The following is a 144,179-nucleotide window of genomic DNA, read 5'->3' on the forward strand; positions in this document are numbered from 1 at the left end:
ACAAATGATAGTTTTAAACAACAGCAAACACTGTAAAAAATACATTAAATGTGTAGCAATACTGAAAAATACAATAACTCAGATGATTACTTTCACAGATTAAGTACCTAGGTAAAAACATGCTGGTTTCATGAATCTGAAATGCGCAGCCGTCTTACCAGATACACAAAATTTCTGATGGTTTGATGGAGTTCAAAATCAGTCATCCTACCATCAGAAAATGCATTTTTTATCAAACAAGTTCATTTGAGTAAAGCAATTTTCAGTATCTTTTCAATCAACATTGACCCTGAACCAGACTGACCTTCAGATCCTTTCTGTTTGAATCGTTCATTCACTATGAAGAATTTATGCTTTCAATCAAGATTAGCTGGAGTCTTTAGCTCAGCAACAATGTCTTCTGATTCTGATCTAGAAAAAATTGTACAGCTATTCTTCCTGGGTCTTAAGATCATAGATAACTGATGAACCAATACAGTACTCTCTCAATCAATCATTCAACTGGCTTCTCACCTTCCTCCAGTCATTCACAAATGTTTATTTCCTGACGCTTTGTCACTACACCTTGCTTATGTTTCACTCATTTGCTGGAAGAAATGTCCACATATTTCTTGTCAGAATTAAAAACAGGAGGATGTCGAAAATATCTAAAGGTAAAGTATGCATATCTGATGAGTGTGAATCACTGCAATAGTGGGTTGTAACTGAGGCTTAGTGGGAAAAACTGTAAACAGTGCTCCTAAACAGTGGTGCCTGGAAGCACTAAACTGACATGAACTTCCAAGAGTATTTGACAGCTGGATGAAGCATGTGGAATAAAATTGCACTGATATCAGTTACTGTAATATGTTTATGTATGGAGAAATACTGACAATTCCAGATACAAGACTTTTCTGGTTAATCAAATGCCAGATAATAAAGTTTTTCCAGTATATACATAACATTAACCTTTGCTGATGCCACATGCATAAAATACTACACTTAATAACTAAAATCATCAAAACAAGATCCATAAACAGCCATGCAGACATTGTGATAAGAGATAGTATGGTAACGAGTCTCCCACAAGAAACTGGGCATCCCTGTCTTCTGCCTGCCTATGAGTTTGGGGACCCTAGTTCATCAAAATAGATTCCCACAATGGGTACATTCCTATATGCATTTGATATGCCCCATATAAATGGGAATGGAGCTGATGAAAGAAAGTTTGAATAAGTTAGATTCAACAGTACACTAAACATAACAGATAAAAATACATGATAGTATAGTGGTAATAATAACATTTCATCATCCATTTCCTAATGTTTTAATAACCCTTTCAGTCCTATACATATCTGTGGTGCACTTGGGACCAAAGTCCAACACATGCACAAAATACATGCTGATGTTTCCAACTTTATCTTAAATCTCTTGGAGCATCCATGAGTTATATGTCACCAGTGAATAACAATTAAACCTCAGAGCATGCGTCTGGCATCCACAAGAGTTACACCCAAGTGCCTGGCATTTGCGAACATAATTGTAAGATGACATGGGAGGAACCAAGATGCAATTTTGAAAAAAAGTAGCGAGATCAAAGAATACGGTGATGATCATGAAGTTTCATTTGAGCTCTGTGGTGACAGTTACATGTTGATAGTAGACTCATAACCAGGATAACAAACTTTCTTACCACTTACAAAACCTAGCAATATTACAGCTAATGAGAAAGTTTTTTCTTTTTTGATGCTTTAAGTCTTTTCATGCTATGGCAGTTAACCTATATAGTCATTTTTTTCAATGCTTTCAATTTGTCTAAAAATCTTTAGGTTAGGGAAATGCAAAAAAATAGGCCAAACTTGGACTGAAAGGGTTAAAGGCAGAAATTTTAGGAATAAACCTATCATACGACAAATTAGATGAACTTGGATATGTAAAAATTTCATAATACATGTGAACTTCCCCAAGAATAAGCATGCATAACATTAATTCTAACAAACCAATACACACTCACCAAACCTAGGTAACTTATCTTATTCTAAGGGGCAAAGGAGTGAAACTGGCGCTCATACCTGGAACTTGAATTGACTTTCAAGTACTCTGCATCTTAGTTTGACTCTTGGCGATCATATCCTAGCACTAAATTATCTGCATGTTCAAAATCCTGCCACACCACAAACTGTTGTGTTTTCAGGAGACTGTGACAAAACAAATATTCAAAGTACCTTCACTGTGTTTGACACTTCGAGTTTTTCAAAATTAAATTTAAGACCAGTACACCTCTCTCACTTCACTGTCTGGAATAATAAGTACACATACATGAGCAGCAAGGAACCGTATACAAAAAGATTTTAAGCATTTCTAAAATATGATAAATGAGAAAAACATTCACAATCTCATTCACTGGAATACAACAGGTAGAAGATCTGCAATCTGAATTCCTTGGGACTGAAAAGGCAACTGTATTTCAAATTTTTCTATATCATAAATACCAATCTTTCAAGTGGGTATTTAATGTTATTTGTATGTAACACACATAAATTTACTCCATATAAAACATCTATTTATTGTGCTAAACCCAAATTCCTATCTTCCTTTCTATCAAGAGTAACAGACAACAGCAGAGTTTGATGAGCTCAAAGATGAACTGCTGGGTTGAACACTTGCTGGATGCCACTACAAAGGGCAAAGCAAGAGGAATAAACACAGAAAAAAGTTAACTGAGAAAAGCAAAGAGTACTACCACCTCAAATTCAAATACTGAAAACTTGTGTGCCATTTTGGCAGGAATCTCAAATGCACAGACATTCATATTATACAGGATTTTAACCTGTATGCATTCAGAATAGAGATCTTCTACCTGTTCAAAGAAAGGGTTTTGGCACAAAATTCTCAATCTGTGAGATGTCCGTGCACTGCATATTTCAGCATAAATGTATATATAAAAAGAAAGCTGTTCTGTTGTCATTTTCCCTAAATGTATTGAATATGTTATAGAATGTAATGGAATCAAATGCTCTACAAAAAATGTAAATCTTTATTTGATTTAATTCTTCTTTTAATCCCACAACCTATACCCATAATCTAGGGGGTGGTCTGATAACATACAGTACAATGTGAATACTGTATTTAGATATGCAGCAGTAATTTCCACAGAATCAAGTAGCTGCCTTTGTCTAAACATAAAAGTAGCTACCTTTGTCTAAACATAAAAGTGTTTCACTGTAAATACCTTACATTACTATTACAAATGCAATCAGCATTTCATCACCAGTAGGAAAAACTTTAGATTTTTTGGCTTAGTAGTTGGTATAAATGAGCTTAATTACAGTTTGGTTAATTTTTCCATCTTTCTAGTTCACCTGTAAACAAACAAAAAATTACACTGCCAAATAATTTTGTTAATGAGAAGTAAGAGATAACTGTACTTTTTAGATTTCTGTCATTTATGCTGTAACATTGTGAAGCTTGTAAACAAAACAACCCACTGTCCATGCAAAAACACAAACTACGGTAAGATCTTTGGATGTCACTACTACTATCAATGTGGGACAAGGATCCAGTTCGAGAGAGAGAAAAAAGACATAGTGGCAAGAAACTGTTACATTGCTCGTAAAAATAATGTCCCTGTGCTTAAAGAGATTTCATATCATTCATTCATCCCTGCTTGCCTTTCCTGCTTTAACAAGGTAGCATCCAGAACAGATGCCCAGGCCTTTGGGGTAAGAATGTAAATAAGTCTTACCAAACCAAATGCAAGATAGTAAAGGGTAATACACATTCTCTCTTATGTCAAAGGAAAAATAAAATAACTTTGAAGATAAAAATATGTGATGGCTCGATTATTTGGGGGAGGGGGACACCAATGAAGAGATTTGAAGCGTGTCTACCCCCTTAAAACTGCCTATATATCATGATAGCATTCCAGACTCGTTCATAAAATCTTTCAAATGAACGATGAATGAGGTGTCTACATGTGCTGAATCAAATGTTAGCTACCAGTAGATTATCTATAGATTCCTCATTAAATCATGTGGATTATGGTTCCTGTGATTTATATTTCTAAAACTAAAAAAATAAAACTAATCTAAATTATGAAATACAATCATCTACAGTTACCCAATGATCTTACCTTGTTTCTGGAGCTTGCATGGAAATGATATTCATGGGGTGTTTCACACAAGAGGCATACATTGTTGCTGAATAAATTACACTAAACCTTTTACAGCAGCAAAATTAAATGTTTTCTACAGTACAGTATAACTAAGTCATGCAACATAATAATTATTGTAGTTATGTGACTGGTTTCAGTAGGCAGTTTTTCTTCATCCTGCATCCTCCCTGACCCTTGAACCTATGCTTCCTCAGTCATTTTGATCAATAACAAGCTGAAGTGAAAGAGCTCAACATTTGTAACAGCCACTTACTATGATACATTATCCACGAATCTAAGGAATCTTAGGATTTTCTTAATATCAATATCACCTAGATTTTTCATCTTTACTATATTTTGTGAAAATGCATTCTCCTCCTAAGTAATTTTTGTCAGTTTATAATCATAAGTGTCCTTCAACAGATCATGACAATGCAAAAATGTCATAAACAATTCCTTTCTTATTTGTTTATCAAATGCATGGATGAAATTATCACACTGAAATAAAAATATATATCCTACTATCAGTCAATATAACCACTTAGATTTGGAATACTGGAAAACGGTAATGTTTCACTTTAGTCCTGCATTTTGAAAGAATTTTTAAGTGAATGGTAAGATTAATTGTGGAGGAAAAATTTTCATCAGGTGGCATGTGACGCGGATAAATTTTCTTTCCATCCTACGAGCATAAAAGTCTAAAAGAAACAGCCATGAACATCAAGGGAAATGTGGAGTAAACTTACATAAAAGTATATGAATCACTATCTCAAATAAAAAACCTTTGAAAACTTCACCTAACTTTCCCTTAAGGCTGAGATTTCCTTTAACATTGAATGTCACACTCAAAATATACCAAAACAGATGCTAGTAACTATAGGACTGTGTCTGTGCTCAGTATAATTTCTAGTGTTCAAATGTAATGTAAGGCCTGTGTCTGTACTTAGTATGATTTCAAGAGTTTAAATCTATTGCTTACAACAGTCAAAAGAGTACCTTGTATAACATAGTCTGTTAAATGAGCTTCAATCTGGATTTCTTTTTTTCATACTGTTCGCCATCACCCGCATTAGTGAGGTAGCATTAAGAACAGAGGACTGAGCCTTTGAGGGAAATCCTCACTTGGCCCCCTTCTCTGTTCCTCCTTTTGGAAAATTAAATTAAAAACGAGAGGGAAAGAATACAACAGTGACAGAGGTGACCTTGAGGGTGAAGTTTTCATGAGTTAGTGAATGGCTGCCATGGTTACACAATAAGTTGTCATTGCATTTAGGTAAAACTGACTCCTCTGTGTTTGCTTCAAAGCATTCACTGAATAATGCTGATTCCAGCAAAGTATTATGCTGGGGGCATGGTACTGAACCTAAGTCACATACACCCAAGTGAACTGTGACTTTACACCAGTCATTATCAGGGGTTGTAATCACTCCTAAATTACAGAAATTTCAAATAAACTCAAGTTCCTCTACAGAAACACCTGTAATTTCGATCTGAAAACTTAAAAACTTCTTGCATCAGCTTCTGATTTTGCTTGCACATCATGGTATTGTAGTCTTACCAAGAAAATGACTGACTGGAAGCAGGTTATACAAAACAACATCATAAGATACAGAGGGGTCCCAAGCTTACAAGCATCTGATCTAACACCAGTATGAATAAACAAGCTCCAAAAAGTAATATCTAATTCCTAGTCCAACATATAAGCAACTGTTCATAATCATGAACTTCCAAACTTCATCTTATCAAGATGGTGTTAACTGTATTCACTAATAGGTATTTCCTCTAATTCAATGTATTTTATTACATTTTCTGACTGCAACCTAACCTATTTGTAACCCGGGGACCCCCTGAATATATGTTTAACCCTCCCTCAGAACTCATATGAATTTTGAACAATTTAGTATGGTTGGTAACCTCCAGGCAGAAGGCAAAGTAGGGTAATTGAAATAAGGATATTATCTTACATTTTTGGTTTCTAGAATATATGGTATGTAACATCAAACCAGTTCATAATTAGCAATGGTATGGACCTAGAGCTAGTGATTTATCTTGCACTGTACAAAGAGTAAGGGGTTTTGGCGAGTTTGTTTATCACAGACATATAGAATGACCTCTCTCTCAGTTAGTTTCAAACTAAGGATGTTTTATGGAACAAGTTAATGATCTTAACACAGCTATAACTAAATTCTAAATCTTCAACAGTGGCACTAATAGCTCTGTTCAATCTTTTCAGTGTTAGTCTTTTAGTTATTGTGTTATCATTGTGATTTTATAGGTCACTTGATGGCTTGCCTACCAGAAGTGTCTCAATGCTACAAAAGCTATTTGTGCTTTTGGGCAAAAACAGCACAGGGAAAGAGGTTGAATATCTTCCCACTAAATTTTCTTAATTTTTTTTTCCTGGCCATTGGATGTCTCCCGAAGGCTGCCCCTAAATTGTATCTATGGAATTTTTGTTTTTTACCTTGCTGCTACCAATAACTTTCAATTTATCATGAGATTCAAAATGAAAGTATAAGTTAATATATCATGTGTTATTCTCAGTGAATATCTATTTAGGTGTTACTGTCTGAGGTTACACCATGAGTGAGAAGTCACCTTTGGAGAGGCAGTATCACGGGGAGTACTGTCTTATCACAGAACTTGCAATCAAAAAGAGTCTACATTTCCCTGCCACTGGAAATAGCACAGCCATGGACTGCAGGAGCCTTCAGAAAGGTCCTGGGAAACACTTGGACTCTTTCATGGAAATTGTTCCTGAGGTAATTCCAGATGGATAGAATATCTATTTATGTATATGTGTACATTTTTTAGCCAAATAAATAAATAAAAAAAAGATAATACTCTTTGCTGCATAACATCAGTTGGTTAGTACAAGCAGTACAATGCACCCATGCAATAAAATGCATTATTTGTGCATAAGAATGTTTTTTTTTTTTTTTTTTTTTTGCTTTGTCGCTGTCTCCCGTGTTTGCGAGGTAGCGCAAGGAAACAGACGAAAGAAATGGCCCAACCCACCCCCATACACATGTATATACATACGTCCACACACGCAAATATACATACCTGCACAGCTTTCCATGGTTTACCCCAGACTCTTCACATGCCCTTATTCAATCCACTGGCAGCACGTCAACCCCGGTATACCACATCGCTCCAATTCACTCTATTCCTTGCCCTCCTTTCACCCTCCTGCATGTTCAGGCCCCAATCACACAAAATCTTTTTCACTCCATCTTTCCACCTCCAATTTGGTCTCCCACTTCTCGTTCCCTCCACCTCCGACACATATATCCTCTTGGTCAATCTTTCCTCACTCATTCTCTCCATGTGCCCACACCATTTCAAAACACCCTCTTCTGCTCTCTCAACCACACTCTTTTTATTTCCACACATCTCTCTTACCCTTACGTTACTTACTCGATCAAACCACCTCACACCACACATTGTCCTCAAACTTCTCATTTCTAGCACATACATCCTCCTGCGCACAACTCTATCCATAGCCCACGCCTCGCAACCATACAACATTGTTGGAACCAATATTCCTTCAAACATACCCATTTTTGCTTTCCAAGATAATGTTCTCGACTTCCACACATTCTTCAAGGCTCCCAGGATTTTCGCCCCCTCCCCCACCCTATGATCCACTTCCGCTTCCATGGTTCCATCCGCTGCCAGATCCACTCCCAGATATCTAAAACACTTTATTTCCTCCAGTTTTTCTCCATTCAAACTTACCTCCCAATTGACTTGACCCTCAACCCTACTGTACCTAATTACCTTGCTCTTATTCACATTTACTCTTTACTTTCTTCTTTCACACACTTTACCAAACTCAGTCACCAGCTTCTGCAGTTTCTCACATGAATCAGCCACCAGCACTGTAACATCAGCGAACAACAACTGACTCACTTCCCAAGCTCTCTCATCCCCAACTGACTTCATACTTGCCCCTCTTTCCAAAACTCTTGCATTCACCTCCCTAACAACCCCATCCATAAACAAATTAAACAACCATGGAGACATCACACACCCCTGCCGCAAACCTACACTCACTGAGAACCAATCACTTTCCTCTCTTCCTACATGTACACATGCCTTACATCCTCGATAAAAACTTTTCACTGCTTCTAACAACTTGCCTCCCACACCATATATTCTTAATACCTTCCACAGAGCATCTCTATCAATTCTATCATATGCCTTCTCCAGATCCATAAATGCTACATACAAATCCATTTGCTTTTCTAAGTATTTCTCACATACATTCTTCAAAGCAAAACACCTGATCCACACATCTACCACTTCTGAAACCACACTGCTCTTCCCCAATCTGATGCTCTGTACATGCCTTCACCCTCTCAATCAATACCCTCCCATATAATTTACCAGGAATACTCAACAAACTTATACCTCTGTAATTTGAGCACTCACTCTTATCCCCTCTGCCTTTGTACAATGGCACTATGCACGCATTCCGCCAATCCTCAGGCACCTCACCATGAGTCATACATACATTAAATAACCTTACCAACCAGTCAATAATAGTCACCCCCTTTTTTAATAAATTCCACTGCAATACCATCCAAACCTGCTGCCTTGCCAGCTTTCATCTTCTGCAAAGCTTTTACTACCTCTTCTCTGTTTACCAAATCATTTTCCCTAACCCTCTCACTTTGCACACCACCTCGACCAAAACACCCTATATCTGCCACTCTATCATCAAACACATTCAACAAACCTTCAAAATACTCACTCCATCTCCTTCTCACATCACCACTACTTGTTATCACCTCCCCTTTGCACCCTTCACTGAAGTTCCCATTTGCTCCCTTGTCTTACGCACTTTATTTACCTCCTTCCAGAACATCTTTTTATTCTCCCTAAAATTTAATGATACTCTCTCACCCCAACTCTCATTTGCCCTCTTTTTCACCTCTTGCACCTTTCTCTTGACCTCCTGTCTCATTCTTTTATACATCTCCCACTCAATTGCATTTTTTCCCTGCAAAAATCGTCCAAATGCCTCTCTCTTCTCTTTCACTAATAATCTTACTTCTTCATCCCACCACTCACTACCCTTTCTAATCAACCCACCTCCCACTCTTCTCATGCCACAAGCATCTTTTGCACAATCCATCACTGATTCCCTAAATACATCCCATTCCTCCCCCACTCCCCTTACTTCCATTGTTCTCACCTTTTTCCATTCTGTACTCAGTCTCTCCTGGTACTTCCTCACACAGGTCTCCTTCCCAAGCACACTTACTCTCACCACCCTCTTCACCCCAACATTCACTCTTCTTTTCTGAAAACCCATACAAATCTTCACCTTTGCCTCCACAAGATAATGATCAGACATCCCTCCAGTTGCACCTCTCAGCACATTAACATCCAATAGTCTCTCTTTCGCACGCCTGTCAATTAACACATAATCCAATAACGCTCTCTGGCCATCTCTCCTACTTACATACGTATACTTATGTATATCTCGCTTTTTAAACCAGGTATTCCCAATCACCAGTCCTTTTTCAGCACATAAATCTACAAGCTCTTCACCATTTCCATTTACAACACTGAACACCCCATGTATACCAATTATTCCCTCAACTGCCACATTACTCACCTTTGCATTCAAATCACCCATCACTATAACCCGGTCTCGTGCATCAAAACCACTAACACACTCATTCAGCTGCTCCCAAAACACTTGCCTCTCATGATCTTTCTTCTCATGCCCAGGTGCACATGCACCAATAATCACCCATCTCTCTCCATCAACTTTCAGTTTTACCCATATTAATCGAGAATTTACTTTCTTACATTCTATCACATACTCCCACAACTCCTGTTTCAGGAGTACTGCTACTCCTTCCCTTGCTCTTGTCCTCTCACTAACCCCTGACTTTACTCCCAAGACATTCCCAAACCACTCTTCCCCTTTACCCTTGAGCTTCGTTTCACTCAGAGCCAAAACGTCCAGGTTCCTTTCCTTAAACATACTCAAACATACACCTAAAAAAGATTTATGCGATCAAATTCTTTATGTAACATCAACAATATGATACATTAAGTTGCTAAGGGAAGTTAAGTGAAGTTTTTATAAGTTCTGTTGATTTCTTGGAGTTTTATGTATTTTCTAGCCAGCTTTGGATACAAAATGATTTTGCTCTGCAAAGAGTAGTTTTTAGAGAATGAAATATGAGCTGTAGAGCATCACTGGAAGCATCTAAGGTTAGTCTGATACCAGATATGGTAACAGTGGTGAGGATTTCGTTTATCTAGGAAAGGAGGTTAAGTAATGTAAACATTAGTGAAACACTCGTTGAAAATTGACCATAAAAAATAAAATCTCTCCTACCACCCTAGCAGTCAAGATTTATCTTAATGATCAACATTCACGTCCAAATACATCAGTCACACCTATGACAGCACCGCACTGCATGCTGATGACTGTCAACAATCAGACAATGAACAGGATAGCCAGTCTTGCCAATGCACACCTTCTCCAAAAGCAGCCATTCAATGTATTCTCCCGGCAGCAAACCAATTTTATGCTCATACATTTGTACTATTCATCACAATGACCAGATGATAGGGGAGGTTTAATAGGTTCTGTTAATAATTTATAGATGTTTTACCTATTTCAACTCTAGCCATTCCATATTTTCCTTAACATACACAGTCCTCAATACTAATGCCATTTTCAAAACTGTACAAGAATATAAAAAAAGTAATTGTCTACATAAGCTCCATGTTACTTCAAACTCTGAATAATGAAGGATTTTGTTGTACACCATTTGTGAAATGTTTCAATAATATGCAGCTGCAAGGAATAATATGGAATAATATACCTTATCAAATGGCATTAAATATGGCAATTTCACATATATCAAAGAAACTATGAAGTTGATTAATACGAAATTTGATAATTACTTTTCAAATACTAAGAAAAAACTCACCTAACCCTATCTAGTAGCCAAAGTTAAAATGAAAATATACAAACAAGAAAATCCTCTGCTGCTGGGATCACATGGCAGTCTGAGGTGTCATCTGTATATTGACATTCAGCAACATCTTGCTAGTGCTTAATCACTGATGTAACAGGTATATTTTGACTAAAATGTAGAAAAATAGGATAAACATTGCCTGATACAGAAGTTAGGTGAAGTATGCATTGGCTCAGTAGATTTTTTTTCAAGTAAGTTATCTATTCTTACTTACATTATCCCACATTTTTCAATATATATACTACTAATAATCACTTTTCTAATATCATAAAGTAAACTACCATGATCAGATTCATGTTCTACTTCTACTAATACATTCTCTAGAACACTATACAAGTAATGCAAAATAAATCACTAAATATCAAGTAATAAAGTTGACAATGCAGAGATAATGTATAGCTTACCATATAATGCTCCAGGTCACACTCCACAACTGATATTTTATTCTCTGGCATTAGCTCAGCATTGACTTTCGGGGTCTTTAACTCCTAAGCAACCAAGTTGAGTCACTTGAATAATGTAACACAATATCCAAATCTAGTTTCTACCTAAGGTTAAATTACTAAACTACAATGAGGTTTTCAGAGGTTATGTTGATCATTTCTAAATGTCATCTATTTCTACATTAATCTCATGTATAACTTAATAACCATATCCCTCATCACCATCACCTTACCTAATGTCACAGAATAATATACAAAGTTCTATAATTTTTATTGTATTCACTATGCAGTACGAAAACACTGCATAATGGAATCACTCACTATCCAAAACTAGTTTTGAAGCATACCTAAACTGACTAATTACCTGAAAATCATCCTCCACATGAAACACCACCATTCCATGGGTATATCTACCAGTCTCCATAATTAACAAAGGTGACAGGACTATAGTAACACATTACCCTAAAAATAATGGTAATTACAGCATGCCCTTGGAGTATTATCCTTACCCTTTGACTTAAGGAACACCAAGAACCAATTTTGAGTGGGTGTCCTCAACTATAACCTTTACCAGACGATGAACTCTAGACTGAAAGTATTATCATCACAAGTTATGTAATCAGGTGACCCAATGATCTGTTGTGTTGCACACCTTCCCTAAACAAACAGTACTGGCCAAAAGTTCTTAAAACTCACCAATCTGTCATTTCGAGGTAAAAACGAGCTGAATGTTCATTGAGATGAGCACCAACTAAGGTTTGTAACTCCTTTATTAGTACTTCCTTGTCAGTGGTCAACATGCAGTTAAACTGACGGAGAAGACCAGCCTCCAGATCCTCATCCACTTCCATCTTGGTGAAACTGTTGTATAGTGACCTTAGGCTTTGTTATGATCTTTCCGTATTTTTTCGTAACGCTCACTTTGTTGACGACTGGAGGTGAAGTGATGAGCTATAGACGCCCTGACAAACACCAGATCAGCGCCGCCAAGGATACATATACGCCAACTTTGAAATGTCTCTCCGGACTTCTTTCGCTTAACTCCATTCTATCACAAGTCATTCCTTTATCTCGGTGGGGTGATTATTTCTGGTCTGTTTCTCTTCTCGATCAACCCTTTGGTCTTTCCTACTAATTTATGGCGCTGCTGAACGTTGACCTTGGTAATACTTTGTTTTGTTTACTATACTTAAAAGATTCGAATTCTTTAAAAGTATCATAAACAATCCAACTCTATTTCATGTAGTTCTATTGTTAGTAGGTTAAGCACCAAAATTTTAGGGTGAACTCCGACAGAAAATCTAAATTCAAGGAATCTGAATATAATATTCTCCCCCCCTCCCCCCCAATACGATTATGCTAATAAAGGTCACGTGATTAGAATGTATAGACGACTGGTACATCGTGGGTCAGGCCCGACCACCGTATTCACCTAGTGGGTCCGACCCAAGAATCTGGGTTATTATGTCATTGTTTATATCTTCCGTGGCTATCAATGACGGCACGACTTTGTTTATTTTTATCTTGTTCGCTGCTTGACTTCCGTCAGAGATCGAAATGTCCAAAAGTTGGACTGCACCCCAACGTGGACTTTATATCTGGAAGGAAGACTTGTCACTTAATTGCGTAGGTCGAGTGATTTCCAAGAGAGAGTGGACTCCAGGGTTGACATAGCTTCCTAATATTGAAAGAATTCCGCGTACTGAAAAGCAGATCAAACGTCTGTTGAAGCAACACAATTCTATAAACGAACAAGAATACTCTTATCAAGAGTTCAGTACATATTTAGATATAAAAAAATAATAGACTAAATGTGACGTATGTCACGCTTCTTTGATACAAAAATGCTTTATTCCCTGGCCAACGTTAGATCGGGTTGTGTACTGTACCGTACTTCCACTAAGCAATAATTCTACAACCAATCTAATCATAATAGAATGTAAACTGGGGGGAAAATAACGGAGAGTAAACGTAATCCTACATATGATGACAGAATATACAAAGAAAGTAAAGATCGAAACATGAAGCAATTCCTGCATTACCACCAGAAATCCTATGTTCCATAAACCTTAAACAGAAATCGAAACTGTGGTGTGAACCCAGAGTTTTAATATCAGGAGCCATATACCTTAAACAAATCGAAACTGTGGTGTGAACCCAAAGTTTTAATATCAGGAGATCATTCCGGTTATTAACTGCAGTACAATTAACAATGGCGTGTGGCAGTAAAGGATTCTTTGGGTTGCCCAGTGAGCGAATGTGGGACGCCTCATAAAGTTATATTTATAGCTCGACCCAGGTGTTCATCCTCCATCCGGGGGTGGTCGATAAACGGGTATCTGGCTCAGTATGGGGTCTAAGAGTGAGTACAAGTAATGGTAAAGACATGGTGTATGAGTACACAAGGGCAACATTAGTGTAAAACTCTCTCCCCGTAACATTAAGTCAAAAGAAACGTCGTGTACGCAGAGCTGGTGAAGCAGACGCCGCGGCCATACATTTCCCATGTATCAGAAGCGGATAATATAACATTTTTAACATCGGCTCCAGAGAAGAGCTACTGATACGAACGTATGAACAGCTATCAGAAGGTAAAGAGAAAATCTATACTTTGCATAAAAAATTAACGATTACTATTATCACCATTTTCATTTCACATGTATAAAACTGAGTGTTGAGGATCAGTTATTACACAAAATTCGCGATTGTCAGACGCATCGTCCATTCCCCGGGTCCTACCCAGTGGCGGTTTAAGGAGCTGATGAGCCTTAAAGGGCTGAAGCTTTCGCGGACCCCAGTGTATAAAAGAGCCTAAAAAAAAAATGCCTTGGAAAGATGGAGAAGTGAACGTTTATCTATTTCACACACAACGAATGTACTCAGTGGGTATCCATGTATTATACTGCAAGGAAAAACCAAGTGCGACATTTCCTTGTAGCGAATGCCTCTATTAGAGATCAAACCAATACTATGATCATTATTTTCCACAACCTACAACCCAATGCTGTCAGTCTCGAGCCATTGTCCTGTCTACAAATGCTGTGTACATCACACACGAACGCACCATTCTCTTGTTCCACCTTATTTATGACCATTTCTTCCCCCACAAACCACATTCGAACCCTCTTCCTTTTCCTAGCCATTTCGCTCAAGCCTGTGCAGCTATATGAGTCATCCATCCATTGTCTATGTGAACTTGAAGCGACGCGACGCCATATGTATATTTTTTTCGTTTGTTTATTTTCTACGCAAATAATGAAAGTTTTTGGCCACCAGAGATCCTGCAGTTGGACTCGATTAAAACAATATTTACTCTTCCCCACCTGGCCATCTTTTCCCACAACACTACTGCAAACGTTGCTGAAAACATATAATATCCTCTTCCTCAGTCTGCCTAGTCTAATCAGAAGTCGCTGAACACACTTGCCCTCGCGACCCTCTCCAGGAACCACCATCATCATCAGGACCTCGTCCGACATTTTGGGAAGACAGGACTTCACCATTCCCACCCACCTTCATCTACCATTTCAGATCCCTCGTCCTCAAGGTTACAGTTCGGCACTGCGTTCATCCGAGTTGGTATAGAGTGAGACAAGAACAGCCACATCTCAGGCATTATACGCATCAATACCTGGCAGACTAAATATAAAATTCCACTTTGTATTTGCATTAGAATATTTAATACCCCATCTCTTGCGGTTCATTGTTGTAGATTTCTATGATACACACATAGTATTTCATTCAATGAATTAATATCACAAACACACACACACACACACACACACAGTTACCGTAATGTAGTGTAACGGTTAGCGCTACAGACCACGCATGCACGGGCCGCCAGGATTCAAACCCGCAAAGGTTCGAATCCTGGTAACGACAACCGGTCCACCGGTCCTCTCACCGTGACACACAGACACACAGAATTGTGGGTGAATGAAAATGAATGACTGTGGACATGGTTATTGCAGACAGCGTATATAAATCTAAGAAGCTATATGACAGTAGAGAATGTTCAAAAGATCAGACCCCACAAGTGTAACACTCCCTCCTCTTACAGTACAATTCGGTAATCGTGTATGAGTGAGGAAAGGTTAACAAAGAGGATATATGTGTCACAAAGTGGGGGGGGGGGAATAAGGAGAATGGAGAGACCAAACTGGAGGTGGAAGACTGGAGTGAAAAAGATTGAGTGATCGGGGCCTGAGCATGCAGGAGGGTGAAAGCCGTGCACGGGATAGAATGCTTTCATCCAATCTCGTCGCCACCTCGCTACACATGAAAAACAGCATCCGCCCCCTCCGCCCTTCCCCGTGCGCGCGAGAGGTGGCACTAGGAAGACAACAAAGGCCACATTCATTCCCACTGTTTCTAGCTGTCATGTGCAATGCACCGAAACCACAAACGGATCGTATGTGATATACTCAGATCCTGTCACGTACAACATTCTATGAAATCAATTGTACATAACCTGTACATAATATGGCTGCGCAGTGACCAGTCCAGTTCGGTCATCCCTGGTAGGAAGGGAGTCGTGTGTCGGTCAGGTCAGGTCAGGTCAGATGTACTGCGGCGCTGGGTATAGTCAGGTGCGGCGCAAGGGGACCTGAGAACTCATGTGTGACCTGAGACTTAGAACACACAAACACCTGCTGGCCTCCCAAATCGAGACAACACGTAAAACTAACATATTTTTCTATGTAAGAAAAGCTTGATATAGCATTATCAGAAATCTAGATGAACGCAATAAATAATCATTTAATACAAAGATTAGCATAACAGATACAGAGCGTTCATCAAAGATATATTACATGTATGGTTGTACATTCCTATGAGGCGAGGGAGGGTGCATTAATCCTCCCCAACCCCCTTCCCTTCACGAAACAATTTTTGAAGACACGAGACAAAATATCATCTGTAACCAAGACAAACAATTCTAAAACCACAATATGAAAATGTACAAATGCAGGCTAAATTGTGGGAGGAAAAAAATGTCAATTATATATCCACTTACCGGCTCCTCACACAAGTGGACAGTGACAGTCAGTCGACTCCTCACATACCTATAAGTAAAGCAGTGTGGTTTAACTTCTTCACTAAAAAAGCATTAGGATTCAGTGCTTGTGGTCGAAAAGTCCTCAGATATACCAAAAGCACAAAATGTATTCCCAGGGGTCCAAAAAAAATACGAAATGAAAAAAAAATTCATAGCATAAAAACCTGTGAATCAGATACTCATTTACTAAAATTGATATTGAAGGAAATAACCGACAAATAGCATTTCCGATCACCAAGATAATCGATAAATCCCTAACAGAAAATGCTAAATGATTGGTGGCTTACGAGTCTTAGTTCAGGTACAGATAAATCATTTGAAAAATCTTATGGATAAAATCGTTTAGCTTTACTTAACTACCAAACAATCGGCTATCGACATAGTTTTCGCAATAATAAAAAAAAATTGAAGTTGATAATCAGAATTCCATAGTCATCATAAGTGAGATTCCAAAATATCCTCAGATGCTATAAACATAGTTTCCACATGAAAGATTAAACGGGGGACAACTTATTGGCCACGGTTTAGGGAATCGAACCAGCGAGCGGGCAGTTGACTGGCACTTAGATAAGACGGCTAATATTGAATATGGAAGCAACCGATTTGCTCAGCAGGACGAGTGGGTTATTACAATGTACAGTTCTAAGATTCATACGGTTATTACGTCTAGAATTGATCTGGAGACAGGACTTACCCGTAACATTTAAAATATAATTCAGGGCAATTTCTTCAAACTGAATTGATAATGGGAAATAACTATATGAAGTCTAAAGGAAGATGTAATACTCATGTGGACAAGTTCTCTTTTTAAATGCGGACCTGTAGAACATTGGAATGAATTACCAACAAATGTCAATTACCAAAAATATCATTACTTTCAAACTACGACCAGACAGACAGTTCAACATCAACAATTGTGTAGTAAAGAATTGGAGGACATTGTCCCTCTCCTCTCCTCCCGCATGTTCAATTTAGTTTATTCCTTGAGAGAGAAACTAGGATGCTAGTACTGTCACTAGGTAACCCTGTACACTACTACATTTGGCAAGGGTCACGAGTATATATACACATAACAATGGGACTCACTAAAGCCTAGGGAAGGAAGGACATTCCTTCATCAATATTGTTTACAAAATATCTGGCCAGAGGGTCGTGGAGTCGTGTCTCCGTCAGGGGGTCGTGGAGCCGTGTCTCCGTCAGAGGGTCGTGGAGCCGTCTCTCCGTCAGGAGGTCGTGGAGCCGTGTCTCCGTCAGGGGGTCGTGCCTCCGTCATGAGGTCGTGGAGTCGTGTCTCCGTCAGGGGGTCGTGGAGCCGTGTCTCCCTCAGAGGGTCGTGCAGCCGTCTCTCCGTCAGGAGGTCGTGGAGCCGTGTCTCCGTCAGGGGGTCGTGTCTCCGTCATGAGGTCGTGGAGCCGTGTCTTCGTCAGGGGGTCGTGGAGCCGTGTCTCCGTCAGAGGGTCGAGGAGTCGTGTCTCCGTCAGAGGGTCGTGGAGCCGTGTCTCCGTAAGAGGGTCGTGGAGAGATGGTCCAGCAGGCGTCAGGGAGGCGTTGTGTGTGGGGGACACCTTAGAAGGTGGTGGACAAGGGTGCGGTTGTCGGGTCTGCTGCATAATTCCCGCATATGTTTGAAAAATGTAATGAAGCCATCCAAAGTAAGCACAGTTCTTATTTCAAGATAAAACTATACAAACTTTTCACACCCACAGGTCTGTGACTTTCAACAATAATGTGACATTCATGGAAGACTAATAAAATGACAAAATACCAGTAATGTGAGGTTTGCCCCTGACTGACACAATAACAGGTCCTGCTGGCACCAGCGCTTGCTTGACTGCCGTGTGAAATCAACATTGTGATATTGCTCTTAAAGTGGGATATTTTTGTCCCATATGATCATAATCAACACAATGTCTTCGAACATTTTTAATTATCGAATATATGTGCTTTTAAGGGAAATATCATGGCCTATTTGACTCGTAATTAATAGGCTAGATGGCACCTCAAGAGCCCCCCCCCCCTTTCTCCACCCACTCCCGTCATGGGTAGTAACTCAAACCTGAGATGATTTATTAAAGAAAGTCATATCTTTTTTATTTAAAGGACCCTCGCGACTATCGGGCTTCAGGATAAACCTTAGGAGAGTCAAATATTATTTATGCGATCCTTCGATATAGTAATAATGGTTACTAAAAGAAGTTTATAGACTCCATTGGTGATGTGGTTAGAATTCCTGACCGTGACGCATTCACGAGCTGCCCAGGGTTGAGCACATAGGTTCGAATTCTAGATGCGGCAGTTGGTACACAGTCAACCTAGCTGTTCATCCATCACTATAGGTTGGTCGATGAAATGGGTATTTGGCTCAGGCTAGGGTTTATATAAATGTATAGCCGTAATGGGATAGCCTTGATTCAGGCCTCAGTTGCCCGTGCCGCTCCGGCTAAAAAAAGAGAGAAAAAAAAAAAGGCAACAAACAAGCTGTAGTAATATATACACCAAGGTTTAAGACAAAAATGAATGACTACAAATTAGAGAAAAATACCTATTTGCAAATCAGCTCTCAGTGAATGCTATCTAACACTTTGAGGTCAATGACGCGACCCTTGAGCACAACGGGACGACCCTTGATTGGATTGGATTATAGAATTTAGGCCTACAAGCCAAGCACTGGAACATCTGAGGCTATTCAGCACTCTTACTACAGTTTAGAATATTCTTAGTTATTCATTTTAACTCGAACAAACGACCAATTCTAGTTTTGATAGACCAAGATGGGAAGAACGAAAAAGTATAGGAAAGAAAATAGCTAACGTGTGTTTGTGCGAGAGCTCAAGCTTGACTTTTGCAACATGGTTAAACCTGCCAGGGAAAGGAAGACCCCACTGCCATACCTCAAGCCATCACTGCTCCACACAAACCCTACCATCGCATTAAGGTCCATGTAGATCGGGGGGGGAGAGGGGTGGAGGACGACCCTTAAGCACAAGGGAAGGGAACGACCCATTTTTATGATGACACCTGTTATTCCCAGGTGATTGTCTCTACCCAAGGTATCACAGAACAAGAGTATCATCTTGTATTTCTTCCCTCATCTTTTCTTTGAAGACTGTGTTGAGTTACAAGTTGATAAACAAAGCGGACGAGGCATGTGTGGGGGGATACAAGTTCACAGCAGTGTGGATTGAGGTATTGTTACTTTGTACCAGCACTATGTTGTTGTTACTGGGTGTGGGGTCACCTCGTATATGTATCAACCACTATCGCTCTATCAGTCTCTTATCAATGGAGTTGTCAGGTCGATGTCAACTATCACATTCAAATGTTCTCTTTAAAGGTTTGTTGCGCTGACGTTTGGGTCTGGGTCTCTCACGGTGCTTCCTCATACTCAGAGAAGTCCTTGGGAAGACCTGTTCCTCAGGCCTGTCTGTCGCTACCATCCATATATCTCTGGACCCTAGCCTAGGCCACATGGTATCTCAGAAAATGTTTGCATGTATTGAAGCCTAGCTGCATTATGTGTGAGCCTACACAGAATATTCTCAAAGCACATGCGAAGTAGACACTACCGAACTGTAATGGAAAAGGGAAGGGGATCCCAAAAGAAACTTTGTAACCCCTAGATCAAATTCCTCTCAGGGGCCTTGCCTGGACTCACCACTGCCGAGTCTTTCGGGTGGTGTACGTCGCAAGGGACTGCATTTTGGGAGGTGAATTTATTCCTTTTAAGGGTCATACTCCCTGAGGAGTATGTTACACTAATCTTATATGAGTGCCTTCAGTCTAACGTAATTACATTTACCTATACTAGCTAAGGAAGGTGACACACCAGATATGCAGGATCCTACAAAACTTTTGCACAGAGAACATTTTCAGTAGCCCCTACATGGTACCTTCGTTCATAACGACCACTGACCTGAATCTTTCCAAACAGATTTCACAACGAGAGCTGACCTTCCCTCACTTTCCTTCATCGCTTTTTTTTTTTTTCTCGTCGTCTTGTACGATTACGCTGCTCCATCGGCAATTGGGAGTAGTTGTGTGGCTTGTGCGATCCATACCACAAGGATCAGGCTTTGCTCTGGCAGGATGATCCTTGGCTTGCCACTTGTAATCATGTCCAGACCTTCGTCGATGCTTGTAAAATCCTAAGGCTTGTATAAGAACACAATTGACTTACCATCCAGACCAGGAGAGTCTAGCTAGGAGACCATAGGCTAATTGGAAACGTTAAAAAGTGTGGGACTCTTGACACTTCCTAGCGGGATCCCCGTTAACTAACTTTTGACACAGTGCAAAACTCTTGACGCTCCCCAGTTCCAGAGGGCATAACGCTTGACGCTCAACAACGGCATATTTTTTTTTTTTTTTTGGTATATTTCTTTCATAAAATCTACCTAAGTAAATTTGATGATGAGGCAGGAAGTATTCACAAGAGGAGTTTGCCAAGGACTTTGGGAACGGCAAATTTGACCATAATGCATTTCTCTATCTTCAAAGACCGACAATTCTGCTATATCACTGCAGTATGGAGAGGTGCTATAGATTTATTCTTTATTACCTTTTATCCTTAAAATGTTTATTGCTCTTCTAGCTTCGTTAACAGCCATCTGAGGATAATCTTATAATCTTCCATGTACAAAATATTCCGAAGCTGTTGGGTTTGTATTTCACAGCGGTTTCCGAGTTAGTTATTGACACATAATAATGACTTCATAATTTTTGAGTTCACTCAGCTCAAAAACAAGCACAAAAAGGGTGATTCGTGATGTGCGGTACAGACAGGCCACACTTCATCATCGCCTGGAGATCTCTCTCCTGATTTTCTCAGCCCCTACAGCTTCCTAATGGGCTATGGTATGAAGTGTCTCCATTCCCTTACATGGCCTGAAGCACAGTATTATCACTGCCTTAAGTCCCACAATGAACTGCATTCCTTACATATTGCCGGAAGTCACCAAGATGAAAATTCTCACCCGTTCTAGCAAAGTCTAAGAAGCGGTCGTTACATATTACATTAAGATTGTTGTCCCTTGTATTTCATTCAATATATAATCCTCTGGACTACGGATCCACTCTATGAAAAGAGAGCCAACGAACCTAAGCTGATTTAACCACAAAATAGTCTATTGCTTCTTATCGCTTCACATGATCATCAGTTACATATCTTATAGTACGATTGTCCGCTTCAGTTGCCAGTCTTTTCTTTCAGAAATGGGCGACTTTTTTTTTTTCAGATCAGGATTTAATTATATGGTACTGCCACCATCTCGCTCCCCAGTTGGTCTGTCTGATCACTCTCTCAAAATGTATCTTTCATAGCACCTACCCCTACATCGGCACCTTCTAAGTGCAAATACTGGCACCTCAACGAAGTTGAGTGGAATAACATACTGAACTTTTCCGATTTTTCTTGGGTAAGTTACTGTTGTGATGTTTCTGTTTCCGCCAGATGGAAGTATTTATCCCCTTTTCCTCCAATCCATAGTTCAACCGTTCCTGTTTTGAGTTCAGGCAAATCAGGCTTGGAAAAACTCTCCTTGCTCTGGCTCCCATTCAGCTTTTATCATTGCGCGTAATTATTGCAAAAACATTATCCATGAGGTGCTCCTTTATTCAAAAGAAGTGCGAAAACCTCTCCTGGTCATCCACGGGTAGGCCTTTCTGGTCTTTAGCGAAGGGCTTCGATCACAAACAACTTCTGTTGCTCTACCTTTGATTCACTTTTTCGTTCTGACGGTACTATAGCTGTCTCTCCCGTAGACAATACAACTCTCTTTGGTTCCCGTTTTTTCTTTACCTTGGATAACTATAACATTCCTTCACCCCTGATTCTCCTATTATTAATGCCAAACCCCTTCCTGTAATATCTTTTCGAAGTCCAAAATGCACTGCTCTCTGGACAAGCTTGCTCGTCTGTTCCGTTTGCTTAAAAGAATTCATTCTTGGAAGCATGCATTGGTACATCTCATCCCTAAAAAGGGTGACCATTCTAACCTCTCAAACTACCGTCCTGTTGCTTTGACATCTATTACCAGTCTCTGAATCCCTCCAACTCCCATATCCTTAGACATATTGAATGTTTCTCTGATCACCACTTTGGTTTCCATAAGTAGAGATCCATTGGTGGTATTCTGTCTTACTAATGTCTGGTTATTATCCCTGAAAGATTTTTAGGAATCCTGTGTGGTTGCCCTCGACACATCCAAAGCTTTTGACAGGGCATGACATCGGAGCGTCATTTCTAAGCTTCCCCTCTTCTGGCCCTGCTCCCTCATATCTAGCTTCCTCTCTGGCCTATTTCCGTGGGTGTTGTTGATTCAGCCTCTCCCCATTTCTCCATTAATAATGGTGTCCTATGCATTTTGTCCTGTCTTATCTTTTCCTTCAACCGTTTCCTTTCTTACGTGAATAACGAAATAAACACATGCTGGCAATTCAACATTGCATCTTTCACCCTTCAATTTTGCTCCCATTCGATCTGCAGCTCAACTCGGACTTAACAATATATCTGTGGGTAACTGAAATCTGGTTCAGTTTAATGCCTCCAAGAATCAGTTTCTACCAATACGTTTTCACCAAAAATTCTTCAGCTTTCTTTTCTCTGACGGTTTTCTAATTCCACCTCTTCACTCCATGAACAAATTTGGTATTAATACAACATCCACTCTAAGAAACTACGTTACAGAAATAGCTAAGAAATGCCTCTTACACTCAGGAATCCTATTTAGATGTCGAAATTTCTTCCTTACAGTTGCTCTGTTTACACTAAGGATAGATCTGTTCTCATACAGAGTACTGTTCTTACATCTTGGGTAGTGCTAGCTCTGCATCCTTGACCAACAGAGCAAAGTCAAAAGCAACTCTCCACCACTAATAAGACCAAGCAAAACTCTGCAAGCTGTCGCACCACATGATTAACGTGTGGCCGTTGGCAGCTCAAGGGTGGGCTGTTTTGATAAGCCTTTCCCTACACCTCTAAGCTTTGGAACACTACCCTCTCATATTGTTCTCAAAGACTTTGATCTGGCACATATTACAAGCCAGGCTTTTCATTCCTCGAAAATTTGTAAATACTTTCCCGTCTCTTCTTTTTCCATTGAGGCTTGGCTTTGATGTGGACTTTTGTCTGACTTGAGTCTAATGAAATTAAAGAAAAATGTTTAGGAGTTTGTTGTGGGGTAGGGGGTTTGGGAAGTGAGTGAACTGCTCTTTGCAGATGACAAATAGAACTGGTGGCACTCTAGTACTAGAGGAAATGCAGACCCTGGTGTATGAGTCTGGAAACTTGTGGGAGGAGGAGGAAATTGAATAACTAAATAAAAGTAAAGAAGTTCAGCACTGGAGAAAAGGCTCAACTTAAGTGTGACTTTGAATGGAGAGAACCTGGACAAGGCTGGTTATTTTAGATACCCGTGAGTGGACATGCCCGAAGCAGGAACTATGAAGGCTGAATGGTACCACTTGGTGGTGATGATGGCAGTGGTTGTGGGGGAAAAGGCCCAAGGTGCATGGAGGAGTTTGTAGAAAGAGGTCACTGTCTTTGTAGGCAAGGATGGGTTTGTCTGATGGTATGCTAAACATGACCGAGCTGTGTGGATGCGAGACGTGGGACCTAAATACCTCAACAGTATGGATGAGGGTGGGTGTGTTGAAAATGAAAGCCTGAGGCTAATAAGAAGCGTGAAGAGGTATAATTGAATAAGGAATGAAACCGAGACATAGATGTGGTAGTAAGTGGAGCTATTCTTGAAAAGAGCCGAGAAGGATATGCTGAAATTATTTGGACATATGTAAAGATGTAAGAGATGTGTGGCAATAAAAAGAGTGTGGTTGAGGGAGCAGAAGAGGGTGTATTGAAATGGTTTTGGTCACATGGAGAGAATGAGTGAGGAAAGATCAACAAAGAGGATATATGTGTCAGAGGTGGAGGGAACAAGAAGTGGAAGACCAAATTGGAGTTGGAAGGATGGAGTGAAAAAGATTTTGAGCAATAGGAGCCTAAACTTGCAGGAGGGTGAAAGGTATGCAAGGAATAGAATGAATTGGAACGATGTGGTATACCGGAGTCTACGTGCTGTCAGTGGATTGAACCAGGGCATGTGAAGCGTCCGGGGTAAAACATGGAAAGTTTTGTGGGGCCTGGATATGGAAAGGGAGCTGTGGTTTCAGTGCATTATACGAATGTGGCCTTTGTTGTCTTTTCCAAGCGCTACCTCATGCACGTGCTGGGGAGGGGGGGAGGCGACAGGAGTGAATAAAGGCAGCAATTATGAATTATGTACATGTGTTTATGTCTGTGTATGTATATTTTATGTGTGTACGTTGAAATGTATAAGTATGTATATGTACGTGTGTGGACATGTATGTATATACATGTGTATGTGGGTGGGTTGGGCCATTCTTTCATCCGTTTCCTTGTGCTACCTCGCTAACGTAGGAGACAGCGACAAAGTATTAAAAATAAATATGTAGAGGATGACAGAGGAAAGACTGACTGAGGATATATGCATCAGAAGGGCAGGAAAAGGAGACCAAGGATGAGCTGGAAGCATGCAGAAGTAGTTCGCTTCGAATTACTGGGGCCTTGGGATTCCAACGTGCAGCATGGCGTGAGGCATGCATGAGATAGAGTGAATTGAAGAGATATGGTAGATGGGGGTGATGTAATGTTAATGAGCTGAACAAAGAAATATAATGTGGATGAGTGAATTCATGAAAAGTCTGCAGAGGTGGGGCAGCTGTTTCAGTGCATTACACTTGGCATTTGGAATGTGAGAAAATTAGTCATTTGAACTTGTGTTGCTGGCACTATTGCCCTTATGGGGGAAATGGTAAAGGATGAAATAATTATAGCTTCCATATCATTTTGCGAGTATAAGTGAAATATTTGTTTGCATAGTATATGCCTGGGGATAGGGGAGAAAGAATACTTCCCACGTATTCCCAGCGTGTCGTAGAAGGCGGCTAAAAAGGGAGGGAGCGGGTGGCTGGAAATCCTCCCCTCTCATTTTTTTTAATTTTCCAAAAGAAGGAACAGAGAAGGGGGCCAGGTGAGGATATTCCCTCAAAGGCCTAGTCCTCTGTTCTTCACGCTACCTTGCTAACGTGGGAAATGGCGAATAGTATGAAAGAAAAAGAAAATAAACAAGAAACTGAGGGTCCTCTGCATTAGCTCTTGACCATCCATGTGATGTAGGAACCCAGCATCTCTGCAAAAGCTCTGTTCACTCATGTGACACAGGTATCTTACAACAAACATTCTTCATGAGAAATATTGTCTTAATACTAACACCTCTAGTTTTGGAAAAAAATTCTAATCTGATGTCACAGGGGTACAATACATTATGAAGTAATGGAAAAGACTTACCATGGTGCCACATTGATTACCAATACGCATGAAAGTGCATCAGGAATATTTCACACGCAAATCAAAGGAGGTTAAAAAAAAAGCACGAGATTATCATAAGGTTGAAAAAACTTGAAACCTTACAGCATGAAAAGAAGAGAAAGATACATGTTAGACTAAATACAGTAACAAATTGATGGTATTATGAAGTGTTCTCAAACCAAAAGCATCCCAACTGGGAAGAAACAGATAACCAAATCTGCAGTATATGGTATATACCAAACGATATCAAACAAAAACAGACAACAACCTAGCCCAAAATATGGAAAGAAAATTCAATGTAATATGAAATATGCATAGAACAAGCATAGAATTATTGAAAAGAAACCTAGTTTTTTCACTTATTTGCAGTTTCCCACAATAATGAAGTAATACCAGGAACACTTGAAGAAGAGCCTCATTTCATACATCCTCAACTAATGGTTAAAAGCAGTTCCAGATAAACTCATGATTGACAATTATGCAATATGTCTGGCAACAGAAACAGTTTTCAGTTTTATTAATGAAGTATGATGTGACAAATGCTATGGTTTAGCTCTGCTTAGCTGCAAAATCTCATTGCACATACTTCTGGGTAGGTACTTTTACCCACCCCGCTCTCTCTATTAATCTCTGGCCTACTGTCACTTACAGAGTCTTTAAGCCAACCACTAATTTTTGCATCTTTCACATTCAACATCATTCTTGTTTAAGGTTTACTTCCATGATCTTCTTGCATAATTATACAGTACTGTACTTAAAACTGGAAGAAATACAAAGCACTTTTGACAAAGAAATACTCCTGACAAGACAAGACTTTCAAGGCTATGATAATTCGAGATGCAAAGCACCATAACCTCAAGCAAGCTCACACAATACACTTACGACAACGAAAAATGCTCAAACTGCAATCAAGACATGATGGAATGATGTACGAGAAACACAGTTATATGTGACATGTTTCAATTACAATACGGCAATAAATTCCAGGAGTTCAAAATAAGATACAAAAATCACTTAAAATTTTACATGATGAGACTCGGAAGATGCATCTGAACGAGTAAAAAATATACATGCATATTTTTCACTCGAGCAGATTTGATAAAAAAAAATATGGGCATATTAGTACAACTTTTGCAAAAGTAGATTTAGTACTTATAAAAATTAGAAAAAAGGAGTTTATATAAAAGGTCTCAAAACCCTGCATCATGGGTCCAAGCGTGGATACTTATCCTTGGGTAGATGGTAGGTTAAGCCCTCAGGTGGACTTGCCTGGCACCATATTGGAAACCTTTATCTAATTTAACACAAAATACAATATGATTGCAAAGTAAACTAATAGGAATTCTTTTTTATACCTAACAGCCTCTCTTGCCTTACTGAGGCTGAATCATGAACAAATGAATGACATTTTCATCTGTACACACCCTCTGTAACTGTAACGTATAATGTAAGGAAACAAGTACATTGTACTCACTGCCAAGACCCAAAGAATACTTGACCATTTCGTTTGACTGCTTCAAACACCCTGGTTCAGACCACCAAAAGCATAAGCCATAATGACAATTCATATCCCATTAAAACATCTCATCCTCCTGAATTTTCAGACCATGCTGTACCCCATAGCCATCTCCACTGCATCCTTCCATCTCCTTCTTGGTCTTCTCCCCCTTGCTACTTCCACTTCTGATACAGAGATCCCCAGAGTCATTCTTCCTTCCCATATCCTTTCAATATGTCCAAACCATTTCAATACACCCTTGTCATCTCTCTCAACTATGCCTATTATGACCGTAAGTCTCTCTTGTATTCTTTACATTACCAACCAACTTCACACTAAATGATGTTCTTAGGCACTTCAATTCCAACACATTCACTCCCTTCCTTTCTTTTGTGTTCAAAGCCCAAGATCCATATCCATATAATGAGTGAGAATGCTAATAAGTGGCACTAGAGTTCACCAGTTGTGGAAATTTTTTTGCAGTGGCCTCCCCCTCAAGGGAGTTCACACAGGGAACATGCATCTGAGACACAGAGATGCAGATATTTAAATTGATAGATATATAACCTTTGTATATAGAGGTAGTATGACCAAGCTACCTAATGGGATAAAACCTTGTAAAATATAAACTTTTTTATTTAAAATATACTTAATACAAAAGATCCAAATTCAACCTTCAAATAGGCTTGCTTTAGCCGACAAAAGACTGGGTAAGAAGGGCTAACTTAAAGTGAAAAAAATTATCATAAAGAAACAAAGTTTCATTAAATGTATACAGATCTTGCAATTAGGTCAAACAAAACTGAAAACACACTTTTGTGGATGAAAATAATGAATGTGTCTGATGACAGGGATACACATGCAGTGCATTTTGGCCAAAGCAGCATGATGGGTAATTGTTGTGGTAAATAGTGCAGTGAAAAGAGAACAGGTAAAGTGGCAAGAAGGGTGGGATTGCAGTTGAACATATCAAGGAGAGCTGCCGATTGGTTAGTTAAGCTGTCTGGTGTTTGTACATCAAAAGGGGGAGTACCTGAGGACTAGAACAATGAACGTATACTCTTGAATACAAGCTCGAGGAACCACAAGTGTTAGAATATAAAGGTGGAAGACTTTTGAGTATTCCTAATATGGCATATAAGAAAGTACTCATTATGTACATGTGTATATATGTATACGTCTGTGTGTGTATATATATATGTATACGTTGAGATGTAAAGGTACGTATATTTGCGTGTGTGGACGTGTATGTATATACATGTGTTTGTGGGTGGGTTGGGCCATTCTTTCGTCTGTTTCCTTGCGCTACCTCTCCAACGCAGGAGACAGCGACAAAGCAAAATAAAATAAATAAATAGATAAATAATAAGAAAGTACTGATTGGAAGGTTGGTGGCATGCAAAGAGCATCTGATAGAAGATAAACAAAGTGGACCAGGTGTTTCCTCTGAAGAATTTATGAGAGAAATTCTTAGAAAACAATTATACATGGCACTTATGGATTTTGAGAAAATGTATGAATGCAAAAATTGAGGTAAATGGATTTTTCAAAATGCAGTCAAGGAGAGCAAGGCATATGTACAATTATGAAGGGAATTGAGCGAGAAGTTCCAAGTGATGGTGGTTCTATATCAAAGATACTTATTACCATAGCTGTAAATCTGTTTAGGGATGAAGTCGTGAGGGACATAAATACAAGGATCATGGAGAGATGGGCTGGCTTTTGGTATGCCTGGATGTGGCATTGGAAGTGAACAAGTTGTTATGCAGATGACAATTGGTAGCAAATTCCATAAAGAAATTCCTTAAGCTGGTGACAGTATGTGTGAAAAGGGAGTCATGAAGAACTGTGAACAAATGTAGGAACCATGAAATACAAGAAATGGATGACAACAGATGGCCTGAGTTTATATGAGGAGGGCCTAAAGGAAATGCATTCTTTTAGGTACTTGGTAATGGAATAATGGAGAATGAAGTAAAAAAGGGGATGACATTTTAGGGTACACAAGGGCATGTAGGAGGGTCATTACACATACATATTCATACCTGTTCAAGGTCATCCATTACATATCACTATTATAAATTTTTTCATTACACTTAATTGCCGCCTTCCATGTTGGTGAGGTAGCGCAAGGAAACAGGCAAAAGAATGGCCCAACCCACCCACATACACATGCCCTGGTTCAATCCAAAGACAGAACGTCAATCCCGGTATACCATACTGTTCCAATTCACTCTATTCCTTGCACTCCTTTTACCCTCCACGTTAGCGAGGTAGTGCCAGGACAAGATGAAGAAAGACATCAACTCACATACACATACATGAACATAAATGTACATATACATATATATACACACACCTACATGTATACACACATTCATATCCACTTGCCTTCATCAATTCCTGTCTCCATCTTGCCCTACAGGAAACAGCATCGCCATCCCATGTCAGTGAGGTAGCGCCAGGAAACAGATGAAGACAGATCACATCCATATATACCTGTTTACTTATTTATCTATTGTACTTGATTGCCGTTTCCCACATCAGCAAGGTAGCACCGGGAAACAGGCGAAGAACGACCCATCCACCCATACACACAGACATATCCATAACATATACAGAGACACATACATATTCATATTCGCTTGCCTTCATCCATTCCTGGCACCACCCCGTCTCACAGAAAACTGCATTGCAACCCCCTGCGTTTGGGCATATGAAACATGTGGGGTAAACCATGGAAAGGTCTGTGCAGCTTGGATGTGTATGGGAGCCCTGCTTTTGGTGCATTACACATGACAAATAGAGACTGAGCATGAATGAATATGGCCTTTTCTTGTCTTTTCCTGGCACTACCTCGCTGACACAGGGGTGGTGATGCTGTTTCCTGTGGGGTGGGGTGGTGCTAGGAATGGATGAAGAGAAGCACCTATGAATATGTACGTGTATACATGTATATGTCTCTATGTGTATATGTTGATATGTATATATGTGTGTATTACTGGATGTGTCTTTCCTTGTCTGTATCCTGGTGCTACCTCGCTATGCAGGAAATGGCGATAAAGTATAATAAATATATATATCTATATATGTACAAGTAAGGCCACAGTGAAAAGGTGCAATGAAAGTAAATGTGGTAGATGTTGGGAAAGTATGGATTGGTGAGCTAATATATAGCATAAAAACAAATATGAAGATAAAAGTGTAAGATGCTAGGGTAGTATGGATTTATAAGTAAATATAAATATGTAAACAGACTTTACAAATGTCCTTCTTTTGTACTTGTTAAATAACAATTGAAAATTAAACTAATAACCACCAAACACAACTGTTCAGCATCAAGGAAAACTTAGCAAATCTTTAACCCTCAAAGATACCACATTCTAACCATATTTAGTTCAACAACACTGGCAAACTAATCTAACGCTTATCACATACTTTGAGTGTATGAAATATCTCTCTCCATAAATTATTACTTAATATTCTAAAACAGTTTCCTAACTTTATACAAACAAATCAATTAAGTCAAGAATACTGTAGTAGCAGGATACAAAGTCTATCCTTAGGAATTAGTGATTTTTTTTCCCCTGTAGTCTGATTACAGGATTTGGGCCATGTACAGCAGCTCTACGAAACTAATTGATTATTCAAAAAAAAAATGTCCATGCATGCACCTGATCTATCCTAAATAAATGGAAGCATAATTAAAATTACTAAAGGGATAGGTAGACAAATAACTACTACATCAAGATATTCAAAATTTCTGCATATATGTTAATCTATGGTTACTTTTAAGATACACATGATTTTAATATGACTGGTTTACAATACTTCAATTCAAACAATACTGTTAACATTTCAACTCAAGCAAATTTAATGTTTAGGCCCTACTTCAAATTTTTAGAGGGTACATTTTCTAGGATCTACAACTGATACCTATAACCTTTGTTCCCATAACGACTGGTTCTGTTTTGCTGCCCTTGGGTACCTTGTACACTGACAGGAGTTTCCATCATTTTGTACAGATAAGGGTTGACCTCCTGAAAAAACAAATCATATCTCAATATACCATTTCCAACTAAACGTTGCCAGGAAAATATAGAAAATATCTTGTACAATGTGTGATAAAAAATAAAGCTTCATTTCCTTCACTTTCACATTTATACATTCCATTGTGTCCTTCCCAATCTTTGGACTGTGAGCACTTCCACTCACAGCTTTTAAGTATATGGTTTGGGAAACAGTCATCCTTTGGCAATGGAGGTTCCCCCAGCAAAAGAAATTCTGGGATATCCAATAGGATGGGGGAAAAAAAAGAGGTATATATATATATATATATATATATATATATATATATATATATATATATATATATATATATATATATATATATATTTTTTTTTTTTATACTTTGTCGCTGTCTCCCGCGTTTGCGAGGTAGCGCAAGGAAACAGACGAAAGAAATGGCCCAACCCCCCCCCCCATACACATGTACATACACACGTCCACACACGCAAATATACATACCTACACAGCTTTCCATGGTTTACCCCAGACGCTTCACATGCCTTGCTTCAATCCACCGACAGCACGTCAACCCCTGTATACCACATGACTCCAATTCACTCTATTTCTTGCCCTCCTTTCACCCTCCTGCATGTTCAGGCCCCGATCACACAAAATCTTTTTCACTCCATCTTTCCACCTCCAATTTGGTCTCCCTCTTCTCCTCGTTCCCTCCACCTCCGACACATATATCCTCTTGGTCAATCTCTCCTCACTCATTCTCTCCATGTGCCCAAACCATTTCAAAACACCCTCTTCTGCTCTCTCAACCACGCTCTTTTTATTTCCACACATCTCTCTTACCCTTACGTTACTTACTCGATCAAACCACCTCACACCACACATTGTCCTCAAACATCTCATTTCCAGCACATCCATCCTCCTGCGCACATCTCTATCCATAGCCCACGCCTCGCAACCATACAACATTGTTGGAACCACTATTCCCTCAAACATACCCATTTTTGCTTTCCGAGATAATGTTCTCGACTTCCACACATTTTTCAAGGCTCCCAAAATTTTCGCCCCCTCCCCCACCCTATGATCCACTTCCGCTTCCATGGTTCCATCCGCTGACAGATCCACTCCCAGATATCTAAAACACTTCACTTCCTCCAGTTTTTCTCCATTCAAACTCACCTCCCAATTGACTTGACCCTCACCCCTACTGTACCTAATAACCTTGCTCTTATTCACATTTACTCTCAACTTTCTTCTTCCACACACTTTACCAAACTCAGTCACCAGCTTCTGCAGTTTCTCACATGAATCAGCCACCAGCGCTGTATCATCAGCGAACAACAACTGACTCACTTCCCAAGCTCTCTCATCCCCAACAGACTTCATACTTGCCCCTCTTTCCAGGACTCTTGCATTTACCTCCCTTACAACCCCATCCATAAACAAATTAAACAACCATGGAGACATCACACACCCCTGCCGCAAACCTACATTCACTGAGAACCAATCACTTTCCTCTCTTCCTACACGTACACATGCCTTACATCCTCGATAAAAACTTTTCACTGCTTCTAACAACTTGCCTCCCACACCGTATATTCTTAATACCTTCCACAGAGCATCTCTATCAACTCTATCATATGCCTTCTCCAGATCCATAAATGCTACATACAAATCCATTTGTATATATATTCTTTCTTTCACACTATTCGCCATTTCCCGCGATATATATATATATATTTTTTTTGCTTTGTCACTGTCTCCCGCGTTTGCGAGGTAGCGCAAGGAAACAGACGAAAGGAATGGCCCAACCCACCCCCATACACATGTATATACATACGTCCACACACGCAAATATACATACCTACACAGCTTTCCATGGTTTAACCCAGACGCTTCACATGCCCTGATTCAATCCACTGACAGCACGTCAACCCCGGTATACCACATCGATCCAATTCACTCTATTCCTTGCCCTCCTTTCACCCTCCTGCATGTTCAGGCCCTGATCACACAAAATCTTTTTCACTCCATCTTTCCACCTCCAATTTGGTCTCCCACTTTTCCTCGTTCCCTCCACTTCCGACACATATATCCTCTTGGTCAATCTTTCCTCACTCATTCTCTCCATGTGACCAAACCATTTCAAAACACCCTCTTCTGCTCTCTCAACCACGCTCTTTTTATTTCCACACATCTCTCTTACCCTTACGTTGCTTACTCGATCAAACCACCTCACACCACACACTGTCCTCAAACATCTCATTTCCAGCACATCCATCCTCCTGCGCACAACTCTATCCATAGCCCACGCCTCGCAACCATACAACGTTGTTGTAACCACTATCCCTTCAAACATACCCATTTTTGCTTTCCGAGATAATGTTCTCGACTTCCACACATTCTTCAAGGCTCCCAGAATTTTCACCCCCTCCCCCACCCTATGATCCACTTCCGCTTCCATGGTTCCATCCGCTGCCAGATCCACTCCCAGATATCTAAAACACTTTACTTCCTCCAGTTTTTCTCCATTCAAACTTACCTCCCAATTGACTTGACCCTCAACCCTACTGTGCCTAACAACCTTGCTCTTATTCACATTTACTCTTAACTTTCTTCTTTCACACACTTTACCATACTCAGTCACCAGCTTCTGTAGTTTCTCACATGAATCAGCCACCAGTGCTGTATCATCAGCGAACAACAACTGACTCGCTTCCCAAGCTCTCATCCCCAACAGACTTCATACTTGCCCCTCTTTCCAAAACTCTTGCATTCACCTCCCTAACAACCCCATCCATAAACAAATTAAACAACATATATATATATATATCCTGCGTTTGCGAGGTAGCGCAAGGAAACAGACAAAAGAAATGGCCCAATCCACCCCCATATACATGTATATATAAACACGTCCCCACACGCAAATATACATACCCATACATCTCAATGTACACATATATATATATACACAGACATATACATATATACACATGCATACAATTCACACTGTCTGCCTTTATTCATTACCAATGAGATGTATAGGTTGTATATTTGCGTGTGTGGACGTGTATGTATATACATGTGTATGTGGGTGGGTTGGGCCATTCTTTCGTCTGTTTCCTAGCGCTACCTCGCTAACGCGGGAGACAGTGACAAAGCAAAATAAATAAATAAATAATATAAAATAATACAGTAAGGTCAAAAAATGTTACCCAGGATGATGGGGGAAAAGAGATGTAAGGAACACACAATAACACAGTAAGATCAAAAGAATGTGTTTTCATTGGAACTTGCCAGTTGCACATCAGGTTACAAACCAGAAATAAACTATAACAATCAGTAATCTTAAACATGCTAATGTGGGCTGTCACTTCAAACAAAGCAGGGATATCTATCTAGCTCTCTTAAGCATCTGCCTCTAGGGGAACATGGTGATGTAGCCATGACTGAAGCTGCTCTATCCAAAAATACCCAAACACCTTACTATGTCCCACTTCCATCTTTCTCAGTCCTATATTTATATTTTGCTTTGTCGCTGTCTCCCGCATCAGCGAGGTAGCGCAAGGAAACAGACGAAAGAACGGGCCAACCCACCCACACACACATGTACATACATACACATCCACACACAGCACATATACATACCTATACATCTCAATGTATACATATATATACACACACAAAGACATATACATATATACCCATGTACATAATTCATAGTCTGCTTTTATTCACTCCCATCGTCACCCCTCCACACATGGAATAACAACACCCTCCCCCCTCATGTGTGTGAGGTAGCGCTAGGAAAAGACAACAAAGGCCCCATTCGTTCACACTCAATCTCTAGCTGTCATGTAATAATGCACCGAAACCACAGCTCCCTTTCCACATCCAGGCCTCACAGAACTTTCCATGGTTTACCCCAGACGCTTCACGTGCCCTGGTTCAATCCATTGACAGCACGTCGACCCCAGTATACCACATCGTTCCAATTCACTCTATTCCTAGCACGCCTTTCACCCTCCTGCATGTTCAGGCCCCGATCACTCAAAATCTTTTTCACTCCATGCCACTGGGAGTGGGTACTGGGCATTGAGTGAGTGTGTGTGTGTGTGTGTGTGTGAGAGAGGCAGGATTTCTATTTTTCAAAAAGTTTTGAAACCTCATCCAGGAAACTAAAGTGAGTCTTCTACATTTAGTTTTAAAATGAAGCAATGACATTCTTGAATATCTAATGCTGTGACAATATGAAGAGTATGTTTGACTGAGCTGAAGAGGGTATGATGAAATGGCTTGGACATATGGAGAGAAAGAGTGAGGAGAGGTTGACCAAGAGGGTACATAAGTCATCATTGGAGAAGACAAGAAGAAAGGGGTGCTTGGGGCCTGAACACGCAGAAAGGTCAAGGGCATTCACGGGAGAGAATGAAATGGAGCACTGTGGTATACAAGGGTTGACATCACAAGGATGGACTAAACCATGGCATATGAAGCAGGTGGTGGAAATGGCATACATACATTTAAGAGGTTGCTTGATAGGCAAGAAAAAATCTTACTGAAGTATCTCCTACATGTTGTACAAAGTGACTAAAAGGGGCAGGGGGCTGGAGGCTAGATAACTCCCCTCCTACATTACTTCCCAAAAGAAGGAATGAAGAAAAGAGCCATGTGAGGATCTTTTTTCCTTTAAGGCTGTCACCTGTTCTGAATGCGGCTTTGCTCGCAGGAAATAGTGAACATATACGAAAAAAGTAAAGAATGTTCAAGAAATGGGGTCCCAGAAGGGTAAAACATGCATGATAGATAAAGAACGAATATGAGCAAGTGAGGCCTCTATTTCATTTGATTCTGGCACCCCCTTGCTCATGAGGAAAATGGTGACATGTATGAATTAAAAATAAAATAAAATAAATAGTCCAAACCTACTACCTAATATCAAATCCTGAATCACCTGAAAACTACTAATCCAAGAATCTACATCATGTATGCCATTTTGAGAACAGAGATGCAAGGCAAAACCGATTCCACAATAAGTTTACATTAGCCATCTTTGAGATTATGCAGTCAATAAATATATAGATAAATGCAAGGCAATTATTTTTGAGAAGAGTCTGTAATGAGTTACCTGGTTTGATTTCTCCAAAACCTTCACTAGTCTGCCAGCCTTCCTCCGGTCTGCTTGTGTGAAAAGAGTATAAGCACAGCCTAAGCGTCCAGCACGACCTGTACGTCCAATACGATGAACATATTCCTCCATGTCTCTTGGACAGTCATAGTTGAAAATGTGCCTGCAGAATACCAAATAAAATGCATAAATAATTCATATATGATGCAAGAATCATGCAGTGGCAAAGTTTGGTCACTGTATATGATATGGTTTCGGTGGATTACACATGACAGCTAGAGAATGTGTGTGAACAAATGTGGCCTTTTTTCGTCTATTTTCTTGGCGCTATCTCGCTGATGCAGGGGGTTCCAATGGTGTTTCCTGTGGGGTGGGGTGGTGCCGGGAATGGATGAAGGTAAGCAAGTATGAATATGTACTTGTGTATATATGCATATGTATATTTATATTTATTATACATTGTCGGTGTCTCCCGCATTAGCGAGGTAGCGCAAAGAAACAGACAAAAGAATGGCCCAACCCACCCACATACACATGGATATACATAAATGCCCTCACACGCACATATACATACCTATACGTTTCAATGTATACAAACATATACATAAGGTGGGTGATTATTGGTGCATATGCACCCGGGCATGAGAAGAAAGATCATGAGAGGCAAGTGTTTTGGGAGCAGCTGAATGAGTGTGTTAGTGGGTTTGATGCACGAGACCGGGTTATAGTGATGGGTGATTTGAATGCAAAGGTGAGTAATGTGGCAGTTGAGGGAATAATTGGTATACATGGGGTGTTCAGTGTTGTAAATGGAAATGGTGAAGAGCTTGTAGATTTATGTGCTGAAAAAGGACTGATGATTGGGAATACCTGGTTTAAAAAGCGAGATATACATAAGTATACTTATGTAAGTAGGAGAGATGGCCAGAGAGCGTTATTGGATTACGTGTTAATTGACAGGCGTGCGAAAGAGAGACTTTTGGATGTTAATGTGCTGAGAGGTGCAACTGGAGGGATGTCTGATCATTATCTTGTGGAGGCTAAGGTGAAGATTTGTATGGGTTTTCAGAAAAGAAGAGTGAATGTTGGGGTGAAGAGGGTGGTGAGAGTAAGTGAGCTTGGGAAGGAGACCTGTGTGAGGAAGTACCAGGAGAGACTGAGGACAGAATGGAAAAAGGTGAGAACAATGGAAGTCAGGGGAGTGGGGGAGGAATGGGATGTATTTAGGGAAGCAGTGATGGATTGCGCAAAAGATGCTTGTGGCATGAGAAGAGTGGGAGGTGGGTTGATTAGAAAGGGTAGTGAGTGGTGGGATGAAGAAGTAAGAGTATTAGTGAAAGAGAAGAGAGAGGCATTTGGACGATTTTTGCAGGGAAAAAATGCAATTGAGTGGGAGATGTATAAAAGAAAGAGACAGGAGGTCAAGAGAAAGGTGCAAGAGGTGAAAAAAAGGGCAAATGAGAGTTGGGGTGAGAGAGTATCATTAAATTTTAGGGAGAATAAAAAGATGTTCTGGAAGGAGGTAAATAAAGTGCGTAAGACAAGGGAGCAAATGGGAACTTCAGTGAAGGGGGCAAATGGGGAGGTGATAACAAGTAGTGGTGATGTGAGAAGGAGATGGAGTGAGTATTTTGAAGGTTTGTTGAATGTGTTTGATGATAGAGTGGCAGATATAGGGTGTTTTGGTCGAGGTGGTGTGCAAAGTGAGAGGGTTAGGGAAAATGATTTGGTAAACAGAGAAGAGGTAGTGAAAGCTTTGCGGAAGATGAAAGCCGGCAAGGCAGCAGGTTTGGATGGTATTGCAGTGGAATTTATTAAAAAAGGGGGTGACTGTATTGTTGACTGGTTGGTAAGGTTATTTAATGTATGTATGACTCATGGTGAGGTGCCTGAGGATTGGCGGAATGCGTGCATAGTGCCATTGTACAAAGGCAAAGGGGATAAGAGTGAGTGCTCAAATTACAGAGGTATAAGTTTGTTGAGTATTCCTGGTAAATTATATGGGAGGGTATTGATTGAGAGGGTGAAGGCATGTACAGAGCATCAGATTGGGGAAGAGCAGTGTGGTTTCAGAAGTTGTAGAGGATGTGTGGATCAGATGTTTGCTTTGAAGAATGTATGTGAGAAATACTTAGAAAAGCAAATGGATTTGTATGTAGCATTTATGGATCTGGAGAAGGCATATGATAGAGTTGATAGAGATGCTCTGTGGAAGGTATTAAGAATATATGGTGTGGGAGGAAAGTTGTTAGAAGCAGTGAAAAGTTTTTATCGAGGATGTAAGGCATGTGTACGTGTAGGAAGAGAGGAAAGTGATTGGTTCTCAGTGAATGTAGGTTTGCGGCAGGGGTGTGTGATGTCTCCATGGTTGTTTAATTTGTTTATGGATGGGGTTGTTAGGGAGGTAAATGCAAGAGTTTTGGAAAGAGGGGCAAGTATGAAGTCTGTTGGGGATGAGAGAGCTTGGGAAGTGAGTCAGTTGTTGTTCGCTGATGATACAGCGCTGGTGGCTGATTCATGTGAGAAACTGCAGAAGCTGGTGACTGAGTTTGGTAAAGTGTGTGGAAGAAGAAAGTTAAGAGTAAATGTGAATAAGAGAAAAGGTTATTAAGTACAGTAGGGTTGAGGGTCAAGTCAATTGGGAGGTGAGTTTGAATGGAGAAAAACTGGAGGAAGTGAAGTGTTTTAGATATCTGGGAGTGGATCTGGCAGCGGATGGAACCATGGAAGCGGAAGTGGATCATAGAGTGGGGGAGGGGGCGAAAATTCTGGGGGCCTTGAAGAATGTGTGGAAGTCGAGAACATTATCTCGAAAAGCAAAAATGGGTATGTTTGAAGGAATAGTGGTTCCAACAATGTTGTATGGTTGCGAGGCGTGGGCTATGGATAGAGTTGTGCGCAGGAGGATGGATGTGCTGGAAATGAGATGTTTGAGGACAATGTGTGGTGTGAGGTGGTTTGATCGAGTGAGTAACGTAAGGGTAAGAGAGATGTGTGGAAAAAAAAAGACCGTGGTTGAGAGAGCAGAAGAGGGTGTTTTGAAGTGGTTTGGGCACATGGAGAGAATGAGTGAGGAAAGATTGACCAAGAGGATATATGTGTCGGAGGTGGAGGGAACGAGGAGAAGAGGGAGACCAAATTGGAGGTGGAAAGATGGAGTGAAAAAGATTTTGTGTGATCGGGGCCTGAACATGCAGGAGGGTGAAAGGAGGGCAAGGAATAGAGTGAATTGGAGCGATGTGGTATACCGGGGTTGACGTGCTGTCAGTGGATTGAATCAAGGCATGTGAAGCGTCTGGGGTAAACCATGGAAAGCTGTGTAGGTATGTATATTTGCGTGTGTGGACGTATGTATATACATGTGTATGGGGGGGGGTTGGGCCATTTCTTTCGTCTGTTTCCTTGCGCTACCTCGCAAACGCGGGAGACAGCGACAAAGTATAATAAAAAATAAAATATAAAATATGTACATATTCATAATTGCTGCCTTCATCCATTCCCATCGCTACCCTGCCACACATGAAATGGCACCCCCTCCCCCCGCACGTGCACAAGGTAGCACTAGGAAAAGACAACAAAGGCCCATTCATTCACTCAGTCTCCACCTGTCATGTGTAATGCACCAAAACCACAGATCCCTTACCACATCCAGGCCCCACAAAACTTTCCATGGTTTACTCCAGACGCTTCATATGCCCTGGTTCAATCCATTGACAGCACGTCGACCCCGGTATACCACACTGTTCCAATTCACTCTATTCTTTGCATGCCTTTCACTCTCCTGTATGTTCAGGCCTCAATTGCTCAAAATTGTTTTCACTCCATCTTTCCACCTCCAATTTGGTCTCCCAATTCTCCTCGTTCCCTCCACCTCTGACACATATAGCCTTTTTGTCAATCTTTCCTGACTCATTCTCTCCATGTGACCAAACCATTTCAATACACCCTCTTCTGCTCTCTCAACCACACTATTTTTCATTACCACACATCTCTCTTCCCCTTTCATTACTTATTCGATCAAACCACCTCACACCACATATTGTCCTCAAAAATCTCATTTCCAACATATCCACCCTCCTCTGAAAAGTCCTATCTGTATAAGCATATGTATGCATGCTGGAAGAGATCACAAGAAAGAAATATAACAGTCACTTGATAAACAATGAAGAGATTTAGCTTGGACGCCATTTGGTAAACAAGTGACTGTCCGAATGGAGGTCGGCTGCATTCAAATCTGGCAACCTGCAAATCATAAAATTTATCATTTGGACAAGAAAGGGAACTGTTTACAAATTCTATCAACAATAAAGCTATCCAATTATATAGACCTTCACTAATATTAGTGTTACAATTATCTGTGTATCTAATAATAGAAGATTCAATGACATTTCTCATGGTGCAAGAGTCAAGAGCAAATAACTGGGATGGCATTACTCAAGTCAGTGCAATGATCATAATTCTTCAACATGATTAAAGAAGGCATCTGATTCTTGTCCTGTTCTTATACTATATTTATATTGCTTAAGTCTAAGAGAAAGATCCTTACCAGTCTGCCCAACATAAAACTTATCAATTTTTACCTTGTATTCTATAAATGCACCCTGTTGAAATTTTTGGAGAGATCCTGATTAAGATATTCTTTACAGTATTGTTGTTGCTGAGGGCAACATTTACATTAAAAGATTTAAGCAACATGGGAAGAAAAGCAAAATCATTACTAAAAAGTTCTTGGTGTCAAGGGGAGGTTTAGGTTTAACTCTATAAAATGATTTCTTTGCCAACTTAAGAGATTTATCAATAAAAGATGTATAGTACTTTAACTTGGATCCAATAGAAAGGCTATATACTTTCACTCCGAGATGATTTCAATAACCATACTCTACTTACATAATATCAGAGAGGTCAATGCTCAGAGAAGCAACATCTGTATCTAATAATCTAACAAGGTGGATCTTGATCTGGTCCATGTACTTTCACACTCAAATGATTTAAAATAACCACATTGAACTTACGTTATATCAGTTATATCTATTCCCCGAGAAGCAACGTCTGTAGCAAGGAGGACATTGACTTTCCCAATCTTTAGATCATTTAATGCCTCTTCTCGATCTTCTTGGGCTCTACCACCGTGCATACTCTGAACCTGGGGAATTAATTTCATGTAACTTCATTACATGATCGAGAAAATCAATATAATACAATACCTTACTTCTATGGCAGTCATGAACTACTTTCAGTCCAGTAAACTTAAATCTGGCTCATCATTGGTAATGAGGCTTGCTGAAAGCTCAGCATAATTTCACCAAATTCTTAGCTTCAAACTTTTGCGTGAGGTTATTCTCTAATCTTCAGAGCCACTAAGGATTTCCAGTACACATTTTAATTACTTTATGAACATCACTATCACTAATCATTAACTTTACTTATCCATTTTCACAAATCAAAGTTATACCCATCAACTGTAACTATGTTTTCCCTCATTGGGATGAAGTTTTTAAACTACTTATATCAAATGAAAAAACTCTTCATTCAACACCCATTGTAGTTCAACTTCATTTTTCCACTCCAAGTATCTTTTTTTTTTTTAAAGAAAGGTCCATGCAGAATATACATCTATTAATATTCACTACAGAACAATTCTTCACATCAATCAACCAATCTTCAAACACTCCCAATGCATACACCAGTTTCATATATACAAATATTCTTAAACATCTCCAACATTCACTTGTTTAAGTTTTTATCCATACATTCCTTTCAAATGACCATACTATCTAAATATTCAATCTATTCATCAGGGTCCAGAAGATATGCTGCTTTTTTGCAAATGCATGGCTCTTGCAGTACCTCCTACATAAATAATGATCTTTGAATTACGTATTCATTTAAAAACATCCCTTTCAAATGGACATTCTCTGACTCAAATCATTTCATGCTCATCCTCCACAAATCCGAAAAGTTCAGTTCGCATACATGAATTCATAAGAAAATATTTATTATACATATTTATTTTATCATACTTTGTCGCTGTCTCCCACATTAGCGAGGTAGTGCAAGGAAACAGACAAAAGAATGGCCCAACCCACCCACATCCACATGTATATACATACACGGACATATACATACCTATCAATTTCAATGTACACATACATATACATATATACACATGCATATATTCATACATGTTGCCTTCATCCATTCCCGCCATCACCCAGACACACAAGAAATGACACCCCCGCGTGCACGCGAGGTACTTCTAGGAAAGGACAACAAAGGCCACATTCGTCGACACAGGACTCCAGCTGTCATGTGCAATGCACTGAAATCACAGATCCCTTTCCACATCCAGGCCCCACAAAACTTCCGTGGTTTACCCCAGATGCTTCACATGCCCTGGTTCAATCCACTGACAGCACATCGACCCTGGTATACCACATCTTTCCAATTCACTCTATTCCTTGCACACCTTTCACCCTTCTGTATGTTAAGGCCCCGTTCGCTCAAAATCTTTTTCACTCATCCTTCCACTTCCCATTTGGTCTCCCACTTCTTGTTCCCTCAACCTCCGACATATATCCTCTTTGTCAATCTTTCCTCACTCATTCTCTCCATGTGAAAAAACCATTTCAATACACCCTCTTCTGCTCTCTCAACCACACTTTTTATTACCACACATCTCTCTTACCCTTTTATTACTTACTTGATCAAACCACCTCACACTACATATTGTTCTCAAACATCTCATTTCCAACACATCCACCCTCCTCAGCACAACCCTATCTACTGCCCATGCCTCACAACCATATAACATTGTTGGAACCACTATTCCTTCAAACATGCCCATTTTTGCTTTCCGAGATATTGTTTTCGCCTTCAACACATTCTCCAATGCTCTCAGAACCTTCACCCCCTCCCCCACCCTGAGACACACTCCGCTTCCATGGTTCCATCTATTGCCAAATCAACTCCCAGATATCTAAAACACTTCACTTCCTCCAGTTTTTCTCCATTCAAACTTACCTCCCAATTTACTTGTCTCTCAACCCTACTGAACCTAATAACCTTGCTCTTGTTCACATTTACTCTCAGCTTTCTTCTTTTACACACTTTACCAAACTCAGTCTCCAACTTCTGCAGTTTCTCACCCAAATCAGCCACCACACTGTATCATCAGCGAACAAAAACTGACTCGCTTCCCAAGCCCTCTCATCCCCAATAGACTGTATACTTGCCCCTCTCTCCAAAACTCTTGCATTCACCTCCCTAACACCCCCATCCGTAAACAAATTAAACAACCATGGAGACATTATGCACCCCTGCCGCAAACCAACACTCACTGGAAACCAATCACTTTCCTCTCTTCCTATCGTACACATGTCTTACATCCTCGATAAAAGCTTTTCACTGCTTCTAGCAACTTGCCTCCCTTACCATGTACTCTTAGAGCATCTCTATCATATGCCTTCTCCAGATCCATAAATGCTACACACAAATCTATCTGCTTTTCTAAGTATTTCTCGCATACATTCTTCAAAGAAAACACCTGATCCATACATCCTCTACCACTTCTGAAACCACACTGCTCCTCCCCAATCTAATGCTCTGTACATGCCTTCACCCTCTCAATCAATACCCTCCCATATAATTTCCCAGGAATACTCAACAAACTTATACCTCTGTAATTTGAACACTCACCTTTATCTCCTATGCCTTTGTATAATGGCACTATACAAGCATTCCGCCAATCCTCAGGCACTTCACCATGAACCATACATACATTGAATATCCTCACCAACCAGTCAACAACAGTCACCCCCTTTTTTAATAAATTCCACAGCACTACCATCCAAACCCGCCGCTTTGCTGGCTTTCATCTTACGCAAAGCTTTCACTGCTTCTTCTCTGTTTACCAAATCACTCTCCCTGACCCTCTCCCTTCACACACCACCTTGACCAAAACACCCTACATCTCCCACTCTATCATCAAACACATTCAACAAACCTTCAAAATACTCACTCCACCTCCCTCTCACTTCACCACTACTTGTTATTACCTCCCTATTTGCCCCCTTCACTGATGTTCCCATTTGTTCTCTTGTCTTATGCACTTTATTTACCTCCTTCCAGAATATCTTTTTATTCTCCCTAAAATTTGATGATACTCTCATCCCAACTCTTATTTGCCCTCTTTTCACCTCTTGCCTCTTTCTTTTATATATCTCCCAGTCATTTACAGTATTTCCCTACAAAAATTGTCCAAATGCCTTTCTCTTCCCTCACTAACAATCTCACTTTTTCATCCCACCACTCACTACCCTTTCTAATCTGCCCCCTCCCACCTTTCTCATGCCACAGGCATCTTTTACACAAGCCATCACTGCTTCCCTAAATACATCCCATTCCTTCTCCACTCCCCTTACATCATTGGCTCTCACCTTTTTCCATTCTGCACTCATAGGAGAAAAAATGGAGCCTTCTTATCATTACTTGGTTCTTTTCCCGTCATTGTAAGTTAGAAATAAGGAAAATATTTAGTCACTGAAAATTCCAAAGTGACATGATGTCTACATTACCACTGTAACTACATCACTTTATGTTAAACGTGAACCTTGAGGAAGAAGCTGCCTGCCTGATGCATCCCTCCACCATATTCCTCTGTGCAAGTTACCTTGCATTTCCATTACTAGAGCAAAATTTTCTGTGTGATGGGAGAAATTTGTTTAAAGTCAGATTTCCATATGTCAAGTCTTCCTTAAGTAAGGGAGTGTCTTTAAATATGCACTAACAGTTACCTACCTCTCAAAATCCAATTTCATTTGCATCTATGTCAACTTTTAACTCTTCCTTACACACTCACACATTCTAACAACTCTTCCTTCAGTAGAAGTATCACCCCTGGCATTCCACTCATCCTCACACTAACCCCACACTTTACCCTTAAGACATTCCTAAACCATTCTTCCAACTTTGCCTTTAGCTTACTTCCTCTCCCTAAACATGCTACCTGTTTTTCCCTCCTCTTGTGGGTTTATCCATGTACATTTAGACACCTCAGCCTAAGCCTTTCAGAAGGATGAGTACTCCTCAGCTTGGTCCTTGTGTTTCCACTTTCAGAAAATCAAATATAAGATATAATCCTTTGCATGTTCTTATATACTTACAGGAAGTCCTTCAAGTATCATCTGCACAGACAGCTCTTCCACTGTATTCTTCTTACCAATAAACACGATAGCCTTGTCTTCCCGAGGTAAAGTTCTGACAAATTCCAGTAGCTGAAAGGATAATGAAATGATGATGGTGACAGACATCCATTATTTTCAACAGTGTCCTTAACAATTTTCATACATTCTTAACATATAACAATGAAGGCTACCTATCAACCATTCTTGTGACGAAATCCAAGTAATTCCCTGTACAACTCTATTTCTTTTTCTTTCTATGTTGGCTCATCATGGACAAGTGTTCACTTTGAAGGCAGGCCTTAATCAAAATGGGAAAGGATAAAGGTGAACAAATACAAAAAATGTTAAATGGGTCTTGAATTACAGGAAAATTTGTCTTATAAATAGTGACAAGTCATAATTGTTAGGAAAATATAAAAAGGTGTAAAAAGTTCCAAACCTGCATGGTATGGGGGAAGAAACATATCACAAAAGGCCACTTTATAGTTGCTAATGGCAACATAGCAATCACATGAAGCAGTAACATCCTAAGCATTATTAGGTCTAGCTAATGGTGGGAAACACACAAGCAGCTAACTCTTGGGAGCAGAATTCAAAGAAACATCTACTGAAAAAGGATTGTAAACCAGCACTACAGTGTAGGGCAAGTGGGTTATGTTTCAGGTTCAGACTTGGAGATTTGATAAGTTAGGCTGCTTTGGACTTTAATCTATGAAGTATGTTACGTAGAGCAAGAACCTCATCAAATGTGAAGAGCATTCCAGATGACAAGGAACCATTCCTTTTTATAAGAAAAATACCTATTCAGAAGGAAAGTATCAAAGCACCTGAACAGGACAACTTCAGCTATTTGTGTAAACTGGGGCTTCTGAGACTGAGTAGTTGTTACTGCAGTACCTCATATGTTTACTGCAATGAGTGGCAGAGTTACAGTTACAGTCTGTAGAAGGCCACTGAAGGGGAAAGGATAGGTGGGGCTGGAAACCCTCCCATTCTTGCATTTCAATTTCTACAAGAGGAAATAGAGGTAGGAGCAAGGCAGGGAGAGCTCCTCTTCCTTAAAGGCTCAAATTGGAGTGTCTGAATTTAAGTGGATGTAACCAAGATGAGAATAAAGGAGACAGGAAAGAAACCTGGCTCTGTAAAATCAGGGGTTGGCAAGAAGACAAGAGGTAGGGAAGGAGTAGCACTAACCCTGAAGCAGCAGTTGTGGTAGTGTGCGAGGTAGTTCTAGACTGAGGTGGGCAAGACTAAAGTGGATGGGGAGAGATGGGTGATTATTGGTGATTATGCACCTGTTCATAAGAAGAAAGATCATGAGAGGCAAGTGTTTTGGGTGCACGTGAGTTGAGTGTGTCAGCAGTTTTGGTGCACGAGACCAAGTATTAGTGATGGGTGATTTAAATGCAAAGGTGAGTAATGTGGCAGATGAGGGTAGAATTGGTGCACATGGGGTATTCAGTGTTGTGAATGGAAATGGTGAAGAGCTTGTGGATTTGTGTGCTGAATAAAGACTGGTGATTAGGAATACCTGGTTCAAAAATAGATATATACACAAGTACACATATGTGAGTAGAACAGATGGTCAATGGGGCATTATTAGATTATGTGTTAATTGATAGATGTGTAAAAGAGAGACTTTTGTATGTGAATGTGCTGAGAAGGGCAGCTGGTGGAATGCCTGATCACTCTTGTGGAGCAAAAGGTGAAGATTTGTAGTTTTCAAAAAAGGGAAGAGAATGCAGGGGAGAAGATAGTGGTGAGAGTAAGTGAGCTTAGAAAGGAGATTTGAGTGAAAAAACATCAAGAAAGATCGAGTGTAGAATGGCAAAAGGTGAGAGCAAATGATGAAGGGAGTGGTTGAGGAATGCGATGTATTTAGGGAAACGGTGATGGCATGTGCAAGGGATGCACATGGCATGAGATGGGGTGTGTGTGTATGTGTGTGTGTGTGTGTGTGTGTGTGTGTGTGTGTGTGTGTGTGTGTGTGTGTGTGTGTGTGTGTGTGTTAGATTAGAAAGGTCAGTGAGTGGTGGGATGAAGTAAAGTTGTTAATGAAAGAAAAGAGAGGCATTTGGACAGTGCCAAGAAGAAAGAAGTGTAAACGACTGGAAGATGTATAAGAGAAAGCAGCAGGAAGGCAGGAGGAAGGTGCAAGGGTTGTACAAGAGGGCAAATGAGAGTTGAGGTGAGAGAATATCATTAAACTTTTGGTAGAATTAAGATGTTTTGCTAGGAAGTACATCATGTACCAACGTCAAGAGAACAAATGGAAACATTGGTGAAGAGGGTAAGTGGGAAAGTGATAGAAAAAGGTTGTGATGGAGTGAGGAGATGGAGTATTTTGAAGGACTGTTGAATGTGTTTGATGATAGAGTGGCAGATGTAAGGTGTTTTGGTCAGGTGGCATGCAAAATGAGAGTTATGGAGTGCTTTGACGAAGAGAGAAGTGGTAAAAGCCCTGCTGAAGATGAAATCTGGCAAGGCAGCAGGAATGGATGGTACTGTGGTTGAATTTATTTAGAAAGGGGGTGCCTGTGTTGCTGACCGAGTGGTAAGGATTTTCAATGTATGTATGGATCATGGAATGCCTGAGGATTGGAAGAATGCATGTATAGTGCCATTGTACAATGGCAAAGGGGATAAATGAATGTTGAAACTACAGAGGCATAAGTTTGTTGAGTATTCCTGGAAAATTGTAAGGAAGGGTACTGATTGAAAAAGTGATGGCATATAAAGAGCATCAGATTGGGGAGGAGCAGTGTCGTGAGGTTTCACAAGTGGTAGAGAATGTGTGTATTAGGTGTTTACTTTGAAAAGTGTATGCAAGAATACTTGGAAAAACAAATGGATTTGTATGAGAAATTTATGGATTTAGAGAAGGTATATGATAGGGTTGATAGATGCTTTGTGGAAGGTCTAAGAAAATATGGGAAGGGAGGAAAGCAGCTAGAAGCAGCGAGAACTTTTCATCAAGGGAGTAAGGCACGTGTAAGAGTAGAAGAACGGAGCATGACTGGTTCCCAGAGAAGGCCCATCTGCAGCAAGGATGTGTGATGTCATCATGGCTGCTTAATTTGTTTATGGATGGGGTGGTCAGGGAGGTGAATGCAACAGTTTTGGAGAGAGGGGCAAGTATGCAGTCTGTTGGGGATGATAGGGCCTGGGAAGAGCGTCAATTATTGTTTGCCAATGATACAGCACTGATGACCGATTTGAGTGAGAACCTGCAGAAGTTGATAACCGAGTTTGGAAAAGTGTGTGAAAGGAGAATACTGGGAGTAAAAATGAATAATAGCAAAGTTATTAGGTTCAACAGTGCTCAACAAGTTAGTCGGGATGCAAGTCTGAATGGAGTAAAATTGGAGGAAGTGAAGCGCTTTACATATCTGGGAGCGGATTTGGCAGAGAATGGAACCATGCAAGCAGTGAGTCATAGGGTGAGGGAGGGAGTGATGAAGAATGTGTTGAAAGGGAGAATGTTATCTCGGAGCAAAAATAGGTATGTTTGAAGGAATAATAGTTTCAACAAAATTAGACGGTTGTGAGACATGGGCTATAGACAGGGTTGTATGGAGCTGTGTTGAAATGGAATGTTAGAGAACAATGTAAGTAATGAAAGGGTAAGGGATCTGTGAGGTAACAAAAAAGCATGGTTGAGAGAGCATAAGAGGGTGTGTTGAAATGGTTTGGGTATATGGAGAGAATGAGTGAGGAAAGGTTGACAAAGAGGATATATGTGTATAAGGTAAAGGGAACATGAAGTGGACGACCAAACTGGAGGTGAAAGAATGGAATGAAATATATACTGAGCGATCAGGGCTCGAACATGCAGGAGGAAGAAAGGCATGCATGGAGTAGAATGAATTGGAACAATGTGGTATACTGGGGTCAATGTGCTGAACTAGGGCATGTGAACCATTCAAGGTAAACAATGGAAAGGTCTGTGGGGCCTGGATATGGACAGGGAACTGTGGTTTCAGTGCATTCCATATGAGTTAGAGAATGAGTGTGAGCGGATGTGGCCTTTTTTCCTCTCATTCCAGGTGCTACCTCGCCGACCCAGGGGTGGCAATGCCATTTCCGGTGGGGCAGGGTGGCACCAGAAATGGATTAAGGCAAGCGTTAATATATAAGTGTATATATATATATCTTCGAAACTTTTTGGTTCACTTCGAAATTTCTTAAAATGCCTTTTGAAAAATAACAAGGAGCTATCTTGCAATGCAAAAATGATGCAAACAACATTGATGAGCCTTGCCTTTCAGCCACTTGCCATCATTTGCTTGTAATTAGGACTGAAAACTTTCATCTTGGTCAAAATGACATGCAAAATGGGTTACAATCAAATGCATCTTGCACAATTTCCAAGCTATAGGCTACTCAGCTAACACAGTCTATTTTTGAACCCCAGCTCCACTTCACTTGCAAACCAGAGGATGATGGAAGCATAAAACAAAATTCTTTTAACAACAGCGTTTGCAGTTCATCAATTTTCAAAGGCCTACAGACCAATGAAATTTGAAATACTTTAACAAAAGTCTTGGAAGCACTTGCTTAAATGGATTTAGCTGCCATTCTGTGCCTTTGGTTGTATTTTTTCATTAAGGTATGAGAATCTGGATTCTTCATAAAATGGTAAAACACCTACCATTATGCTTGGCATCTTTGGATTTTGTAACTCATTCAATATAATGTACTGTAGCAGTATGAAAAAACACTTGAATAACAGGTGAAAACCTTTCTGAATGCCATTTTAAAGCAGTCTCTTATTCTCCCTACATCTCTTTCATTTATTTTGCCTTGTCGCTGTCTGCCACATTTGCGAGGTAGCGCAAGGAAACAGACGAAAGAAATGGCCCAACCCACCCCCATACACATGGATATACATACACATCCACACACGCAAATATACATACCTATACATCTCAATGTACACATATATATACACACACAGACATATACATATATAGACATGTACATAATTCATAGTCTGCCTTTATTTATTCCCATCGCCACCTTGCCACACATGGAATAACAACCCCCTCCCCCCCTCATGTGTGTGAGGTAGCCCTAGGAAAAGACAACAAAGGCCCCATTCGTTCACACTCAGTCTCTAGCTGTCGTGCAATAATGCCCGAAACCACAGCTCCCTTTCCACATCCAGGCCCCACAGAGCTTTCCATGGTTTACCCCAGACGCTTCACATGCCCTGATTCAATCCATTGACAGCACGTCGACCCCGGTATACCACATTGATCCAATTCACTCTATTCCTTGCCCGCCTTTCACCCTCCTGCATGTTCAGGCCCCGATCACTCAAAATCTTTTTCACCCCATCTTTCCACCTCCAATTTGGTCTCCCACTTCTCCTCGTTCCCTCCACCTCCGACACATATATCCTCTTGGTCAATCTTTCCTCACTCATTCTCTCCATGAGCCCAAACCATTTCAAAACACCCTCTTCTGCTCTCTCAACCACACTCTTTTTATTTCCACACATCTCTCTTACCCTAACATTACTTACTCGATCAAACCACCTCACACCACATATTGTCCTCAAACATCTCATTTCCAGCACATCCATCCTCCTGCGCACAACTCTTTCCATAGCCCACACCTTGCAACCATACAACATTGTTGGAACCACTATTCCTTCAAACATACCCATTTTTGCTTTCCAAGATAATGTTCTTGACTTCCACACAATCTTCAAGGCTCCCAAAATTTTCGCCCACTCCCCCACCCTATGATTCACTTCCGCTTCCATGGTTCCATCCGCTGCCAGATCCACTCCCAGATATCTAAAACACTTTACTTCCTCCAGTTTTTTTTCCATTCAAACTTACCTCCCAATTGACTTGACCCTCAACCCTACTGCACCTAATAACCGTGCTCTTATTCACATTTACTCTTAACTTTCTTCTTTCACAAACTTTACCAAACTCAGTCACCAGCTTCTGCAGTTTCTCACATGAATCAGCCACCAGCGCTGTATCATCAGCGAACAACAACTGACTCACTTCCCAAGCTCTCTCATCCCCAACAGACTTCATACTTGCCCCTCTTTCCAAAACTCTTGCATTCACCTCCCTAACAATCCCATCCATAAATAAATTAAACAACCATGGAGACATATTTGGCAAATTAAATTGTGTGCCAAGTTAAACAACTCTAAACTCCAAATAACATGACTGCTTCATCCTTTTCATAAAACATTAAATGTGGAAAAAAGAAAATTAACAAAAATGTTCTCAAACCTATTCCTGGTGATTGCTGTTCATATTCTTACTTAGACATTTTTGTATTTATAGCTTGTAACGGTGATTAACTTAGAGTAACTATCACTTTACACATACCATACGACTATAAAGTGATGGTTCTAATATTCTCGGCAACTGCTTAACACTTAATAGCCTCGTATTCATAGTGGATCACTGTTGAAGGCATTCAGTAGCTAAATTCCCCATTATAAGCAAGTCATGACATGGCTAAGAATCTATAAATTTAAGGCAGTGCTTCATGGTAATTTGAAAAACAAATTGTTTCACATTTTGCTGCTATTTTTTTTCCTATAATTTTAAATTCTTAGTGGTATCAGTGGAATATTTCTTCCCTTCCAGGCAAATTGTACTTGAAATCCTAATCTTGTATGATATTTACATAGATACATTAGAGAGGTACAACCTGTAGTATAGTATAGTAAATATGTGTATTATCCCTGGGGATAGGGGAGAAAGAATACTTCCCACATATTCCCTGCGTGTCGTAGAAGGCGACTAAAAGGGGAGGGAGCGGGGGGCTGGAAATCCTCCCCTCTCTTTTTTTTTTCCGAAAGAAGGAACAGAGAAGGGGGCCAGGTGAGGATATTCCCTCAAAGGCCCAGTCCTCTGTTCTTAACGCTACCTCGCTAACGCAGGAAATGGCGAATAGTTTGAAAGAAAAAAGAATATATATATATATATATATCCTTCCTTCATACTATTCGCCATTTCCCGCATTAGCGAGGTAGCGTTGAGAACAGAGGACTGGGCCCTTGGGGGAATATCCTCACCTGGGCCCCTATATATATATATATATATATATATATATATATATATATATATATATATATATATAGTATATATCGAGGATGTAAGGCATGTGTACGTGTAGGAAGAGAGGAAAGTGATTGGTTCTCAGTGAATGTAGGTTTGCGGCAGGGGTGTGTGATGTCTCCATGGTTGTTTAATTTGTTTATGGATGGGGTTGTTAGGGAGGTAAATGCAAGAGTCCTGGAAAGAGGGGCAAGTATGAAGTCTGTTGGGGATGAGAGAGCGTGGGAAGTGAGTCAGTTGTTGTTCGCTGATGATACAGCGCTGGTGGCTGATTCATGTGAGAAACTGCAGAAGCTGGTGACTGAGTTTGGTAAAGTGTGTGGAAGAAGAAAGTTAAGAGTAAATGTGAATAAGAGCAAGGTTATTAGGTACAGTAGGGGTGGGGGTCAAGTCAATTGGGAGGTGAGTTTGAATGGAGAAAAACTGGAGGAAGTGAAGTGTTTTAGATATCTGGGAGTGGATCTGTCAGCGGATGGAACCATGGAAGCGGAAGTGGATCATAGGGTGGGGGAGGGGGCAAAAATTTTGGGAGCCTTGAAAAATGTGTGGAAGTCGAGAACATTATCTCGGAAAGCAAAAATGGGTATGTTTGAAGGAATAGTGGTTCCAACAATGTTGTATGGTTGCGAGGCGTGGGCTATGGATAGAGATGTGCGCAGGAGGATGGATGTGCTGGAAATGAGATGTTTGAGGAAAATGTGTGGTGTGAGGTGGTTTGATCGAGTAAGTAACGTAAGGGTAAGAGAGATGTGTGGAAATAAAAAGAGCGTGGTTTGAGAGAGCAGAAGAGGGTGTTTTGAAGTGGTTTGGGCACATGGAGAGAATGAGTGAGGAAAGATTGACCAAGAGGATATATGTGTCGGAGGTGGAGGGAACGAGGAGAAGAGGGAGACCAAATTGGAGGTGGAAAGATGGAGTGAAAAAGATTTTGTGTGATCAGGGCCTGAACATGCAGGAGGGTGAAAGGAGGGCAAGGAATAGAGTGAATTGGAGCGATGTGGTATACAGGGGTTGACGTGCTGTCAGTGGATTGAATCAAGGCATGTGAAGCGTCTGGGTTAAACCATGGAAAGCTGTGTAGGTATGTATATTTGCGTGTGTGGACGTGTGTATGTACATGTGTATGGGGGGGGGGGTTGGGCCATTTCTTTCGTCTGTTTCCTTGCGCTACCTCGCAAACGCGGGAGACAGCGACAAAGTATAAAAAAAAAAAAAAAAAAAAAATATATATATATATATATATATATATATATATATATATATATATATATATATACATATATATATATATATATATATATATATATATATATATGTATTAGTGAAAGAGAAGAGAGAGGCATTTGGACGATTTTTGCAGGGAAAAAATGCAATTGAGTGGGAGAAGTATAAAAGAAAGAGACAGAAGGTCAAGAGAAAGGTGCAAGAGGTGAAAAAAAGGGCAAATGAGAGTTGGGGTGAGAGACTATCAGTAAATTTTAGGGAGAATAAAAAGATGTTCTGGAAGGAGGTAAATAGGGTGCGTAAGACAAGGGAGCAAATGGGAACTTCAGTGAAGGGCGTAAATGGGGAGGTGATAACAAGTAGTGGTGATGTGAGAAGGAGATGGAATGAGTATTTTGAAGGTTTGTTGAATGTGTCTGATGACAGAGTGGCAGATATAGGGTGTTTTGGTCGAGGTGGTGTGCAAAGTGAGAGGGTTAGGGAAAATGATTTGGTAAACAGAGAAGAGGTAGTAAAAGCTTTGCGGAAGATGAAAGCCGGCAAGGCAGCAGGTTTGGATGGTATTGCAGTGGAATTTATTAAAAAAGGGGGTGACTGTATTGTTGACTGGTTGGTAAGGTTATTTAATGTATGTATGACTCATGGTGAGGTGCCTGAGGATTGGCGGAATGCGTGCATAGTGCCATTGTACAAAGGCAAAGGGGATAAGAGTGAGTGCTCAAATTACAGAGGTATAAGTTTGTTGAGTATTCCTGGTAAACTATATGGGAGGGTATTGATTGAGAGGGTGAAGGCATGTACAGAGCATCAGATTGGGGAAGAGCAGTGCGGTTTCAGAAGTGGTAGAGGATGTGTGGATCAGGTGTTTGCTTTGAAGAATGTATGTGAGAAATACTTAGAAAAGCAAATGGATTTGTATGTAGCATTTATGGATCTGGAGAAGGCATATGATAGAGTTGATAGAGATGCTCTGTGGAAGGTATTAAGAATATATGGTGTGGGAGGCAAGTTGTTAGAAGCAGTGAAAAGTTTTTATCGAGGATGTAAGGCATGTGTACGTGTAGGAAGAGAGGAAAGTGATTGGTTCTCAGTGAATGTAGGTTTGCGGCAGGGGTGTGTGATGTCTCCATGGTTGTTTAATTTGTTTATGGATGGGGTTGTTAGGGAGGTAAATGCAAGAGTCCTGGAAAGAGGGGCAAGTATGAAGTCTGTTGGGGATGAGAGAGCTTGGGAAGTGAGTCAGTTGTTGTTCGCTGATGATACAGCGCTGGTGGCTGATTCATGTGAGAAACTGCAGAAGCTGGTGACTGAGTTTGGTAAAGTGTGTGGAAGAAGAAAGTTAAGAGTAAATGTGAATAAGAGCAAGGTTATTAGGTACAGTAGGGTTGAGGGTCAAGTCAATTGGGAGGTGAGTTTGAATGGAGAAAAACTGCAGGAAGTGAAGTGTTTTAGATATCTGGGAGTGGATCTGTCAGCGGATGGAACCATGGAAGCGGAAGTGGATCATAGGGTGGGGGAGGGGGCGAAAATTTTGGGAGCCTTGAAAAATGTGTGGAAGTCGAGAACATTATCTCGGAAAGCAAAAATGGGTATGTTTGAAGGAATAGTGGTTCCAACAATGTTGTATGGTTGCGAGGCGTGGGCTATGGATAGAGTTGTGCGCAGGAGGATGGATGTGCTGGAAATGAGATGTTTGAGGACAATGTGTGGTGTGAGGTGGTTTGATCGAGTAAGTAACGTAAGGGTAAGAGAGATGTGTGGAAATAAAAAGAGCGTGGTTGAGAGAGCAGAAGAGGGTGTTTTGAAATGGTTTGGGCACATGGAGAGAATGAGTGAGGAAAGATTGACCAAGAGGATATATGTGTCGGAGGTGGAGGGAACGAGGAGAAGAGGGAGACCAAATTGGAGGTGGAAAGATGGAGTGAAAAAGATTTTGTGTGATCGGGGCCTGAACATGCAGGAGGGTGAAAGGAGGGCAAGGAATAGAGTGAATTGGAGCGATGTGGTATACAGGGGTTGACGTGCTGTCAGTGGATTGAATCAAGGCATGTGAAGCGTCTGGGGTAAACCATGGAAAGCTGTGTAGGTATGTATATTTGCGTGTGTGGACGTGTGTATGTACGTGTGTATGGGGGTTGGGCCATTTCTTTCGTCTGTTTCCTCGCGCTACCTCGCAAACGCGGGAGACAGCGACAAAGTATAAAAAAAAAAAAAAAAAAAAAAAAAAAAAAAAATATATATATATATATATATATATATATATATACATATATATATATATATAGTGTGGGAGGCAAGTTGTTAGAAGCAGTGAAAAGTTTTTTATCGAGGATGTAAGGCATGTGTACGTGTAGGAAGAGAGGAAAGTGATTGGTTCTCAGTGAATGTAGGTTTGCGGCAGGGGTGTGTGATGTCTCCATGGTTGTTTAATTTGTTTATGGATGGGGTTGTTAGGGAGGTGAATGCAAGAGTTTTGGAAAGAGGGGCAAGTATGAAGTCTGTTGGGGATGAGAGAGCTTGGGAAGTGAGTCAGTTGTTGTTCGCTGATGATACAGCGCTGGTGGCTGATTCATGTGAGAAACTGCAGAAGCTGGTGACTGAGTTTGGTAAAGTGTGTGAAAGAAGAAAGTTAAGAGTAAATGTGAATAAGAGCAAGGTTATTAGGTACATTAGGGTTGAGGGTCAATTCAATTGGGAGGTGAGTTTGAATGGAGAAAAAACTGGAGGAAGTGAAGTGTTTTAGATATCTGGGAGTGGATCTGGCAGCGGATGGAACCATGGAAGCAGAAGTGGATCATAGGGTGGGGGAGGGGGCGAAAATTCTGGGAGCCTTGAAGAATGTGTGGAAGTCGAGAACATTATCTCGGAAAGCAAAAATGGGTATGTTTGAAGGAATAGTGGTTCCAACAATGTTGTATGGTTGCAAGGCGTGGACTATGGATAGAGTTGTGCGCAGGAGGATGGATGTGCTGGAAATGAGATGTTTGAGGACAATGTGTGGTGTGAGGTGGTTTGATCGAGTAAGTAACGTAAGGGTAAGAGAGATGTGTGGAAATAAAAAGAGCGTGGTTGAGAGAGCAGAAGAGGGTGTTTTGAAATGGTTTGGGCTCATGGAGAGAATGAGTGAGGAAAGATTGACCAAGAGGATATATGTGTCGGAGGTGGAGGGAACGAGGAGAAGAGGGAGACCGAATTGGAGGTGGAAAGATGGAGTGAAAAAGTTTTTGTGTGATCGGGGCCTGAACATGCAGGAGGGTGAAAGGAGGGCAAGGAATAGAGTGAATTGGATCGATGTGGTATACCGGGGTTGACGTGCTGTCAGTGGATTGAATCAGGGCATGTGAAGCGTCTGGGGTAAACCATGGAAAGCTGTGTAGGTATGTATATTTGCGTGTGTGGATGTATGTATATACATGTGTATGGGGGTGGGTTGGGCCATTTCTTTCGTCTGTTTCCTTGCGTTACCTCGCAAACGCGGGAGACAGCGACAAAGCCAAAAAAAAAAAAAAAAAAAAATATATGTACATGTATGTATACCTGTTGATACGTGTATGTATACATATATACATCTGAGAATCCTTCAAAATACTCTCTCCATCACTATGTGTTATCAATTCCCCTTTGATCTCCTTCACCGACGTGCCCATTTGTTCTTGTCTTTTGCACATTATTTACCTTCTTCCAAAACATCTGCCCACTTCCCACCTTTTGCATGCCACATGAACCTCTTTTACATGACACCACTGCTTCCTTAGATATCTCCAATTCTTCACACACTTACCTTGCTTCATTTAATCTTACTTTTGCTATTCTACATACAATCACTCCTGATATTCCTTCACACAAGTCTCCTGTCCAAGCTCACTTTCTCTCACCCTTCTCTTCTCCCTGACATAGTTTACTCTTTTTCAAGAACCTCTACAAATCCTTACCCTCACTCACGACATTTACATCCAAAAGTCTCACTTTTACATGCTTATCAATTACTATGTAGTCTATCAATGCCCAACAACCATCTCTCCTACTCACATACATATACTTGTGTAAATCTCTCTTTAAAAACAGGTACAGGTTGAGCATCCCTAATTTAAAAATCCTAACTCCAAATGCTCCAAAGTCCAAAACTTTTTGAGAGGCGACTTGGAGAGTTACCAACTTAGCACTCTTTATAGAGATCTAGCACCTAAAGTTCATATTTAGCACCAAAGTTAGTGTTATTCAAATACGAGTTAATTCAAACATTAATCAAAATGTTAATTTACCTTGTCTGTTTTTTCTTCCATCCTACAGATAATTACATGTTGAGTCACAGTGTAAACAGGCTGCAGATCTAGACTCCCAACAACAACAAGAATGGGATCCGTTGTGAACTTCTGTGCCAACTCTCTAACACATTCAGGCCAAGTTGCACTGGAAAAAAAATGGACGAGAGATTAAATATAAAGGCACAAACAATTAACACAATAAATAAAACAATAAATAGTAACCTGATATGATATTACTGCTTACAAGCAATGAAAATGGGTCAACTTGAAAAAGATGCCAGTGTGCAGAGATACTAAATGAGACCAAGTGAGGAATGGCATAGAGGATAAATGAGACTAGGGAAGGAGAGTGAAGGTCTTTAGGGAAAGAGTATTTGCAGCTGGTCTATGGCACGTGGAAGGGAGAATGAGGATGAAAGGAAAAGGACAAAGAGTGGTGCAAGTTAAATTGCCAGGGGGAGGTGTATGGACAGGAATGCAAGAAAGGTGTACCAGTAATTGGGAGGAATACAAATGAAAGGCAGGAACTCAACTCATAGGTAGAGATGAAAAAGGGGGCTAATAAGGAATGGGGCGAGAGATGAAAAACATTAGAATATAAAACTATGCTTTAGAGGAAAATGAAAAGCCTGGTCCAAAAGTTCCACTAAATGCTGAATTCAAATACACTCAAGTCTGTTACAAAAGGGGTTTACTTAAGTCATATCTCTATTATGGACACAGTTGCTAACAATGCCTGCTTCCACAGAGGTGTAAGCAGTTTGATTCCTGCTATTGGATCATAAATGTTCAATGGAAGTGCATGTTTACTGTCTTATTTGTTGTTTATACACTTCTGTGTTTGATAGTAGGTTCAGTATAACTAACTACTGGTTACTGACAGCAAACTGAGAAATGACTGATGGAGACCTCATTTCTCATGTATATAAATGAAGAGGCAGAAGGATGGAGTGAAAAATGTTTTGAGCGATCGGACCCTGAACATGCAAGAGGGCAAGAGGCGTGCAAGGAATAGAGTGAACTTGAATGATGTGGTATACCAGGGTCAATGTGCTGTTAATGGGCTGAACCAGAGCATGTAAAACGTCTGGGGTGAACGATGGAAAAGTCCGTGGGGTCTGCATGTGTATAGGGAGCTGTAGTTTTCAGCACATAACCCCAGAAGCTCTTCACCATTTCCATTTACAACACCAAGCACCATGTGCACCAATTATACCCTCAAATGCCACCTTACTCGCCTTCACATTTAAATGACCCATCACGATAACCCGGTCTCATGTATCAAAGCTGCTAACTCACACTCAGCTGCTCCCAAAACACTTGCTTCTCTTTGCTGCCCTCCACTTCAGTGAGGTAGTGCCAGGCAAATGGACAAAAAAGGTCAAATTCATTCACACTCAATCTCTAGCTGTCATGTGTAATGCACTGAAACCACAGCTTCTTATCCACATCCAAGCCCCACAGACCTTTCCATGGTTCACCCCAGACGTTTCACATGCTCTGGTTCAGTCCATTAATAGCACATTGACCCCGTATATACGTACGTGTATAAATGTGATGAGAGAGCTTGGTAAGTGAGTCAGTTGTTGTTCGCTGATGATACAGCACTGATGGCTGATTCGAGTGAGAAACTGCAGAAGCTGGTGACTGAGTTTGGTAAAGTGTGTGAAAGAAGAAAGCCGAGAGTAAATGTGAATAAGAGCAAGGTTATTAGGTACAGTAGGGTTGAGGGACAAGTCAATTGGGAGGTAAGTTTGAATGGAGAAAAAGTGGAGGACGTGAAGTGTTTTAGATATCTGGGAGTGGATTTGGCAGCGGATGGAACCATGGAAGTGGAAGCGAGTCATAGGATGGGGGAGGGGGCAAAAGTTCTGGGAGCGCTGAAAAATGTGGAAGGCGAGAACATTATCTTGGAAAGCAAAATTGGGTATGTTTGAAGGAATAGTGGTTCCAACAATGTTATACGGTTGCTAGGCGTGGGCTATATACAGAGTTGTGTGGAGGAGGGTGGATGTGCTGGAAATGAGATGTTTGAGGACAATATGTGGTGTGAGGTGGTTTGATCAAGTAATAATATGGGGTCAGAGGGGTCTTTATCTGGGATGGTGAAAATGGATGCATTTGAAGGCATAGTAGGCCCAACAATAATGTATGGATGCAAGCCACTGACTGAAAATGATAATGTATCGAAAAAGAAAATTTGAAACAAATCTGTGAAACAATCTGTGGGGTGAGGTAATTTGGTTAAAGTAAGTAAAGGGTAAGAAGTTGTGATAAGAAGTGTGGTTAAGAGAGATAAAGAGGGTATGCTAAAATGGTCTGGACATCGAGAATGAGTGAGGAGAGACTAACAAAAAGAATAAATGTTACAGAGGTGGAGGAGACCAAACTGGAGATAGAAGGGTGGAGTGAAAAAGACTGTGCACAGGGTAAGAACATGCAGGACGATGAAAGACTTGCATGGCATTGCCTGAATTGTAGCAATGTGGTATACAGGAAGTGATGATCTGTCACTGGACTGAATGAGGGTATATGAATCAATTGTCTTACATAATGTACCAAAACCACTTCCCCATCCACAACAAAGCCTCTCTCTGGCTTCCCTTAGATGCTTTACATGCCGTGGTTTAATGCAATGACCACTTTCCCACCTGCCGATGCTAGGGGAAAAAAAAGTACTAGAACAAATCACAGTAACTTGTGAAGTTACTGCAGCATATATAATTCCAAAATTTCAAATACTTTAATTTTTTTTTTATTATACTTTGTCGCTGTCTCCCGCGTTTGTGAGGTAGCGCAAGGAAACAGACGAAAGAAATGGCCCAACCCCCCCCATACACATGTATATACATACGTCCACACACGCAAATATACATACCTACACAGCTTTCCATGGTTTACCCCAGACGCTTCACATGCCTTGATTCAATCCACTGACAGCACGTCAACCCCGGTATACCACATCGCTCCAATTCACTCTATTCCTTGCCCTCCTTTCACCCTCCTGCATGTTCAGGCCCCGATCACACAAAATCTTTTTCACTCCATCTTTCCACCTCCAATTTGGTCTCCCTCTTCTCCTCGTTCCCTCCACCTCCGACACATATATCCTCTTGGTCAATCTTTCCTCACTCATTCTCTCCATGTGCCTAAACCACTTCAAAACACCCTCTTCTGCTCTCTCAACCACGCTCTTTTTATTTCCACACATCTCTCTTACCCTTACGTTACTCACTCGATCAAACCACCTCACACCACACATTGTCCTCAAACATCTCATTTCCAGCACATACATCCTCCTGCGCACAACTCTATCCATAGCCCACGCCTCGCAACCATACAACATTGTTGGAACCACTATTCCATCAAACATACCCATTTTTGCTTTCCGAGATAATGTTCTCGACTTCCACACATTCTTCAAGGCTCCCAGAATTTTCGCCCCCTCCCCCACCCTATGATCCACTTCCGCTTCCATGGTTCCATCCGCTGCCAGATCCACTCCCAGATATCTAAAACACTTCACTTCCTCCAGTTTTTCTCCATTCAAACTCACCTCCCAATTGACTTGACCCTCAACCCTACTGTACCTAATAACCATAGAATAAGATGACATCTGCATCTCTGTCTTGCCATTAATTGTACATCAATATATCTTAAGAAATCATCTTACCTAGTCATAACAATCTGACAGTCAGGTCGGATATCTAATTTAATCTTTCGAATCTGTGGTTCAAATCCCATGTCCAGCATACGATCTGCCTCATCAAGGACCATGTAAGAAACTCCTCTCAGGTCAATGATATCTGCAAGCAAACAGCAATGGTTACGTAAGCAGTTTTAAAGGATACGAGACCTAAACAACTTTAAAGATTCAGGCTGTCAAACCTACTGAATATTGTGTATTCCATCAAGATAATGTAATGGGAGCCACTTAAATGCACTTACAATAATATGAAATAAAATAGGCTATTTGTGTTACAGCTTAGAACACAGCAGTAGAGTTGGGCCACTCTGTGGAAATCCTGGGGAAGGTAGCTGAGCAATAGAAATATACAATATAGGTACTAGCTGGTTACCCCAGTTGGTCTTTGTTTCTGGGTGCCACCCCATGGAACATCATATGTATACATTCTCACATGTATACATCTCCCCTTCTGCAAGCTACACACTTCATCCACACAGTGTAGACCTGCCTTATTAAATAATTTCCACTCCCTTACTTCAATTACTCTTGCTCATTGCCATTCTTAACTAATCTCTTGGTATCCCTGCACACATGCCATCTCCAATTTTGCTATCATTAATTTCCTTCAGAGGTAATTTCCTACTTATCTAAAACTACCACAAACCTTTTCACTCTCTTACACCATAAAATGATCAGAAATTCTGCCTGTCACCTCTTTCAGCAAATGGAAATACCTTGCCTTTGCATGACTTAACAATAATACAATATAAAGATATCTGTTGATGTTACCTTGGTCGACAAAATCATTCAACCTTCCTGGAGTCGCTACCACAACTTCTGCCTTTGAATTTATCCCATCAATTTGAAGATGCTTGTCACCCTGACCATAAACAGCAACACTGCAAGGAAAACATTCTTTAATTTATAACAAAGGCAATAAAGTTATTGTAACACATGCAATAAAGAAAAAGGTATCTGCCACTAAAATTTTCTACTTTGGAAAAGTTAAATAAAAACAGAATTTGTAAAACATAACTCTGGTCTCAGAACAGAAGAATCCTTTGAAATTTAAAATATCAAAACAAAAGTCTGTCTGTCTTTCCTATAATTCCACCTCAACATGACAGACCAAGATTACATGAAATCTTTTTTTTTTTTTTTCTTTCATACATTTCCTACATCAGTGAGGTACTGTTAAGAACAGAGGCCTGAGCCTTAAAGGAAATATCCTCACTTGGCCCCCTTCTCTGTTCCTTCTTTTTGAAAATTAAAAACAAGAGGGAAGGATTTTCAGCCCCCCCCATCTCCCTCCCCTTTTAGTCGCCTTCTATGACAAGCAGGGAATGCATGGGAAGTATTCTTTCTCCCCTATCCCGAGGGATATGTAATCATCTATCTCTGCTGTGTGTTCCCAACTGGAATTTCATCAAGGGGATGTGCCACCTCTTATCCTTTAGTGCCTAACCCTTAACAGGCCACTGGCATAGGGCAACTCTAAAGCAGTGTTTACAGAGGCTCCTAACTAATGTTCCTACCTACTACTTCTACCTAAAGTTTCACCCTAATGCTCCTGCCTAAATGTTCCTATCTACCACTTCTATTTCTCCTACCATTTTGCCAAAAGACAAGGCAAGCACAAAGTGCTCACTGCAGGATAATCTAGAGTTATGAAGAATGAGCTGACAAGTGTTAAGTATGACAAGGAGATTGAATGTTTGTGAACAGAATGAGTGGTCCACATGTGGGTAAAACAAAGAAAAGACAGCTATCTGGGTCAGAGGAGTGCAATCTGACAACTACTGAAATGCTGGCCCACTACACAGTCGTCATTAACCCTCTCAATACCTGTTTGTTGGCTGCCTAACAACTAACTTCTACATGCACTCATTATGTCCCAAAATAAGATAGGCTCACAGCTGCATCTCTCTTCCACCAATTCCTACCTAAGTCAACTGAATCAGCACATATTACTTGTATCTAGAAGAGAAAAAAGCATAACAGTTCACAAGACAGTGACTATCCAATGACCCACCTTCAAGGTGTATCAGTCAAGGCCACATAGGTTCAAATCCTAATCACAACAGGTGGCCCAGTCAACCTATCTGTTCATCTTACCCTAAGGAGAAGTCGATTAATCGAGTACCTGGCCTAGATTTGAGTGTGTGAATTTGTGTGTATGGGGGCGGGGGTGTCATACATACATACATGCAATACATTTCAATCATAACAAGTTAGACTGGCAGGACTTGGATTCTCATGGTGACAGGAAATCATGGAGACTAAAAACTTAAGTTTTTAGAGTGTGTAAGAAAATTTCCTCTACCAGCATAACAGTGAACATAACAGGATAAAAGGAACCAAATCACCCTCATTACTAGAACTCAACTCCACAAAGACTAGCAATATTGAAAATATCACATATGATACACCACTTGGAAAAGTGGTCATGTTATGCTGAAGTGATGATTGAGGAAGTAAAAAGAGTGAAGACACAGGAGATAATACTGTGGAAACCACAAAGAACTTAAAAAATTTCAATAGTAATATATTGGGCTATGAAATTCTCTGACCTGGAACCAGTGTATTATGGTGAAAGGTTTTGTGAAATTTACAATGACAGAAAATGTGTACCTCTAGCTTCAACTACAAAAGGACTGTTTAAAAAGAGGGATGAATGGCTTAATTAATGGTGTAGAAAAGCAAGGGAGCTCAAAGATGTGCAATAGTAGGGATATAGGCAACACCACAGTTAGCCAGCTTATGCAAGGTATAAACGAGCAAGAAATAACTATAGCATAAGAAAAGAGGGGCACAGAAGTTTTGATAAGAACGATAAGAAGTGTGGATAAGGTATGTGAAAATCCAAAATTTTTCCATTAATTTGTTAGATTGTCAGTTAAAGAGCATGTGATCAGATTTCAAGATTCAGAGGGGAAAAATTGAAAAGGAATACATAAGGACATGTGAGGGACTATATAATTTCAAAAGTATTTTCACAGTGGAACACACTACAGCTCTATCATTAGTGAGATAGTTTCCATAACTGGTGGACTTCAATGTTGCTGCTTAGCCTTTAATGCCTGAACTCCAGTGTTACTGCTCAGCTTTAATGCCTGTCTCAATAATGAGTGAGTTCCTGCATCACTTCTCAGCAGACAACTCTAGCACAATGATTCCACAGTCTCCTACTTAATGTACCTACTGACTACCTGTGTCGTCTACATTCGTTTCCAATCTACCATTCCCAATTTATGTTCCTATCCATTACTTTCATCTATGTTTATACCAAATGCTCCTGCCTAATTTTTGTTCATACCTACTATTTCTACCTATTGCTCCTACCATTATACCAAAAGGTAGGAAAATTAGTTATGAAGAATGAGTTGTGGGAGCTGTTAAGTTTCACATGTGACAAGGTGGGACTCTATGTTTGTGGACAGAATGTCAGCAGTCCACCTTCAGGCGAAGGAAAAAGACAGCTGACTGGGACAGTGGAGTGCACCTTGATGACCAATGAAGTGCTGGTTCACTACAAAGCTATCACTAACCCTCCCAATAACCAGGCAGGGAGTATTTGTAACTTCCCTGGTTGATGGCTGCCCACCAACTATCTCCAGGAAGAAAGAATTCTACCTCTATATTCCCTGTGTCTCTTAGAGGGTAACCAAGAGGGTCCAGAGTAGGGGGCTCCAAGTGAAACAAACCTCAAGGTAAAGGTGAAGAAAGGTTTGGGAATGTCTTAATGGGTAGCACCATTGATCTAGCGGCAGTAATGGGAATGTGTGAGAGCATTGGAGAGAGAACTCCAGATGGATGTGGGTAAAAATGAAAGTGGGTTGCAAGATATGGCTCATCATGTGTGCACATGCTTCTGTCCACAAGATGGTGGATGATGACGGAGTGTTTCGGAAGCAGTTGAGCGAATGTGTCATCAGTTTTGATACTGGAGATTGGATATTAGTGATGGGTTATCTAAATCTTGAAATCTGATTTCCTGCTAAATAATAATCATACTGACATCTTTCACTATGTCTCTTCCTCATTATCTTAAACTTTCATTGGTTGAATTCCATCAACTATGCATCACAATAACTTTGGAGTCTCCTTAGGTCCCCCTTTTCATGTGATGCAATCAATCCTCCTCACTTCACTTCCCTCATGACTTTTGCATCTTCTAAAAACATATTCCGGTAGTAATTTGTATCTTCCTGTACATAATTCATATAGACCAAGAACAATAAAGGTCCTAAACCAGATCACTCCACTGATGACCTAAGGTCTTTTGGAGAAGGCTCCTCTGATGTGTTCTTTGTTCCCTTCCACAATCTCCAATCCATTGGAGGAATTTATCCTTTCATTCCTGTCCAGTATTTCAGCTTCTTAATCAGCCCCACTTGCAGTACTGAGTCAAATACTTTCTGGCAGTCAAGATGTAAACAATCTACCCAGCCTTCCCTTTTGTCTTACACAGGGATCACTCTCACAGAAACCTATGCGGTTAAGTACACGACCTTCCTTTCCTATAAAATGTCGCCTATCACTTGGGTTTTCTCCTTTATAAAAAAGTCATCCATTTGCTTTCTAATTAACTTTTCCGGTACCACACATGGTGAAAAGATTAATTTCTTATATGAGATGAAATATATGAGGTATTCTAACAGAGGCACTTCACATAGTTTTATTTGAATATCTACAATGGGGGCCAACAGAACATCGTTTCTTGAAACAGGGCACCAGGTTGAGAAATGTAAAGAACTAATGTTCTAAAGCTACAAAATCATGGTCCCCTCCAATGCACATGACAAGTAAATGCAAGTCCTGCTGTGTCACAATATTCTTGTAAAGCTTCTAAGGTACAGGAGCAAGAATGCAGGCAATCAATATTCTAAGGTACAAGAGCATGAGTATAGGCAACAAATGCTCCAAGGAATAGGAGCATGAAAATAGCAATGTAGTCAGAGAAGTGATTATAAAGATGGTTCACTGAGAGTTCCAGTTATGGGAGTCTGGGTAAACGCTTATGTGCAGTGTAGCCCTTGCTCCACATTAACTACATCTGCTTACACTAATTTCCAATGGGCAGAAGTAGGATAACGATACTTTTTGTAAGCTGGACTTTGGAGACTGTGATCAAGAGATAACACGGCAAAGTCTTAAAAACAAATATAAAATGCCCAGATAATATCTACCTCTTTACTTACCACTTTATATTTTTATACTGGTATTTTGACACCTCCTTTTCAATCTGCTGAGCCAGTTCTCGAGTAGGTGCAATAACAAGACAAGTAGGTCCAAAACGCTTCTTGCGAGGGGTTGACTGTGCAACAACATGCAACAATGCTGGTAGTATATAGGCCAAAGTCTTTCCTGGGAAAATAAAGAAAATGCATGTTTCTAATGAATAAACAGCTTTTCCAACCATGTGCCCCACTGGTCATGGCTGCTTACCAATGACCAGGGAGGTATATTACCAATTCTACCTGCCTGGGTATTGGAAGGGCTAATGATGCCTGCATAGTGAGCCAGCACTTTAGTTGTTAAATTGCAGTCCTCAGACCCAGGCAGCTGCCTTTTCTTTCGGCCGCACCCAGATTTGGCCTACTGGCATTCTCACAAACATACCATCACTCCTTGTCAAACATAACACCCGACAACACTTAACTCACACAGCTCATTCTTTGTAACTAGCTATTCCTGCAATGAGCGCTATGCACTAGCCCTGCCTTATGGCAAAATGTCGGGGCAACAGACAATAGTAGTACATAGGAACATAAAAGTTGAAGCATTGGGTTGAAACATTAGGTTGTAAAAAGCAGGCACATCAGTTAAGAGTATTAGGTACAAGGAGTCAGTAAGATCCTCTTCAAACACTGCACTAGTTGCCATCTGCCCGTGGTCTGTTTAGGGTGAGGCACAAAATGCTCAGAAATGGCACTGAAGGTCACCAGTTACAGAGACTACTACCATGGCCACCCTCTTGAGGGAGATCCAGCTAGAAACAGGGGTCAGAGATTTTATCTATTTCTTATACAAAATCGCCGTTTCCCATGCCAGCGAGGTACCCCCAAGAGACAAATGAAGAATAGCCCATCCACCACTCACTTATATACATAAACACCCACATACTTACATACACATATGCAAACTTTACATAATTTCACATGTACATATTCATGCTTGTCTTCATCCATTCCTGTCGCCATCCAGCCCGACATGAAAACAGCATCGCCATCCCCTGCTTCAGGGAGGTAGCACCAGGAAAGCAGACAAAAAGGCCACATTCATTCACATTGATCTCTAGCTGTCATGTGAAATGCACCAAAACCACAACTCCCTATCCACATCCAGGCCCCACAGACCTTTCTATGGTTAACCCCAAATGCTTCAGAAGCTCTGGTTCAGTCCATTGACAGCACATCGACCCTGGTATACCGCATCATTCCAACTCACCCTATTCCCTTTTCACTCCATCCTTCCTCCTCCTCCTATTTGGTCTCCCACTTCTTGTTCCCTCCACCTCTAACACATATATCATCTGTCAATCTTTCCTCACTCATTCTCTCCATATGTCCAAAACATTTCAACACACCCTCTTCTCCTTTCTCAACCATACTCTCTATATTTCCACACATATCTCTTACCCTCAGATTACTTACTCGATCAAAACCACCTCACCTCACCTTGTCTTTAAACATTTCATTTCCAACACATCCACCATCCTCTGTACAACCTTTTCTATAGCCCATGCCTCACAACCATATAGCATTGTTGGAACTACTATTCCTTCAAACATACCCATTTTTGCTCTCTGAGATATGTTCACTTCTTCCACATAATCTTCATCGCTCCCAGAACCTTTGCCCCTTCCCCCTTCCGTGACTTGCTTCCGCTTCCATGGTTCCATCTGCTGCTTAGTCCACTCCCAGATATGTGAAGCACTTCACTTCCTCCAATTTTTCTCTTCAAATTTACATCCCAATTCACTTGTCCCTCAACCCTACTGAACCTATTAACCTTGCTCTTATTCACATATCCTCTCAACTTTCTCCTTTCACACACTTTTCCAAACTCAGCTGTCAACCTCTGCAGTTTCTCACACGAATCAGCCACTGTGTGTCAGAGATATAGATAGGTAAATAGACAGGAATGGATGAAGGGAAGAAAGTATGAATATGTACATATGTACATGTGCGTGTATGGATGTTTAAGTATATATGAAAGATATATGTGTGTATACGAGTGGATGGGCAATTTATTTGTTTCCTGGCGCTACCTTGCTGACGCAAGAAACAGCAACTATAATATATGAATAAATAAATAGACTGAAAAAATCTATGTGTAGTTCTTTGACATCAAAAAAGTTTTACAATAATCACTCATTCAACCAGGTTCATTCAATGCTAAATGGCTTAACCATCCATATAATTAACACCTACTCTTCCCCATCTTACCATTACTTTTAAAATGCCTAACACCAGCACAGAGGACCATGTCACACTCACCGTCAGCCACCCAGTTACCTCCTTTGTGTATCTGCACACAGTTAATACTCATCTTTGTAGCTCCATAACATGGCTTACACCATAGATTACTGGAGATTTTGTAAATGCTCACATTACAGAAAAAAGTTTAAATTTTATTTCAAATAAAATGAGAAAAATACAGGTTAGGAAAAAAGTAAGCAAGCCTTCCTTAAATGGTTGAGGTATAACACTTAAGTTAGTATGTGGATCCCCAGGAGTGGTGGAGAAATGGAAAGGGAAGATTTCAAAAGATGTCAAGCAAATTGTTCTCATAAATGAAATACATGTGTAGATATCTATTGTTAATCTTGCACCTTTAGGACCTTGGTTTGATCAAGTAAGTAATGAAAGGGATGTGTTGAAATAAAAAGTATGGTCGAGAGAGCAGAAGAGGGTGGTTTGAAATGGTTTGGTCATATGGAGGTAATGAGTGAGCATAGATTGACAAAGAGGATATACGTGTCAGAGGTGGAGGGAACAAGGAGATGTGGGAGACCAAATTGGAGGTGGAAGGATGGAGTGATTGAGCGATAGGGGCCTGAACAAGGAATAGAGTGAACTGGAACGATGTGGTATACAGAGGTCGATGTGCTATCAATGGACAGAACCAAAGCATGTGAAATGTCTTGGGTAAACCATGGAAAGGTGTGCAGGGCCTGGATGTGGATAGGGAGCTGTTTTCAGTGCATTACACATGAAAGCCAGAGACCAAGTGTGAATAATTGTGTCCTTTTCTTGTCTGTTTTCCCAAAGCTACCTCACTGAAGCAGGGGTAGTGATGCCGTTTCCTGTGAGACAGGGTAGCAACAGGAATGGATTAAGACAAGCAAGTACGAATATGTACATGTGCGTGTATGTGTATGTACATGTGTATATGTTTAGATATGTATATGTATGTATATGTACGTGTATGGGTGTTTAGGTCTATACGTGTGTATACAAGTGGAGGGGCCATTCTTAGTTTGTTTGCTGGCACTACCTCACTGACGTGGAAAACAGCAATCAAGTATAATAAATATTAATAGATATCAAAAGAGCAAACTGTGGTGGAATGCATTTCTATACAAATGTTATGCAAATCCATCATAAGAATAGAGCATCTTTTTTTTTGTCTATTACGCTGTATACAATATTTGTGACAATAACTGGACAGTGGTCAGCCACCAATCAAGTTAAGAGTTCAATTGTAAGCTTCAGGTTATCTTGATACTGTAATTTTCTTGATATTCAAATATACTATAAAACTTCTAAACTTTTCACAATGATATTTATATATATTTTTTTACTTATAACTAACCACCATCTCCCACATTAGTGGGGTAGTGCAAGGAAACAGATGAAGAATGGCCCAACCTACCCACATACACATGTATATACATAAATGCCCACACACGTACATATATATTTCAACATACACATACATACATAAAGACAAACACATATACACGTGCATACTCATACTTGCTGCCTTCATCCATTCCTGTCGCCACCCCAAAACCCACGAAAATAGCACCCCCCTCCAGCGAGGCAGCACCAGGAAACAGACTGAAAAGGCCACATTCGTTAACACTCAGTCTAGCTGTCATGTGTAATGCACTGAAACCACACTTCTCTTTCCACATCCAGGCCCCACAGACCTTTCCATGGCTAACCTCAGATGCTTCACATACCCTGGTTCAATCCACTGATAGCATGTCAACCCCAGTATACCACAATGTACCAATTAACTCTATTCCTTGCACGGCTTTCACCCTCCTGTATGTACAGGCCCCGATCGCTCAAAATCTTTTTCCACTCCATCCTTCCACCTCCAATTTGGTCTCCCACTTCTTTCCTACACCCCTAACACATATATCCTCTTTGTCACTCTTTCCTCACTCATTCTCTCCATGTGTACAAACCATTTCAACACCCTCATGTGCTCTCTCAACCACACACTATTACCACACACCTCTCTTACCCTTTCATTACTTACTGGATCAAACCACCTCACCACATTGTCCTCAAACATTTCATTTCCAACACATCCACCCTCCTCCACACAACCCTATCTATGGCCCATGCCTTGCAACCATATAGCATAGTTGGAACCACTATTCCTTCAAACATACCCATTTTCGCTCTCTGAGATAACATTCTCACCTTCCACACATTCTTCAACAGTCCCGGAGCCTTTGCTCCCTCCCCCACCCTGTGACTCACTTCTGCTTCCATCTGCTGCTAAATCCACTCCCAGATATCTAAACCACCACTTCATTTTTTCTCCATTCAAATTTACCTCTCAATTTATGTGTCCCCCAACCCTACTGAACATAATGACATTTTCATAGTCATGTTATTCATTACAAACTAGTCACACTACAATACTTTCACTGTTGTTTAAATTCTTGATCTTTCAGAACTTGAATATTTCTTTCTAGTATCGCCATTTCTTCTTTCACAGCATAAATCTCGGAAACTATATCTAGGAGGCCATGCAGGTTGAGTGATAACACAACTCTGGACTGCTTTAGCTTAAACCACTCTGGTTCAGATGGTTTGGGTACGTGGAAAAAATACAAAATAGGGAGTTTACAAGGATAGAAGATGATAGTACAATTAAAGGGGTTAGTTCAATAGCAAGACCACCTCTGATGTGGGGAAATAAAGTGGAGAGAGAGAAAGAAATAGTGACTTACCTGTGCCTGTCTGTGCAATTCCAATCATATCATATCCCTGCATCAATATTGGCCATGCCTGACTCTGTATGGGAGTGGGTTGTTCAAAGCTTTGTCGCTTAATTTCAGCCAACAGCTCAGGATATGGACCAAAAGCTTGTTTGAAGGTGTTTACAGGGTTTGGAATTGGTATACTGTTGTCACTGCCTAAATGGCTAACAGTCATATTGAAGTTCTTCTCTCTGTATTAAAGCAAATGAATTCAAGTTCTGTAAAACACACATAATACTCCATCACATATTGCTATAAGCATTTAAAATAAAATTCTAGACAATAAGCCCCATGATAACTAATGCACAAATCAATAATTTTTGAAGTAATCACATTGGGATTCAAAAAATATATTCATGAAAAAGTAGGTCAGTCACAATGTGGTTTGAATGGAGAAATTAAGTTGTAAATGGGTTTAGGTATTTTAGAGTGAGAGTTGGTAAGGTTGACAGTGGAGAAAACTAGAAATGATAGTAGATTCTTGCAAATAAAAAAAGGGGGGAGGGGCAATATGTCTTTAGTTAGGCTAAAGTGGTAGATGTGCACATTAAGTCGAAAATTTACTTTTTAGAATTTGTAAAAAATATATTTGGAGAAAGGAAGAGGTTTGTATGCAACATTTATATTGACCTTGGTAGTGTATGAAAAGGCTGATTGAGATGCTCTGTAACAGATACAATGAATGTGGTGTGGGAGGAAAGTGACTAAATAGATCAAGTAGTTTTTAACCATGAGAACAACAATTGTGTGTAAGTATGCAGGTGAACAGTTCCAGATGAAGGTGGGCCTGTATTAAGTGTTTGTAATGTCACCATGGCCTTCAACTCTTAACTCATCACTGCAGATATGTCAAATATGATCTCTCCACCATTATGTGTGATTTCTTGTATCTAAACTGCTCTTGGGTATTTTTAAGTAGAATATCTATGCACCAATTCTTCATATGGTAAGAATGACTTCATACCAAATATCAATCACAGAGTCTCTTCATACACAGAAATTTATTTACCCTCAAAACATCAAAAACAACGATACAATACCTTTCTACAGAAGCAGTAGCATCCATGACTAAATCTTTAACTGGGTATACTGGACCAATGTGATTCTGATACATTAACAGATTCAAACAGATATATGAAACAGAGTTTGAAGAAACAATGCAGAAAATGATCACATAGCTGCAGAGAGAAATGTGTGTGTAAATTCATTCTAGTAAGCAAACTTCACAAAGATGGCTAGCTTAATTGCAGCCTAAATATTTGAAAAGATAAAATAACACCTTTGAATGATAAAAAATTTCTATACTGCAGATAATCACATATGTGTACTGCATGGGGAGGAACTTCTAAACTCATGGGACCCCATCTCTAGAACATTATCTTTTATGAAACACTTCAAATCTGTGTATGCTGTGTGCATTCACCATACCCTCAGTCATCTTATTACATTCTGCCACTATAACAGTAATTCTTTGCATTGTTCTTAAATTTGTTTGATTTCATGTTATGTCCTCTGGTTGGTCTAACCCTAAATCTCGGACTGATCAGTTTTAAAAATCTAATGGTTGTGCTCAGATTATCCTTCTCTGAAGGTAGGAATTACAGCCTTGCCTCTAATCATTCCCTGTAACTCTGCCCTCTTAATTCTGGTACTATCTTTGTTGGCCTCCTCTGCTACCTTTATCCATCTTCAGATGAGACGAACAAAAGTGGAAAGCACATTCTAGTTTTGACCATAAGTAGGATATGGTGTGCTTGCTCAACAGTTCCTTATTCATATAAATACTTGCAATCTATGTTAATATTTGCCATTAGTTTTTTAGTTAACTATTCTCGACAGGTTATGGATGATGTTGACTCAAGACCTTCTCAAACACAGGATCATGAAGTTATTAACTTCAAGATAATATCCACAATGAGACCACAAACACACAATCTCCCCTTGTCACAAATAACATTTGACAACACAACCGACACAACTCATTCTTTTGCAACTCTAGATTTTCCTGCAGCAAGCGCTCTGCGCTAGTTTTATCTTTTGGCAAAATGGTAGAAGAAATAGATATCAGGAGGAAGGAACATCAGACAAAAGCTTTAGCTAGAAACATTTGGTGGAAGCCTATGAAAACACTGCTAGATTTGCCCTCTGCCAGTGGCCTGTAAAGGGTGAGGCACTAATGGCTACGAAGTGGCACTGGAGTTAAACCGGTATGGAGACTTTTTTGCTTCACATTTGATCTGGCTGAATATCATCAACCATGAATAAGACCATGTACCAAACTTTGGAGTCTGATAGGTACCCCTGTACGTAGATGCAATCCTCTTCAATTTTGACTTCCCGAAGAATGACCCATCCACTCAAACACATACATACAAATGCCCATATGCATAACATACACACAAGCACATACTCATACTTGCTTGCCTTCATTCATTCCTAGCACTACCCTGCCCCACAGGCAACATCATCACTACCCTGTTTCAGCGAGGAAGCCCCAGGAAAACAGACAAAAAAAAGGCAACATTTGTTCAAAATCATTCTCTAGCTGTTTCACATGCCCTGACTCTGTCCACTGACAGCACATCAACCCTGGTATACCATGTCATTCCAATTCACTATATTCCTTGCACGCCTCTCATCCTCCTCTATGTTCAGGCTTTGATCGCTCAGATTTTTTTTCACTCCATCATTCCAACTCCAATTTGTTCTGCTTCTCCTTGTTCCCTCCACCTTTGACACATATATCCTCTTTGTCAATCTTTCCTCTCATTCTTTCAATATGACATATGCATACACAGACATATCCATATAAACAGATGTATATTCATACTTGCTTGCCTTCATCCATTCCCGGTGCCACCACATCCCCGTAAAAACAGCATCGCTGAGCCCCGCTTCAGAGGCAGTGCCAGGAAAACAGACAAAAAAAGGCCACATTTGTTCACACTTAGTCTTTGGCTGTCATGTGTAATGCACCGAAACCACAGCTCCCTATATGCATCCAGGCTCCACAGACATTTCCATGGTTTACTCCAGAACATTTCACATGCCCTGGTTCAATCCACTGACAGCAAATCAACCTTGGTATACCACACTCTCCCAATTCACTCTATTCTCTTTATGCCTCTCACCTGATCGCTCAAAATCTTTTTCACTCCATCCTTCCACCTCCAATTTGGTCTCCCACTTATTATTGTTCCCCACCTCTGACATATCCTCTGTCAACTTTTCCTTACTCCTCTCCATATGCTCAAACCATTTCAACACACCCTCTTCTACTCTCTCAACCACTCATTTTATTTCCACACATCTCTCTTACCCTTTCATTACTTGCTTGATCAAACCACCTCACACCACATATTGTCCTCAAACATTTCATTTCCAACACAATCACCCTCCTCCATACCAACCTATCTATAGCCCATGCCTTGTAACTATATAACATTGATGGAACTGCTATTTCTTTAAACATACCCATTTTTGCTAGCAGAGATAATCCTATCTCTTTCCACACATTTTTCATCGCTCCCAGGACTTCCATCCCCTCTCCCACCCTTTGACTCACTTCTGCTTCCATGGTTCCATTTACTGCTAAGTGCACTCCAAGATATCTAAAACACTTCACTTCCTACAAATATTCTCCGTTCAAACTTACATGCCAACTACCTTGTCTCTCAACCCTGCTGAACCTAATAACCTTGCTCTTATCCACATTTACTCTCAACTTTCTCCTTTCACACGCTTTTCCAAACTCAGTCACCAACTTTTGCAGTTTCTCACTCAAATCAACCACCCGTACTGTGACATCAGTAAACAACTGACTTGCTTCCCAGACCCTCTCATCCCTAATAGACTGCATACTCGCCCCACTCTCCGAAACTCTTGCATTTATCTCCCTAACCAACCCATTCATAAACAAATTAAACAACCATGGGGACATCAACACCTCTCCTGCAGACTGATCTTCACTGGGAACCAATCACTCTCCTTTCTTCCTACTTGTACATCCTTGAAAAAACTTCTCACTGCTTCTAGCAGCTAACCTCTAACACCATATACTCTTCAACCTTGCACAAAGCATCTCTAACAACCCTATTATATGCCCTCTCCAGATCCATAAATGCTACATACAAAGTATTTCTCACGCATTCTTCAAAGCAAACACTGATCCACACATCCTCTACCACTTCTGAAACCATGAAGTGTCAAGGAGAAAAATGGCAGAAGTTGGTGTCTAAGTATGTGTGCATGTCTGAAAGGAGCTGAGAGTAAAGGTGAATATGCAAAAATAAGGTTATGTTCAGCAGTGCAAAGAAACAAATTAGATGGGATGCGAGCCTGAATGTTGAATAACTGGATGAAGCAGGGTGAAAACCGGCATATTTGAAGGTGCAGTGGTCCTGACAGTTTTGTATGGATGCAAGGCATAAGCTATAGATGAGAATGTACAGAATAGGGTAAATGTGTTGGAAATGAAAAGTTTGTGGACAATATGTGGTATGAGGAGGATTGATCGAGTAAATAATGAGAAATCTAAAAAAGTGTGCTGAAATGATTTGGATGCATGTAGAATGAGTGAGAAAAGGCAAACAAAGAAGATGAGTGTCTGCATCAAAAGTGGAGGAAGACTAAGTCGGAGATGGAAGGATGGAATGAAAAATATTTTGAGAGCTCAGAGCCTGAATATGCAAGATGGTAAAATGGCATGCCTGGGATAGAGAGAAATGGAGTAATGTAGTATACAGGGTGCAATGTACTATCAATGGACTGAACCAGGGCATGCAAAGCAGCCAGAAGAAACTATGAAGAGGTCTGCAGGCCTTGGTTATGGAGAGGGTGCTATGGTTTTGGTGTATTACACATGGCAGATAGAATAGATATGAGCACATGAGGCCTTTTCTTTGTCTGTTCCAGGCTCTACTTTGCAAATGCGGGAAATGATGAACAAGTATGAAAGAATGATTTTTTTTGTATATTCTGAAGACAACCTGATGAGAAAGTATAAAAAGATACCTACATAACCATAAATACTACCAAAATTTCAGGCATTCACAGAGGACTTGGTATAGATGTGGTATAACTAATGAAGTAGTCCACACAAATTATGATCGTGATTTTTCATGTTCTTTGCATTATGACTTTTACAATACTTCTCTGCCAACGTATAAGTTTCTTGTCAAACATTTTGAGAATCTAGGTGATAATGACAAGAAACCATTAAATATCTGTAAAATTAATTAAGTCATACGAGAATTATATACACTTAAGTATCAACTCATCATGGGATATAACATGAAAACCTAAACACACCTAAAAGTCTGAACATCAAGATCACTCATTGCTTTCACTGTTGAATCCTCAATATAGAGATTCTTCTTAATAGGAGGTAAAGCAGCCCAACGCTCCGCTTCTGCTCGATTCTGAAAGAAAGGACAAGCATTAGCATTCACCCAGATTTACAAAGATTTTGTGGTTAACTTATTGGTAAACAGAGATTACACAATCCTCAGGAAGGAACAATCAGGATGCTACATTATCTATCTATTCTATAAATCTAATGCCTGTTCTGTACAAAGATAAATGGACATCAGAGGGTCACCATTTATCCCTGTCCTTCAATGCCTCATTCACATACACTAACCTACATATTCTGCAACCATTTCTCTCCCTCCAGTATTCTTCCATGAAGCAGTGAAACTTTTATCTTAGAAATGGTAAATTACTAATCATGGGAAATTCAATAATAAAGACACATACTGAGGAAATTTGGATTCTCATAGCGATAGGGAATCTTGAATACAAGTCTTTTGAGTGTAAATAGAAAAATTTTCAATACAAACATACAGAGCACACTAGGATGACAGACTGATACACCTTCATTACTATATCTTATCTTACTCGTACTAACATGGATGTTAAGAATATTGTGTATGATACACCAGTTTGAAAGTGATCATGTAATGCTACAGTGTGAATATGGGGTAAAAGAGTACATAAAAAATGCAGAAGTAAAAAAAAGAAATAAATGGGAGATAGAAAGAAGACAACTACTTGGGTCAGAGGATTGCAACTTAACCATTGAGGTGCTAGTTCACTACACAGCTCTCACTAACCCTCCCGATACCTAGGCTGGTAGTACTGATAATGTATCTCTCAGGTCACTGGTAGCCTAACAACTACGAATTAAAGGGGACATATATGTGGAAACTATTCAAAACTCAATGACATCTATGGTAATGTAGACTGGGATATGGAATTCAGCAGCCAGAAACCACAGTTTTGTGTTGAGAAGCTCTGTAAAATGTACAATGAAGAAGCACAGGCATGTGTACCTCGAGCCTCTAACACAAAGGGAATAAGAAAAAGGGAAAGGTATAATAAGATGTTATAAAGCAAAGGAGCTTCGAAATGTGCAGCGGTAAAGAAAATGACGGCACTCTAACCAGCCAGCATAGGCAAGACATAAGAGAGCATGCAAAAATTACAGAAAGATAAGAAAAGAAGAACAAAGGAACAATGAAAAGAATATTGTGGACAAAGTGGGTGAAAATCCAAAACTGTTCAATAAATTCATCAAGAGTCAACTGGCAGATAAACAAGGTAATGACTTCAGAAAGAAAATCTGTGGATAATGCATGTCTATATATCTGACACCAGTTCCCTCCAGGAACTCCTATCAAGGGATGGCCAGGCAAAAGTCTCCACTTATCCCTGTCCTTACATGTCTCCCACACATACACCATTCATGCACTCTCCCCCCAGTATTCCTCCACCCCGTTTGCCTATGTCACAGGTGGTCTTCCATCCACATCAACCCCTTTAATTGTACTATCATACAATATCCTTGTAAACTCCCAGTCTTGCAGTCTTTTCACATGCCTAAACCACCTTAAAGTATCATGTTTCATCCCTTTGCATTCCCTGCCATACCACATCTCCCATACACCCTTTCATTTTTTTTCCTCTCTCCTATCTAGTCACACCATGTGCTCTTCTCAAATAGCTCATTTCTAGTCTGGATTCTTGACCTCTGCCTCACTACACATCCATGTTTCGGCTGCAAAGGTCTGGGTTGGGAGAACTATGCTGTCCCTTAATCCTCTCTTCATTTCCATGCTTACACCTATACCCTTCATTTTTCTATGAACCCATTAAAGGCCGGCGACGTATAGTTTCTATACATCCATGTAAAGGGGCGCACTTTAAGAATAAATAAGTATCAAGGAATAAGCCAATACATACACACAAATGAGAGTTGGGTGAGAGAGTATCAATAAACTTTAGGAAGGATAAAAAGATGTTTTGGAAGGAGGTAAATAAAGTGTGTAAGACAAATGCGAACATCGGTGAAGGGGGCTAATGGGGGGGTAATAACAAGTAGTGGTGAAGTGACAAGGAGATGGAGCGAGTATTTTGAAGGTTTGTTGAATGTGTATGATTAGATTGGTAGATATAGGGTGTTTTGGTCGAGGTGGCATGTGGAGAGAGGGTCTGGGAGAACGGTTTGGTAAACAGAGAAGAGGTAGTGAAAGCTTTGTGGAATATGAAAGCAAGCAAGGCGCCGAGTTTGGATGGTATTGCGGTGGAATCTATTAAAAAAGGAGGTGACTGTGCTGTTGATTGGTTGGTAAGGATATTCAATGTATATATGGTTCATGGTGAAGTGCCCGAGGATTGGCAGAATGCATGCATAGTGCCATTGTACACAGGCAAAGGGGATAAAGGCGAATGTTTGAATTACAATGTATAAGTTTGTTGAGTATTCCTGGGAAATTTTATGGCAGGGTATTGATTGAGAGGGTAAAGGCATGTACAGATCAGATTGGGGAAGAGCAGCGTGGTTTCAGAAGTGGTAAAGGAAGTGTGGATCAGGTGTTTACTTTAAAGAACATATGAGAAATGCTTAGAAAAACATGGATTTGTATGGATCTGGAGAAGGCATGATAGAGTTGATAAAGATGATTTGTGGAAGTTATTAAGAGTATATGGTGTGGGAGGTAAGTTGTTAGAAGCAGTGAATTTTTTTTACCAAGGATGTAAGGCATGTGTACGAGTAGGAAAAGAGGAAAGTAACTGATTCCCAGTGAATGTCGGTTTGTGGCAGGGGTGCATGATGTATCCATGGTTGTTTTATTTGTTTATGGATGGGGTAGTTAGGGAGGTGAATGCAAGAGTTTTGGAGAAAGGGGCAAGTATGTAATCTGTTGTGCATGAGAGGGATTGGTAAGCGAGTCAGTTGTTCGCTGATGATACAGCGCTAGTGGCTGATTTGGGTGAGAAACTGCAGAAGTTGGTGACTGAGTTTTGGTAAAGTGTGTGAACTACCAAAGGACTGTTATGATGGAAACAGAGTAAGGAAAGATTCCCCATTAAATATATCTTTAACATAGATACGTGGCGAGGTGAAAAGTTCATCAGTCCTAGTCCTGATATATCATGATCATTAATATCACTCGCAAAAAGAAATTTCTGTTAACTCAATGCAATCTATCTCTATATCTCTTAAGCCTATTCCAACTCAAACTCCCTCAAGGGGGTGGCCACAGCAACAGTCTCTCCATAACTAAAGAACTTCACATACTGACAAAGCATAAACAAATGAACCTTCTACATGGACTGGATTATAATTCTATTTCAAAAACGGCATTTTCCCATCTCAATTTTTCATTCTTCGTAAAAAATTTCTAAAAATGCAAGATGATTTAGAGGCAGATGGGGGGTCATGGACATATGTGAAGCGAGTCATGGAAAGCAGCTGCAGTGGATAGGGCTGCAGTGCATTTCTAAAGGAAAGGACTGAGTATCACTGATTGGTTGGTAAGGGTTCTTAATGTATGTCTAATTCAAAGTGTGCTACCTGAGGATAAGCTGAATGCTTATAAAGTGCTGCTGCACAAAGGCAAGCAGGACAAAAGTTACTTTTGAAAATACAGGAACCTCTCAATCCACATGCACTTGATTTAAGAATAACACACATGGTCCATTTACACTTTCTCAATCCAAAATTCAAATGTGGCCCAAAATGTCCCACCTGACATCATGTACTATAAAGAAATCCACTGTGAGAAGCCAATGAAGGCTACACAGACAACACTAGGCTTCTTTTTGAAGAAAAAGGACAAACATATGGAGGACCAGCCATCACCATCAAGTTACATAACAGCTAAACTCAACCATCACCACCACCTTCCACACTTATGTAATCTGACCTATATGACTCCCTTCCTCAGTAACTCTATTCACTTCCTCTCAATCAGCACCAGCAAGCAATTCAGGGATAGCTGTGGCCACTCCCATGAGAGAATTACCAGAAGGGACAGGCTTCAGAAGCAAACAGATAGATGGATTGATAGACAGTAAATGCAATGGAATTTTTTCTTTGCTTTTATTCAATTTTTTTTTTTTTTTTTTTTTTTTTTTATACTTTGTCGCCGTCTCCCGCGTTTGCGAGGTAGCGCAAGGAAACAGACGAAAGAAATGGCCCAACCCCCCCCCCCCATACACATGTACATACACACGTCCACACACGCAAATATACATACCTACACAGCTTTCCATGGTTTACCCCAGACGCTTCACATGCCTTGCTTCAATCCACTGACAGCACGTCAACCCCTGTATACCACATGACTCCAATTCACTCTATTTCTTGCCCTCCTTTCACCCTCCTGCATGTTCAGGCCCCGATCACACAAAATCTTTTTCACTCCATCTTTCCACCTCCAATTTGGTCTCCCTCTTCTCCTTGTTCCCTCCACCTCCGACACATATATCCTCTTGGTCAATCTCTCCTCACTCATTCTCTCCATGTGCCCAAACCATTTCAAAACACCCTCTTCTGCTCTCTCAACCACGCTCTTTTTATTTCCACACATCTCTCTTACCCTTACGTTACTTACTCGATCAAACCACCTCACACCACACATTGTCCTCAAACATCTCATTTCCAGCACATCCATCCTCCTGCGCACATCTCTATCCATAGCCCACGCCTCGCAACCATACAACATTGTTGGAACCACTATTCCCTCAAACATACCCATTTTTGCTTTCCGAGATAGTGTTCTCGACTTCCACACATTTTTCAAGGCTCCCAGAATTTTCGCCCCCTCCCCCACCCTATGATCCACTTCCGCTTCCATGGTTCCATCCGCTGACAGATCCACTCCCAGATATCTAAAACACTTCACTTCCTCCAGTTTTTCTCCATTCAAACTCACCTCCCAATTGACTTGACCCTCACCCCTACTGTACCTAATAACCTTGCTCTTATTCACATTTACTCTCAACTTTCTTCTTCCACACACTTTACCAAACTCAGTCACCAGCTTCTGCAGTTTCTCACATGAATCAGCCACCAGCGCTGTATCATCAGCGAACAACAACTGACTCACTTCCCAAGCTCTCTCATCCCCAACAGACTTCATACTTGCCCCTCTTTCCAGGACTCTTGCATTTACCTCCCTTACAACCCCATCCATAAACAAATTAAACAACCATGGAGACATCACACACCCCTGCCGCAAACCTACATTCACTGAGAACCAATCACTTTCCTCTCTTCCTACACGTACACATGCCTTACATCCTCGATAAAAACTTTTCACTGCTTCTAACAACTTGCCTCCCACACCATATATTCTTAATACCTTCCACAGAGCATCTCTATCAACTCTATCATATGCCTTCTCCAGATCCATAAATGCTACATACAAATCCATTTGCTTTTCTAAGTATTTCTCACATACATTCTTCAAAGCAAACACCTGATCCACACATCCTCTACCACTTCTGAAACCGCACTGCTCTTCCCCAATCTGATGCTCTGTACATGCCTTCACCCTCTCAATCAATACCCTCCCATATAATTTACCAGGAATACTCAACAAACTTATACCTCTGTAATTTGAGCACTCACTCTTATCCCCTTTGCCTTTGTACAATGGCACTATGCACGCATTCCGCCAATCCTCAGGCACCTCACCATGAGTCATACATACATTAAATAACCTTACCAACCAGTCAACAATACAGTCACCCCCTTTCTTAATAAATTCCACTGCAATACCATCCAAACCTGCTGCCTTGCCGGCTTTCATCTTCCGCAAAGCTTTTACTACCTCTTCTCTGTTTACCAAATCATTTTCCCTAACCCTCTCACTTTGCACACCACCTCGACCAAAACACCCTATATCTGCCACTCTGTCATCAGACACATTCAACAAACCTTCAAAATACTCATTCCATCTCCTTCTCACATCACCGCTACTTGTTATCACCTCCCCATTTACGCCCTTCACTGAAGTTCCCATTTGCTCCCTTGTCTTACGCACCCTATTTACCTCCTTCCAGAACATCTTTTTATTTTCCCTTTTATTCAATGTTAATCAAATATTATTGTATTCCATATTTTCTGATATGTGTATACAGTAGTTTTTCACATGCATAATATTTGGTACTGTCTTATTAATAATGAAGCCCCTAACCTCCATTACTTACACTACTTGATTTGTGTTTTTTATCTCCAAGATCATTTTCAAGAATGTAATTATTGTATAATTCAAGGTCCCTATACCAGGGCTCAAGTTTAATAAGAATAACCACTTGTACTGGAAAGCGGTGATAGAGTGGTAGCACACACAAAATATCAAATTGGGAGGAAACAAACGTTAGGGAGAAGAATTCAATGGTCTTAAAGAAAGGAGCAGTTGTGCAGTCTGTTAGGGATATGGGAGTCAGCCGATGCTTGATGATGAAATGGCTTTGTAAAAGCTGGTTTTTGAGTATGAGAAAGTTCAGAGTTTTAACAGGGCAGCAGCGGCTTCTAATAAGTGAAGGGCTCACTGGAGCAAAAGCTTTCAACTGCATACTGCAGTTCTACACAAGTTAGTCTATGCAAAATGAGGGGGTTGAGCCTACCTGCTTTTCAAAGTGGAGGCTTAATCTTCAAGGACACCCTTCTTGTAAGAACCAGTTAAAGCTGTCAGTCTCACATTATATTCAACAACAGTTCATAAACAAATAATTAATGATGGATATACAATACTTACACTCTCTTCATGAAATTTGTCCCAGTCAATTAAACCCTCTTCTTCAGGTTCATTATAACAGCTTCCGTATGACTCATCTGTTTTCTTGTTACCTATTTCTTCGTTTTTCCATTGTTGCGAGTTGGTAAAAGATCTTGACTCTGAAACAATTACATTCATAATATTCCAGTTTTTGCAAAAAGTAACTTAAAAGACATTATAGTTTATGGAGGAGTATATGCCTACAATAATATAGAACAAGGTATCTGGTTGATGTACTTAGATAAAAGTTAGGTAGGAAATAAAGATAAAACAATAACGTTCCTAGATACTGTGTAATATACTAACTCTTGTCCCACAGCCCAATGCTACAAGAACAAGTCTTGTACAAGATGTTAAGGGGCTAAACTGTTAGATAAATAACACTGTAACAGGCATAATATTGTAGAATCTTCCCGCTTGGGTCTAGAAGTGGCAACATGTTTCTTCCACACATCTTCCGAGAAGGAGAATAAAAGAAAGTGCTTCCCTACCTACAGGTACCTATGACAAGGTTAGCAGGGCTTGCATGAAGCGCTAACTGCCTGTCTTGCTTGATGAATAAAACTATTCTTGTCAACTGCATTTATGGTTAAAGAGAAAGCATGTGATAGGTTTACAGAGATAGGTTCATTGTGGTTGTTATAATTATAAGGTGTGGAAGGAAAGTTACTAGAAGCTGTGAGCAAATTTTACGATGAGAGTAAGGCAACTGTGTGACTAAAAAGAGGTTCCAGCGAAGATGGGTCTGCAGTACAAGTGTGTGATGTCAACATGGCTATCGAATCTGCTTAAGAATGGGGTTGTGACAGAGATGAATAAAAGGGCTTTGGAGAATGGGGCAGGTATGCAGTCTATCACAGGTTGGAGGGCCTGAGAGATGGGTTAGTTACTGTTTGCTGGTGAAATGGTGCTGGTGGCAGATTTGAATGAAAAACTGCATGTGAAAGATTTAACATACCTAGGAGTGAATGTAGCCACAGAAGCTGAAGAGCCAGAGAGAAGTTGAGGTTGGAAAAGGTCCTGGATGCACAGAGGAATGTATGGAAAGATGCTCGTTGTCTGTGAGGGCAAAAATAAGTACACTTGGTGGTACTGTACTCCCAAAAAAGTTGTATGGATGCAAGGTATAGGACCTAAGTGACAAAGGAAGAGAGGGTGAATTTGCTGGAAATGAAAGGTTTGAGAGCAGTATGTGGAGAGAGTAGGATTTATTGCATAAGTAATGATAGGGTAAGAGATAAGTTGTTATAAGAGGTGTATGTATGAAAGAGCTGAAGAGGGTGTGGCGAAACTGTTTGGACATACAGAGATGATGACTAAGTATACATAACAGAAGTGGAATACAAAAGCAAAAGTACAAAATATGCTTCAGGTGTCTGAACATGAAGGAGGATGTGAGGTGTGCAAGGGATAGAGTGAATGGAGAGATGAGTTAGTGATGTGTCGCTTTTGGAATAAACCAGGTTACAAGAAGCAGTTGGAGAAAACCAGGGAAAGGTCTGTTGGGCCAGGTTGTGGATAGGGGCTCTGGTTCTGGTACACTATACATGACAAATATAGAGTGCATGTGAGCAAAGAAGGCATTTCTTCATGTTTTCATCACTACCTTGCAAATGCAGGAAACTGGAGAAAAAAGCACTGGTGGCTGATTCGAGTGAGAAACTGCAAAAATTGGCAACCGAGTTCAGAAAAGTGTGAGAAAGGAGAAAGTTGAGGGTAAATGTGAATAAGAGCAAGGTTATTAGGTTCAGTAAGGTTGAAGGACAATTTAATTAGGAGGCAAGTTTGAATGGAGAAAAATAGGAGGAAGTGTTTTAGATATTTAGGAGTGAACTTAGCAGCAAGTGGAACCATGGAAACAGAAGCGAGTCACAGGGTGGGGGAGGGGTCAAAGGTTCTAGGAACAATGAAGAATGTGTAGAAGGAAAGAACATTATCTCGGAGAGCAGAAAATGGGTATGTCTGAAGGAATAGAAGTTCCAACAATATTATGTGGTTGTGAGGCATGGGCTATAGACAAGGTTGTACGGAGGAGGGTTGATGGAAATGAAGTGTTTGAGGACAATATATGGTGCGAGTTGATTAAGTAATGAAAGGGTAAGAAAGATGTGTGGAAAAAAAAAAGTGTGGTTGAGAGAACAGAAGAGGGTGTGTTGAAATGGTTTGGACATATGGAGAAAAAGAGTGAGGAAAGGTTGACAAAAAGGATATACGTGTCAGAGGTGGAGGGACCAAGGAGAAGCGGGAGACCAACTTGGAGGAGGAAGGATAAAGAGAATGAGTATGGAAAGGTTGACAAAAAGGACATATGTGTCAGAGGTGGAGGGAACAAGAAGTGGGAGACCAAATTGGAGGTGGAAGGATGAAGTGAAAAAGATTTTGAACATACAGGAGGGCGAGGCATGCAAGGAAAGGTGAACTGGAATGATGTGGTATACCGGGGTTGACATGCTGTCAATGGACTGAACCCAGGGAATGTGAAATGTCTGGGGTAAACCATGGAAAGGTCTGTGGATAGGGAGCATTACACATGACAGCTAGAGACCGAGTGTGAACAAATGTGGCCTTTTTTGGTCTGTTTTCCTGGCACTTACCTTGCTGAAGCAGGGGTAGTGATGCTGTTTCCTGTGGGGCAGGGTTGCACCAGGAATGGATGAGGGCAAGCAAGTACGTGTGTATATATATATCTGTTGATATATTGGTTCTCAGTGAATGTAGGTTTGCGGCAGGGGTGTGTGATGTCTCCATGGTTGTTTAATTTGTTTATGGATGGGGTTGTTAGGGAGGTGAATGCAAGAGTTTTGGAAAGAGGGGCAAGTATGAAGTCTGTTGGGGATGAGAGAGCTTGGGAAGTGAGTCAGTTGTTGTTCGCTGATGATACAGCGCTGGTGGCTGATTCATGTGAGAAACTGCAGAAGCTGGTGACTGAGTTTGGTAAAGTGTGTGAAAGAAGAAAGTTAAGAGTAAATGTGAATAAGAGCAAGGTTATTAGGTACGGTAGGGTTGAGGGTCAAGTCAATTGGGAGGTAAGTTTGAATGGAGAAAAACTGGAGGAAGTAAAGTGTTTTAGATATCTGGGAGTGGATCTGGCAGCGGATGGAACCATGGAAGCGGAAGTGGATCATAGGGTGGGGGAGGGGGCAAAAATCCTGGAAGCCTTGAAGAATGTGTGGAAGTCGAGAACATTATCTCGGAAAGCATGTAATAAGCACGTCATGTAATAATGCACCGAAACCACAGCTCCCTTTCCACATCCAGGCCCCACAGAACTTTCCACGGTTTACCCCAGACGCTTCACATGCCCTGGTTCAATACATTGACAGCACGTCGACCCCGGTATACCACATCGTTCCAATTCACTCTATTCCTTGCACGCCTTTCACCCTCCTGCATGTTCAGGTCCCGATCACTCAAAATCTCTTTCACTCCATCTTTCCACCTCCAATTTGGTCTCCCACTTCTCCTCGTTCCCCCCACCTCTGACGCATATATCCTCTTGGTCAATCTTTCCTCACTCATTCTCTCCATGTGCCCAAACCATTGAAACATTTACACCCTCTTCTGCTCTCTCAACCACACTCTTTTTATTTCCACACATCTCTCTTACCCGTACATTACTTGCTTGATCAAACCACCTCACACCACATATTGTCCTCAAACATCTCATTTCCAATACATCCACCCTCCTGCGCACAACTCTATTCATAGCCCACGCCTCGCAACCATACAACATTGTTGGAACCATTATTCCTTCAAACATAACCATTTTTGCTTTCCGAGATAATGTGTATAAGAGTGGATGGGCCATTCTTCGTCTATTTTGTGGTGCAACCTTGCTGACATGGGAAATGGTGATCAAGTATAATAGAATAAAAAAAAAATTCTGCACCATTACCACCTCAGAAATGTTCATATGCAACACTAATTGGCATTTCTGAGGAGCTGTCATGCATGACAGAGAGTGCTTGTATGTTTGTGTACAAAATGCCAGCAGTCAAAGCGTTAGTGAGGCAGAAAGAAAGGACAGCTACCCGAATCAAAGGAGTGCCACTTATCAACATACGAAGAACTCGCTCACTAAGCAGATGTCACTAACCCTCCTGATACCCAGGCAGGTAGTACTGGTTAAATACCTCCCTGGTCACTGGCTGCCTACCAACTAACACTTTAATCAGTAATCAATGATGGAGTCTAAATACCAATACCAATTACTCTACTTCTCAAACCTGCTGCAGGGAAGTGATTTACACAAAATCTAAGGACAACACAAATCACAAAAATATCAAGACTTACTCTGACCACAAAAATCTTTAATATGGCTATCATTCTAGGCTCAACGTTTTATATAATGTACACACTAATGAATTCTTGTACAGTTCGGTCAAACTGACAGGGCTTTCTGTAAAATATGATATATCTTACTTCAGGGAATGCAGCAAAAAAGTATTTAACAGACTTTTTTAATCAGAAACTAGAAACTTGTCTCCAGAGTATGGAAGAATTCCGTACCCACTTAAAAAATTTACTACACAAGTACAGTGGGACCTAAAGCCTGATGCAATGCTTTGGCCCTTCAAAGCTAAGATGTCTAGAGTAATAAAACCCATAATATGTCAATACTTTATGTTAATTTCTAATATATCAGCACATACCTTTTGGATCCTTGCATTTGTAGCAATACACCCTGTTGGAATAATTGGAAAACTGGCAATTTGGACACTCCCAGTTCTGACCTGATTTACTCCAATTGTGATTTCTATTACTAGAGAAAGATCTGTTAGTATGATTTTCAGTCCTGCATTTGTAGCAAAATTTCCTGGTGGAGTAATTGGAAAACTGGCAATTAGGACACTCCCAGTTCTGACTTAAATTAATCCACCCCTGATTCTCAGTAATGCTCTTGGCTGTATCCCCAGAACAGGCTTGATAATTCAGATTCTCATCCCTATCACCAGAAGAGGGTCTATAAGTTTGATTCTCAGCTGTATCACTGACAGAGACTTTGTCTTCATAGTCTTTAAGAAGGCTATGCCAATGAGTTACTTCATTGGCAGAGAATAGATCCTGGCCATTTTCCCTTTGGCCTTTGTGCTTCCTTTGCCTCTCTTGGTAACTTTGTCGATCTTGGCACCTTTGCCTTCCTTGACCCCTTTGCCCTACTTGGCCCCTTTGTCTTTGCTGGCCCCACTGTAATTGATGGTTCCACTGTCCTTGTTGGTCCGACTTTCCTTGCTGGTCCCAATGTCTTCGTCGGTTCCTTTGTCCTTGCTGAACCCACTGTCCTTCCTGATCCCACTGACTGTCATGGTTCTGCTGTCCTTGTTGGCTCCAATGTCTTTGTGTATCTCTATATTGATTCATCCTGCTAAAAGAAAAACTAAAATCAGATTCATCCTGCTAAATGAAAAAAATCAATCATTTCACAGAAAAAATACAAAGGTCAGAATAAAAATAAGCTATTGGGAACCTGGAAATGTCACTGCAAATACTGCATATGGTCTCTCAGTTCACTCATACACATAATTTTGGTGTGCTTGAGGAAAACCTGGACTTTTACGTTCCTATACATGCTTCTTACTTTCCTCTGCACAATATACTTATTTGTCATATGACACTTAAGCCTTCAATCACACAATGGCATACATATAGAAAACTATTTCAGTGTACCTGATCATGGGTCATCCTTCTGACATTTTTATCTATTACTGACTAAAATAGTTAAATAAACTTTCCCCATATCTTTTCCTCATGACCATTCCTGCTTGTAAATTCAACGATAATACTAGACATCCTCTTAATCATACTATAATCAATTTTTGCATGACCATATCATCTCAAATGATTTTCCTTCAAATGCTTATCAAATGATTTTCCCACACCATATGTTCTATTTTCCTACTTCCAACTACACTGTGTAAGTCATCCTCTCCTTGTCCTATATCAATTACTCAACTTCATCAAGAGCACCACAAGGAAAGATGCTAGCCTTAATTCTAGTTATAATAATGATCTCTGATATTGATGAGACAAGAAAGTAATGGAAAGTATAACCAGGTGCTCTGCAGATGACCCAAAGAGTGAGTAAAGTAACAAACTGAAACATACAGTAATGCAACAAAGAGACGTGATCATAATCTATATACGAGCAGAAAAAAACTACAGAAATTAAATAAAGGGAAGTGTGACCACACAGGTCATGGGACAGTTGTGAAATTATCAATGTCCACATACAAAGGTCCAACGGGAAAAGACTGTGTGGAAAGACCATTAAAGATCAAAGAGTAACTAAATAAAATCTAGAATTCTGAGAGCATGTTAATAATAAAGTACTGTAATGCCAAATATTGTAAAGAGTAATATGATAATGAAAACTTTCACAATGCTATAAAACTAATCATAAAAATGTTCAACCAGTGTGTAGGATGCAAAATTGTATACTACTGCATTATTTGGTCATCACTCAAACAAATGGAATCAAACAACCTTGAAAAAATATAAAAACATTTTGCTAGTAAAACTGATGAAATGTACTGCATTATCTAAAGCCTAAATGAGAGAGGTAAATGATAACAGATGGCAGCAGAGAGGGGACATGAATAAGAATGTTATGAGGTTAAAAGAATATTAGACTGGAAGATAGAAAATCGTAAAGTTGCATGTAATACCCATCAACACTTCAAAAAGGTATCAGCAAAGAAGTTAGTATGGGTATTAAATGTGATACCATGAAAATAAGTAACCAAGGGTTTCCTTCAGAAATATCTGAAAGAAAAAATCGATAAATGGCTGATGTTGATCTCCAGTCGACAATAATGAGAAATGTTTAGTGGTTGAAAATAAGTGTAATTTGACAAGCAAAGCATGCTTCGAGTGTAATGTGTCAGCCCTGTCATCATACCTCATCATGCTCAGCAGTCAATTATATGCAACACAGCAAGACCCCATTCACTATAACTACTATATTAGTTTCATATTGAAGGCTCCAGTCACAGACAAAAGTCCACATCAAGGCTGGGCCCTAACAAAAATGCTGTGGGCACACAAGCAGCCAGCTCACTGCTTTTGACTAACTATCAAGCAAGGATGCACAGCTAGAACCACCCCTAATGTGAGAGCAGTACTCCATACAAGGATGAATCAATCCCTTGCATATATGGAACAACTGTTCAGAAAACAATTCTCAACATCTCAACAGGACATCCAGTTTCTTAAGAGGCAAACTTACCTATTCCTATAATGTGAGTTTTCCAAGAAAGTGTTGAGTTGTCAGCATGTGGAGGCAAGATCATAAAAAAAAAAAAAAAAAAGGGGAAAGTGTTGGGGACAGGACAGAACCTTGAGACACTGCTGTTGGAGAATAGGGGGGAGGCTAAGCCATCAACAACCACAGAGATAGATCGGCTGGAGAGGAAGCTAGATATAAAGGAGCAAAGTGAGGGAGGGAAGCCAAAAGAGGGGAGCTTCAAGATGACACCCTGATGACATACCCTGTCAAAAGCCTTAGATATGTCAAGGGCAACTACAAGTGACTACCCAAAACCTTTCAGGGATGATGACCTGACATTAGTAAGATAGAAAAGAATCACCAGCAGATCTTGCCTTAAAGAAGCCATACTAGTGATCACAGAGAACACTGACTTTTGAAGTTTTTAAGGATATGAGAGCTGAGGAGGGATTCAAAGACTTTCAAAATGATATGTCAAAGCAACAGGATGATAGAGGGGCCAGAATGGTCACCCTCCTTAGGGATGCGATGCATGCTTCCAAGGAGGAAAAGTTTTGGTTTTTAAACAAACAGAACATACAAGCAAGCACAGGTGCAAGTTCAGAGGCACATGCTTTCAGGACATGGGGATGGATGCCATCAGATCCATAAGCCTTGCCTGCATCCAGAGAAAATCATTTATGACAGTGGGAAGAGAGATTATGAGAAAAGGCATAGGATTAGTAAGAAGAGCATCAGGGTGTGAAGGAATTTCAGTCATCCAAGGTGGAGTCGGTAGAAACAGAAACCAGAGTTGCTTTGTCTATGGGAGAGACAGCTATAGTACCGTCAGACCAGAAAAGTGAGAGAAAGGAGAGCAACAGAAGTTGTTAGAGATGCCCTTAGCTAAAGACCAGAAAGACCTACTTCAGTGGATGCCGAGATGTTATCGTACTTCATAGAATCAAAGCTCAACCCTTCTTCAAACTTCAGTGACCTCTACTCACAGATTTCCCCACCCTTAACAAATAAAACTGACAAAACACATACACAGTGAAACGACTCAACAAGCATTAAAAACTGACCCCAGCTCAATCTCAAACTCCAACCTTCAAGCCACACACCCATAAAAAACTGAATTTTGCACACAAAAATAACTTACACTCTCCTACTTACTCTGGACATCATCCATCACTATAATACCATTTTCTCAAGCCCTAAAACCACTCTTTCCTACAATGCAACTAACACAAAGAAGTCACTTAGCACCTATTACTCAACTGGACTAAATGAGGGAATGTGAAACATCTGTGGTAAACCATGGAAAGGTCTATGGGGCCTGGATGTGGATAAGGAGCTGTGGTTTCAGTGCATTACACATGACAGCTAGAGACTCAGCGTGAACGAATGAGGCCTTTTAAGTCTGTTTTCCTGGCGCTACCTCTCTGAAGCAGGAAATAGCGATGGTTTCCTGTGGGGCGAGGTGTCGCCAGAAATGGCCAAGGGCTAGTGATTGAATTTGGTAAAGTGTGTGAAATAAGAAAGCTGAGAGTAAATGTGAATAAGAGCAAGGTTATTAGGTACAGTAGGGTTGATGGACAAGTCAATTGGGAGGAAAGTTTGAATGGAGAAAAACTGGAGGAAGTGAAGTGTTTTAGATATCTGGGAGTGGATTTGGCAGCGGATTGAACCATGGAAGGGGAAGTGAATCATAGGGTGGGGGAGGGGGCGAAAGTTCTGGGAGCGTTGAAAAATGTGTGGAAGTTGAGAACATTATCTTGGAAAGCAAAAATGGGTATGCTTGAAGGAATAGTGGTTCCAACAATGTTATATGGTTGTGAGGCATGGCTATGGATAGAGTTGTGCGGAGGAGGGTGGATGTGTTGGAAATGAGATGTTTGAGGACAATATGTGGTGAGAGATGGTTTGATCGAGTAAGTAATAATAGGGTAAGGGTAAGAGAGATGTGTGGTAATAAAAAGAGTATGGCTGAGAGAGCAGAAGAGGGTGTTTTGAAATGGTTTGGTCACATGGAGAGAATGAGCGAGGAATGATTGACCAAGAGGATAAATGTGTCAGAGGTGGAGGGAACGAGAAGTGGGAGACCAGATTGGAGGTGGAAAGATGGAGAGAAAAAGATTTTGAGTGATCGGGGCCTGAACATGCCGGAGGGTGAAAGGCATGCAAGGAATAGAGTGAACTGGAACGATGTGGTATACCGGGGTCGACGTGCTGTCAATGGATTGAACCAGGGCATGTGAAGCGTCTGGGGTAAACCATGGAAAGTTGTGTGGGGCCTGGATGTGGAAAGGGAGCTGTGGTTTCGGTGCATTATTACATGACAGCTAGAGACCGAGTGTGAACGAATGTGGCTTTTGTTGTCTTTTCCTAGCGCTACCTCGTGCACATGAGGGGGTTTTTATTTCATGTGTGGTGGGGTGATGGGAATGAATAAAGGCAGACAGTATGAATTGGGTACATGTGTATATATGTATATGTCTGAGTGTGTATATATATATATGTATACGTTGAGATGTATACGTATGTATATTTGCGTGTGTGGGCATGTATGTATATACATGTGTATGTGGGTGTGTTGGGCCATTTATTTCATATGGTTGTTTAAATTGTTTATGGATGGGGTTGTTAGGGAGGTGAATGCAAGAGCTTTGGAGAGAGGGGCAAACACACAGTCTGTTGTGGATGAGAGGGCTTGGGAAGCGAGTCAGTTGTTTGCTGATGATACAGCGCTGGTGGCTGATTTGGGTGAGAAACTGCAGAAGCTGGTGACTGAGTTTGGTAAAGTGTGTGAAAGCAAGCTGAGAGTAAATCTGAATAATAGCAAGGTTATTTCTTTCGTCTGTTTCCTTGCGCTACCTCGCAAATGCGGGAGACAGCGACAAAGTATAAAAAAAAAGAAAAAAAAAAATATATATATATTTTTTTTTTTTTTTTTTTTTTTTATACTTTGTCGCTGTCTCCCGCGTTTGCGAGGTAGCGCAAGGAAACAGACGAAAGAAATGGCCCAACCCCCCCCCCCCATACACATGTACATACACACGTCCACACACGCAAATATACATACCTACACACCTTTCCATGGTTTACCCCAGACGCTTCACATGCCCTGATTCACTCCACTGACAGCACGTCAACCCCTGTATACCACATCGCTCCAATTCACTCTATTCCTTGCCCTCCTTACACCCTCCTGCATGTTCAGGCCCCGATCACACAAAATCTTTTTCACTCCATCTTTCCACCTCCAATTTGGTCTCCCTCTTCTCCTCGTTCCCTCCACCTCCGACACATATATCCTCTTGGTCAATCTTTCCTCACTCATTCTCTCCATGTGACCAAACCATTTCAAAACACCCTCTTCTGCTCTCTCAACCACGCTCTTTTTATTTCCACACATCTCTCTTAGCCTTACGTTACTTACTCGATCAAACCACCTCACACCACACATTGTCCTCAAACATCTCATTTCCAGCACATCCATCCTCCTGCGCACAACTCTATCCATAGCCCACGCCTCGCAACCATACAACATTGTTGGAACCACTATTCCTTCAAACATACCCATTTTTGCTTTCCGAGATACTGTTCTCGACTTCCACACATTTTTCAAGGCTCCCAAAATTTTCGCCCCCTCCCCCACCCTATGATCCACTTCCGCTTCCATGGTTCCATCCGCTGACAGATCCACTCCCAGATATCTAAAACACCTCACTTCCTCCAGTTTTTCTCCATTCAAACTCACCTCCCAATTGACTTGACCCTCAACCCTACTGTACCTAATAATATATATATATTATATATATATATATATAATATATATATATTATATATATATATATATATATATATATATATATATCTTCCGCAAAGCTTTTACTACCTCTTCTCTGTTTACCAAATAAATTTCCCACCCTGTAACAATTAAAACTCGACAAACACATATCATCTGACACCGATCAACAACATTCAAAAATACCTCATAATCTCAATCCAATCCTTCTCCACACACCATAAACTGTTTTCACCATCCACTCCTATTACCGGACATCATCTCACTGAATCCATTTGCTCAAGCCTTAAACCACCTATTTCCTTACATGCAAATTTTAACAAAGAAGCACAGCCAGTTATAATGGACTAATGGGGGTGGAAAATTGTATAAAAAAGGGGGGCCTGGATGTGTTGACTGGTTTAGTCATTACAATGAAGCTAGAACTCAGGTGAGTGAGGTTGTCTCCTGGGACTTCGAGCGGAAATGCTTGCCTTGCCGATTGTGCCAAAAGGCCAAGGGATAGGTGATTGAAATTTACAAGGTAAATAGGCTGAGGTAATGTGTAAATTATAAAATAGGGGAGGAGTAATTGAATTTGAAGGGAAGAATGGACAGAGGAATTCTAGATTGGGAGGATGGCAGCGGTTTTCCATGAAGTGGGTGAACGATGTGTGGATCAGTGTTAGCTGTTGAAAATGTAAGTTGAGAAATACTTGGAAAGCAAATGGATTTGGATAGGTTACAATTTATTGGATTGAAAAGGCAATGCTAATGATAGAGATTGTGCGGGAGGTAGTTGAAATAGTGTTTGGAGGCAATTGTTGAGAGATGGTTTTATCGAGAAGTAAGCAATGTAGGGTAGGAAGAGGGGAAATGTTGGCTAATGAAAAGAGTTTGAGGGCAGAGAGGGTGTTATGACCATGGTTTGTCAATGTGAGATGGGAGATGTTGAAGAGGTAAATGGCAGAGTTGGAGGAACGAGGAAGTGGAGAAGATTGGAGGTGAAGAGGAGAGACTTAATGATATTTGAGTTCGGTTGAACATGCGAGGTGGGAGATCATGTGAACTGGAACGATGTGGTATACCGGGGTCGACGTGCTGTCAATGGATTGAACCAGGGCATGTGAAGCGTCTGGGGTAAACCATGAAAGTTGTGTGGGGCCTGGATGTGGAAAGGGAGCTGTGGTTTCGGTGCATTATTACATGACAGCTAGAGACCGAGTGTGAACGAATGTGGCTTTTGTTGTCTTTTCCTAGCGCTACCTCGTGCACATGAGGGGGTTTTTATTTCATGTGTGGTGGGGTGATGGGAATGAATAAAGGCAGACAGTATGAATTGGGTACATGTGTATATATGTATATGTCTGAGTGTGTATATATATATATGTTACGTTGAGATGTATACGTATGTATATTTGCGTGTGTGGGCATGTATGTATATACATGTGTATGTGGGTGTGTTGGGCCATTTATTTCATATGGTTGTTTAAATTGTTTATGGATGGGGTTGTTAGGGAGGTGAATGCAAGAGCTTTGGAGAGAGGGGCAAATACACAGTCTGTTGTGGATGAGAGGGCTTGGGAAGCGAGTCAGTTGTTTGCTGATGATACAGCGCTGGTGGCTGATTTGGGTGAGAAACTGCAGAAGCTGGTGACTGAGTTTGGTAAAGTGTGTGGAAAAAGCAAAATTTAGAGTAAATTCGAATAATAGCAAGGTTATTAGGTACAGTGGAGTTGAGGGTAAGTCAATTGGGAGTAAGTTTGAATGGTGAAACTGGAGGAAGTGAAGTGTTTTAGATATCAGGGAGTGGATTTGCAGTGGATGGAACCATGGAAGCGGAAGTGGATCATAGGGTGGGGGAGGGGGCGAAAATTTTGGGAGCCTTGAAAAATGTGTGGAAGTCGAGAACATTATCCCGGAAAGCAAAAATGGGTATGTTTGAAGGAATAGTAGTTCCAACAATGTTGTATGGTTGCGAGGCGTGGGCTATGGATAGAGTTGTGCGCAGGAGGATGGATGTGCTGGAAATGAGATGTTTGAGGACAATGTGTGGTGTGAGGTGGTTTGATCGAGTAAGTAACGTAAGGGTAAGAGAGATGTGTGGAAATAAAAAGAGCGTGGTTGAGAGAGCAGAAGAGGGTGTTTTGAAATGGTTTGGGCACATGGAGAGAATGAGTGAGGAAAGATTGACCAAGAGGATATATGTGTCGGAGGTGAAGGGAACGAGGAGAAGAGGGAGACCAAATTGGAGGTGGAAAGATGGAGTGAAAAGGATTTTGTGTGATCGGGGCCTGAACATGCAGGAGGGTGAAAGGAGGGCAAGGAATAGAGTGAATTGGAGCGATGTGGTATACAGGGGTTGACGTGCTGTCAGTGGATTGAATCAAGGCATGTGAAGCGTCTGGGGTAAACCATGGAAAGCTGTGTAGGTATGTATATTTGCGTGTGTGGACGTGTGTATGTACATGTGTATGGGGGGGGTTGGGCCATTTCTTTCGTCTGTTTCCTTGCGCTACCTCGCAAACGCGGGAGACAGCGACAAAGTATAAAAAAAAAAAAAAAAAAAAAATATATATATATATATATATATATATATATATATATATATATATGTGTGTGTGTGTGTGTGTGTGTGTGTGTGTGTGTGTGTGTGTGTGTGTGTGTGTTATTCGCTGATGATACAGCGCTGGTGGCTGATTCATGTGAGAAACTGCAGAAGCTGGTGACTGAGTTTGGTAAAGTGTGTGAAAGAAGAAAGTTAAGAGTAAATGTGAATAAGAGTAAGGTTATTAGGTACAGTAGGGTTGAGGGTAAGTCAATTGGGAGGTAAGTTTGAATGGAGAAAAACTGGAGGAAGTAAAGTGTTTTAGATATCTGGGAGTGGATCTGGCAGCGGATGGAACCATGGAAGCGGAAGTGGATCATAGGGTGGGGGAGAGGGTGAAAATCCTGGGAGCCTTGAAGAATGTGTGAAAGTCGAGAACATTATCTCGGAAAGCAAAAATGGGTATGTTTGAAGGAATAGTGGTTCCAACAATGTTGTATGGTTGCGAGGCGTGGGCTATGGATAGAGTTGTGCGCAGGAGGATGGATGTGCTTGAAATGAGATGTTTGAGGACAATGTGTGGTGTGAGGTGGTTTGATCGAGTAAGTAACGTAAGGGTAAGAGAGATGTGTGGAAATAAAAAGAGCGTGGTTGAGAGAGCAGAAGAGGGTGTTTTGAAATGGTTTGGGCACATGGAGAGAATGAGTGAGGAAAGATTGACCAAGAGGATATATGTGTCGGAGGTGGAGGGAACGAGGAGAAGTGGGAGACCAAATTGGAGGTGGAAAGATGGAGTGAAAAAGATTTTGTGTGATCGGGGCCTGAACATGCAGGAAGGTGAAAGGAGGGCAAGGAATAGAGTGAATTGGATCGATGTGGTACGCCGGGGTTGACGTGCTGTCAGTGCATTGAATCAGGGCATGTGAAGCGTCTGGGGTAAACCATGGAAAGCTGTGTAGGTATGTATATTTGCGTGTGTGGACGTATGAATATACATGTGTATGGGGGTGGGTTGGGCCATTTCTTTCGTCTGTTTCCTTGCGCTACCTCGCAAACGCGGGAGAGAGCGACAAAAAAAAAAAAAAAAAAAAAAAAAAAAAAAAAGCAAGGTTATTAGGTACAGTGGAGTTGAGGGATAAGTCAATTGGGAGTTAAGTTTGAATGGAGAAAAACTGGAGGAAGTGAAGTGTTTTAGATATCAGGGAGTGGATTTGGCAGTGGATGGAACCATGGAAGTAAAAGTGTCACAGGGTGGGGGAGGGGGCGAAAGTTCTAGGAGCATTGAAAAATGTGTGGAAGGTGAGAACATTATCTCGGAAAGCAAATGTGGGTACGTTTGAAGGAATAGTGTTCCAACAATGTTATATTGTTGTGAGGCATGGGCTATAGAGTTGTGCAGAGGAGGGTGGATGTGTTGGAAATGAGATGTTTGAGGACAATATGTGGTGCAAGCTGGTTTGATCGAGTAAGTAATGAAAGGGTATGATGTGTGGTGATAAAAAGTGTGGTTGAGAGAGCAGAAGAGGGTGTTTCCAAATGGTTTGGTCACATGGAGAAAAAGAGTGATGTACGATTGACAAAGAGGATATATGTGTCAGAGGTGGAGGGAACGAGAAGTGGGATACCAAATTGGAGATGGAAAGATGGAGAAAAGGATTTTGAGCGATTAGGGCCTGAACGTGCAGGAGGGTGAAAGGCGTGCAGTGAATTGGAGCTAAGTGGTATACCGGGGTCGACGTGCTGTCAATGGAATAAACCAGTGCATGTGAAGCGTCTGGGGTAAACCATGGAAAGTTTTGTGGGGCCTGGATGTGGAATGGGAGCTGTGGTTTCGGTGCATTATACATGACAGCTAGAGACAGTGTGAACGAATGTGGCCTTTGTTGTCTTTTCCTAGCGCTACCTCGCGCGCAAGCTGGGGGAGGGCGTTGTCATTTCATGTGTGGCGGGGTGGCGATGGGAATGAATAAAGGCAGCAAGTAAGGATTATGTACATGTGTATATATGTATATGTCTATGATATATATGTATACGTTGAAATGTATAGGTATGTATGTGTGCGTGTGTGAACGTGTATGTACATACATGTGTGTGGGTGGGTTGGGCCATTCTTTCATGTTTCCTTGCGCTACCTCGCTAACCCGGGAGACCGACAAAGTATAATAAAAAATATATATATATTTTGTGTGATCGGGGCCTGAACATGCAGGAGGGTGAAAGGCGGGCAAGGAATAGAGTGAGCTGGATCGATGTGGTATACCGGGGTTGACGTGCTGTCAGTGGATTGAATCAGGGCATGTGAGGCGTCTGGGGTAAACCATGGAAAGTTGTGTGGGGCCTGGATGTGGAAAGGGAGCTGTGGTTTCGGGCATTATTGCGTGACAGCTGGAGACAGTGTGAACGAATGGGGCCTTTGTTGTCTTTTCCTAGTGCTACCTCGCACACATGAAGGGGGAGGGAGATGGTATTCCATGTGTGGCGAGGTGGCGATGGGAGTGAATAGGGGCAGACAGTGTGAATTGTGTGCATGGGTATATATGTATGTGTCTATGTGTGTATATATATATGTGTACATTGAGATGTATAGGTATGTATATTTGCGTGTGTGGGCGTGTAAGTGTGTACATTGTGTATTGTGTGTACATTGTGTATGTGTGTGTGTGTGTGAATGGATGGGTCGTTTTTCGTCTGTTTCCTGGCGCTACCTTGTTGATGCGGGGAAATGCGATAAAGTATAAAACATGAAAAATTATTATTACTTCAGAGGGTCTAAAAGATAAATTTCAATTATAAAAAGTCCACGGGAGTTGCAGAAGAGGTCAACCCCACTTCCATTTTTCTGTCTAAACAGAGTACGACTAAAGTTATAACCATACTGACCAACTTTAATCCCAAGTGGAAGGCTCTCAACCACCGCCCACCTTACTTAAGTAGTACGATAAACCAAAACATAGCTCCTTCAACGCAACCTAGCAACCCTCGACTACTTCAATTTAACCCTGCTAAACCACCACTGCCTTAACTTAACCCTATTTCATCTGAAAATAGCTTTCTCACGTCAACAAATCCAGTCAAATTAACACATCTCCTTACCTTGATGTCTAAGGCTTACCTCAACACAATAGCCTTTCCAATTATAACAAACTTTTACAAAATATATCCTTGAAAGAATTGTTCCTCAAGGTAGCCCTAACCAATAATCGTTGTATGGCAGGTACTATTACATTACTATTAAGGACATCCAACCAATCTGGTTCAGTTATTACGTCAAATATGGTTGTTAAATGTTTTTCCGAAGGTTTTTGAACTTTTCAACGATTCTGACCTTCACATTTTATAGCAAACAGGTGGATGTCTGAAACGGTATTCTTAAAAAGAATGTAAACCAGCGGCAAAATAACGTTCGATTCAGCCGCCCAATTACCTTATTCTATTATCAGTTGCTCCAACTTATTAGAAACTTTTTCAAGCTTACTCTATGGAAAGATATGTGGAAAATATCGCAATGGGACTTAACAACAGACGAAAATTAAATAAAATCATCTCCGAAGATTACTTCAGTTTAACGGGAATGTAGAAGACAGCCATACCTCAAAGTGGCTTGTTTGCATCAAAGCTGACAAGCGTCAACAGATTACTATCTTTGGGATATCTAACTTTGGATTAAGCTGAGCCTGACTGTGGTAAAGGTAATTCATGCTGCCTGCATGTTAGGCAATTTCGATTGGTCTGACGGTAACACCCAGGATTCTACCTGCTGTTTAATACAGTCGCTCTTCAACGCTGGATGGACCTTTTCGATGGAATATGAGGTTACTGCTTTATCTCCATCTGTTACGTAATATTTTCAAATCTAATACAAAAGCAGAAAATACTATCAATGAAAAGCAACTAAAGCAAATTTACGCAAAAATTAATTACAGCAGCATAGTAATATTTTAAGGAAATATTACTAGTTCCTCGTATAATCACAAAATCTATTCAATTAAAAATCACAAAAAAATTATTCAATCAGCAATAGTAAAAAATCTACTCAATAATCAAACAATAGCAGTAACTAGACTCGACCTACAATATAAAATGACAGTGTGGACAATGCATTGAACTAGGATTCTGTATAAAAACGAATGCGATCCCAAACAACAAACCATCACACATCATGCTGCATTTATTGGCTCTACCCTGCTAAATATTACTATATCAACTAATACATTCCTCCTAAAATCAAGGTACTTGGCTGAATCAAAATTAATGCACTAACAACGATTCTGCATATGTATTTTCTGGAACACGAACTGTATTCTGTTCCCCTAACATATACAATAGTATCACAGCCAGGTATAAAACCCAAAAAATAAAAACTCACTCGATTTTGAAAGCGATGTAGAACGAACAGGAGATTTATGACGACGTCTGCTTTCTATGCTGGTTCACGCACTACTGATACCGTGACCTGACGCGACCGATTACTGCGGGTTTACAACAGTCACCCACACGATTTTCAGGATAATTCAAAAGTGTACACACATATACATTCATGTGATCAACTATCAAAGGCCTTCAGATTCCAAAAGGGTACAATAACTATGATTCTTTTTAACCTAACTTCAGAATATATCTCTTGATATGGTCTTTAAGTTTTTTTTTAATCTAATTACAGCCTGAAATAACCATCCTGACAGCGAGAATATTTCTCTCCACAAATATGGTCGACCTTTGCGCAATCAGTGACACTAGGAATATATAAATTGTGATCACAGTTATTTCAGAAATCCGTCACATGATTATCCTAAATGTTAGTAACACGCCAGTCCTCAAACTACTTAGGGTATTAATAATTCAGGGTGCCCCCCCCCCCCCACATTCTCTGTAATATAACTCACATTTAAAGTTATCGATTTGGTCCTTTTTTTTAATAGCACCTCGTGAAACTCCACGTGCGAAGACGTTGCTCCACGTGGAGAGATATACCACATGGCTTTTGATCAACTGCGTCGAATTCCTTTTACTATTATGTTTACTTGATAAGCTTAAGTTTGAGGGGAGTCTGAAAGTGTCTGCAATAGTAAATAATACTCATATTTCAAAGTGGTGTCATATGTCTTACTTAGTTTATACACGACGTAGTTTACTGTCCATTGCGTCACAGGGGTTGAGCAAACGTTGGCTTGGGTCGAGGTGGCAATGGGCAGGAACCCGGTTGGAGATTATGTAAATTAAGGTAACTGGTTCGAGTTACCCAATACTTTCCCTTGATTTCAAGATGGCAACAAGTATGAGCTCTCCCGTAACCCCCGTGGAAATATGTGCAATTAAGATTAGCCATTTTTCCACAAGACTGATATTTCCATGAATTTCGATATTTACATATATATTTTTCAACTGTACAAAAATCGGTGAATCCAGTAATAATGCGGATACTTACATGATGAACTAGTTGTAAAAATAGTTTGCCTAATCAGGGTCGACTAGACGGCAAAATAATCACTGCGTTTATATCTACCTTGCAACAATTTTTTCGTTAATCAACCCACTGCATTTCTATTCATCCTGCAATATCAAAAGTTATTAATTTTACTGCCCTATGATTTCCTGCATTCCCCGATGTGCCTAGTATATATATATATATATATATATATATATATATATATATATATATATATATATATATATATATATTTCTTTCTTTTTTTCTTTTAAACTATTCGCCATTTCCCGCGTTAGCGAGGTAGCATTAAGAACAGAGGACTGGGCCTTTGAGGGAATACCCTCACCTGGGCCAATTCTCTGTTCCTTCTTTTGGAAAATTAAAAAAAAAAAAAAAAACGAGAGGGGAGGATTTCCAGCCCCCCGCTCCCTCCCCTTTTAGTCGCCTTCTACGACACGCAGGAAATACGTGGGAAGTATTCTTAATCCCCTATCCCCAGGGATATATATATATATATATATATATATATATATATATATATATATATATATATATATATATATATAATGGCCAGTCGCCAGTGAATCATCACAGCTGTTGATTACTTCCCTCGCCCTAATACGTTACAGAAACTTTCGTGGAACAATATTGGAGAATTTAAGTAAAAACTGTGAGTATCTGCTTATATATAAGTACCCATACAGAACTTTCGCCTATGAAAACGCTCAGTAATCACCAGATATCTGTTTCTTTCGCAATAGTGTTGTCTGCTGCTGCCATTCACATATGCTGGTCGTCAATCCTGGATTCATCTGGGAACGGTTTCAAGCCACTTGCGCAATCAACTTTTGAAATTCTGGGCGCCTACTGCGGATTACCAAACCACGCGGGCAAAACAATAGTCACCGTATCTATCTCCCCCTCACTCGACAAATATTTCATATTAATAACTTTGAGATAATCCAAGGAATTCCAGCACATTTTATCACTCATTTTTCTTTTAGTCTGTTAAGTATCCTACACTGTTTTTCCTTGAGACAAGAGTACCAAATCACGTACCACTAAAACCTAATTATAATGCACGTACAGTAACTGCATTTCTAAACATATCAATAAGTCAATATGTGTTTTCTTAATCTTAGGCAGTTTAGGACCTTTATCTTCAGGGAATCACTATGTTCTGAAGTAAAATGGTGATCTCATGTGAGATGGAGTGCGTGTGTGGATCGAATGCCAACACTCGGCGTGTATGAGACGGATAACGAGGGAGCACATTCAACATTTCTCTCCTCCAATAATTATAATCTTACCACGCATGAGTGGTTGTGCACCATAAAAGACAAGCGGCCATTGAAACAATTCAAGACTTTCTTGATGCAGACGTCTCGAGACGTCATTAAAAGACCAAGACAAATGTGTAAAACTCAAGTAAATTTACACTAGTATCCCTCACGCGCAAGTTATAAAATTCCAATTTTCTTTGATTTACAGGTGCAGTCTTTCACGAGCATGTAACTTCCTCCAGCTTTGAGACTACTTTAATTCCTTATTTCTAGACTAAATACATCTATGATTTCTTGAAAGTTAATAACACATTGATGATTTAGGAACAAACCTGAAAGGAACTTATAAGAAAGTTTCTTTTCCTGAAAATGTTAGGAAAAACGTTTTGACAAAATCAAATGGGAAAACGCACTCTCTCTCTCTCTCTCTAAAATAATGGATTGTTTGCATACTTTATGATCATCCGATGATTGGATGATGAACCTTTGACTGGATGATTAGCAGAAGAATGCGAGACTAAAACACGCAAGATTAGTTCGCTGCTCCTTGACATCCAGAGGTAATATCTATGAATCATGTAACACACACTCACACACACACACATATATACATACATATATATATATATATATATATATATATATATATATATATATATATATATATATGTATATATATATATATATATATATATATATATATATATATATATATATATGTATATATATATATATATATATATATATATATATATATATATATATATATATATATATAACTTTTTTCATATATATTCGCTATTTTCCGCATTAGCGAGGTAGCGTTAAGAACAGAGGACTGAGCCTTAGAGGGAATATCCTCACTTGTTCTCTGTTCCTTCTTTTGGAAAATCTAAAAAAAAAAAAAAAAAAGGAGGTGAGGATTTCCAGCCCCCCTGCTCCCTCCACTTTCAGTCGCTTTTACGACATGCAGGGAATACGTGGGAAGTATTCTTTCTCCCCTATCCCCCAGGTATATATATATATATATATATATATATATATATATATATATATATATATATATATATATATATATATATATATACATATATATATATATATATATATATATATATATATATATATATATTTTTTTTTTTTTTTTTTTTTTTTTTTTTTTTTTTATACTTTGTCGCTGTCTCCCGCGTTTGCGAGGTAGCGCAAGGAAACAGACGAAAGAAATGGCCCCCCCCCCATACACATGTACATACACACGTCCACACACGCAAATATACATACCTACACAGCTTTCCATGGTTTACCCCAGACGCTTCACATGCCTTGCTTCAATCCACTGACAGCACGTCAACCCCTGTATACCACATGACTCCAATTCACTCTATTTCTTGCCCTCCTTTCACCCTCCTGCATGTTCAGGCCCCGATCACACAAAATCTTTTTCACTCCATCTTTCCACCTCCAATTTGGTCTCCCTCTTCTCCTCGTTCCCTCCACCTCCGACACATATATCCTCTTGGTCAATCTCTCCTCACTCATTCTCTCCATGTGCCCAAACCATTTCAAAACACCCTCTTCTGCTCTCTCAACCACGCTCTTTTTATTTCCACACATCTCTCTTACCCTTACGTTACTTACTCGATCAAACCACCTCACACCACACATTGTCCTCAAACATCTCATTTCCAGCACATCCATCCTCCTGCGCACATCTCTATCCATAGCCCACGCCTCGCAACCATACAACATTGTTGGAACCACTATTCCCTCAAACATACCCATTTTTGCTTTCCGAGATAATGTTCTCGACTTCCACACATTTTTCAAGGCTCCCAAAATTTTCGCCCCCTCCCCCACCCTATGATCCACTTCCGCTTCCATGGTTCCATCCGCTGACAGATCCACTCCCAGATATCTAAAACACTTCACTTCCTCCAGTTTTTCTCCATTCAAACTCACCTCCCAATTGACTTGACCCTCACCCCTACTGTACCTAATAACCTTGCTCTTATTCACATTTACTCTCAACTTTCTTCTTTCACACACTTTACCAAACTCAGTCACCAGCTTCTGCAGTTTCTCACATGAATCAGCCACCAGCGCTGTATCATCAGCGAACAACAACTGACTCACTTCCCAAGCTCTCTCATCCCCAACAGACTTCATACTTGCCCCTCTTTCCAGGACTCTTGCATTTACCTCCCTTACAACCCCATCCATAAACAAATTAAACAACCATGGAGACATCACACACCCCTGGCGCAAACCTACATTCACTGAGAACCAATCACTTTCCTCTCTTCCTACACGTACACATGCCTTACATCCTCGATAAAAACTTTTCACTGCTTCTAACAACTTGCCTCCCACACCATATATTCTTAATACCTTCCACAGAGCATCTCTATCAACTCTATCATATGCCTTCTCCAGATCCATAAATGCTACATACAAATCCATTTGCTTTTCTAAGTATTTCTCACATACATTCTTCAAAGCAAACACCTGATCCACACATCCTCTACCACTTCTGAAACCGCACTGCTCTTCCCCAATCTGATGCTCTGTACATGCCTTCACCCTCTCAATCAACACCCTCCCATACAATTTACCAGGAATACTCAACAAACTTATACCTCTGTAATTTGAGCACTCACTCTTATCCCCTTTGCCTTTGTACAATGGCACTATGCACGCATTCCGCCAATCCTCAGGCACCTCACCATGAGTCATACATACATTAAATAACCTTACCAACCAGTCAACAATACAGTCACCCCCTTTCTTAATAAATTCCACTGCGATACCATCCAAACCTGCTGCCTTGCCGGCTTTCATCTTCCGCAAAGCTTTCACTACCTCTTCTCTGTTTACCAAATCATTTTCCCTAACCCTCTCACTTTGCACACCACCTCGACCAAAACACCCTATATATATATATATATATATATATATATATATATATATATATATTGGTTGACTGATTCGGAAATGTATTTCACCAGGTGATTGGTAAGTTAGATGAAGCGCGAACGAAGCCAGACACGTCATAGCTCAGCAGTGGCAGTAAGCTACTTGAAAGGCTATATGACTGAGATGTCAGCTAATGAAGACTAAGGACTGGATAATCAAAGAGGTTGAATGATTAGTGTGTGACTGGACAGTCAAAACAGATGAAGGGTATACAGGAGAATGGATAATTCTCTCCTTGAAATGGAGGGTTATAAATGGCCCAGATTATGACATATAAGCTACTGTGTGGTGACTAAATGAATCAGAAATGTTATGCAGCTGATCTGGGTATTAGATGATTAGTTGGATAACGAAGGAAGTGAGCACCTGACAGCTCTACACAGGCAACGACAAATCATAGGCTACGCATCGAAACGCTTATTTAGATATCATCTTGTTTTGAAATGGTAATACAGTTTGGTGCAGTTTTCCAACTGGGGTTTAGCAAATTTTGTAAATAAACTAAAAACCTTCTAATGTTTAGTTCCTGATCCATAAATGGAGCTCTCTTAACTTGAACTTGGCAAATGGTTATCAAGGTATATAGTTCTGCTTAAGAAATCAGGGGATGGATGGACGGGAAAGGTTGGGTCTCCTGGAAATATTACGCTGTTTACGGAGTTCCTCAACCAAGAAAAGTTTGAAAAGGTGCCATATTCATTTTCCATACTTTTACCCACACAGTTCCTCCTCACTTTCACAGGCCTACCAACTCGATGCATACTTAAATGTTTATTTGAGGAGTAATATACTAACTACCCCATTCAAAAGCAACTGTGCTAAACTAGTTATAAGGATTCCTCATATTCGAGTTTTATCCAAATCTATGTTATTTACGAGGAACTTTACCTTATACCCTCCTATGTGTAAACCTAACATACCTCAACATAACACTAGCCTACCTAAATGTAATCCTATCCCATGGCTTTAGTAGAAACCTAACCAAGCTAAATGTAATCCTCGTCTATCTCAACGTAATCCTAGTTCATATCAAGGTAACTACTACCTACATCAAAGTATGCTTAGCCTTCATCAAAGTCAACCTAGCCTACCTCAATTAATCACATCCCAACTCAGAAGAATCCTAACTTACCACAATGTATCCCTAACCAATCTCAATTAAGCCACGACCTCTGATCTCGGGCAAGGGAAAAATAATTTGGAAACAGTCGAAACAAATATACTCAGCAATATAACGTTAAGACTTAATAGTGGCTACTTGTCGAGTCGGTTAAATATCGTTCCTACCACCTTGTTAGTAATCTTTAAATCAACCAATAAGGAAAAGTTGTTGGAGTTATCTGAAAACGAAAAAAAAAAAAAGGTTGAGATAATGAAAATAATGACAGTTTTCATTAAAAAGAAAAAATAAAAAGTATCCTAAGGTAGTGTGTAAAAGGGCGGCCATATTGGATGATGGCTTGAAAGTATGACTTTCTTCAAATAACTTCGAATGATTGTCCATCTCTGGCTTGAGTCAGAGGATGGGATCTCCAATCTGCAGTTGGGTGATTAGCTTCAGTGTAATCACCATTTCCATAACTGTTGAACTCCAGTTTTCACAAAACTGTCATTTTCGTATTCAACCAACAAATTTGTCTCTTTTTCGATATTTCCAAGAAATTTTCATGGATGCCTTGTGTTGTAATATATTAAGGTGATATAAGAGTATAGTACAACAGAAACTCTCTAACAAGTTGGGAAAGTCTAGACATTGCGAATAACTGACGCTTATAAAATCGTAGTGTGATTTAAGAAATTTTCATACAACCATCGAGCTAAGGAAGTGACAGCAGGAGACATACGACATAAAGAATAATGATAAAAAACAAAAAGGTTCAGAGATGTTGCCATCAACCATAACTGCATTGTAAACAATAACACAAACCATAGTCTTTACTGTCATGTTGCAAGCTATAATGGCTCTCTTCTGCTGAAGCTCAAACACTGCCTTAAAACAAGTTATCCCCCAAAAATATATAATCACCAAAGCCAAATGAATTCTAATCAATGTGCTTGCTTAAACGATCTTGCATACGTATTCTATGGAATATACTTATCAACCTTGTTCATTTACACTTACCCGTACGTACATGTCCTTCACAACGATACAATAAAACCAACTATAATAATGTGACTTGATTTTGAAACCGGTTTACTGCTTGAATCAGTAAAATATGTCGACTGCAGTTGCCTACCCCAGACCACGGCTGTGCTTCTGTTGTGTCCTCCTCAGCAGGTCCCTACGACCCAACAACCGCCTCCCACCTAACGATTCTCAGGAGCATTAAGTCCCCATGTTTTTACCCGATCAATTATTCAACAGCAGACTAGATTCCAAAATGTAATACGTGAATAAAGTTGATATAACTGGAGTTATACACTTTCTGTATTTCTAAAGTATCTGATTTAATCGATATGGTCATATTTTACCATCAACAAAATGTTACGTAACACTTTCCTGACAGGGTAAGGAATATTCTAAATTACACCTTACAACAGGTCGCCCTCGGGACAATTCTCACACCCTGTCTGTTGTTATTCTATCAATCTAATATACGTTTTGATCAATCTATATCACTTTAGTCTAACGTCCTAAACATGATCCTTTAAAACATCACCTTTGTACTTTTTTTTTTCAGAATAACGATGTTTCTAGGTACTGATGCTTAGGGTCTATAAAGTTTGGAAATACAGGGATGACCCCCATCAAACATACCTTTTCGTCCACCATGATGTTGCTGCCATCTCTGTTCTGCAAGTAATTTTTCGGTTACTGGTCTCGAGTACCGACCGTGTGCTTGTGTCTCAGCTATTTCCCACATCCCCTGATGATGTGATTATTACACGAAAGTGCACTTGGGAACTTATCGTGCTTCATTTTTCCCGTGGACTCATAGGAATATATATATATATATATATATATATATATATATATATATATATATATATATATATATATATATATATATTATTATTATTATATTATTTTTTTTTTTTTTTTTATACTTTGTCGCTGTCTCCCGCGTATTGCGAGGTAGCGCAAGGAAACAGACGAAAGAAATGGCCCCACCCCCCCCCCCCCATACACATGTACATACACACGTCCACACACACAAATATACATACCTACACAGCTTTCCATGGTTTACCCCGGACGCTTCACATGCCTTGATTCAATCCACTGACAGCACGTCAACCCCTGTATACCACATCGCTCCAATTCACTCTATTCCTTGCCCTCCTTTCACCCTCCTGCATGTTCAGGCCCCGATCACACAAAATCTTTTTCACTCCATCTTTCCACCTCCAATTTGGTCTCCCTCTTCTCCTCGTTCCCTCCACCTCCGACACATATATCCTCTTGGTCAATCTTTCCTCACTCATTCTCTCCATGTGCCCAAACCATTTTAAAACACTCTCTTCTGCTCTCTCAACCACGCTCTTTTTATTTCCACACATCTCTCTTACCCTTACGTTACTTACTCGATCAAACCACCTCACACCACACATTGTCCTCAAACATCTCATTTCCAGCACATCCATCCTCCTGCGCACAACTCTATCCATAGCCCACGCCTCGCAACCATACATATATATATATATATATATTTTTTTTTTTTTTTTTTTTTTTTTATACTTTGTCGCTGTCTCCCGCGTTTGCGAGGTAGCGCAAGGAAACAGACGAAAGAAATGGCCCAACCCCCCCCCCCCCATACACATGTACATACGTCCACACACGCAAATATACATACCTACACAGCTTTCCATGGTTTACCCCAGACGCTTCACATGCCTTGATTCAATCCACTGACAGCACGTCAACCCCTGTATACCACATCGCTCCAATTCACTCTATTCCTTGCCCTCCTTTCACCCTCCTGCATGTTCAGGCCCCGATCACACAAAATCTTTTTCACTCCATCTTTCCACCTCCAATTTGGTCTCCCTCTTCTCCTCGTTCCCTCCACCTCCGACACATATATCCTCTTGGTCAATCTTTCCTCACTCATTCTCTCCATGTGCCCAAACCATTTCAAAACACCCTCTTCTGCTCTCTCAACCACGCTCTTTTTATTTCCACACATCTCTCTTACCCTTACGTTACTCACTCGCTCAAACCACCTCACACCACACATTGTCCTCAAACATCTCATTTCCAGCACATCCATCCTCCTGCGCACATCTCTATCCACAGCCCACGCCTCGCAACCATACAACATTGTTGGAACCACTATTCCTTCAAACATACCCACTTTTGCTTTCCGAGATAATGTTCTCGACTTCCACACATTTTTCAAGGCTCCCAAAATTTTCGCCCCCTCCCCCACCCTATGATCCACTTCCGCTTCCATGGTTCCATCCGCTGACAGATCCACTCCCAGATATCTAAAACACTTCACTTCCTCCAGTTTATTATTATTATTATCATTTTTTTTTTATTTTGCTTTGTCGCTGTCTCCCGCGTTTGCGAGGTAGCGCAAGGAAACAGACGAAAGAAATGGCCCAACCCACCCCCATACACATGTATATACATACACGTCCACACACGCAAATATACATACCCATACATCTCAAAGTACACATATATATATACACACACAGACATATACATATATACACATGCACACAATTCACACTTCCTTTATTCATTCCCATCGCCACCTCACCACACATGTAATAACATCCCCCTCCCCCTCATGTGTGCGAGGTAGCCCTAGGAAAAGACAACAAAAGGCCCCATTCGTTCACACTCAGTCTCTAGCTGTCATGTAATAATGCCCGAAACCACAGCTCCCTTTCCACATCCAGGCCCCACAGAACTTTCCATGGTTTTTACCCCAGACGCTTCACATGCCCTGATTCAATCCATTGACAGCACGTCTACCCCGGTATGCCACATCGATCCAATTCACTCTATTCCTTGCCCGCCTTTCACCCTCCTGCATGTTCAAGCCCCGATCACTCAAAATCTTTTTCACTCCATATGAGGGGGATGGTATTCCATGTGTGGCGAGGTGGCGATGGGAATGAATAAAGGCAGACAGTGTGAATTGTGTGCATGGGTATATATGTATGTGTCTCTGTGTGTGTATATATGTGTACATTGAGATGTATAGGTATGTATATTTGCGTGTGTGGACGTGTATGTATATACATGTGTATGGGGGTGGGTTAGGCGATTTCTTTCGTCTGTTTCCTTGCGCTACCTCGCAAACGCGGGAGACAGCGACAAAGCAAAATAAATAAAATATATATATATATATATATATATATATATATATATATATATATATACATCACGAACGTATGATAATCAGGAAGAGGATCGTCACTGTAGGCAATGGAGGCCACCAAGCACAACCGTTGGGATAACCTGATCCACACCTAGCCATGACTTCCCAGCATACAGCCTAGCTCTGTATGCGTGACGACTGTGGTTGGTTATGCTACTGAATACCAATCTTTCAGTGGTAGTCAAATGCTTCTTTCAATAGAAAAATAATTTCTCGGTCGTTCTGATCTGAACATGTAGTAATACAGTTTCTAATATTCAAGTAATTGGTTCCGATGTCAGGTCAGTGTATGCATGGTGCATTGACATCTTTACAAGGCGGGTATAAGTGGAAAACGATGTTGGATTCAAATAACCATTCTTTTTTTTTTTCAAGATGGCCCAACTGGTGAGGCGGCGGGCGGGAGAGCGTAACGGATCGCGGGGGCACTAGGCTGCTGCTACCACCTAACCACAGTACTTCCCCCCAAAATCCATGTTTATGTGTTATGTGGCTTCACTGCGCCTTTGTCTCGTATCACTGCTAGGGCCGCCGTGCCCAGGCGCAAATGGTGCGCATACTGGTCCATGGGGAGAGACTCTGAGGGTTCGGTATGGTAGCTATGATGACTGAAACATGTTATTACTGTCATCATTATCATGAGCGTCTCTGCTGTTACTATGATTTTCACTTTCCAGAAAATCTTAATGAACGTTAACCCATAAACACGAGCCTTTTGGGATACTAAAACATAAGTATACAGCGGAAACAAGTACTAAGTTATTTATCGACATGAATGACTGTCAAATTTATTAGTTTTACAATACAGTTAACCTTAATACACACGGGTGTTGTAAGGGTCTGATGATTAATGATATAATCTGCCATACTCAGGATGTAAATGTAATCACTTCTGCTGGAAATGGCATATTCCTCACAACCATCCACCACAGGACGCACGGTGGAAAAAAAAAAAAAAAAAAAAAAAAAAAATAATTTTGAGTACCAGGCGGTCATCTAAATCGTGATTCACACTAGGCAAGTTTTCCAATTAAATCCCCTGGCGTCAGATCGAAATTGTAGCTGACCTGTATATTACACTTGTGGCCAATGGTGATATGATGAATTAAGGTTCAGTACGGGTTATGTGTACTCTTCTAAGCTGTTGCATTGATGTTTATTAACCTGAAGATTAATCCTAGGCTGTTGTACTGATGTTTATTAACCTGAAGATTAATCCTAGGTGTCACAGTGGTGTTTATCAACCTGAAGATTAATCCTAGGCTGTTGCACTGTTTATCAACCAGAAGATTAACCCTAGGCTGTTGCATTGATGCTTATTAACCTGAAGACTAATCCTCGGCTGTTGCACTGATGTGTATTAACCTGAAGATTAATCCTCGGCTGATGCACTGATGTTTATTAACCTGAAGATTAATCCTAGGCTGTTGCACTGATGTTTATTAACCTGAAAATTAATCCTAGGTGTCGCAGTGATGTTTATTAACCTGAAGATTAATCCTAGGCTGTTGCACTGATGTTTATTAACCTGAAGATTAATCCTAGGCTGTTGCATTGATGTTTATTAACCAGAAGATTAATCCTAGGCTGTTGTACTGATGTTTATTGACCTAAAGAGTAAAAGCCGTTCTGTATCAAAAAATAAATATCTGAACAGAATGAGCTATCTATTCTTTGATACCCCCTGATTCGTGACGTAAAAAGAGGTGTTAATCTGAGTAGCCGACCCGTTGCACAATATACAGCTTCATGAAAATAAATCAGAAAATTGATTCTAGGAGAGTGAGTCCAGTTCTAGATCGTCAAAATAACTAGGATTGTGATGGAGAGGCCAATTTGAGCATACAGTAAGATAGTAGAAAACTTGTTTTCTGTCTTTAAGTAGGGTGGCATAAACCAGCGTCCAGCGTACATTATCTGTGAGAGGAAGTGGGTAAGGGAGGAGGAGCAGTCTGGGCGCGGCAATTTGTCCAGTATTGGGCGCGCCATAAAGTGTCGGCTCCTGCGCTCCCGCCACAACACAGAGGGCGCCGCTGCCGCCGCCACCTCAACCCTCCGACGCCCCAACAATGGCCACCCACGACAACTGCTTCTGAGGGATAAATGGTCCCCCTCCCTGTAGGCCTACTCTTGACACTTCTCCACCAAAAGAAAGGGCAGGGGTCTATTGGCTGATGGAACGGCTATAATTCACAGATTAAGGAGAGTCTTCTGTGTAGATACTCAGAAACTATGGCACACCGTGTCGATACCGAGCTTCACCCAGGGGGGAGGGCAGGCGGTGTATAGAGAGGAGGTTAAGGGTCCTGGATTAGGAGGGTTTGGTTTATATGAGCAAATATTCGGAGGAACCTCACGCAGGAAAATATTCATTTCATGCTAGGCTCATGGTCAGTTTAACATGCACAATTACAGAAGGGTCGAGGCGTACGGGCCGGCCCGATCTTGTGCTGGTCGAGGTGTGACCGGCCAAATGAACCATCCTGGGAACAAAGACTAAAATGGGAAATATTTACCTTACAATGAGGTGAGGGGCCACATCGCTGGGAGATTCAATGTATAAACACTGCTGGTGATTCTTGTACCCGTACAACCTACAGACATAAGTTCCAAGTTACTGTCACAAGAACGATGAAACCGTAAAGAATTGTCTGAGATACTTGTATAAAGTGGGTTAAAAAAAAAACAACAATCGATTAATACCATATGATACGAAAAATGGCAGTAAATGGCGCCACGGAGGAAGAAAACAATTGAAACGCGAGACCAACATTAGTAATACCAATAATCCCATGAATGACATGGTAGTGATACCACACTACACTCTGCTTTGACGAGATGAATCAGGGGGAAGCATCACGAAAATATAGCCTCACCTTATCTTTGAGGCACAATAGGATCTGACCCGGCAACCGCTTCACGCCATTAATTCACTTTGTCCCCACAACACTACTGCTACTTCCGGCCACTCCGCCCCCCAAATAAAAGGACTGATATTGTTGGCTATTTACCGCGGACCTCAGATACATACTTGGAGGCAAGTAAAACCCGAGTGATAAGGAAGCTATAATGTACATTCCTGGCGAATGATTGTACGTCCCAGGGGGGAGGAGGGTTCCCGGAGGAGGGGAATGGCTCCGCCCCTGATCCTCCTTAACTCCTTCACGCCAATTTCGCCAGTTGTCGTCCACAACCTATGGATAATAATAGGTCCTCTTGCCCCCAGCCTGAGTTCCACTTCAAATCAGACATTTCGCGGTGGACATAAATCTCAAGAATTTACGCATCGTATCGAAAGAACTTGAGGAGAGAAAAGAAATAACGATACATTTACATTTAACAAACACTTTTGGGACAAAAAAATAGTTTTATTTCAAGTGACTGACCATTCAAGGACTTCACAGTTAAGTGTGTCGTGAACCAAAACCGAACCCTGAGGACAAGACTGTATTCCCAGTTCGGAATTCTTTATGGATACTGATATGGATGACTGTAGGGGCATGACGGAGTTGTGGAGGGAGGTTTATGCGATGCCTCGCTACCAAAGCAGATCGAAGACCAGCCCCTCGCTCACCTCCGAGCCTGTCCCTACGCTCAGCCACCAGCCCTGGGCCCTTTACCCCGTGCTCTGACTCAGCCCTACACAGGCCTCCAGACCAGCCCTCACCTCCCTGTAAAACAGACCTAAACCCACTGTCCCATTAACCCTCACCGCCCTCATAAATGTGATAAGCCCTCATCACGCCTCCCTAAATGAATGAATATGTCCCTCAAGGTTTTAATCGTGTGTCATGTTTCTCACTATCTCTGATCGTACACCACCGAGCCTTGATGTCGTCCTCAGTCCTCAGTGACTCACTGAAGACAAGGGAAGGGAGACGCACCACAAACGTGGTCGAGAGTTTCTTGAGGACAGGAGATGCAGAACACTGGAGTCATCTGCCACTAGATATCCACTGACGAAGACAATCAACCGATTCAGATCACAGCTAGACCAGTGCGTCAATAGCAATCATCGCTGCATTACATAGACAAGTACTCTGACATTCATCATCGCTGCATAACACAGTGTAAGAATGACCATGTAATGTGTATTGTATTGCCAGTTATTTTTCCTTAGACAGATGAGTGGATGAATTGCTACACTTCTTCTACAGAGTATCCGGCAGCTGATAACACAGTGTAAGATCCGAATGTTTTCCAGTCATCCTTTACTACAAAATTTCCAAGTCGGTATACTCTCTCTCTCTCTCTCTCTCTCTCTCTCTCTCTCTCTCTCTCTCTCTCTCTCTCTCTCTCTCTCTCCACGGTGCTCCTTCACAACTATTTTCCTGCTGGCTGATGCGCTGCCGGAGGGAGGGCGTGGTGGTGGGTGGGTGGGTAGGTAGGGAGGAGCTAACACCAATACACCTTGCACCAGTCTCCTTAGAACCTCGTCACACATCACACCCCTCCATACTGATCCCATGAACTGTCGCCAGGACCAGCTCAGTCCTCATAGCCTTCAAGGACTAAAACATGTGAACACCTGCATCGCGCGCTTACACCCCCACCATCCCTGGTGGCAATACACTGCTTATATGCTGATGAATATGTGCCGGAAAAAAAACGGTAAGGACGGAGATGTCTATGCTGTTGATAGCAATAACAACCTTATTCACTCTCGGCAAGAAAGGCTTTGCCCTTGGTCCAGCCCTACCCACTGCAAACTCTCTACAGTATTCCCATGGCAACGAGACATCTCGTCCGGTTCGGAGTTCTGTAACGACAGTGTGTAGTGTGTAATGTAGCTTGACCTTCTTTGTATTACTGTCAATGTTAACAACATGCCAGGTGCCATTATGTGTACGTCATGTATCTATGACCTTTCATAATGCTGTGTTAACGATCGCACGCTGCATTGTGTCCTGTTTCAAATACGCATGCCTTAGTGTACGCCTCAGTGTATATGTAATTTGTTTGTGTATATAATGTAACTGTAATGTTTTAACAAGATGTTACATACATGTAAAACATGTTTCAAACTTGTATTGTATTGCACAAATCATGTTACCTATGTTGCTGTCTGTATCACTGCACTATCCTGTAATTATATATCATGTATTTGCTGTAATCCCAGAGCTCCCTCCTCACCACTCGGACTGGAGTGGGACTCCCTGAGGGTCCCTGAGTCCCCACTCGGGCCCACCTGCCACTATCCTATGCCCATGTACTGTACCCACTGTACGCTCTGTACTAGTGGCCACCACCTACCCCCCCTACATATGTGCCCTTCACCCATACTGCCACAGACAAACATTGTGTACAACAAGACAATAAGTATTTCAAAACTAAAAAAAAAAAAAAAAAAAGAAAAACAAACCTCAGGTTCACAGATTCAGATGGTCTATGTCGGATTCCATAACGAATTACATTAATCTCTTTCTCTTGGTCCTGACTCCCAGTAAAATCTCGCTGTCGGTATGCGTATTTGGAGTACTCTCTCTCTCTCTCTCTCTCTCTCTCTCTCTCTCTCTCTCTCTCTCTCTCTCTCTCTCTCTCTCTCTCTCCCCTTGTTGTATGGAATCATGGTCAGGGACTCCCTAGTACTCAGCTCTGCCTCAAGGCAATGTCTAGTTGTATGCATTCGTAGTTACATTCAGTCTCTACATTTTTCTCTGCATCTATATTTTGGGAAGAGTTTAAAACAAAATCCTTACACCGAATCCTTGAAAATCCTTGCGAGGTAGCGCAAGGAAACAGACGAAAGAAATGGCCCAACCCCCCCCATACACATGTATATACATACGTCCACACATGCAAATATACATACCTACACAGCTTTCCATGGTTCACCCCAGACGCTTCACATGCCTTGATTCAATCCACTGACAGCACGTCAGCCCCGGTATACCACATCGCTCCAATTCACTCTATTCCTTGCCCTCCTTTCACCCTCCTGCATGTTCAGGCCCCGACCACACAAAATCCCCCTCACTCCATCTTTCCACCTCCAATTTGGTCTCCCTCTTCTCCTCGTTCCCTCCACCTCCGACACATATATCCTCTTGGTCAATCTTTCCTCACTCATTCTCTCCATGTGCCCAAACCATTTCAAAACACCCTCTTCTGCTCTCTCAACCACGCTCTTTTTATTTCCACACATCTCTCTTACCCTTACGTTACTCACTCGATCAAACCACCTCACACCACACATTGTCCTCAAACATCTCATTTCCAGCACATCCATCCTCCTGCGCACAACTCTATCCATAGCCCACGCCTCGCAACCATACAACATTGTTGGAACCACTATTCCTTCAAACATACCCATTTTTGCTTTCCGAGATAATGTTCTCGACTTCCACACATTCTTCAAAGGCTCCCAGAATTTTCGCCCCCTCCCCCACCCTATGATCCACTTCCGCTTCCATGGTTCCATCCGCTGCCAGATCCACTCCCAGATATCTAAAACACTTCACTTCCTCCAGTTTTTCTCCATTCAAACTCACCTCCCAACTGACTTGACCCTCAACCCTACTGTACCTAATAACCTTGCTCTTATTCACATTTACTCTTAACTTTCTTCTTCCACACACTTTACCAAACTCAGTCACCAGCTTCTGCAGTTTCTCACATGAATCAGCCACCAGCGCTGTGTCATCAGCGAACAACAACTGACTCACTTCCCAAGCTCTCTCATCCCCAACAGACTTCATAATTGCCCCTCTTTCCAAAACTCTTGCATTCACCTCCCTAACAACCCCATCCATAAACAAATCAAACAACCATGGAGACATCACACACCCCTGCCGCAAACCTACATTCACTGAGAACCAATCACTTTCCTCTCTTCCTACACGTACACATGCCTTACATCCTCGATAAAAACTTTTCACTGCTTCTAACAACTTTCCTCCCACACCATATATTCTTAATACCTTCCACAGAGCATCTCTATCAACTCTATCATATGCCTTCTCCAGATCCATAAATGCTACATACAAATCCATTTGCTTTTCTAAGTATTTCTCACATACATTCTTCAAAGCAAACACCTGATCCACACATCCTCTACCACTTCTGAAACCACACTGCTCTTCCCCAATCTGATGCTCTGTACATGCCTTCACCCTCTCAATCAATACCCTCCCATATAATTTACCAGGAATACTCAACAAACTTATACCTCTGTAATTTGAGCACTCACTCTTATCCCCTTATATATATATATATATATATATATATATATATATATATATATATATATATATATATATATATATATATACACATATATATATATATATATATATATATATATATATATATATTCGCTATTTCCCGTGTTAGCGAGATAGCGTTCAAGAACAAAGACCTGAGCCTTAGAGGGAATATCCTCACTTAGCCCCCTTCTCTGTTCCTTCTTTTGGAAAAGTAAAAACTGAAGGAGAGGATTTCCAGCCCCTCCGCTCCCTCCCTTTTAGTCGCCTTCTACGACACGCAGGGAATACGTGGGAAGTATTGTTCATCCCCTCTCCCCGGGGATAATATAAATAATGTACATTTCACTCTAACAACCGCGCCGTAGGATCATTCTAAAGGTTTCATATCATGGTTGCAAGTGCTTGAGAATCTCCGCGAGATGGTTGTAAGCTGCCACACACTGGCCCTCAAGTGTTTGTACATTCGTTTGCATTCAGAAGCCACAAATTTTGGGTGTAGGTACTTCACAATCTGGGAAAGGTGCCTGGCTATGAGGGCCGTTTTAAGGTCGCCAAAGGGCGCCTTAGTTCATTGCGATCACTTCAAATACGCGACTTGACAGCTCTTAATGACAAGAACTGTACCTCAGGATCAGAAACAGGATCTAAGGGTACCAGAACCTGGCCTTAACGAAACAACAAAGGCCGGTTTTAAACTGATAAAAATATTTTTTTCTTATCATAAAAGCCATTTTCTTTTTCTCTCGCACATGGATTACATATCAACCTCCCTGGTGTAGAGGTGAGCGATGCCGACCGTGACGCATTCACGGGCAGCCAAGGGTCGAGCGCATAGGTTCGAATCCTGGTTACGGCAGTCAGCCCACAGTCAACCCAGCTGTTCATCCTTCCCTAGGGGTTGGTCGATGACATGGGTACCTGCCTTACGCAAAGATGAGATATCAAGCACCCAACCAGTCAACTAGCGAGGGAAAAGTTAAGTACGGAAGATAATTATGACTGAGAAATACATGATATACTCATGTATGCTCCTAATGTATCCCATGTATAATCCCACAATACTTATATCCCATAACTATATCAACTTGTGAAATCCTCTAAAGTGTTTTGATTCAAATAATTTCTATATAGAATTATTCAGAAATATGAGCAATAACATTCTCTTATCGTATCCTACAACATCCGTATTGAGCTTGGAGGTACATATATCTCAGGCGAACATTTGCTTCTCCACCTCTTTAATATCTGTCCAAGTCTCACTACGCGAACGACAAACATCTTTCCCCCACCGTCCATGGAAAAGATAACGAAGCGGTTATGTTCCAGTCTTATACGTCATCCCGTGACGTATGGCCTTCCATAAATCTACAGTACATCTGACGAGTAACAATGGCTTCTTCTAGACTACCAGTGTGCCTGGTGGTGGAGGTGGGCGCCGCCGCCGCCCACCGCCACCACCAGGCTCAGGCCCCCCATGTGTGTGTGTAGTGTTACTGAAGGAGTGTAATGGTAACTGTATACTACATGGTGTTTGGCTCCTTCGCTCGGTCGGCAGCGCGCGAGCGCGCGTACATGCGAGGCGTCAGGCCGAAGTCGTGAATTTGCTTAGAGTTAAGACGATTCTTAGAATATTCTCTCTCTCTCTTTCTCTCTCTCTCTCTCTCTCTCTCTCTCTCTCTCTCTCTCTCTCTCTCTCTCTCTCTCTCTCTCTCTCTCTCTCTCCCTCTCTCTTTCTTTCTCTCCTTCCTTTCGTTATTCTCTAGCGCCCTCCCTCCCCTTCCAACTCCATCCCTCCCCATCCCTCCTTTTCCGCCACTCGGCCTCCCCTTCTCCCTATCTCCACCTCTCTCTCTCTCTCTCTCTCTCTCTCTCTCTCTCTCTCTCTCTCTCTCTCTCTCTCCTGTGAATTTGCCCCCTGAGGCCAGACGAACCGGGCCGTCTAACATTATTCTGGTTATCAAAATCTCATTAGTGTGGTCTGTGGCGCCCCCCTCGCAGCGTGCCGGGAGAGAGAGAGAGAGAGGGTGGGGGGGGGGAGACCGAGGGAGATGAGACAGATGCAGGAAGAGGAGAGGAACGGGTGAAGCAAGGTGCAGGAGAGGAGGACATGGGAGGACACAAGAGTACATGAGAGGGACATCTGACAGGAGATGTGGTGGTTCATGACGAGGTTATGTACTGGGAGAGACTCTCTGTCTCTCTGTCTCTCTGTCTCTCTCTCTCTCTCTCTCTCTCTCTCTCTCTCTCTATATATATATATATATATATATATATATATATATATATATATATATATATATATATTTTTTTTTTTTTTTTTTTTTTTTTTCAAACTATTCGCCATTTCCCGCGTTAGCGAGGTAGCGTTAAGAACAGAGAACTGGGCCACTGAGAGAATATCCTCACCTGGCCCCCTTCTCTGTTCCTTCTTTTGGAAAATTAAAAAAAAGATTGAGAGGGGAGGATTTCCAGCCCCCCGCTCCCTCCCCTTTTAGTCGCCTTCTACGACACGCAGGGAATACGTGGGAATGTCTCTCTCTCTCTCTCTCTCTCTCTCTATATATATATATATATATATATATATATATATATATATATATATATATTTATAAAACCTGAGCAAGACCTGAGACGACACACAGAGTGAGGCAAGAAAATAAAGAGTTAAGAGCATCAGGCTGGGCAGACTGAGGCCAGCACATGATCCCCACGCCACGAGCAGTGGACGCCAGGACCAGTGGACGCCAGAACAAGTGGACGCCAGGACCAGTGGACACCAGGACCAGTGGACATCAGAACCAATGGACGCCACGAGCAGTGGACATCAGAACCAGTGGACGCCAGGACCAGTGGACATCAGAACCAGTGGACGCCAGGACCAGTGGACACCAGGACCAGTGGACACCAGGACCAGTGGACACCAGGACCAGTGGACGCCACGAGCAGTGGATATCAGAACCAGTGGACGCCAGAATCGGTGGACACCAGGACCAGTGGACACCAGGACCAGTGGACGCCAGGACAAGTGGACGCCAGGACTAGTAGACTCCAGAATCAGTGGACACCAGGACCAGTGGACACCAGGACCAGTGGACGCCAGGACCAGTGGACACCACCTTGTTTAACGAGTTTCCTTCAAGATGCCGAGCACAAAGAGGCGATAATCCTCATATTCAGTAAAGGTCATCACCAGAAACCACGTTATGTAAATGTAGCACTCGGTCAAACAACCAGACTCGACCATATCGACGAGTGATGATGTAACAGGAGAGTTCCTTCACTGATAACATAAAGATGGGATACGTCATGATAAGATGTGACGCTTCATGAGGGACACAGAACCAAGAAGAAAGCAACTGCTGCACACGTTTATCTCTCTCTCTCTCTCTCTCTCTCTCTCTCTCTCTCTCTCTCTCTCTCTCTCTCTCTCTCTTAAAAAACAACCATGTTAAGACTTTTGTTTTTCTTCAGGGAAAATCTGAGGATCATCAGATTAAGAATTATTGACATATAACTAAAAACTACAGCCCTTGTACTAATCACTACAGTTCTAGTAAACAATAAAGAAGTTTTATACAGGTATATTCCCCACCCCCGCCCCCATACTGAATCGCCGTTGTCTGCGTTAGCGAAGTAGCGCCATGAACAAACAGAGAAAGGCCGCATCCGCTCACATCCATCCTCTAAGTGTCATTTGTAATGCACTGAAACCACAGCTCCCTATCTACATCCAGGCCTCACAGACCTTCCCATGGTTTATCACGGGCGCTTTACATGCCCTGGTTCAGTCCACTGACAGCACGTCGACCCCTGCATACCACACCGTTCCAATTCACTCTATCCCGTGCACGTCTTTCGCCCTTCTGTATGTTCAGGCTCCGATCGCTCAATATCTTTTTCACTTCATCCTTCCACCTCCAATTTGGTCTCCTGCTTCTCCTTGTTCCCTTCACTTCTGACATATATATCCTCTCTTTGTTAATCTCTCCACACTCATTTTCTCTATATATCCAAACCAATTCAATACGTCCTCTGTAGATGTATCAAACACACTATTTTCATTACCACACATCTCTCTTACCCTTTCATTACTTACTCGATCGAACCACCTCACACCACATATTGTCCTCAAACATCTCATTTCCAATACATCCACCCTCCTCCGCACAACCCTATCTACAGCCTATGCCTCGCATCCACATACCTTTAGTGGAACCATTATAACTTCAAGCTTTGTCTTGCAGAGAGAAAGCTTTGTGATAAGACAGTGCGCCATAGTATGCAGTCAAACTTTACTTGCTCCCCTCTCACTACCTCAGCCCTCACTGTGATGACGTAAGACCTCCTGAACCTTGGTACCGGGTTGTGGGTCTACCCTGGAGTTGGTGGCTGCGAAGAACCAGGTGGGTCAACTAACTCTCTCTCTCTCTCTCTCTCTCTCTCTCTCTCTCTCTCTCTCTCTCTCTCTCTCTCCACACACACACACACCACGGCTGCTCGAGGTGCCATCTCTTCTCATTATCCCCTTAACGCCCCTCGTCCTTCTGGTATACCCTTTCCAACGTTCTCACCATTTCCCATTTCTCCCTTCCCGTATCCCCCTTCCTCTCAGCGCCCCTTCCCACGTCCTCCTCCGTGCATTTCACTCCCTCGTTTCTCCCACCCTCCGTCCCCTCCCGAAGTCCCACCCGCTTCCGCTCTACAGTCTGTACAACACTCCCCAGCGCCTCACTGATCATGTACAGGACACCTGTTCCCTCAGCGACGCCCAGGGATAAGGTCACCACCTCCTTCGTCAGGCAGGTTCCCTCAACCATCCCCATCGCCCTGGCCGTCCGCCGTGGGGCGCGTCAGTACCCTATTGCCCTAGCGCCCACCAGAGTTCATCATGAATCATTTTCTTCCTCGAAATTTACCGCTCGTCCCACTCGAAATGAAGCCAAATATCCTCCAAAGGCACAAGCAGATATCCCTGATCTTATCCAGGGAAGGCAACATTCATGATGCTTTATGCAGGTATGAACACCAACACTTCAGGAACAGATGACATGATGTTTATTTCAGACGACGATGAAGAAATAGCAACTGTGGTAAGGTAAAACTCCGCTATCTTTATTTCAATGAACTCTCAACTCTCATCATTCATTGAAAATTATAATAATAATACAAATGTAAATAATAATAATAATAATAATAATAAAAATGATAATAAAATAATAATAATAATAATAATAATAATAATAATAATAATGATGAAATAATAATAATAACAATAATAATAATAATAATAATAATAATAATAATAATAATAATAATAATAATAATAAAATAATAATGATAATAATAATGATGAAATAATAATAATAACAATAATAATAATAATAATAATAATAATAATAATAATAATAATAATAATAATGATAATAATGATAATAATAATAACAACAATAACAACAATAATGATAATAATAATAATAATAATAATAATAATAATAATAATAATAATAATAATAATAATAATAAAATTAATGATAATAATAGAAATAAAAATAATAATAATAGTAATAATAATAATAGTAATAATAATAATAATAATAATAATAATAATAATAATAATAATAATAATCATAATAATAATAATTTTTTTTTTTTTTTTTTTTTTTCATACTTTGTCGCTGTCTCCCGCGTTTGCGAGGTAGCGCAAGGAAACAGACGAAAGAAATGGCCCAACCCCCCCCCCATACACATGTACATACGTCCACACACGCAAATATACATACCTACACAGCCTTCCATGGTTTACCCCGGACGCTTCACATGCCTTGATTCAATCCACTGACAGCACGTCAACCCCTGTATACCACATCGCTCCAATTCACTCTATTCCTTGCCCTCCTTTCACCCTCCTGCATGTTCAGGCCCCGATCACACAAAATCTTTTTCACTCCATCTTTCCACCTCCAATTTGGTCTCCCTCTTCTCCTCGTTCCCTCCACCTCCGACACATATATCCTCTTGGTCAATCTTTCCTCACTCATTCTCTCCATGTGCCCAAACCATTTCAAAACACCCTCTTCTGCTCTCTCAACCACGCTCTTTTTATTTCCACACATCTCTCTTACCCTTACGTTACTTACTCGATCAAACCACCTCACACCACACATTGTCCTCAAACATCTCATTTCCAGCACATCCATCCTCCTGCGCACATCTCTATCCATAGCCCACGCCTCGCAACCATACAACATTGTTGGAACCACTATTCCTTCAAACATACCCATTTTTGCTTTCCGAGATAATGTTCTCGACTTCCACACATTTTTCAAGGCTCCCAAAATTTTCGCCCCCTCCCCCACCCTATGATCCACTTCCGCTTCCATGGTTCCATCCGCTGACAGATCCACTCCCAGATATCTAAAACACTTCACTTCCTCCAGTTTTTCTCCATTCAAACTCACCTCCCAATTGACTTGACCCTCACCCCTACTGTACCTAATAACCTTGCTCTTATTCACATTTACTCTTAACTTTCTTCTTCCACACACTTTACCAAACTCAGTCACCAGCTTCTGCAGTTTCTCACATGAATCAGCCACCAGCGCTGTATCATCAGCGAACAACAACTGACTCACTTCCCAAGCTCTCTCATCCCCAACAGACTTCATACTTGCCCCTCTTTCCAGGACTCTTGCATTTACCTCCCTAACAACCCCATCCATAAACAAATTAAACAACCATGGAGACATCACACACCCCTGCCGCAAACCTACATTCACTGAGAACCAATCACTTTCCTCTCTTCCTACACGTACACATGCCTTACATCCTCGATAAAAACTTTTCACTGCTTCTAACAACTTGCCTAATAATAATAATAATAATAATAATAATAATAATAATTATGATACCCTCCTATACCCTTACACACTCAATAATCATCCTTCCTTGCCCCGCGTCTCAGTACCCTCAACCCAGCTCCGCTTGAGCCTTGGCTGCCGCCTGGCCCACGCCGGAGCCTCACCGTCAATCCTCCATATAGAAAACCGCTTCACCTACTGTCCTCTGCCCCCCTCCGTCGGCGGAGCCTTGTGTAGGGAGGCCTTATGGGACCAGGAGGGAGGCGCACTTGGACCGCAAGGTGGCGGACGGCGGAGGGAGAGTGAGGGAGAGGGAGAACGTCTTGGTAAAATAAAGAAGCGCCGCCTTTTTCTTCTCCCTAGTAATGAAAACCATAAATTTTTTGACACGTTTGAGGCGAGGCGGGTGATCCAGCAGACGACGGCGTTCATTAACAGTAGTTTTTTTTCGTATTCTTAAAGTTAGTTTTTACGTATTCTTAAATCCACGTTAGTTTTTACGTATTCTTAATCAATATTTGCTTTTACGTATTCTTAAATAAACGTTCATCTTTACGTATTCTTAAAGGAACATTAGTTTTTAAGTATTCTTAAATTGACGTTAATTTTTACGTCTTCTTAAATAAACGTTAGTTTTTACGTTCTCTTAAACTAACGTAAATATTTACGTATTCTTAAATTACCGTTAATTTTTAGTATTCTTAAAAAAAACTTAAGTTTTTACGTATTCTTAACAAAAAAACAAGATTTTACGTATTCTTAAATTCGCCTGTGTTTTCGTACAGCTGGGTCTACGTTTCTGTCTTTACCAAGTAATTGTTTTTTTTTATCACTTTCCTTCCGCTTGACTTAATTTGAACGGTGTGTGTGTGTGCTTCTTATTTTCTCCTCTCTCTCTCTCTCTCTCTCTCTCTCTCTCTCTCTCTCTCTCTCTCTCTCTCTCTCTCTCTCCTGCAAGGATGTTCAATCCCTCTTACGGACATTTCCACCACACCCCAGACCAGCGTCTTCTCCACCCTAGACTAGAGGCATCCACACCCCAGACCAGTGTTATCTACACCCCAGACCAGCACCCCCACTCAAGCCAGACCAACGCCGCGCCCCCTCCTCCCACACGGCAGACCGCTCTCCTCCCCCCTTCCCCAACATGGCAGACCAGCGCCCCCTACACCCCCGGCCACCGCCACCCACCTCCAGTTTTACCAGCGGCATTACACAGCAGTTTACAGCTCATCTGCGGCGGGGAATTTCTAATTTGCCGCACAATGGACCTGGGACAGTATTACGGTGTTGCTGCACCAGGGAAGGCCGCCCCCTCCCTCTGACTTCGTGTGTGTGTGTGTGTGTGTGTGTGTGTGTGTGTGTGTGCGGCATTTGCAGTGTCCACTGGTACCCTTACGTACGTGCTTCCTTTTGTCTTAGCTCGTTCCACCGTTCCTAAACTCTTTTCTGAGAGTGATTCATTCCTCACGTCCCGCTGTGTCCACTCACTCTCCCCATCTCGCCTCCTATGACCCCCTCTTGTTGTGGATTCTCATCTGACCTCAGAGAAGTCGGTTGTGTTAAGGTCATGGCCTCCTGGGCATCTCTATATTGTTCACATGTCTCCCCTTTTATCCTTCCTTCTTCCCCAGTGGGCAGGTGGAGTGCCTCCTCCCTCATGTCTTCGTAATTTATTCTATCTAAATCTGGTAATATTTTCGCTGCAATCCTGTGTATAGTTCTCTCCGGCAGTTCAATGTGGCTCCTTAGGTAAGGATCTCCACCAGACTCTCTTGGTGTATTGTAACATCTTCGACCACAACTACGTCGTATGTATTTTCCTACGAGAAATTTCATAGCTTCGCTTCTTGCTAGCAGTTCATTTGCTGTATATCTTGATACGTAATCCAGTCATTGTTGTTCAATTGTTGTAAACTTCACTAACCACGGAAACTGGCGAATGATATATTCAGTGCTGCCCATCTCTGCTAACACTTCTCTCACTATGTAATCTATAATGATTTTCAGTCATCGAGGTCCACCAGTTCCTCTTAGACCTTTGTTTATGCACTCAGTGTCCTCTTTTCATGCCACCTTCCACAGGATGGGTCAGAGTACACCATACATTCGCCACTCTAGCGGCAAAACTCAAAATCATCACTCCCACTGTCTATGAACGTAAAGACAATTTTGACATTAATCCAAAATCTACATTTTGTGCTTAATGATGTTTCCCTCACGTGATACTCGGGTGATGAGTTCGTTGATCAAAACTTCATATTAACCCGTTCCACAACACGACTCTCGTGATCTGCTTCCTCTCAATCTGTTTCCAGCCGTCTGGTGTGTTCACTCACTCTTCCATCAACAATGTGTTCTACTGACTCTCATCAGCCGTTGTTAACGCGACCAAAGTTGTCTTTCTCCTAAATGTCTTTCGTGATATTTCACAGTTCATCATCATTCTTGGCATTCTGGCATCATAAGGTAATGTGTTCGTTTATAAATCTATTTCGTTTGGTAAATGTAGAAACAAGAGTGGCCCCCAGCACAGTGATTACTGTTTGCGGGTTACGGGGAGACAGTTTTACACTCGTGTTGCCCCGTCTCTTAACCTGGTAGATATGTACCATATCTTTATTCGTAAATGTACATATACACAGACACATTCAGACGCATGCACACACACACACACACACACACACACACACACACACACACAAGGCAACACAGCCTCCTTCTTCAGGTACGGCCTCCGTTATATTCTTCATCTCTATCATTAAGACCACATCTGTGCACTCACCACACCACGCACTCTGCCTTCATGCCCTCCCTACGGCCAGTGACACGCACACACACACACACTCGCATGGAGGGAAGGAGGGAGTTCCAAAAGGGGGCACCAGGCAACCATCAGGTCCCTCGCCATACAGTGACAGAAGGACCCTAGCCCCATCCAGCAGCAGAGGTCAGAATATCTCTTTACGAAGTGAGACTTACACCCTTGATGGGTAACAGGGCCCGGGGAATTGGGGGGAAAGAGAGTCAGAAGAAGGGGGAGGGAGAAAGTGGGTATACTCATACATACATACATACATACATACATACATACATACATAAATATATACATACATATATATCATATATATATATACATATATATATATATATATATATATATATATATATATATATATATATATATATATATATATATATATATATATGGGGGGGTAAAGTGAGGGGGTGGGCGGGATGAGGAGGAGCGAGGAGGGAGAAAGTCCAGGAGAGGCATATGAGAGAGAGAGAGAGAGAGAGAGAGAGAGAGAGAGAGAGAGAGAGAGAGAGAGAGAGAGAGAGAGAGAGAGAGAGAGAGAGAGAGGGGGGTGATGGGCGGTGTGGGGGGGAGGGGGACCAGTCGAGCACCTGAGCTGGAAAATCCCAGAAGGAAATCCGACTTAGGAGGAGGGGGATCAGGGGATTGACTCCGGCCCGGCCTGAACAACATTATCGTTATGCGCGAGCCGCCCTCCTCCTTCATCCCTGTGCGCACGATGTTCAGTCCTCTCTCTCTCTCTCTCTCTCTCTCTCTCTCTCTCTCTGTTCACCTGTCGTCGGGATGTTCATCTTCATACGACCTGTGCAGGTGTTCCTGTTCTTCGCTGCCCTGCGGAGGGCTAGTTTAGCTGGGTAACTCCCTGTGTTGGGGTGTTCAGGTGACACAGTACACTTGCACGGGGTGGTGAGGAGGGGGTGTTCAGCTGCCCTACTACCTGTGCTGAAGCTGTCCTAGTTAAGTTCAGAAGGCCATACCTATTCATGCTGCATGTTCCTGCTGAAGGACCAAAAATACTTGTGCTGGGGGCTTCACATGCTCATGCTGGAGGACCACACCTGGTCGTGCTGGAGGACCACACCTTGTCGTGCTGGAGGACCACACATGGTTGTGCTGGAGGACCACACATGGTTGTGCTGGAGGAATACACCTGGTCGAGCTGTAGGAACACACCTGGTCGTGCTGGAGACCACATTTGGTCGTGCTGGAGGACCACATCTGGTCGTGCTGGAGGACCACAACTGGTAGTGCTGGAGGACCACATATGGTTGTGCTGGAGGACCACATCTGGTCATGCTGGAGGACCATATCTGGTCGTGCTGGAGGATCACACTTAGTCGTGCTGGAGGACCACACTTGGTCGTGTTGGAAGACCACAACTGGTAGCGCTGGAAGACCACACATTGTCGTGCTGGAAGTTCATATATGGTTGTGCTGGAAGAACACACTTGGTCGTGCTGGAGGACCACACATGGTCGAGATGAAGACCACACATGGTCGTACTGGAGGACCACACATGGTTGTGCTGGAGGACCACACATGGTCATGCTGGAGGACCACACATAGCCGTGCTGGAGGACCACACATGGTCGTACTGGAGGACCACACATAGTTGTGCTAGAAGACCACACGTGGTCGTGCTGGAGGACCACTCATGGTTGTGCTGGAGGAACACACATGGTCGTGCTGGAAGACCACATATGCTCGTGTTGGAGGACCACACATGCTCATGTTGGAGGACCATACATGGTCGTGCAGAGGGACCACATATGGTCGTGCTGGAAGACCACACATGGTCGTGTTGGAGGACCACACATGCTTATGCTGGAGGACCATACATGGTCGTGCTGAAGGACCACATATGGTCGTGCTGGAGGACCACATATGATCGTGCTGGAGGACCACATATGCTCGTGCTGGAGGACCACACGTGGTCGTGCTGAGCCTCATGTGGTTGTGCTGGATGGCCCCAGATGGTCGAGCTGAAGACCTCACAGGGTCGTGCTGGAAAGCCTCACTGGGTCCTTCTGGACGGCCTCACTGGACGTGCTGGAGGACCTCCCTAGACCGTGCTGGAGGGCCCAAATGGTCCGACTGGAGGACCTCCCTGGGTCATGCTGGAAGACCACACATGGTCGTACTGGAGGACCTCCCTGGATCGTGCTGGAAGACCACACATGGTCGTACTGGAGGACCTCCCTGGGTCGTGCTGGAAGACCACACATGGTCATACTGGAGGACCTCCCTGGGTCATGCTGAAAGACCACACATGGTCGCACTGGAGGACCTCCCTGGGTCATGCTGGAAGACCACACATGGTCGCACTGGAGGACCTCCCTGGGTCATGCTGGAAGACTACACACGGTCGTACTGGAGGACCTCCCTGGGTCGTGCTCGTGGCACCACATCTTCCTCAACACACATACGTCATCGTCTGGACACAGTCGTCATCATGACTCAGGTGTAAACACAGTCCAGATCCGAGCATGTATCATCACAGTACTCACCAACACAAGCGGGGCAGGTGGTGCGGTGTAGCCACCTGACTACTGATCAAAAATGTTCTAATTAATGTCTGAAAAGGGAAATCGAGTTGCGATTTATCTATCTTCCTGGCAACACACCAATACCAAAAGAGGTCTTCTGTGCCAATGATTATCATCTGTACCATAAATCACAGACCAAAATCCTCTGCTATGGAGCTGTTACTCAAGATGATAATTTGGTTCCTTATTAACTGAAATCGAACTAAAGTTATATCCTTACTAAATGCTTGATTCCTCCTTGAGAGTTCGGCTGCAGCTGCAGGTATGAGCGGTGTGTTTGTGTGTGTAAGGTTAACGAGATGGGATCATAATGACGTGTGTGGGTGCTCACCCATGATGAACTATTTATTAAAATACCACATTCCCGCCATCAACAAAATCTTGGCTCGGGCGCTTCTTTCTTGGCGGCGAGGCGGTCTGAAGGCGAGCCAGAATAATAGTGTCATTTCTATTCCGCGCATGTTGTCCGGGGCCGGTGTAATAACTTAGTTGTTGTAGCCTCTTACTCGGCCAGCTTCAGTTGGCATTATTGTCTCCCCAGCAGTCAGTGTGAGAGGTCGACATGATTCATTTGAGCACCACTGAATTCAAGAATGGAGGCCGGCAGTTAATGGGCTGGCAGTTGGCTGTGGGCGGGGCGAGGGACCGTTAGGGAGGAGCCAGCATCACCCTGGGACCAACGGCGGGACGCTTGCTGTGTGGGCTTCTTGTGGGCGGGGCCTCAGTAACCGACATTTAGAGAAGCGAGAGTGACGTTCATGTATCAGTCTGACGGTGACAGGTGAAGCGAGCACAGTTCATCATGATTCACGCGACAGGCATCCCGTTCTTCAACCCGCTGCTCAGTATGGGCGGCATGCCCTTTCCTTGGGCACTCCCGACCCAGGGCTCACCGCCTAGTTCACCTCCGTCGTCGCCAGTGTCCAATACTAGTGTGTGGCATCGTCCGCAGCCAGCGAGGGCGGCTTCCTTCACCATCGACGCCATCCTAGGCCGCCGTCAGCAGGAAGCGGAGCAAGGCGGTCGGGCGCTGGCACTGCGGCGGGAGGAGCGACTCTCCCGTCCCTCGCCGTACCCTGCCGTCAGCAGCGACCAGAGTGTCAACAACGGCGTCCACCCCTCTAACAATCCAGGGTCGTCAGCCAAGGCTAAAGTGAAGAGAGTGCGAACCATATTCACAGCGGAACAACTGGAGCGACTTGAGGCGGAGTTTGCCAGGCAGCAGTATATGGTGGGGCCTGAGCGCCTGTACCTCGCTGCGGCACTTAACCTGACGGAGGCGCAGGTCAAGGTGTGGTTCCAGAACCGACGAATCAAGTGGCGGAAGCAGTACATGGAACAGCAACACGCCAAGCTCGCCGGGAACCAGGATGCCTCAATACTCCCTGAGGGTGCTGACGAATCTCTTACCTCGACGGACGGCAGGACTTCGCCCCTCGCTGACATCCCCGCCTCCCCAGTCAGCCCGAACAGCACGGGAGAGCTACCAGACGAACAGCAGGAACCCCAGCAGAAGCAGCAACCGCACGACCAACAGACCAGCTTGCCCGCCCTCACCACTCCCTCATACCCGTCGTACTTGGCGGCGACGTTGACGGCGGCGTACGCCGACCAGCAGAGTGAACCGGCCGACCTGACTACCTCCAGCGGAAGAGCAAAATGAAGCGGGAGGCTGGTACACCCCCGTGACATCACCCTCGTCTCCGTGACACAGTGAAACGTGTGGAGCTCAGTCTGTTTGCCGCGCCGGCCGGTGTTGTCATGGCCGGCGGGGACGCTGCCGCGGCGCCGTCGGGTTCTTGCGGCGGTGGTGACGGAGGACGGGACCCGCGGCACCGCTCGCTAACACACCACACACTCATCATTCTGGTCTCCCCGCGACATGTGTGCTCTCTCTCTCTCTCTCTCCGGCCTCACGCCCCGAGTGTTCCAACACCTGGAGTATTCCCGGGAGATGAAGGAGTGACTCGGCGAGCCTATATGGCAATTCAAAATAGAAATTTTGAGCGCTCGGGCAGGAAGGCGTCGCGACCAAGCCTCACTCAGGGCGGGAACTCCTTACACACCACTGATGTCCTTGTACTGTGAAATGTCAAGTTCTCTGTCCACCTTGACCACTGTGTGATGCACACGTCATGGCCAGCCTAAACGATGTCACTAACTATGCATACGTCAGTTAGACGAGGAAAGTTACACTTGTTAGCGATGTATGTTTGGCTCTTCACAGCTCTCGAACATTCCAGACTTATTGCGTTCCTTCGAGAACCATGTGTGGGCGTGTATATGTATATATGTATGTATTTATGTACTTTTTTTTCCTCTATCGTTACATGTGTATCAGTCTAGGCTACTGTCTTTATGATTGTACTTTGACCTCTACTATAGATGATAATCTAGTCTTTATAATAAAATAATTAATATTTAAAATGAATTTTTATATACTCCTTTCTCTGCTGTCATTTAACATCACACATTAACAAAGACTTAGTCGATCTTGTAATACAAATGATACATATGGCTAACGGTAAGACAGTTTACTTTGCTGAATAAGACTTTGTAGAAACTGGAGGTTACTTATATTTGATAACCATAAAAAACTCACGATTCTTAAACTTTTAATTACATGCAACATCTTTAAAAAGGTTTACAGAAGCACGTAAAATGAAAATTAATTTTAAAGGAAAAACTTATTTAGGCATTAATAAGTCACTCTGAAATACATTAAATAATAAAGCCTAAAAAGCTTAATAATACAAACTTAGATACCTAACGCGATGAGGTTGATTTAACATGAGCCGGAAAACATTCGCTTATTTCTGATATTCCAGTCTTTCTAAAACTACATATACACAATATATATATATATATATATATATATATATATATATATATATATATATATATATATATATATATATATATATATATATATATATCTTTCATACTATTCGCCATTTCCCGCGATGGCGAGGTAGCGTTAAGAACAGAGGACTGGGCCTTTGAGAGAATATCCTCACCTGGCCCCATTCTCTGTTCCTTCTTTTGGAAATATATATATATATATATATATATATATATATATATATATATATATATATATATATGTATATATATATATATATATATATATCATTTATTTATGATTATTATAGAAACCCCTTTTTGATGATGAGTCTTGAGGTTACTGCAGAGGCCCCTGCAGCTAGAAGGCTGCGCTCCTTCCAGCTGCAGGGAAATGATGGACACCTCTGGAGTGAGATGTCCTTTGACAATGCTGTACTCCCAGTGATACAGCCACGCCAAAGGTGATTGGTCAATCTCGGTGTATCCTCTCGTGGGCCGAGCCTGGGAACCTCTCTCTCTCTGTCTCTGTCTCTCTCTCTCTCTCTCTCTCTCTCTCTCTCTCTCTCTCTCTCTCTCTCTCTCTCTCTGTTTAATGAATTACATCGACCAACTCCTAGCGGTGGATGAAAAGCTGGATTGACTGTGGACCGACTGCCGCAACCAGGATTCGAACCTATAAGCTCGACCCTGGGCGGCCCGTGAATGCGTCACGGTCAGGAATTCTAACCACTACATTCAAAGCTGATGCAACCAACACCTCATGAATGTCACACTACCCAGACTCACCTCATTAGCTGAAGTCTCCCTCATGCACGCCATTTACTTAGCCTCATACACACTGACACCATCCACTCACAACTCTCATATACACTGACACCATCCATGCATAGCTTCATAGAAATTAACATCATCCACACAGCCTCATAAACACGTATCGACACCATCCACTCAACCTCATAAACGCACATATTGACACTATCCACTCACAACCTCATACACGCACATATTTACATCATCCACTCACAACCTCATACACGCACATATTGACACCATCCACTCACAATCTCATGCACGCACATATTGACACCATCCACTCACAACCTCATGCACGCACATATTGACACCATCCACTCACAACCTCATGCACGCACATATTGACACCATCCACTCACAACCTCATACACGCACATATTGACACCATCCACTCACAACCTCATGCACGCATATATTGACACCATCCACTCACAACCTCATGCACGCACTTATTGACACCATCCACTCAACCTCATGCACGCACATATTGACACCATCCACTCACAACCTCATACACGCACATATTGACACCATCCACTCACAACCTCATACACGCACATATTTACACCATCCAAACACAACCTCATGCACGCATATATTGACACCATCCACTCACAACCTCATACACGCACATATTGACACCATCCACTCACAACCTCATGCACGCATATATTGACACCATCCACTCACAACCTCATACACGCACATATTGACACCATCCACTCACAACCTCATACACGCACATATTGACACCATCCACTCACAACCTCATACACGCACATATTGACACCATCCACTCACAACCTCATACACGCACATATTGACACCATCCACTCACAACCTCATACACGCACATATTGACACCATCCACTCACAACCTCATACACGCACATATTGACACCATCCACTCACAACCTCATGCACGCATATATTGACACCATCCACTCACAACCTCATACACGCACATATTGACACCATCCACTCACAACCTCATACACGCACATATTGACACCATCCACTCACAACCTCATACACGCACATATTGACACCATCCACTCACAACCTCATGCACGCACATATTGACACCATCCACTCACAACCTCATACACGCACATATTGACACCATCCACTCACAACCTCATACACGCACATATTGACACCATCCACTCACAACCTCATACACGCACATATTGACACCATCCACTCACAACCTCATACACGCACATATTGACACCATCCACTCACAACCTCATGCACGCACATATTGACACCATCCACTCACAACCTAATACACGCACATATTGACACCATCCACTCACAACCTCATACACGCACATATTGACACCATCCACTCACAACCTCATACACGCACATATTGACACCATCCACTCAAGAGTAATTCACATGTTTGGCCAACGCTGACAACAGATCAGGTGATTGCTCACTATGGGGGAGATATGAGCCCCTTCCCCCAGCACCACCACCACGGGATCCCACACTGGGTCTCACTCTTGGGTCCCCCACGGGGTTCCACACTGGGGTCTCACTCTTGGGTCCCCCACGGGGTTCCACACTGGGTCTCACTCTTGGGTCCCCCACGGGGTTCCACACTGGGGTCTCACTCTTGGTTCCCCCACGGGGTTCCACACTGGGGTCTCACTCTTGGGTCCCCCACGGGGTTCCACACTGGGTCTCACTCTTGGGTCCCCCACGGGGTTCCACACTAGGTCTCACTCTTGGGTCCCCCACGGGGTTCCACACTGGGGTCTCACTCTTGGTTCCCCCATGGGGTTCCACACTAGGTCTCACTCTTGGGTCCCCCACGGGGCTCCACACTGGGGTCTCACTCTTGGTTCCCCCATGGGGTCGGTCCGTCACGGGTCTTACCGTACTAGTGGTGACCGACGTAACATATGTACGTACCGAACAGAACAACAACTTTGGTATCCATTTTCTATGACCCACAGGTGACACTACACAAACATTATTGTGTCTAACTCACAACATATTGTATTTTTAGACTCCAGTCATGGAAAGAAAAAAAATAAGACTGAATAAATTATAAAAAGAGGGCTGAAAACAGAGAAAAGCAAAGAAAGAAAATAATATGAAAGAATTATTGAGGTGTATATGGAAAACTTGCCATTTATGATCAATTAAAGAGAAAGTAAAGCGTTCCAAAGCTAAGTGGTGTAGTGGCAGAGACACCACAACGGCCCACCTCTGAGCTGTGCTAGCGGCCACACAGTAATCATGGGACGCAGTGGCTTGCTAAGTATTCCGTAGTCTATCTAACGGTGGGAACAGCAACTGAAGTGATATCAACAGAATAGAGAGAGAGAGAGAGAGAGAGAGAGAGAGAGAGAGAGAGAGAGAGAGAGAGAGAGAGAGAGAGAGAACCAACACTATGGTCGTGGGGTAAGCGGGTCAAGTTCTAAAGTAAGATTGGAAGGTCGGTTTGCTTTGGCCTAGACTCCGCTAAGTATGCTTGCATAATATATATATATATATATATATATATATATATATATATATATATATATATATATATATATATATATATACAAAAGGATCACAGTTTTGCGCGTGATCAAGTATATATGGTCTTGGACAATCGCATGTTTACCAAATGGCGTCCTAGCTACGTCTTTTCGTTGTAAATCAACTAACTTATATTTCTCTCTTTTATCTCCCCTGATGATATATATATATATATATATATATATATATATATATATATATATATATATATATATATATATATATATATATATATATATATATTTGTGTGTGTGTGTTCGCGAAGCAGACACGTGACGATCACAGAATACTCTATGTTTACCCTATCACAAACCTTTTGAACCTATCATTCCACTGCTTAGGCTATTTGATGTAAAATTAGTGTTCTCTTATGTGAGTACTGTAAAGAAAATGTTGATTAAGAACAGCCCAAGTAATGACAATAGTAAACTTTACAGAATTCCTTGCAGAAGACATGCAGTTTGTTTTCTTGGGACAGACATGTAAAGAATTGAAATCTCTTGTAAGTCAACGTAAGTACTCTGTACGCACTGGTCAAAGTAATGACAATAGTAAACTTTACAGAATTCCTTGCAGAAGACATGCAGTTCGTTTTCTTGGAACAGACAGGTAAAGAATTGAAATCTCCTGTAAGTCAACGTAAGTTAGTACTCTGTACACACTGGTCAACGATCTAGTCTTCTGTTCGCTCACATGAATGAAAACTCGCACTCGAATGACTGGTCCAGAGCTTCTTCTGTCATAAAATGTAAAAGTTTTGTAAATAGAAATTTATTTGAATCTGCTCCTACACATCATACTGATGGTAAGAATATGAATGTTAGTATAGGGTTATTTAGCTTAGACAACGTCATCTTACATTTATTTCACAGTGACTTGAGCAAGAAGGTTAATGACCCGCCACACCCGTAGTGACCTGAGTAGTAAGGTCAGGTTTGGTTACCTAAGTGTCCTCTGACTCCACGTGGGTTACTATACCACCCTCACTGCCTGCTTCATTACCATGTAAGATGTGATCCTTGTAACATCTGCTGGTGTCTCTGTATATTTTCCTCCATCTGTGATTTGTTACTAATTGCTCCTGAAGATGTGTTGAAATACTAGAAAGCATATGTGCAAATTTTCCTGCTTTGATTTTCCCTCGTGGTCTACAAGTTCATATATTATATATATATATATATATATATATATATATATATATATATATATATATATATATATATATATATCATCTTTATCGATCTCTATTCTCTCATTCTCTCCATATGTCCAAACCATTTCAGCACACCCTTTTCAGCTCTGTCAACCACATTCTTTTTATTACCACATATCTCTCTTACCCTTTCATTACTTGATCAAACCACCTCACACCACATATTGTCCTCAAGCATCTCATTTCCAACACATCCACCCTCCTCCGTACATTCTCATCTATAACCTAAATGTCGCATCCTTATAACATTGTTGGTACTACTGCAATAATACCTTACTACTATATATAAAAAAAAAAAATACCAGTTTCTGCCCTTTCAAATAACGATCTCTTTTTCCACATTTTTTTTTTTTTTTACTGCTCCCACAACCTTCACCCCCTAACCCACCCTATGACTCACTCCAGCTTCCATTGTTCCATGTACTGCCATGTCCATTCCTAGGTATATGAAACGCCACTTCCTGCAGTTTTTCTCCATTCAAACTTACACCTTAGCTAACCTGTCCCTCAACCTTGTTAAACCTAATGATCTTTTGCTTTCACGTCTACTCTCAACTTTCTCCTTTCACACACTGCCAAACTCAGTCACCGACTCGTTGTGTGGAAAGTGAAATCGTATGATGAAGAGAAACACAAGTGTGATGAGGAACATTTTGTTTATTGGTTAACGTTTCGAAATGTTCTCCTTTCATCATCAAAATTTAGAAAATGAATGATAAAAATTTCAGACGAATACCAATACAGTAAAATCAATGGTAAAAATAAATAAAAAAAAAAAAACAGGTAATAATGAATGTATAAATCCAACGAAAACTATTCACCAAACCAAATATACCGTAACAAAAGCGACGGAGCATAAATTCGTGTACAGAGTTGAACGCTCTCTTACTCGAAATTTCAAATGTCTCTTTAGTTTGTCCGATACATATATGATGCCTGGCAGCCATCACATGTGTGCCTATATAAAACATGAGACGCCGCCTGTGAGAACATCTCTTCGTGCGATTTCAATTTCAATACTTCATTCCTTGATAGAAGAACGGGATCCTAGTCCTGTTGTTACTAGGCTTGACTTAAAGCGATATCTTTGAACTTAAATAAACCATTAATACTATCCTTGCTTTGGAACACGCGGACAGAATTTCGTAAATAATTATATTATTAAGCTAATCGTAACTTTGTTGGCCAGTAAAGTACAGAGGGAGAATGACCCACAGCTCTCGATCTACTGTTCTCGATCGTCCCATCTCCACAGGAACTAAAGTTCGCTCGCTTTTGTTACATTTATTAGGTTTTGTGAATAGTCCTACGAGATCTATATGTCGTAGTTATTATTTTGATGTTTTTAATTACATTTATCATACGATTTACATCTGGTACTGTACGAGATTTTTTCTTCTTAGGGTTCTGATGATGAAACGAATTGAAACGTTTACCAGTAAAGATGTCCCCATTTACACTAGTGTTTCTATCTCTCTCTCTCTCTCTCTCTCTCTCTCTCTCTCTCTCTCTCTCTCTCTCTCTCTCTCTCTCTATATATATATATATATATATATATATATATATATATATATATGTGTGTCTGTGTGTGTGTGTGTGTGTGTGTGTGTGTGTGTGTGTGTGTGTGTGTGTGTGTATGTGTGTGTGTGTGCATGTGTGTGTGTGTGTGTGTGTGTGTGTGTGTGTGTGTGTGTGTGTGTGTGTGTTCCTCGTGCGTTTCCGCATTTCTGGGCCAATCATCACCAAAGCCGACCCAGCGGTACAGGCTGACATGAGGTCGGTTATGGTTTCGGGGTCAGGGAGCTGGGGGGCGCGAGGCGACGCGGGCGATGATGATTGGGGCTTGGAACCCCCCCGGCCTACCTCACCTCCGCGGGAGCTCCACACACACAGACGAACCTCACCAACCCTACTAAATATCACCCTTCCTCACTTCATGACCGTTGACCAACGGACGAATCGCAGTCATACCGTATGACACGAGTAGGTCATGGATTGCGGGGGGACGATGTGGGGGGAAAACTATAAAATTCTTTAATTTTTTTTCAGTGAACGTTCTTTGAAGGTTGTGTTGCTGTACCGAGATCAAGAAATGGTCGTTTGTGTTGCGAACGAGTTCTTATCTCACCCGTCCAACGGACGGTTACTCCAGCTATATATTTCTATATCTATCTATCTATCCATATCTATCTATTCAACACACACACACACACACAACCCACATTTCTGCACCAGGGGGTCCCCTCTATGGAGCTAATAAGAATGCTCAGGTAGTCAGCCACGTCCACTGAACAGGACCACCAGTCATATATTGTGGCGGTGTCATGTTGTATCTTTCATGATAACATTATGTGGCATTACCACTTCCTACACTACTGCAGGACAGTTGTATACTTGGGTATAACATCAAAATACAATGATAATCCTGTAATAAAAAAAAAATATAAGCTATGCATAACTTCGAGAGTACAAAATATCACATACAAAATGACCAATTCATCACGTAACCTAGAAGAGAATGAATGATGTTGTAGGACGTAAAAAATCATGAATACAAATCTGGTTTTCTTTTAATTTGCGTTTGGTTAAGACTTTACACAGAGGGCATTATCAACACCTGCTGCAGACGTCCACACACCGACCACAGACACACGGGAGGTAGTAAACCAGGCGGGTGTTACCGTCAGGGTGACGCCACGCGGAGCGACAAGAGTATGTAGGGGGAGGCGCGGAATATTAAGCCAGGAGGGAGCGGTGGATACATGTGTGGGAGATGGTCAGACACGGACGGGTGCAGACATGGATGGGTAGAGACACGGACGGATACAGACAAGGACGGATATAGACATGGACGGATACAGACAAGGATGGATACAGACATGGACGGGTGCAGTCACGGACGGGTATAGACACGGACGGATACAGACACGGACGGGTGCAGACACGGATGGGTACAGACATGGACGGATACAGACACAGACGGTAGAGCCACGAACATCCCGTGGGAGGGAGGGGAGGGGGAGGTGGCCATATCGTGTGGGTAAATCAGGCAGTACGTGGTAGGTTGTATCACCGCACATGTTCTTGTACGCAAATATGATCATTAACCTTTCGTATCGTTATTAGTGTTAACGATTGTTCACTACACTGGGTCATGTATCAAACACACACCTCAGTGTATATGTCATTCATACTGTATATGTAATTTGTTTTGTGTATATGTTGTAGTTATTGTTAACGAGATGTTCTGTATGACTTATTCTGTCCTTGTTTTGTATTATAGAGATGTTGTTACCTATGTTGCTGTCTGTATCACTGTATTATTCTGTAATCATGTATTTCATGTATCCCAGACCTCCCTCCTCACCACTGGGACGGGAAGGGGGACACTTTGGGACCCTGGGACCCTGGGACCCACAAGAGCCCACCTACCACCCTGCTATGCCCATGTACTGTACCCACTGTACACTCTGTACTGCCCTCCACCTACATATGTGCCCTTTACCCATACTATCACAGAAATGCTCATTCTATGTAAATCAAGACAATATACATTTCAAATTGAATATAAATTAAAAAGACAACGTTGAACCAGCTGAGGACACCATGTCGGTGATCAGTGCCTCCATACATCACTTTACTAATCTTTCGTATACAGCTTTTTACTTTAAAAGTATCTATTGTCTAGATAAACAAAGTATTTCAACGATAGTATGGGTGAAGTGCACATATGTAGGGGGGGTAGGTTGTGGCCACCAGTACAGAGCGTACAGTGGGTACAGTACATGGGCATAGGATGGTGACAGGTGGGCCCGAGTGGGGACTCAGGGACCCTCAGGGAGTCCCACTCCGGTCCGAGTGGTGAGGAGGGAGCTCTGGGATTACAGCAAATACATGATATATAATTACAGGATAGTACAGTGATACAGACAATAACATACGTAACAACATTTGGTGATCCAAACCAAGATCACAACATGTTATCAATGTACAGACCATCAACAGTTCTCAATGGGACTACGGCCATCCCCTCTCCCAGCCAGGTGTGTGTGTGTGTGTGTGTGTGTGTGTGTGTGTGTGTGTGTGTGTGTGTGTGTGTGGCGGCTGGCAGTGCGGTCAGCCGTGGATCATGTCCTGCGGTTGTGGTGTCTACCGCAAGCGGCACCTTACACCTTCCCGGCCGCAGCCCCCGCCAGCCAGCCACACCTGCACCTCCCTGCATTCCCGCTGCCCACACACACACACACACACACACACACACACACACACACCTGTCACTTCAGCCCAGGATAGACAGATGACCTAAAACTAGTGATTTCAGGCCATAGAATCTGTGGT

General features: G+C 41.4%; 3 protein-coding genes across 5 annotated transcripts in view; 1 reads left to right on the plus strand and 2 right to left on the minus strand.

The window, feature by feature from the left end:
• Nucleotides 1-12,750, minus strand: part of LOC139750185 (protein ILRUN-like) — a 37,600-nt gene extending 24,850 nt beyond the window's left edge. The window contains exon 1 of the mRNA XM_071664590.1: nt 12,285-12,750. Within this exon, the coding sequence (XP_071520691.1) occupies nt 12,285-12,439 (155 nt within the window). The 5' untranslated portion in view covers nt 12,440-12,750. The remainder of the gene's footprint in view (nt 1-12,284) is intronic.
• Nucleotides 12,751-26,118: 13,368 nt separating this feature from the next.
• Nucleotides 26,119-109,806, minus strand: LOC139750186 (probable ATP-dependent RNA helicase DDX43). 3 transcript variants are annotated; one of them, XM_071664593.1, is made up of 13 exons: nt 109,791-109,806; nt 89,095-89,807; nt 84,422-84,561; nt 77,682-77,791; nt 72,342-72,562; nt 67,342-67,507; nt 62,930-63,039; nt 62,126-62,258; nt 58,450-58,597; nt 45,846-45,956; nt 41,697-41,827; nt 36,685-36,847; nt 26,119-31,570 (listed from the first exon to the last, which is right to left on the minus strand). In XM_071664593.1, exons 2-13 carry the CDS (start codon nt 89,801-89,803, stop codon nt 31,454-31,456), a joined length of 2,259 nt encoding a protein of 752 aa, XP_071520694.1. In that variant the 5' UTR covers nt 89,804-89,807; nt 109,791-109,806; the 3' UTR covers nt 26,119-31,453. The 3 variants fall into 3 exon arrangements, with proteins under 3 accessions (XP_071520694.1, XP_071520692.1, XP_071520693.1); XM_071664591.1 differs by lacking the exon at nt 109,791-109,806 and adding an exon at nt 102,351-102,481; XM_071664592.1 differs by lacking the exon at nt 109,791-109,806 and adding an exon at nt 102,351-102,452 and having other exon boundaries at nt 89,095-89,804.
• A 23,351-nt stretch (nt 109,807-133,157) lies between these two features.
• LOC139750089 (uncharacterized) lies at nt 133,158-134,857 on the plus strand. The gene has a single exon (XM_071664423.1). The coding sequence runs from the start codon at nt 133,233-133,235 to the stop codon at nt 134,091-134,093; it is 861 nt and encodes a 286-aa protein (XP_071520524.1). The 5' UTR covers nt 133,158-133,232; the 3' UTR covers nt 134,094-134,857.
• Nucleotides 134,858-144,179: the final 9,322 nt, after the last annotated feature.

This window comes from Panulirus ornatus, chromosome 9 (assembly GCF_036320965.1).
Source record: "Panulirus ornatus isolate Po-2019 chromosome 9, ASM3632096v1, whole genome shotgun sequence".
In the NCBI taxonomy this organism is placed as follows: Eukaryota; Metazoa; Arthropoda; class Malacostraca; order Decapoda; family Palinuridae; genus Panulirus; species Panulirus ornatus.

Bases quoted from the DNA above. Each gene is read 5' to 3' on its own strand.
- LOC139750186 (XM_071664593.1), bottom strand. From the start codon at position 89,803: ATGAATCAATATAGAGATACACAAAGACATTGGAGCCAACAAGGACAG. The intron at 84,562-89,094 runs GTATGTGCTGAT...TAATTGTTTCAG, and splicing joins CAAATGCAAGGATCCAAAAG to AGTCAAGATCTTTTACCAAC. The intron at 36,848-41,696 runs GTAAGTTCAATG...GGTATTCTGCAG, and splicing joins ATAGATATAACTGATATAAC to GCACATTTTCAACTATGACT.
- LOC139750089 (XM_071664423.1), top strand. From the start codon at position 133,233: ATGATTCACGCGACAGGCATCCCGTTCTTCAACCCGCTGCTCAGTATG.